This window comes from Trichosurus vulpecula, chromosome 4, assembly GCF_011100635.1.
Source record: "Trichosurus vulpecula isolate mTriVul1 chromosome 4, mTriVul1.pri, whole genome shotgun sequence".
Lineage (NCBI taxonomy): Eukaryota > Metazoa > Chordata > Mammalia > Diprotodontia > Phalangeridae > Trichosurus > Trichosurus vulpecula.
The window spans coordinates 393158629-393302807 of record NC_050576.1 but is presented as its reverse complement, the minus strand read 5'-3'; the positions used below and the strand labels follow the sequence as shown (position 1 = coordinate 393302807).

The window sequence follows — 144179 nt, the reverse complement described above, 5'->3', positions numbered from 1 at the left end:
TTCTCTCACAACCACTCTTAGGGCTGAATAATTGGGCACACTGAGAATGCTCAAATACACCTATTCCACTTATTTGATGACAGAGCTGGAATTATATTAGTAGCAAACATCCAGTTCAGCTCATTTAGGCATCCTTCCTGTTTTAAAATGAAAAATCATAAAGTATCTTTGTAAAGTGCCCCCATCATTGCCTTTCACAGGAGGAAGAAACTCTCAAGATAACCTAATCTAGGTACTTCATACTAAACTTTAATAATTTTGGTTTAAAGTACGTGTTAAGTAAGCTATGGGAAACATTCAAAGCAAATTACACAGTGGAACCAGCAGCACTCATTCGTGCTAGAGTTTAGAGACTGTGGGTTCAAGTCCTGCCTCTGATACTTAATACTTGTGTCATCTTGGGCAAATTACTTACTCTCCTTGGGCCTCTGGATCTTCATCTGTAAAATGAGTTGGTTGGACTAGATCAGAGGTATCAAACATTGTAGACCATAGGCCCTATGCAACCCACAACATTCCTGAGTGGGACCCAAACCAGATTAAAATGTTGTTGTTTTTTCCCTTTTTAAAAATTCTTATTATAAAGGATTACTCTTTGGGAGGAGTGGATAGGAGGAGCATATTAAGAAGTGTAGGTTACCTAAAAACAGATACCAGCAAAAATTTATTTAAAAAAGACAATTTTTTAAAAATAGCCATCATCACAGTATGTTCTGGTGGCACATGCTTTCAAGGCAATGCAAATTGAATGGTCTCCTTTGACCTCTTAAAAGGACAGTGCTGTCAGGTTAGGGAGATAACGAGATTTATCACTTTGCTAGGCTCAATAAATACCATTTTGAGATCTCAGAGCCTCTCACAAAGACCGCAGGATTCAATAAATAAGTACATTAACAGTTTCCCAACAGACATGGAGACATAGTTCCCATCTATTCATTTTCTCATCATTGTTGAACATTCACTAGGCTTCCCCCTGACCCCCACCCCCTCCCCTTCCTATAAGTATAAATTGAAACTGCTAGCCTGAATAAAGAGAGGCTAGGCCTTTTTCTGTTGGCCATTGTTCATGCCTGAAGACTTGACAGTGGAGTTTCGGTTTCTTTTGTTCACTGGCACCTCGTTCTGAATGAATGGGTCTCAGTCTCTTTTCAAACAGCACCCACATTGTTCCCTGCAAACAGGAGTGGCAGAAGGTGCTTTCTACCAAGGAGGCAGCCATAGAAACCAAGGTGACAAACTTTTTCTGGTATAAAAGCAAGAGCGGGGAGCTGAGCCATTCAGAATGCAGAAAGCATTTGGTAGAAACAATCTCACAGAGCTCTGGGTGCCTGTTGCTGGACTCAAGCTAGAATTCTCAACTACCTGCCATGACTTCTCTTCTATTGGACATATTATATGAAACCTACACTCAGGCTCCTCCTCCTAGCAAGGACTTCCATCATTTTACCATCACAAAAAGAGAGGTAAAACGATTTTTAAAGTAAGGCAACATATTTTACTTTGATTTTTCAGTATATTTGGGAGACTTTACTAAAAGACTTTTTTAACTGGCAGAACTTTGGTGAATGAAAATCAGCTTATTTTCCAATAAAGGGATAACTAACATTTTATCCATAGTCACTCTATTATAGAAGCATTCAATCATTCTTTTATTTTTAAATACTCCAATGGATTGGTAATAGCCTCTGTGTCCCAATGAATTAGGTCTTTTTTTTTTTAATGAAACTTTGAGGCAGCTAGGTGGCATGGTGGCTGTAGCATAGGCTCTGGAGTCAGGAGGACCTGAGTTCAAGTCCATCCTCAGACAATTATTAGCTGTGTGACCCTGGGCAAGTCAGATTACCTCTTTTTAAAAAATGAAATTTTAATTCTGATTTTGATCTTAATGAAATGGAATGAGTATTTGCATATACATAGTAGAACAGAAAAAAAGTATAATACATGAAACCTAGGCAACGAGGTGACCTAGTCACTACAGCACTGGATTCAGGGTCAAGAAGATCTGACTTTCATACTAGCTGTGTGACCCTGCATAAGTCACTTGACCTCTCTCAGTCTCCATTTTTTTCATCTGTAAATTGGTGATAATATTAGTATCTATCTCACAGGGATGTTGTTAACATCAGCTGAGATGAAATATTTAAAACATTTTGCAAACCTTAAAGCTCATTATAACTACTAGCTGTTTTAAATAAGTACAGGTCTTCATTATGTTCAGCCTTCTTTTCTTTTTAAGTATATAATAAGATCAACCTATAGTATGCAAAACTGTCCTGCTTGTCTGGCTTTCTTTCTGACCTTCCTTCTGTTCTATTCTATCCATCTCAGTGAATTAGGCTCAACCCATCTTTTCCCATTCATTATTTCATGCCTGGGGTTGTTTGCCCCATGCCCTTGTCCATTCCTGTTTGCAACTGCACAACACCATTTAAAAAAGGCTTAGGTCTCATTTATGTGGTAATGAGAATTTTGATAACCCGTAGAGAACCCCTCCTCCCACCCACCTCCATCCCCACTTTGAAAACTTAGATTTATATGTACTTTATCCCCACTAGAGGGAAAGTTGAGTGTCTTCAGGTAGGGATGGGAAAGGATGAGAGAGGTAGTGGGGATAAATTGATTCTTTCAAGCCACTCATAGATCATTTACATTTCCTTTTGTGAACACCTGATGTGCAACTACTCAATACATAGAAGCAGTGGGTATATATCATGCCAAGTGTAGAAGGATGCCCCTCCAAGAATCTAGAGAGCAATAAGGATTCTTGGAGCTACCATTTTTCACTGGGTGAAATGTATCCACCACAGAGGGTACTAGGGGAGGGGTGGTAATGTTGTACCAGAAGCGAGTGGGACACACCACAGAGTATAAGTTTTAAATGGAGAATTTATTAGCCGGCGGCCATTAGGGGTATGCTACCCAGATCAAATGGTCCTGTGTTGGGGTGAAGGTGTGGCTTATATAGGACATATGGGAGTACAGTGGTTAATTATCTCTTGGAACCTACAGGTCAGGTCACAGGGTGGTGGGTGGTCCCAGAGAACAGGAACAAAAGGCCCTGACTGATCAAAAGATTCTGACAGGTTACCATGAAGTGGGATAATCTTATTGACATTCCTTGGTGGTCACGGAGCCCCAGGGATATCTACTAGACAGAAAGGGTCTGCCAGGTTATCCTTCAGTGGGATGGTCCTATCTATTGACCAGGTTATCGTTAAGTGGGATAATCTTATTGACATTCCTTTGAAGAGTCACAGGGCCCCAGGGATATCTGCTAAATGCTGAAGAGATCTGAGTCCATTCTTTCTGGGGGTGCTTGTCAGTAGCTAGGGGGTTTCTCAGGGGTTCCTAACAGTAACAGATTTTTCCAGTACCATATTTCCCACTTCCTTTTATGGAGGTATTCAAATCTTTGAAAAAAGGAACGACCTGATGGGGCATAGCAATAAAATGAGGGGGCCAACCAAAACGCTAAGCAGGGGTGAGCCTGGGGAAGGCATGCATTTTGATAGTAACAATAAAGGGCAAGGCTCAGGCAGAGATTCTGGCCCAATGATAACACCAGGCCAATGGCCCCAGGGGAAGTCCAGACCCAGTTGGAAGACTCAAAGAGAGCCCAAGGAGCCATTAAAAAATGATACAAAATGGTATAGAACGTTCCACATTTCCCCCTTTTGGTCAAAGGCAAACTGAAAGTTTCACCTAAAGACCAATTAAGGTATGGAAAAACCTCTATCTTCCTCAGGGGTGAAGTTCTAAAATCCCTATCTAGGTGGAGTCAGGTTCTCCCTTTTTTTTCTGTGTTTGGGCATCCCCAGGGATGGGCAGAAATTGTAAACTAATTGTAAGCAAGCAGAGGGAACATAATATTAAAATTCAGGAAAACAGTCTTGGGAACACGATGACTCAGAAAAGGGAAAAAGCAGGTCCTTGCTCAGGCTCTGGTTCTGGATTCCGTGAGAAAGCCGTCTGCGTCTGACGCTCAGGCTCCCTGGAACCGCAGGGCAAGGTCTCCCACAGGCTCAGATGTCCACTCGCCAGATGTGACAGAAGGAGCAAGGAATCGACATTCACCCAACAGGAGCTCCCAGAGCACATGTGACCCGATGATTGAGAGAAAAAAACCACAACATAGGTCCCAGCCATGCAGGGCCAAGTTCAAACAAATACAATAAGTAGTTCAGTATCCCAGCCACACAGGGCTGAGTTCAAACAATTACAATAAAGTTTTTCCCATAATTCACAAACTGCACAATTACATTGAGTCAGGTACAGACCAAATTACTTAGATGATTCACAACAGAGAGGGAGATTTGCATGTCACATGTTTTACATTTACAAATTAGATAACAAGAAAACTTAAACACGAACCATACAAAGTAATGCAATCATTATTAACAATCATATATCACATCATAAACTTTAGCCATGCCATGTCTTTTTGATGGCATTTACAAAATAACCCACAAACTATTCTTAACAAAGCTAAAAATGTTTCTGATTAAATTCCAGCAATTAATTGCACATTTTGTATACAAAGTAACTTTAAATTACAGTCACAATGTCCATTCAAAGCAGTATTTTTAAAATCCCAGATGCCTGATTGTAGTTATCTGGTCCCTTGACAGTAAAAGAGAATTCTGCTTCTCTGATTCAGATCTAGAAATTCTCAGACAATTCTTTTTTTTAATTTAAATTTATTTATTTAACATATTTGGTTTTCAGCATTGATTTTCACAACAGTTTGAATTACAAATTTTCTCCCCATTTCTACCCTCCCCCCCACTCCAAGATGGCATATATTCTGGTTGCCCTGTTCCCCAGTCAGCCCTCCCCTCTATCACCCCCCTCCCCTCTCATCCCCTTTTCCCTTCCTTCCTTGTAGGGCAAGATAAATTTCTACGCCCCATTGCCTGTGTATCTTATTTTTTAGTTGCATGCCCAAAACTTTTTTTTTTGAACATCTGATTTTAAAACTTTGAGTTCCAAATTCTCTCCCCTCTTCCCTTCCCACCCACCCTCCCTAAGAAGTCGAGCAATTCAACCTAGGCCACACATGTATCATTATGTATAACCCTTCCACAATACTCATGTTGTGAAAGGCTAACCACATTTTGCTCCTTCCCAACCCATCCCGCTTTATTGAATTTTCTCCCTTGACCCTGTCCCCTTTCCAAAGTGTTTGTTTTGATTACCTCCACCCCCATCTGCCCTCCCCTCCATCATCCCCCCCTTTTGTTTTTTTTATCTTCCTCCCTCTTCTTTCCTGTGGGGTAAGATACCCAATTGAGTATGTATGGTATTCTGCCTCAGGCCAAATCTGATGAGAGCAAGGTTCACTCATTCCCCCCTCACCTGCCCTCTCCCCTCCTCCCACAGAACTGCTTCCTCTTTCCACCTTTATGCGAGATAATCCACCCCATTCTATCTCTCCCTATCTCCCTCTCTCAGTATGTTGCTCTCTCATCCCTTAATTTCATTTTATTTCTTTTAGATATCTTCCCTTCATCTTCAACTCACCCTGTGTCTGCTCTCTCTCTTTTACATATATATATATATACACATACATAAACACATATATATATACACATACATACATGTACACATAGATATATACATACATACACATTCACTTATATATATACATAAACATATATATGTGTCTATATATATATATACACATATATATATATATACATATATATGCATATTCTCTTCAACTACCCTAATACTGAAGTCTCATGAATCATACACATCATCTTTCCATGTAGGAATGTAAACAAAACAGTTCAACTTTAGTAAGTCCCTTGCAATTTCCGTTTCTTGATTACCTTTTCATGCTTCTCTTGATTCTTGTGTTTGAAAGTCAAATTTTCTATTCAGTTCTGGTCTTTTCACTGAGAAAGCTTGAAAGTCCTCTATTTTATTGAAAATCCATATTTTGCCTTGGAACATGATATTCAGTTTTGCTGGGTAGGTGATTCTAGGTTTTAATCCTAGCTCCATTGACCTCCGGAATATCGCATTCCAAGCTCTTCGATCTCTTAATGTAGAAGCTGCAAGATCTTGGGTTATTCTGATTGAGTTTCCACAATACTCAAGTTGTTTCTTTCTGGCTGCTTGCAATATTTTCTCCTTGATCTGGGAGCTCTGGAATTTGGCAACAATATTCCTAGGAGATTTCTTTTTGGGATCTATTTGAGGAGGCGATCGATGGATTCTTTCAATTTCTATTTTGCCCTGTGGCTCTAGAATATCAGGGCAGTTCTCCTTGATAATTTCTTGAAAGATGGTATCTAGGCTCTTTTTTTGATCATGGCTTTCAGGTAGTCCAATAATTTTTAAATTATCTCTCCTGGATCTATTTTCCAGGTCAGTGGTTTTTCCAAGGAGATATTTCACATTGCCTTCCATTTTTTCATTCTTTTGGTTCTGTTTTAGAATATCCTGATTCCTCATAAAGTCACTAGCTTCCACTTGCTCCAATCTAATTTTTAAAGTAGTATTTTCTTCAGTGGTCTTTTGGACCTCCTTTTCCATTTGGCTAATTCTGCCTTTCAAGGCATTCTTCTTCTCATTGGCTTTTTGGAGCTCTTTTGCCATTTGAGTTAGTCTATTTTTTAAGGTGTTGTTTTCTTCAGTGTATTTTTCAGTATTTTTTTGGGTCTCCTTTAGCAAGTCCTTGACTTGTTTTTCATGGTTTTCTCGCATCCTTCTCATTTCTCTTCCCAATTTTTCCTCTACTTCTCTAACTTGCTTTTCCAAATCCTTTTTGAGCTTCTTCCTATGGCCTAGGGACCAGTTCATGTTTTTGCTTGGAGGCTTTGGTTGTAGGCTCTATGACTTTGTTGTCTTCTTTAGGCTGTATGTTTTGGTCTTCTTTGTCACCAAAGAAAGAATCCAAAGTCTGAGACTGAATCTGGGTGCGTTTCAGCTGCCTGGCCATATTCCCAACCAACTAACTTGACCCTTGAGTTTTTCAGTGGGGTATGACTGCTTGTAGACTAATGAGTTCTATGTTCCATGTTTGGGGGGGAGGTGCCAGCTCTGTCACACCAACACTCCTCCTTCCCCAAGAACCCCCAGCCCGGGCTGGGCTTTAGATCTTCAGCAGGCTGTTGCACTCCTGCTCTGATCCACCACTTAATTCCTGCCACCAGGTGGGCCTGGTGCCAGAAGGAGCAGCAATTGTAGCTGCCCCACCTCCGCTGCCCCCGGGGCTGGAAGCTGAACTGTGGACTCCTTCCACTCCCGCAGCTTTTCCCACTAACCTTCTCCGCAGTCTTTGGTGTTTGTGGGTCGAGGGGTCTGGTAACTGCCACAGCTCACATATTCAGGGCACTAGGGGCCCCATCCGCCCGACTCCAAGTTTGGTTGTTCCACGCCGCTCAGGCTGGGCTCTGCTCCACTCCGTACCCAGCTCCCAGCTCCCAGCTCCCAGCTTCCAGCTCCGTGTGGAATAGACCTCACGCAGAGACCATCCAGGCTGTCCTGGGCTGGAGCCCTGCTTCCCTCTGCTGTTCTGTGGGTTCTGCCGTTCTAGAATTGGTTCAGAGCCATTTTTATAGGTTTTTGGAGGGACTCAGGTACTGAGCTCACTCTAGTCCCTGCTTACCAGCTGCCATCTTGGCTCCGCCCCCCAGACAATTCTCACTTAATATAACTTACAGATACTTTACAAAGGAGATATATTTTCACTTGTACCACTGTCTTATACTATTTTCTTGTGCTAGCATCCAAATTTAAGATCTTATTACCAAAACATACTTATCAGCTCAAAATTCCAGAATTGATAATTGATAGATACACATCTATATATAAAATTCTTAGGGGAATCAATCTGATCCTATTGCCTTTTTCAAAATTTGCTATCCCTTCCTTTACTAGACATTGATCACATTACATCTTTGCCTTATTTGATTTGTCTAATCATTTCCCCCTTTTGGAGGATGTTATCTCTATATTATTTCAATGTTTTATTTGGCCATGAACATAGGTTAAAATTGTAAGCTATTCATGCCTGCATCCTATTATAATAACTCAGAGATATTTCAATATTCATCTATTACCTAACAGATTTAGCATAGTGCTTACAAAACTTCTTGATAATATAAATTTGCTATGAAAGAAAAGAGGGACAATGTCATGTATCTTAACAGAAGAAAAGAACTTCCTTAGCTCTGTTTGATTCCAGGCATGAGTCATATCTGATAGCCAATCATATAGTCACCAGGTGCTGAAAGCAGGGCTTAGGAGTAACCAGGTGGGGATTTTCCTTTTCAGAAAGGAAATAGCAGAATTGGGAAACAGAGTCAGGAAGGTCCTACCTAGGCCGTGTCCAAGGTCGTCTTCAAAACTGTTTCCCAGGCACAGACATCCACCTTTAAAGTTCTCAGCTTGTAATGCCTGCCACACTACTACTGGCTTCTGGCTTCAAGTGATCTTATTCCTGTAAACAGAGCTTAAAACAATATTAAATTGTAGTCCCTTAAAATCTTAAATAGCAAATAAATATCCTTCAGATGAGACTGCCCAAATTTCATTGAGCTAATAATTATCAAATCAAATTACATAACTTTTCCACCTTCTAAATACTTCCTCACACTCATTTCCGACTTACTTGAATCATCTGGAACTATCATTCTCAGGACAGGGGAGGCTTAGCTAACTCCCATTTGTCCCCAAACTCTGTTATCTGCCTTTCCTATTTTCCCTCAACCTTAATTTACCTTACCAAATCTTTCAAACCCATTACTCAGTCTTCCTTTACATTTCAACCATAAGACAAAACAACTCATAAGTTAGTACTTTTTACTGTCATAACTGTGTATACTGGAATCCCATTCCAGCTTTTTAAACACACAAAAGAGGGGATTTATTTTTCATGTTAACTCATTCTAAAGGAAAAGGGACACTTATTAAAGAGATCTGCCATCTCATCTCCCCCTGAGGATGAGTTCTTCTCCATCAGATGGCAGACTTCATTAATAAAACTACCAGACCAAACCTATCTCAAGTCTTAGTCTAATCTTATCAGTTTTGTTGACTTTAAGAAACTCAAATTCCAGTAATTGCTTCCCCTCCCCCTTTCTTCCCTTCTGACAGGTGGGCTAAGGTGAAATTCTGTCTTCTTATCTAAACTAAGGGCGGGGAAGAGTAAAGAATGTAGACCACCTTACAGAACATTTTTCAAGAGTATTTTCCTTCTTTAAAACAGTTTAAAATTTTATTCTCATGTAAAAAGAAATACTCACTAAACCTTTCTGAAGAGAATTATTTAGAAGGTTTTAGAATGATAGACATCTATCTCCTTCTCTTTCCTTAAAGCAAATTAACCCTTAAAAACTAAAATTCATTAACTAAGTTGGTGCCAGATGTCCTCATTCTCAAATATTGTACAGATTTCCCAGATATTACGAAGTTCCTTAGTCAAAAAGTGTTGTAATGTGGAGGACACTTAGTTTCTATAATTACATACCCAATTAAATTAGCTTTATCACAATAACAAAGTCTACCAGGACTTTAAAAGCTTTGTCCATAGGAATCCTTCTACTCTGAAAACTTTTACACAAGATTGAATATCCAAATGTCCTTGGTTCAGTTAACAACCTCAATTTCTTAATTAAGTACAATTCTTAATCTAACAACATCCAGATTATAAGAGAAATTATTTTCTAACAGCATAGGTAATGCGATGTTAACCAATTTGTATAATATAACAAATTTAGAAATAAGTACACCACAAGCAGTTATCATGTATTTAAAAACTTGAAACAGATTCTAATTAATTACCAATCTAGTGATCATAACTGAGTTGGATAAGCAAATCAAATCTGGTTCATAACCACTAGTGGTAACATTTTAATTTCTAAGGCCCAATACTCTCAGCATTGAAAAAGAAAAGATTACTGTTTATAAAACTACATTTTAACAGTTCTCAATGTGTCCTGAATTGACAGAGATTATAAGAGGACCCAACAAGGCCTTTGTATAAATAGTTGATTTATAACAAGAACAATTTCAACTGAACTTCCAGACAAAACTTGGAGGTAACAATATCTTAGGTTACAACAATTGTCCAACTTCTTAACCTAATGCAATTCTAACAAAATATTTTATATTATAGAAATGTAATGATGCCCTAAACATTATTATGTATGTAAAATTTGAACTACTCATTTCAGTCTAGGTAGATACATTTCTAAACCAAATATGACAGTTTAAAATTACCAACTTTTCATCACATCCTTTAAAAGCATCCAATTCACATATATCGAACTCAGATTAAAATCACATAATGGTCTTCTCAAATTACACAATCTAAGAGCATGTTACAAATACAAATAATTTTAGAAATACAGAAACAATAAATTTCTGATGACATTAATTGCATTTCCAGATTATCACATATAGGAATTGTTGATCCTATTACTTCTGGTATTTTTATATTAATACATTAATATATAAATACATGCATCACATATATTAATACATTAACATCTTAAATACACTTTATTTAGCTGTATATTCTTCAGCACCCACTACCTCTGGCCCAGGTATTAGGAACTTTTGCCTGGCCATGAATGAACTTATAAAAGAAAGAGAAACTTAATTTTCACCCACTTTTCCAAGCTTCATCTTATACATACTGGTATTTAAAAGGATTTTTTTAACTCCTAAGGAAGATAAGAGGGAGTGGTCCTTAAGAGCACATGGGCTTGCAACTTCCCCACTCATTCTTTCTACCAAGCTAAAATATTTCTCAGTTTCTCCTTCAGCCTGCTGTCTCAGATAAAAGGAAAAAATCCCTTTTAGTTTTCTAAGGGCTCCTCCCTAGGTGGGGCCTGGCAGACCCTTGAGGGCAAAGGAGCCTACCCTTCCAAGCACTAACTAACCAGCCCTATTTCTTTACAAGTTTCTTTTAGCTTCAGCTTCCATAATCTTTCAATGTGGAGGGTGGGGGCAGGGTGAGGCCAGGAGCACATGGCAGCTAAGAGCAGCACATGGGCCCCTGGCTAGCCAGGTGATCTCAAACTGCTATTCTACAACCCCCCTAAATTCCTTTATACAGGTTTCTATCTCTCTCTTTCACAAATTTTACTTTTTAAAACTTTGCTACAAGGATGGACTACAAAGGTACCCAGGGGCACAGGACTGACTGTCAGTCTGTGAATTTCTGTCCCTCTCCTCCTTTTGCCTGGTGGGGAGGGCGATTTAAGTTTTCCCTACAGTTTCTCCTGTATTCTCTTCTAATCTGATCTGGGAGGAGAGGAGTTTGATTTAACTGCTCTAACTTTTACTGCAGCCCTAGCTCAGTCAGAGACAGGACAACAATAGTGAAAAGATCTCAATGATTGTAACTCAAGCAAACTTCACCTTTTGCTTACTTCTCAAAACCTTTTTGCATTTGAATCTAAGGGAAAAGATTCCCTCCTAACTGTGATCAGAGACAAAGACAAATGCTAGAGTCCCACTGAAGACTTTAACAGAGGTTTCTTTTTTTTTTTTTTTAGCCAGAAGGCATTCATTGGGAGGAGGTGTTTCAGCAAGATTGAGCCCCTGGAATGAATTTACAATTTCAGTTCTTTCTCTCAAAATTCAACTAACCAATTTCCAAACTTTTTAACAATTTAAAAACCAGAATCTGCCAAAATTTTAACCCATTCCCACTATAGTTCCACGTTGGCCAATCAGGAACCACGAGGAAAGGAGTTTTTGTTTCCCCAGTTGCAGCCTGAAATCTCTGGCTGCCTGCATTTCAGATTTTTTAACAAAACATGGACATTTCACAATTTTGCCATAGACACATGAACAGAGACAAACTCAAAACGTAACAAAAAAACACAGTGTGGATCGAATTGAAGGCTAAACAAATTCCCCTCGGAGGAAAGAAATTTCCTTCTTAGAGATAACGACCCCCAATCTTCCTCACACCCAAAACACAAAACATAAAAACCAATAGCATGGGTTAATTGAAGACTAAACAAATTCCCTCAGAGGAAAGAAATTTCCTTCTTAGGGATAACGACCCCCAATCTTCCTCACACCCAAAACACAAAACAGAAAAACCAATAGCATGGGTCAATTGAACACTAAACAAGTCCCCTCAGAGGAAAGAAAGTAAACCAGGTTTCCTCCTTAGGGATACGACCCCCAATCTTCCTCACACCCCAAAACACAAAACAGAAGACCAGTAGCATAAGGCTAAACAAGTCCCATCAGAGGAAAGACTGTAGACCAGGTTTCCTCCTTGGGGATATGACCCCCAATCTTCCCACACCCCAAATGGGAAAAGATGGCATCCCAAATTTTCCCCCAAATCTGAAAACACCCCTCGTCAGGGTTATCGTGTTAACAGAGACCAGATGGCTAGCCCCAAAACAGAAACCTTACCTCTAGAGGTCTGAAAACCAGAATTCTCCGTAGGCTGAAAAGGGACAAGTCAGCAAAGAGCCCATTCTCTGAGACTGTCACCCCACATCAGAATCCTAGGAAAAGAAATCCCCAGGAGCCGGCCCTCTGAAGTGAAAGAAGGTGGATTGGGGGCAGAGACTCCCTGTTGAGGTCCGAAATTCTGTGTGTGTCTCTAGGGCGGTAACACGAAATACCGCCTCATCTTGCTGGGGCCTCCAAAATGTTGTACCATAAGCGAGTGAGACACGCCACAGAGTAGAAGTTTTAAATGGAGAATTTATTAGCTGGCGGCCATTAGGGGTATGCTACCCAGATCAAATGGCCTCGTGTTGGGGTGAAGGTGTGGCTTATATAGGATATATGGGGGTACAGTGGTTAATTATCTCCTGGAACCTACAGGCCAAGTCACAGGGTAGTGGGTGGTCCCGGAGAACAGGAACAAAAGGCCCTGACTGATCAAAAGATTCTGACAGGTTATCGTTAAGTGGGATAAACTTATTGACATTCCTTTGTGGAGTCACGGAGCCCCAGGGATATCTACTAGACAGAAAGGGTCTGCCAGGTTATCCTTCAGTGGGATGCTCCTATCTATTGACATTCCTTGGAGGAGTCACAGGGCCCCAGGGATATCTGCTAAATGCTGAAGAGATCTGAGTCCATTCTTTCTGGAGGTGCTTGTCAGTAGCTAGGGGGTTTCTCAGGGGTTCCTAACAGTAACTGATTTTTCCAGTACCACAGCAAGATGGGATGGAAATAATGTCCTGATATCCAGAATTTAAAAGCAGCATGATATAATAGATAGGGCACTGGACTTGGAGTTAGGAAGACTTGGATTCAAATCCACTTCAGGAATCTATCGGCTAAGTGATTGAGGGATTTCTCTTTAACTCAATTTTTTTTTCACTTGCAAGATGAGGGGGTCAGACTGGATGCCCTCTAAGGCCTCTTCTAGTTCCAAATCTATTACCCTATGTGATCCTATGAGTTTACCCATAAAAACTACATTATTGATGGTGGTTATATACACAGGTTGGCCCTGGGCATATAACCTCTTTAACCCACAAAAGATCTGAGGTACTATGCATTTTTTCTACTACTGAATTTTTTATTGTAAATGCATATATGTTGAAAAATATTTTTGTGGGTAGCCTGGGAACCTAACTTCCACACAAAACATTATTTTCATGGGAAAGGTTGTTCTGAGAGCCAATCAATGGACAAATGAACTTTCATAATATAACTTTTTTTTTAAAGCTGAAAACAGCCTGTACTAGAAGCATTACTTAGCATGAACACTAAAATACTGTTTCCCAAACATTTTGGTCAGTACCACCCCATTCTCCCAGGTGAAATAAAAGAGATAGGACAGTTTTGTGTAAGTGGGTGTGGGGACATGGTTGTGTCTTTAAATTACTACCTCCAAAATCCAGGAAGGGGAGTTCATGGGCATGGAGGAAGCTATTGGAGAGGAAGGAGAAGGCTCTGGGGTTTGACCCCTTAAATTATAATATTTTCCCTTAAGGTAGTATCAGAGGTATCCTTGAGTATATACCTCTGAGACTTAGCAACATTAAGTTCTGGAACAAAAAGAACTTTGTAGTACTGGCTTTGGAGCCAGAAAGACCTGAGTTCAAGACCTGCCACTGACACATTAGCTATGTGACCCTGGACAGGTCACTGAACTTCTAAGTGCTCTTGGCTACTCTCTAAGACTGTAAGATGCAGGTCTACATTGATGGAAGGAGTTTATTCATCTGGGAGTTCCTTATATCAGTCCCCATTCTTTACTTAAGGGTTAGTAGATTCTAGAATATGGAGTTTTGATGGTTAGGACTGAGATAGCTTTCAAGACCTATGACATTTTATCACTTGTTCAGGGAACTGGGCACTACATAAAATGTTTATTACCTTACAAAATTGTGGTTCCTTAATAACCACTTAGGAGTGATTTAGGTACTGGGAGAAATAAATGTCTGTAGTCCCTAACAGTCATTAACTATGATTCACTATCTTTCTGTGCTATTTTAATGTCAAAAATGAGGATAATTACAAATAGGAAGTGACTAGCTTAGGGTCTTACAGTTCATGGCAGAGATGCGAGGAAGGCTTCTTATTAGCTCCCATCTCAGACTTATATCCACTGAAATGGCATATATTCTGCATGGTTATGCCCCCACTTTAAGCAACCTTGATGTCTGAAAATTTAGATCTACTCAAAATATAATGTTATTTGTGGCCTAAGTGTTAGAAAGGATTCTGGACTCACAGGCCCAGGGGCAGGAATAAGGGGGTATCCTCTGAGGGGTCAGTTTCTCTCTCTGAATATGTCCCCCTGCTTCGGTAAAATTTCAGGGAAACCTCTTCTAAAACAAAGCTGACGTATGGTTTGCGTGTAGGGTTTCCGCAGAAATGGGTAAAAAGGATCCCTCCCATGAAGGTACTCAGTGTCTAATATGGGCATCAGCATGGGATATGGTCCTTTATTCCTTCTACCACAGAAAATGATTAAGACACAAAGAACTCACAGACATGGCTAAACAAATACAGGAAACCTGAAGCATATAGGCTCTCCCTACTTCCTCTAGCACTGGCAGATTGAGTCTCCAATGTTTGGTCATTGCTTCCCCCCACTCATGGCCGTAGTAGTAACCCTAAGGAGTTTGGGGGTTCATGAACTCTCATCTGATGTGTTCCTTCATATATTAATTGCTCAGTAATCTTCTCCTCAATAACATAACCCAGCAGTTCTCAAAGTGTAGTCTGGGGACCCTATCCCTAAGAACCTTTCAGGTGGTTTACAAGGTTAAAACAATTTTCTTAACAATGCTGAGACATCTAAATTTCTAACATTGTAAAGATCACTAAATATAACCCACATAAACAAAAGCTCTTTTGGGCATCCTAATTTTTGGGTGACCAAAAGGTTTAATAATTTCTGATCTAGTAATGACTATTTCAAAATAATTTGACCAATGATCTTTTCAATATTACTATTAATCAGTTAATATCTCCTCAATACCGATTGACTAATTAAAATCACTTTTAACAAAGGAGTATTTACTAACATAATATAGTTAAAGAAGACCCAAAGAAGAAAAACCTTAAGAACCAAAAGCATACTCTTGTCCACCATCTCAGTCCCTAAAGAAAAATGTTATCACATTTAAAATGGTAATAACAGGGTGGTATCCTAAAGAGATCATAAAAATGGGAAAAGGACCCACATGTTCAAAAATATTTATAGCAGCTCTTTCTCTTGTGGCCAAGACTTGGAAACTGAGGGGATGTCCATCAATTGGGGAATGACTGAACAAGTTGTGGTATATGAATGTAATGGAATACTATTGTGCTACAAGAAATGATGAGCAGGCAGACTTCAGAAAAATCTGGAAAGACTTGTATGAACTGAAGCTGAGTGAAATGAGCAGAAACAAGAAAACACTATATACAGTAACAGCCACATTGTGCAATGACTAACTTTGATGGACTTAGCTCTTCTCAGCAATGCAAGGATCTAAGATGACTCCAAAAGACTCATGATTCTATCTACATCCAGAGAAAGAACTATGGCATCTGAATGAAGAGCAAAGCAGACTATTTGCTCTCTCTTTTTTTTTTTCTCATGGTTTCTCCCATTCATTCCAATTCTTCTTTACAACATGACTAATGTGAGAATATGTTTAATAAGAATGTATATGTAGAGCCTTTATCAGATTGCATGCCACCTTGGGGAGGGAGGAGGGAAGGGAGGTGGAGAAAATTTAAAACTTAAAGGCTTATGGAAATGAATGTTGAAAACTAAAATTAAATAAATTAATTTAAAGAAAAAAATAAAAACAGTGACAACAACCATGACCCCAACCAAATTCATTTATAGAAATTGTATAGCCCATAGGTGAATTATTCCTTTGCTTGCAGGACTGGGTATCCCAGCTGCCAAGCCGATCTTCTGCTAGACTGGTTCATGGGGGTTGCTCCTTGGATTTAGATCCTCATGTGGTTACCAGCAGACTCTGCTATGAACTCCTACCTTAGGGGGTTCTTCTGCCCTTTTGAAGCTTATAAGGTCATAGCAGGTCATAATCTGGTCCTTTCTGTCTCTGATATTCATCACTTAAGAACAGGAAAGAACAGTCATAACAGGGACAAAAGAAGAATAGATGTCATGTGTTCACAGCTACAGAATGGCCAAGGTAGACACATACCTCTCTTTATTCAGAGGTCCATGATGTTTTTTCCTCATCACTCAAAAACCCACAGAGAGAGAAATCTTATCTGCTCATGTCTTTTATTTGCATACTCAGTTCTGGCTCATCAGCCAATAAAAAGCCTTTTTATGAGTATGTAGAGTTTATAAGAAATAATCAGAAAATGCTGACATAGCCTCTGATTTGAAGAGGGTTCCTATATCACATCATGCATTTCTGGAAGCAGGCTCATCAAATTTCCAAATGGATTGATATCTGGCAGATCATATTGGGCATACTTTAAGGACTAGATCTTCACTGGCCAGGACCTCTATTACAAATAAATCACTCCAATAGCCCATTACACTTATGATAGTGCCACAGAAGATAATGACCCTCTGTGGAATGGCTGAACATAATATTTATCATTTACCTTGGATCTGCACTGCCTGAGCACAGTAGCATTGTGGAGGCTTGGCAAAGTTCAGCTCTCTCTAGCCATGGTATACCAGTAAGTCTTCAGCTTTAGGATTCTCCTGGTGGTTGTTAAGGAATTCTTCTCCCTTTGGGCAGTTGGCACTTAATTCCTTAACTTCAAAACTATTGAAATCAAAATTATTCATGGGGTAATCCCAAGGCTGGACACATCCATTCTTAAGATCAAATCTCTGACCTGTGTTCAGAAAAAGAAAACAGAAAAGCAGAAGACAATCAGAAATTGAGAGGTCTAGGTATTCAGGTTTTCTTGGGCAAGCAAAGATCATGCTTTCCATGTGATTCTGCCTGAAGTTGCAATTGCTGTTGGATAGGGGCAGAACCTAGAGAAAAGGAAAAATCTCTTTCCCTTTTTGATGCACTCTAGTCTGTAATTGTCAAAGGAAAAAGGAGTGCAAAAAAATTAGATTCATTTTGCAACTCACTTTTAGGAGGAGGGGTCCTCAGACAGGAGTTTCTACTCCTGGGTCTTGGCCAATCAATCATCCAGAGGCACTCAGTAGGAACCAATCAGAGAAGTTTGATGTGTTCTCCTATAAAGGGTTAAGGCGTATGTTTAGCTCTATGGGAAATGTCCTTTTCCAAAGATCCATGCCCTAAAATCTAATCAAATTGTTTGGGGACCACTCAAATTTCTTTAAGATTCTTCTGATCACCTAAGTCATTAGGTGGCCATTTTCCCCCCTTAAAATCTATTTTTAGTGGGTTTTTTATACCACTTAGGCATTACCCTTTATCCATCCTTCCCTTTCTCCTCTTAGGGAGCCATCCTTTATAACAAAGATTGAAAAAGAAAAAAGAAAACCAAACAATGCATGGAAAAAATTTTCTTATTAACATGCAGTTTTCTATAGTTGTAGACCCCAACCTCTGCAAAGCAGGTAGGGGGAAGTGTTTTCTCGAATCTGTTTTCTGGGGTTAGCCTTGTGCTCTACAATTTTTCATTTGGCTTTGATTGTTTTGTGGTTGAAGATCTTTTACATTGTTATAATTATTGTGTATGTTCAAATAACTTCACTTTGCATCAATTCATGTAAGGTCCACCCTGACCCCATAGCATGCTTCTTTGAATTCATCAAGCTCATTTCTTGTAGCAAAGAAATATTCCATTGTCTATGTACCATAATTTATTGAATTATTCCCAACATATCTACATATACTTTGTTTCTAGGTTTTTACTACCATAAAATCCTTCTAACTATTTTGGTATATGGAAAGACTTTTGTGGGGGGGAGGGGTCAATATACTTGGCAATAGAATCTCTGAATCATTTTAGCCATTTTATTTGCATAATTCCAAATTGCTTCCCAGAATAGTTGCACCAATTCACAGCTCCACCAACAACACAGTAGTGTTCTTGTCTCTCTACAACCTCTCAGTCATTGACCATTCCAGTCTTTTGTCATCTTTGTTTGCCAACTTGCTGGGTGTGAAGTGAAACATCAAAGTTGTTTCGATTTGCATTCTTCACATTATTAGTGATTTAGTCCATTCTTTCATTTGGTTAATAGCTTACAAAATACTTTTTTGAGAATTGTTCATATCCTTTGAGAAGTGATTATTTTATGGATCTACTTGGGAGTTACTTTTATATATCTGAAAAGATAAAAATTAATATGACCTCTAGTTTCAATTATATGAATTTCTACTGTGGTGATTCTATAATGTAACTGAATTTATGCTGTATTGATTTTTTCTTCAGAATGTTTTTATTTTATTTTTCTCTCAATTACATGTAAACAATTTTAACATTCATTTTTTATATTTTTTCTTTTTAAAGAATGTTTTTATTTTATTTTTTCTCAATTGCATGTAAATACAATTTTACCATTTCTTTCTTATATATAATTTTTGGGTTCCAAATTTCTTCTCTCCCTTTTTCACTGCCTTCCCCACTCCTTGAGAAGGCAAGCACTTTAATATAGATTATACACATATAGTTTTATAAAACAGATTTCTGCATCATCCATGTTGCAAAAGAGAACACAGACCAAAAACAATAGTAACAACAAAACCCCAAGGAAAATAAAGAAAGTAAAAAAGTATTTTTCAATTTGTATTCAGATTCTATCAGTTCTTTCTCTGGAGGTAGATAGCACTTTTCATCATAAGTCCTTCAGAATTGTCTTGAAACATTGTATTTGCTGATGATAGCTAAGTCATTTAGAGTTGATCATAGTACAATATTGTTGCTACTATGTACAATGATCTGGCTCTGATTGCTTTACTTTGCATCAGTTCATGTAAGTTTTCCCAGGTTTTTCTGAAACCACCCTGCTCCTCATTTCTTATAGCACAATAGTATTCCATTACATTCATATACCACAACTTGTTCAGCCATTCCCCAACTGATGGGCATCCCTTCAACTTCCAATTCTTTGCCACCACAAAAAGAGCTGCTATAAATATTTTTGTACATATAGGTGCTTATCCCTTTTAATTAGATCTATCTTTGTTTTTGTTTTGTCTGAGATCATGATTGCTACCCCTGGTTTTTTTTGTTTTTTTGTTTCAGGTGAAGCATAATAAATTCTGCTCTAGCACCTTATTTTTACTCTGTTTGTCTCTGTCTCAAGTGTGTTTCTTATAAACAACATATTGTTGGATTCTGGTTTTTAATCCATTATGTAATCACTTTTGTTTTTTGGGTGAGTTCATTCCATTCACATTTACAGTTATGATTACTAACTGAATTTCCTTCCATCTTATTTTTCCTATGATTTCCTTCTCTTTTTACCCTGTCCCTCCTCAAAAGTCTGTTTTGCTTCTGACCACTGACTTCCTTAATTCTCCTATCACTACCACCTTTCCATCTCCTTCCCCTCTTCCCTGTTGGATAAGACAGACTTCTGTACCCAAATGAGTGTATATGTTATTCTCTCTTTGAGCCAGTTCCAATGAAACTAAAGTTCAAGAGTTGTCCACTACCCTACATCTTCCCTCCACTATGTAAATGCTCTTCCTTTTGTGTCTCTTATGTGAAATAATTTTCCCCATTCTTCTACTCCTTTCCCCTTTCTTTCAGCGTATCCCTTTTTCTCATCCTTTAATTTTATTTTTTTGAAATCATCCCATCATAGTTAAACTGACTCCTGTGCCCTCTGTATATGTATATTCCTTCCAACTGATAAACAATATTGATATATGATAAGTGATAATGATAAAGTTCTTAGTAGTATAGGTATCATCTTCCTAGATAGGAATATAAACAGTTTGAACTTACTGAATCCCTTATGATTTCTTTTTCCTTTTTCCTTTTTATGCTTCTCTTGAGTCTTATTTGAAAGTCAAATTTTCTATTCAGCTCTGGTCTTTTCATCAGGAATACTTGAGTTCTTTATTTCATTAAATATCCATTTCCCCCCTGAAGGATCATTTTTAGTTTTACTGGGTAAGTTATTCTTGGTTGTAATCCTAGCTCCTTTGCCTTCCAGAATATCATAATCCAAGCTCTCTGATCCTCTCATGTAGAAGCTTCTAGATCCTGTGTTATCCTGACTGTGGCTCCATGATATTTGAATTGTCTCTTTCTGGCTGCTTACAATGTTTTCTCCTTGACCTAGGAACTCTGGAATTTGACTATAGCATTCCTGGAAGTCTTCATTTTGGTATCTCTTTCAGAAGATAATTAGTGGATTCTTTCAATTTCTATTTTACTTTCTTGTTATGAGATATCAGGGCATTTTTCCTTGGAATTTTCTTGAAAGATAATGTCTAAGCTCTTTCCTTTTTATTTTTTTATCATGGCTTTCAAGTAGTCCAATATTTCTTAAGCGATCTCTCCTCAATCTATTTGCCAGGTCAGTTGTTTTCCCAATGAAAGATTTCAATTTCTTCTATTTTTTTCATTTTTTTCATTTTATTTTATTTTTTCTTGCTATCTCATGGAATCATTAGCTTCCACTTGTCCAATAATAATTTTTAAGGAATTATTCTCTTCAGTGAGCTTTTTTTTTTTACCTCCTTTTCGCCAACTGTACTTTTTAAGAACTCATTTTCTTCAGTGAATTTTTGTACCTCTTTTTCCATTTGGCCAGTTCTGCTTTTCAAGATGTTATTTTCAATAGTTTTTGTGCTTCTTTTACCAAGCTGTTGAATCTCTTTTCATAATTTTCGTGCATCATTTTCATTTTTTTCTCATTTTTTCCTCTACCTCTCTTATTTGATTTTTAAAATTCTTTTTGAGCTCTTCTAGGAATTCTTTTTGGGCTTGTGTACAATTAACAATTTTTCATTGAGGCTTTGCATGTAGCTACTTTGATTTTATTGTCTTCTGGGTTTGTGTCTTGATCTTCCCTGTCTCTACAGTAACTTTCTATGGTCAAGTTGTTTCTTTGTTTTTGTTGTTGTTGCTTGTTCATTTTTACAACCTATTTCTTGACTTTTAACTTTCTGTTAAAGTTGGGCTCTGTTCTTGGGGCTCTGTTCTGGGGCACTGTCCAATCTTCAAATTTCTTGTTCTGCTGTTTTCAGATCTAGTTCGGGGTGGGTGTGGGGTCTAAAAGTTTTTAGTTCTTCCAACATGGTATGGTCTATGGAAAGATGTAGTTATTGCTCTCCTGACCTGTACTCTGGCCTGCTGGCCTTTACAAGCACTCCTCTATGCCAGTTCTGGTTCCAAGGGCCACTGCTCCCCTGTGGCCACCAGTGCTCTTGCTCCCTCTGTCCCTGTAAATGTAACTCAGACCCCCCACTCCCCTATGGTCACAAACAATAGTGCTTATCTCTGCCTGGACCTGAGACTAGGGCACCACTCTCCCAGGAATGACTACAAGTCCTCTGCACTCTGGAACTGTGACCAGGGCTCATGCTTCCCCTTGGCTGTAAGTGCCAGTGCACTAATGTTCGATTTTGCCCTGGGACGCCAACCTGGAACTGTGTATGGGCAATGCAATAGGTCCCTGTACCTAGTACCACCAAAGAGTTCTCTGTAATCTCCTTCTGACCAGTTGTCTGACCTTCTTACTCTGTGTGCTGAGAACTCCCAAGCTGCTATCATACTGATACAGTCACTCGCAAGGCTCTGCAGTGCTCTAGGCTGACCACCATGCTCTCTCTTCTACACTCGCCATGAGACAGAACTTTCCTACTGATCTCCTAAATTGTTGTGGGCTGGAAATTATTTCTTCTCAACATTTTGTTGGTTCTGCTGCTCCAGAATTTTATTTGAGGCATTATTTTAGTTGTTTGGAGGTGAATTTGGGAGAGTTCAAGTGAATTCCTGTTACTCCACCATCATGACCTGTATTGATTTTTATAGTTGAGTCTGCATCTGCCTAAAACCACTTTCATATGTCCTTCAGTTGGGCTCGGGAATTTAGCTTTCCCTCTGAGTTAGCTTAAATTTATTTTAAAAGAAAAGTTATTATCTTTTCATACTTGTATCTTCTGTGATACTTTCTGGATATCTATTTATTAAGCTTCACAAATTAACTTTTTACCATGCCCAAAACATATGTTTTCAGTCTTTGTATTTGTTTAATTAGGTGAGTTTTTAATCTCTTCCAAGGAGACAGCAAGTCTGGTAGTTGTAATCCTCTAGCAAAGAAAACCAGATGCAGATGGATCCCATAAAGCAGTTAGCAAGGCTCAGTTGTTAGAGAGGGATGTGATTAGCCTCATTTGAATGCCAGCCTGCCTTTCTCAGCATAGCCAATATTAATGTTCCTGCCCCAACCCTACAACCTCACTTTTTCTCTACAACTGCCAAGAACCCTTCTTTGTTGTGTGTCAATAAAGAGGGTGCCCTACTTCTTTGGGTCACTGGAGTTACTGAGATAACCAGTCTCATGCTTGTTGTCAACAGTTTATGCATCACTGTTAATAAATTGATTTTACTCAGAGTATATACCATGGTCTACCTTTATTAAATTGACTCAAGATATATCTTCCCATGAAGCATTTATAATGTGACTTAATTTCCTTTAAAAATTATTTAGCCTGAAGAATGAGACATATTCAAAGGATATGAACAGGCAGTTTTCAGATGAAGACTAAAGTTATCTATAGTCACATGAAAAAATGCTCTAAGTCTCAATTGATTAGAGAAATGCAAATCAAAACAACTCTAAGGTACTACATCATACCTATCAGACTGGCTAACATGACAAAACAGGAAAATGATAAATGTTGGAGAAGATGTAGGAAAACGCGGGGAAAAAACACTAACACATTGTTGGTGGAGTTGTGAACTGATCTAACCCTTTTGGAGAGTAGTTTGGAACTATGCCTTAAAGGCTATAAAACTGCATACCTTTTGACACAGAAATATGACTTCTAGGTCTGTATCCCAAAGAGATCATAAAAATGGGAGAAGACCTATATGTACAAAAATATTTATAGCAGCTCCTTTTATTGTAGCAAAGAACTGGAAATTGAGGGGATGCCCATCAATTGGTGAATGGCTGAAAACGTTGTGGTATAGGAACATAATGGAATACTATTGTGTGATAAGAAATGACGAGCAGGAGGACTTCAGAAAAATCTTGGAAGACTTATATGAACTGATGCTGAGTGAGGGGAGCAGAACCAGGAGAACGTTGTACACAGTTACAGCCACATTGTGCAACGACCAGCTTTGATAGACTTAGCTCTTCTTGGCAATGCAAGGTTCTAAGACAATTCCAAAAGACTCATGATTGCAAATGCTATCCCCATCCAGAGAAAAACTATGGAGTTTGAATGCAGATCAAAGCATACTATTTTTCCTTTTTTTATTTCTCATGGTTTTTCTTCTGGTTGTAATTATTCTTTACAACATGACTAATGTGGAAATAGGTTTAATATGATTGTACATGTATGGCCTATATCAGATTACATGCCATCTTGGAGAAGGGGGAAGAGAAGGTGGGGGAGAAAATTTAAAACTCAAAATCTTCTAAAAGTGAATGTTGAAAACTAAAAATAAACTTTTTTAAAAAAGAATGAGACATATTTTTGGACATGGCTATGTGGGAATTATCGTTGGACTATGGATATTTGTCATAAAGTGTTTTTTTTCAAAGTTCAATTGTGGGAAGGGTGGAGGAGAAAATAGATGCTTAATAAATAAGAATTAACAAATTTTAAATTAAAAAGAGTAGAATTGAAAAAAAATTTAAAAATGCAAAATGATTTAAGCCAGCTTCTTAGATTTGTAACTACTATGTAAATAAAAGGCCCCTTTGTGTCTCAATTTCACATTTGTGGGAAGGAAGGGAATCAATATGTAGATTAAACTTCTCCAACTTTGATTTCTCTTCAATTCAATCCAACAAATATTTTAAAAGTATCTCTTATGCACAAGGCACTGTGATTGGAACCAGGGATCCAAAAACAAAAAAAAAAAATGAACATTTCTTTGCTTTCAAAGGGCTTATTTTCACCTTTTCACTTCCCGAGGCTTGCTTCAAAATTCAACTGAAATCTTACTTTCTGTGGCAGTGATTACCTTCACCTTTCGGTTTGCCTTCTATTTATACTGTATATATCTTTTATGTACAAAGATTTTTGGTGTTATATTCTACTGCCCCCTTCCCACCTCCACCCCTCAATGTAAGATCCTTGAAAGCAGGGACTGCGTAATTTCCTTTCTTAGTGTCCCCCAGAGCTTAGCACAGTACCTGGCACATAGGAAGCATCTTATAAATTCTTTTGACTGACTGATATGCACAAGTAAATGCACAGGATATACCTAGCAACACAAAGTAATTTCAATGAGGGTAAAGAACTCTAACCATTGTGTATTGGAGAGGGATAGAATCAGGAAAGATCTTAAGTCCTGATTGGTGCTTTGGAGGAAGGCAGGGATCCTCAGACCTTTGTTTCCTTATCCTATGCGCATGTGTTTCTCCTCCCTGGATACTCTCATCCCCTACAGCCTCTGCTCCTACTTACCCCCTGATAAACAGCTCTAAACTATGCTGCCTGAATCACTAGAAATTTGTTATCTAATTCCAATGGGGTCCCACTGTAGCAAGACAATAATTTTATTCTTAATTGACTCTTTAAATCAGAATTGCCTCTCCATCACACTTACCAGAGCAGCTATTCCAAACCTTTCCTTCTCTCTTCAAGCCTCCTATACCATCCCTTCCTTTTCCCCATTCAACAAAGGACCTTTGTCATATATCCCTGAGAAAAAGATGCCATTTCATCATGAATTCCCTCTTCTCTGATCGAGATTTATTTGAGTTTTATCCCTCTGAGGGAGCTATGTTTCTTACATAGTACTCTCTTTCATGCTTGCTATAGTTTAATCGAACTACCCTATTTATTTCTTGTATACGATATTTTCATCTTCCATCTCTATACCTCTAAAGAGGCTGTCCCCCATGCCTAGAATGCACCCTCTTCCAATCTTAGAAACCCTGGCTTGCTCTGAAGCTCAGCACAAGTACTCTCCCTTGCACGAAGACTTTCCTGATCTCTCTAGCTGTGTGTCTCCTTCCCAATTACTTTTGTGTGTGTGTGTATTATACACACACACACACACACATATATACATGCACACACAAATAAACACATGCATATATGCATAAGGATGTACATATACATATGTGCATAATATATTTATTTGTATATAGATGTATGTCCATATGCACACATAGAATGTAAGTTGCTTGAAGTGCCTAGTACATAGTAGCTGCTTAAGAAATGCTTGCTGCGGCAGATTCAGCAAAACCTGGAAAGACTTATATGAACTGATGCTGAGTAAAGTGAGCAGAACCAGAAAAACATTGTACACAGTAACAACCACAGTGTGTAATGACTGACTTTGATAGACTTAGCTCTTCTCAGCAATGTAAGGACCTAAAACAATTCCAAAAGACTCATGATGGAAAATGCTAAACACATCTAGAGAAAGAAATATGGAGTCTGAATGCAGATCGAAGCATACTATTTTCTTTTTTTGTTTTGTTTTGTTTTATGTTTTTCTTTCTCACGGTTTCCCCATTTGTTCTAATTCTTCTATACAACATGACTGATATGGAAATACATGTAATAGGGATGTATATGTAGAGCCTTGATCAGATCGCTTGTGATCTTGGGGAAGGGAAGGGGAAGAAGGGGGAGAAAATTTAAAACTTATGGAAGTGAAGGTTGAAAACAAAAAATAAACTTATTTTTTTTTAAAAAAGAAAGAAATGCTTGCTGAATGGATGAATGAGGAGGAAGTCCCAATCAGACATAGGATATGGCCTGTGCAAATAGAAGCAGAAAATGGAATGTTGTGAATAAGGACTACTAATTACAGCAAATATTGCATATAGTTTGGCTAGAGTGGAAAGAGAAGCAATTCAAATAAGATTAAAAGTGGGTGGGAGCCAGTGTGGAGAGCTTTAAATACTAGGCTGAGGATTTTATATTATTACCTAGAGGCAAGAAGGAGCACTGATGATTTTTTAGTAGGGGAGTGATGTTTTCAGGTCTATGTTTCTTAAAAAATTTTTTTTCAGTTACATGTAAAATTTTTTAACATTTGTTTTTTAAAATTTTGAATTCCAAATTCTCTACCTCCATTTTCCCCATTCCCCTTCATTGAGAAAGCAAGTAATTTTATATAGGTTATACATGCGCAGTCATACAGAAATGTTTCTATATTAGTCATGCTGTGAAAGAAAACAGACAAAAAAAAAAAGAAGTTAAAAAAACTATTCTTTGATCTTCATTCAGATTTCATCAGTTCTTTCTCTGGAAGTAGATAGCATTTTTTCATCATGAATCCTTTGGAATTGTCTTGGATCATTGTTGCTGAGAATTGCTAAATCATTCACAGTTGATCATTGTACAATATTGCTGTTACTGTGTACAATGGTCTCCTGGTTCTGCTCATTTCACTTTGCATCAGTTCATAAGTTTTTCCAGGTTTTTTTGGAAAGCATCTTGTTTGTCATTTCTTATTGCATAATAATATTCCATCACAATCATATACCACAACTTGTTCAGCCATTCCCCAATTGATGGACAGCCCTTCAATTTCCAATTCTTTGCCATCATAAAAAGAGCTGCTATAAGTATCTTTGTACATATAGGTCCTTTCCTTTTTTGTTTGGTTGGTTTTTTTTAATCTCCAAGGCTGTATTTTAAGGCTATTAACTTGCCAACTGCATGGAGACTAAATTGGAGAGAGAAGAACCTGGAAGCTAGTCACTTAGAGTGAGGGCCAATGGGCAAACAATTCACATCTTCTAGTGGTATCCTCCCAATATCAAAAGATACAAAGAAGGCATCCAGCACATTGTGTGGACTCATTGTGGAGAACTTATGGGAGGACTTGAATGTGAGTAACAAAGGTTTGGCAGACAGAAGGGTGGGTTGAGATCAGCACAGGTGGAGAGACTGCCCACATACATAAGATCGCAAATATGCTATAGTACTGAAGTATGGATTGGACTAGAGATGACTCCGTAAGTATTTTGCATTTCTAAGAGTGTGATTTTGTGATTTCTCAACTCTTGTTTTGAGAATTTTTTTTCCTTTAGGATTTCTTCCTCTTCCCTTCCTATCCTCCCTGCTCTCCCTGACACAAGCATCTTTCTGCTCCTCGGTCTTACAAACTGCAGTTTACCTTTGCTCCAATTGGTCTTGTTCTTCTGGCAGATTATCTGGAAGTCATGGAGCATAACTTTACGAACTGGACCAGGAGCAGCCTTCCTTCGAGAAACAAGGAGACCGCATGCAGAATTTGTGCTGAATGAGCAACAACACAGCAAGTATTTGAGGCTCAGTGTTCTACCACCTGTGCCCAATGCCACCTGTTATCTCCCTGGCTAGCCAGGGAACTGTCAACCTGTTGGCTGGGAATGACCTTGGCTACTTCACTTCTCCTTCCTCTTCAAAGAAAACCTTTGAGTTCCATAGGTGGAGCACAAAGATTATTTTAAGGGAGGGCATCCAGGGACCACAATCAGCTTTGTTTCAGTGCTGCTCAGCCTGAGGCTATCTGTCATTTTGACGTTGTTTCACATCCGACTCTTTGTAACTCCATGGATCATACTGTCCATGGGATTTTCTTGGCAAAGACACTAGAGTGCTTTGCCATTTCCTCCTCCAGTAGATTAAGGTTAAGTGTCTTGCCCAAGATCACACAGCTGGTATGTATCAAAGCATTTGAACTCAGGTCTTCCTGACTCCAGGCTCAGTGCTCTATTCACTAAACCTCCTAGTTGCTTCCAAGGCAAACAGAGGTTAGATGACTTGCCCAGGGTCACAAAGCTAGTAAGTGTCTGAGGTCTTCCTGACTCCAGACCCAAAGCTGTATCCACTGAAGTCACCTAGCTGCTTCCTCTGTTATTAACCATAATGAAAAGAAGTAGGATGGCTAGAGAGCTGGCCACTAGCCAGGGAGGTCTAGGTCCCAGTTCCACCTATGATATTTTGGTACTGTCTATGTGATCCTGACTTCTCAGTGCCACAGGTACCATCTAAGATTGTAACATGCAGATCTTCATTGGCAGAGGAAATTCCTTCCCTGAAGGCCCCATATCCATTCCAAAGGTAGGGAAAAAAAGAGACGGCAAAAACGTGTGAGCCTAACCGCGGATTAAGATACTTCCTAAAACTCTGACCTGGCCTGCATCTTCCCATGTATTTTTGTCTAGTGCCCGCAGCTTGTACTTCCTACATCTTCTTTAAGAGCCAGAGATGCAGCATTTCTTTTTCACACTTTCACCAATAGCCAGTCTAGGGAGCTTGATAAGGTCCACTAGATAGTGTCTTTGGTTAGCTGCTTTCTTCCCAAGGCTATTCTGGTTCCACTATCAGTACCTTGGGATCAAATTGGGTCTGAGCCAACCTAGTTTGCCAGAGACAAGGAGGTTGTTTCTTTCAATATTGTTCCTAGTGGGGCTTCAGAGGATGCTGGGAGATAAGCTCTTTCTTCCTAGGTGGGATTCCTTTTATTGCTTATTTCTCAGGTGATCCTTCTGGGTTCTAAACAAATCCAGACTCCCCTACCCCTCAAATAACCCAAATCCTTATATGTGTGATTTAGAAATAATTTAGTTTCCCCAGTTTTCTTGAGACTAAGGATGGTACCAAACCAAAGGGCCACCATCTGTAAGCAAGAGGTAGTACTAGAAACTCAGGCTGGTGGCAACCTTAATCAGAAACTGAGCCAGCAGAGCTATTGAGTATGCTCACGCCTTTGGCTCCTCTTTCCTTCATGGGGGGAGAGCTTCTCTGGGACCTCACTTCCCTTTAGGAGTATGCCTTTTCCTTCCAATCAACTTGCTCCATTCTCTTTTGAGCATGACTTGCTTTTCAAAGTCCAGTGACAAATGGCCTCTGTTGGCCATAAGGAAATGCAAAATACCCCTACTTATTTTCCCTATCCTGCCCGCTGTTATTACCAGCGTGTGATTTTCCACCCCCCTCTGGAAGTATATGAATCTCCAAATTCATTTCCAGCCTCTTAACAATTAAATGATCCCTATTGGACTTTGCCCATCTTCTTAAACTAGCTCCCAATCCCTCAGGTTCAGACCTGACCAAACCACATATTTCTTCTTTCTACGATAAAGCTTGCTCTCTTCTTCTTATTATTTGTAAGGATTAAACAAAATACATCCACAACAATTTTATTGCATTTACTGAGTCAAAGGTGTACATATATGTGTGTATATATACACACATATACTTTATATATACATATCTATCTATCTATCTATATATACCCAGAATATATGTATGTATGTATGTGTATGCATGTGTGCATATTTATTTTTCCCCTGGAGAGAAGTAGAAAGGTTTAAAATGAGTAGATGACCTGCCATGCAATCAGTTCTCATAAGGAGAAGAAAAGGAAAGGGAGAAAAAAGATCATAAGTTCATTTTTCCATCCTGAACTGGACTATCTGAGCAACATCCTTTGGACTGGTATCTGCCCTAGTTCAGAAGTCCCCATAACTTCCTCTCTACTCACCATAGTATCTATTTCCTCTCCCTGCTTCCTGCTCGCTTCTCCCGTCTTGCTTACTCGACTCCTCCATTTTCTACTTACAAGCGCCCTCCTCCGAGGTCGGAATGAGTGGCACTGAGTAATTTTCCCTCATGTCAAGAATCAAAGGCCTCTCATAGCTTAGAGAATGCTGATGAGGGGAGACCACCTGCCAAGAACCAGCCCCACTTGCCTCCCCTTGTTCTTCGTTCATGTCTTTTGAGTGAGCTCCAAGAGGTGGCTTACCTGACACGGCAACTCCAAACAAGTCTTGTGCTCGCTCATACCATAACAATCCAAACAAATGAAATGGCCCTGGATTACTGCAGTTACTGCCATGCTGATTGGCATTAAAACATAAATTCTGGTTCTAAGTTTTATCCTTTATCACTCCTAAGTGAGAAGAGAATACTTTTGAAGACCAAATCTGTATCTTTTCATGACCAAATGCTTCAAATACTGGGAAGTTCAGTATTATTCTGAAATTAAACCCTTATGACTCTCCTGATGAGTTTATGCAAAGTTGTGGGTATGTTGGGCAGCTAGGTGGCACAGTGGATAGAGTGCTGGGCCTGGAGTCAGGAAGATCTGAGTGTAAATCTGGCCTCTGACATTTACTAGCTGTGTGATCCTGGCCAAGTGACTTAACCCTTTTTGCCTCAGTTTCCTCATCTGTAAAATGAGCTGGAGAAGGAAATGGCAAACCACTCCAGTGTCTTTGTCAAGAAAACCCCAAATGGGGTCGTGGAGAGTGGGACATGACTGAACAAGAACAACAGCAATAGGTGTGTAGATTTTAATGAAGCATTTGACAGAATCTTTCATGGTGATCTTGTGGAAAGTATGGAGCAATGAGGATCACATAACATTATGGGTAGGTGGATTAGGAACCAGTGGACCATCCAGTCCTGTGGTATATTTAATGGTTTAATGTCACCATGGAAGAAGGGCTCCAATGGAATGAACCAGGAATTTCTGCTTGGCCTCATACTGTTTAACCATTTCATAAGTGAGTGAGATAAAGGAATAGATGGTATATTTATCACATTTACAAATGACAGAAAGTTAGAAGAGATAGCTAACACTCCTGATTGCAATCATAATTAAAAAAAGATGTTGACGGGCAAGAACATTGGGCAGATCTAACCAATTAATCAATTGGTTAATTAAACAGAATTTATTAAGTGCCTCCTATGTGCCAGGCACCATACTAGGTGCAAGGGGAGGAGCTACAAGAATACAGCACAAGGTCAATCATAAACTGTTGGATCATTCCATTAGAATTAGTCTGTAGCTCAGGTGAGGAAGTAGGGCAGGATAGATAGATCTGGGAGTCCTCTGAACAGAGGAGACCATTGAAACCATGGGAGAGATTAATGGGATCACCAAAAGAGTGACTATGGGGAGAGAAGGCCCAGGACAGAGCCTTAGCATGTACCCCAGAGTTAGGGAGCAGGATATAGGGGATGGTACTGCCAAGGAGACTGAGAAGAGGTCAGAGAGGGAGAAAGAGAACGAAAGTGTCACAAAAGCCCAGAGGAAATAGGAGGAGAGGGTGGTTAACAGGGTCAAGTGCTGTAGAGAGAACCGTGAAGACTGAGAAGAGGCCATCGTTGTGGCAATTAAAGAGAGATCATTGGTAACCTTGGAGAGGGCAATTTCAGTTGAGTGATAAGGTCAGAACTCTAGAATTACCAAATGTTTGAGGTAGAAGGTATCTTAGTGGACATTTCCTTCATTCCTCTCATTTTATAGACAAGGAAACTGAAACTTGGAGAAACAAGGTGACCATTGGAAGGTAACCCAGTTTATTTTTTTTCTTTTTTTTTTTTGACTTTTTTTTCCTTTTTTTAAAAATTTATTTAATATATTTAGTTTTCAGCATTGATTTTCACAAAAGTTTGAATTACAAATTTTTCCCCATTTCTACCCTCCCCCTACTCCAAGATGGCATATATTCTGATTGCCCCATTCCCCAGTCAGCCCTCCCATCTGTCACCCCACTCCCCTCCCATCCCCCTTTCCCTTCTTCTCTTGTAGGGCAAGATAAATTTCTATGCCCCGTTGCCTGTGTATCTTATTTCCTAGTTGCATGCAAAAACTTTTTGTTGTTGTTTTTGTTTTTGAACATCTGTTTTTAAAACTTTGAGTTCCAAATTCTCTCCCCTCTTCCCTCCCCACCCACCCTCCCTAAGAAGGCAAGCAATTCATCATAGGTCACTTGCGTATCATTATGTAAAACCCTTCCACAATACTCATGTTGTGAAAGATTAACTATGTTTTGCTCCTACCTATCCTATCCCCCTTTATTCAATTTTTTCCCTTGACCCTGTCCCTTTTTGAAAGTGTTTGTTTTTTATTACCTCCTCCCCTTTCTGCCCTCCCTTCTATCATCCTCCCTTTTTTATCTTCTTCCTCCTTCTTTCCTGTGGGGTAAGATACCCAAATGAGTGTGTATGGTATTCCCTCCTCAGGTCAAATCTGATAAGAGCAAGATTTACTCATTTCCCCTCACCTGCCCCCTCTTCCCTTCCTACAGAACCACTTTTTCTTGCCACTTTTATTCGAGATAATTTACCCCATTCTATCTCTCCCTTTCTCCCTCTCTCAATATATTCCTCTCTGATCCCTTAAATTGCTTTTATTTTTTTAGATATCATCCCTTCATATTCAACTCACCCTGTGCCCTTTGTGTGTATATATATACACACATACATATATATATATACATGCACACCTACACATAAACATACATAGACACACACATATGTATATATATGTACACATATATATATGCATATTCCTTTCAGCTACTATGATACTGAGGTCTCATGAATTATACACATCATCTTTCTATGTAGGAATGTAAAGAAAACAGTTCAACTTTAGTAAGTCCCTTATGATTTCTCTTTCTTGTTTACCTTTTCATACTTCTCTTGATTCTTGTGTTTGAAAGTCATATTTTCTAGTCAGCTCTGGTCTTTTCACCGAGAAAGCTTGAAAGTCCTCTATTTTATTGAAAATCCATATTTTACCTTGGAGCATGATACTCAGTTTTGCTGGGCAGGTGATTCTTGGTTTTAATCCTAGCTCCATTGACCTCCGGAATATCGTATTCCAAGCCCTTTGGTCCCTTAATGTGGAAGCTGCCAGATCCTGAGTTATCCTGATTGTTTTTCCACAATATTCAAATTGTTTCTTTCTGGCTGCTTGCAGTATTTTCTCCTTGTCCTGGGAGCTCTGGAAGTTGGCAACAATGTGCCTAGGAGATTTCTTTTTGGGATCTATTTGAGAAGGCGACCTGTGGATTCTTTCAATTTCTATTTTACCCTCTGGCTCTAGAATATCAGGGCAATTCTCCTTGATAATTTCTTGAAAGTTGATATCTAGGCTCTTTTTTTGATCATGACTTTCAGGTAGTCCAATCATTTTAAAATTATCTCTCCTGGATCTATATTCTAGGTCAGTGGTTTTTCCAATGAGATATTTCACATTGTCTTCCATTTTTTCATTCCTTTGGTTCTGTTTTATAATATCTTGATTTCTCATAAAGTCACTAACTTCCACTTGCTCCAATCTCATTTTTAAGGTGGTATTTTCTTCAGTGGTCCATTGGACCTCCTTTTCCATTTGGCTAATGCTGCCTTTCAAGGCATTCTTCTCCTCATTGGCTTTTTGGAGCTCTTTTGCCATTTGAGTTAGTCTATTTTTTAAAGTGTTTTCTTTAGGCTGTATGTTTTGGTCTTCTTTGTCACCAGGTAACCCAGTTTATTAATGACAGAGCCCAGAATCAAACCCGCCATCAGGGCTATGAACTTCCTGCTGTGACCAAGCCTGAAGCCCATGATAGAGACTTATCCTGAAGGGTTAGAAACACCTTTTCTGAAGAGAGGTGTGGGGAGGGTACTCAGAGACTCCTTTTAGTGCATGCAAGGTGGTGTTTCCTATGGACAAAGGGAGAAAAAAGGGCCTATCAGAAACCTCCCATTATCCTTAAAAGAATCATTGTATTATAACATGGCTGTTTTCTAAGCTGGTTCTAGTTACAGCTCTGCATTGTATTACTTTGGTCTTGAATGTGACATATAAAACCTGAGTGTTTAGTCTGTTTTATTTTTCATTGCATATGTGTATGTGTGTATGTATGCATGCATGCATGTATGTATGCATACATGTTTAGCTATCTAGATACATATCTTTGCATATGTATATAAATACATACACAACACAATGTACATGTATATGTATGTTTGTGCTTATATGCGTTCACATCTATGCATCTATACACAGACATATACACACATGTACATGAGTGAATGTATGTTTATGCATATATGTGTTCGTGTATATATACATGTATATGCAAACACATAATTCATGCATGTATACATATATTTTTTATACATGCATACATACATATCTCTAGAGCCCAGTATTTTTATGATTTCATTGGCATAAGTGGTAGGGAGACTCCCTTTTCCAGTCTAAGTCTGCTGGCCCCGGCTCTGCATCTTCTCATCTCAGTGAGTTCCTGAGAGCACTGAGTGGTTAAGTGATTTGACTAGGTTCACACATCCAGCATGTATTAGCTTAGATGAAAGGGGTGCAGCCTGTATTGGAGGGTGGGCTGTACTTGGACCAAGACAATAAGCAAACCATTCCATGTGCTATTATAAACGTAGAGAAATTTATCAGTTCCTCCTCTTGGTATTATTTAAAATCCCGAACTACGATGTGGGTTTCATTTTTTTTTTAGATTAAAGAAAAGTAATTAGATTTTGAAGTGAGGCATCTGGTGCTTCTATATAAGGAAGTGGAAAGCTTTTAGTATTCAGGTCTATACTTTGCTTCTGCCTCACCAAGATGGGCTTGGAGAATAAAATGAAATATGTTCATTCATCTGAAAGATGGTACTTTCCATCTGATGTGCCTGAGCAAATCACATTCCCTGGGTCATTAAGTGTTACTGTGGAAACTTGCCAAGTCTTCATGCAAATTATCGGTTAATTTTGGTGTTAGTTATTTTACGTGATCTGCATTTGTGATTGTTGGTGGGGGAGAGGCAGGAAGGAAGCAAACCACTAAATAATATTTTGAAAAAATGCTTTTTTAAATGAATGAATATTTCTATTATTAAATACTTACCTACCTCTGCATGGAACACTCTAATTAGTGGCCTAGCTTTATTTACAACCAAATGGACTCTCCTTTATATCTTTAAATATTGTGAAATCAATGAGACAAAGTAGAAAAGGCAATGAATCTGAAGTAAGTAGATGATTAGGCTTAGATTTTGGCTGTACCATTAACTAGCCATGTGAGCCTAGGCAAATCCCTTAATTCTGAGCCTTAGCTTTCTCGTCAGTAAAATGGGGGTCATGATACTTGATACGATGTCACAGATTGTTGTAAGGAAAATGCTTTGTAAATCCTAGCACTCTGTGTATAGTAATAATAATAACCGTTATTATTATTAAATAAAATCATCATTTGGAACAATAATAATTTGGGTCCTCCTCACCTTCCTCATTGGCCTCCTTGCCTCAAGTGTTTTCTCTTTCCAAACCACCATCACCATATGACTGTTTTGCCTAAAGAATAGGTCTGACCATGCCGTTCCCCTGCTCAGAAATCTTCAGTGGCTCCCTACTGCCTCTAGAATAAAATGCAAACTCTTTGACTTGACAGTTAATGTCTTCTATAATCTGGCTCCATCCTAACTTTCCAGTCCTAACTTATTTAACTATCCTTCATGTACCCTATATAATCTAACCTCATATCTATAATCTATAATAATCTATAGTTTATAAATCTATAATCTAACTTCCATCCTAGCAGTATGGTACAGGGCAGGCCCGTGTTGCATATTATTGGCAGAATGTGATTTTGTATTGGTGAAGAGAATGTTGACACAACCCTGAGGGACCACAGGAAGGGCAGAGCTGATGGGGAAATTTTGGAAAGGAGAGCTAGTCTTCATTTCATGATTCCAGACTCTTTTGGGGGAGTGACTCCAGATCCATGGAGAGATAGAGACACACAGAGACAGAGAAACAGACACAGAGAGACACAGACACATGCAGAGAGACAGAGACACAGAGAGACAGAGGGAGAGAGAGAAGCAGAGGGAGACACAGAGAGGCAGAGACAGAAAGAAACTTTAGAAACTCCACACATTTAAGGGTAACTTTTTTTTAAACATATCCCTTATTTCCAGTTTGCTTCCTCAGAAACTCTGGAGAATTTCCCCTTGGCTGAGATTGAGGCTTCTTTCTTGGCTGAGCTGAGGTTTCATCTCACTCTCATATAAAGAGCTCATTCATTCTTTCGTATTTTCTGGCACATCCTAATCCATAGAACACCTTCAATTTTTATTTGCTATTTGCTTGGATAAATGGATTTAATTGCTATTCACTATTTGTGATGATCTTTTGTGTAAACTAGCATCTGGTGAGAAAGAGTCAAGCCTATGGGTGTAAGTTCGAGTTACCCTTCCCGTATAAGGGGATAATTGTTTGCCTGGGATAATAGCTCCCAGGCAAACTAAAAAAAATTTTTTGTCTTAAACCTAAAAAATGACATCTCTACAACAGCAATGTTTAGAGAGACTGATAAAATTCTAGCCTGGTATCCATATCTCTCAGAGGAGAATGAAATAACAGTGTCTCCTGGCATGTTCGAACGCCCTCAAGGCAGGAACCATGCAGTCCTCTTTGCAGAGGAGTGGTAAGATTTCTGAGATAGCTATCCATGCCTCCCATAAGCCATTTAGACAACCCATGTGGCCATACCCAATTGACATGGACGATACATTACACGCCATTCCAACCCAACTGAACTGTTTACTGTTTCTTTAACTTGGAATGCATCTCCATCATCTGCATATTCCCACAAACCATCCTTCATCCCTGGAATGCACTCCCTCCATAGCCCCTGCCTTTCAGAATTGCTGGCTTCCATTAAAGCTCAGTTCAGGCACTACTTCTTCTATGAAACTTTCTCTGGTGCCCCAGTTTTCCTTTCCTCTCCTGGTGTGGAGGTGACCCAGGATATCCAAAGGCTATCTAGCAAAGTTGGAAAGCCTTGGAAAGCCTGCTAGTGGTTGGTGTATCTTTTCAGAAAAGATCATAAGAGCATAGATTCAGAGCTAGAAGGATCCTCAAAGGAAATCCAGACCACATTCTTTTTTTTTTGACAGTTGAAGAAACTGAGGCCCAGGGAAGGAGATTAAATGATTTGTACAAAGTTATATGAGTAGTATCTGAAGCAGGATTTGAACCTAGGTCCTCTGACTATAAAGCCAGTATTTTATCTACTGCACAACACTGCCACCCCCACCTCCTTTTTTCACCCACTCAATCCTGAGATTTCTTTAACAGAAAGAAGTCTCCAGAGGGAAATTCCTTCCCTTGATGCTAAACTCCCTCCCCTGACGTGGATGGACAACTCCTCTGTAACTTGGGGAGCACTGAGGACCTTTGGCTTGCCAATGGACACACAATTGGTGTGTGTCAGAGGGAGAACTTGATCGCAGGGCTTCTTGTCTCTGACACTGGCCCCTCAGATCCACTGTGCTATGTTGCTTCTCCAAGCTTAGCGACTTACAGAATTTAGAGCTGAAGCTGACACGGACCTTAGAGATCTAATCCAACTCGCTCATCTTTTGGATAAGGAACCTGAGACCAAGAGAGGGAAGGTGATTTGTCCAAGATCACATCACTAGCAAGTGGCAGAGTTGGGACTAGATCCCAGAACTTCTGACTCTTCGTATATTGCTCTTTGCACTTTGTGGCTGAGTATGGAAAGAGTCGTTGCCAGAGTGTGGGCCATCAGATGATGGTGTGTACGTGTGTGTGTGAATAGATAAGCAAACGAACGAACGAATGAATGAATGAATGAATGTTGGTCATGGCCAGCCATCTGTTACTGAACCAGCAGGGTTAATCAGTGGAGATAGAGGTACTATCCATTGTGATCACAGTGGGAGTAGAGGAAGAACTTCAAATCTTCCTGACTTAATACAAATGGAACATTGCACCAATCACTCAGACTGGAATTTCTTTGTTACTGCTTCCCCTGTTACTTACAGCGTAGAAGTAACCCCTCCCTATGTTTTTTTTTTTTAAACAGAAAGGTGTTTTGGGTCTTGATATATCTCATTTTAATTTCTTTTTTTGCTTTTCAGAACAATTGCAGAATGTGTTTGGCAAGAAAGTGCTAGAATATGCTTTGAATTTATGTCATGGGCATTATGATTTTTTAGTTCGAATGCCTGACAACCTACTCATACACATCTTCTCTTTCTTGGATTTGGATGACATTGGACAGCTGTCAAAAACCTGCAAAAAATTCCAAAAGGTAACCTCCTGAAACATTTTGAAGCTAAAAAAAAAAGAGTTCACTTGGGAGACATAAAATCACTCCATGCAATGAAAGTTGTACTAGGGTAGTAATTATACTTCCTCTTTCTTTTGGCCTAGGCCCCCACTGGAGGAATTGGCTCCCCTAGCTAAATAGAGTCTTCCGTCTTGGGGTTACTAGCTGCTATATATATACATATATATATATACACACACACATATATATATATACACATATATATACACACATACACACATATATATACATACATATATGTATGCATATACACATATATCTTGTGTCCTATTAGGAGTTAAACAGCTTCCACATTTCTTAGTTGTATACATACTTAGGTATTTGCATGTATTCAATAATACCAGAGACTTCATAATTTATAGACTTTTTGTTTCTTCTTGAAGGCAGGGACTGGTTTCACCAGACCATTTTTAATGCCCTTCTCAGCTTTGTTTCTCACTCTCTAGACTTTTCCCCTATCCCCCATCTGGTCATCTTTTCTTCTCTCTCCCCGCCCCCCCTTCAGACATTTTTTATGTCTTATCTTCACGTATGAAAATGTGAGTTCCTTGAGGGCAGGGACTTCTTTTTTCTTTGTTTGTATCTCCAGCACTTGGCACAGTAAGTGCCTGATAAATGCTTGTTACCAGAAAAGGGGAGCTCATTATTTCCTGAGGAAGCCTATTATACTTTTGGTCAGTTCAAAGTGTTATCAAGTTTTTCCCTTACATGGAGCCTATTTTTCTACAATTTCAACCCATTGCTCTCTTTTTAAGATTTTTTTTTTTTTTGCCCAGTGGCGTCAAGCAGAACAACTATTATCATGGCAGCTCTTTAAAGACTTGAGGACATCTGTCACTGCCTTCTCATGGCTTCTCTTCTCTAGGCTAAATATTCAGGCTTTTTTTTTTAACTAATCCTTCCATGGCATGTTCTTCAATTACCACCCCCCCCACCCCATCTAGTCATGCTCTTCTGTACCCACTCAATTTGCGAATGTCCTTCCTCAACTATGGTGCCTAGGATTGGAAACCGTATGAGACGTCATCGGTTGCTGAGTGTAGAGTGTGATGGAATTACCACCTCCTTTTTTCTGGATACCGTACTTCTCTTAATGAAAACTCAGCATGCTCTCCTTTTGTTGCTGTCCCATCACACGATTGACTCACACTGAGCTCACAGTCCACCAAAATGGGTTGCATCATTTTTTATACGAACTATTTTCCAGTTCCACCCTCTCCATACCAGAGATGTTACTGGTTTCTTTCAATGGCTTGTAATTATTAATATAATCACGTTCAAACATAAGCCATTATTTCAATCAGAATCTTCACAGGGAAACAAGAAATAAATGTAGAAAACTATGTATGGGAGTTAAACAGATTCCTCAGTTTCAGACTTAACTCAGGCATTTGCATGTATTCAACAATGCCAGAAATGTCATCTAGTTATTTGACTCAAGGTTTAAAATATAAAAGCAGAGGGGTAGGGAGGGGGGAAAGGGCTGTTTAAGCATTCCACAAATATTTAAAGTAGGTATCAAAGATGGTAGAGACATTGTGACACGGTGGATAGCCTCAGAGACAGGACAAACTGAAGTTTGGTTCTAGCCTCTGACACATACCAGCTGTAGTAACCCTGGGTGAGTCGCCTGAATTTTCAGTGCCCTAGCCTAAGGCCTGCACTGGCAGGGGGTTTCTCACCTTGTAGGTCTCTACATGAATGAAATCCAAGGTCCAGTTGTATTTCCTGCTCCTTTCAACCAAAAAATGTTAATTACCATTGGAAGCTGTCACTGAAGTTCTACACCAGATGCTAGGTAGTTCACTTGCTTTTAAATTAGGAAAAACATCAGTTGGATTAGCTTCCACCAGATTAGTGATGATGTTTTACTGAGTCATTCAATCAAGATTTATACTTATGCTGTGTTTGTAACCATTTATCTTTCAAATGCTAACATTTTTCTTTTCAGATGTGCAACAGTGAAGAATTCTGGGAGAAGATTAAAACATTGCAAAACAAAAGTGCTTTTGATGTAAAGAGAGTGGGGCTAATGGTTTATAAGAAGCTAATAAACTTCCATCAGAAAACAGACCATCAGAGACAGTCCAAGCAGAGAAGACAAAGTGCATTTTTCTAAACATCAAAATAAGAATTTTCATTCAGCAGCCAGGATCCCAATTGTATCATGTTTATGACTGTAATAGAGGTGGCAAATTTTAGCAATGTAATTTATATACATAGGTACATAGATGCATCTGGCATCTAAAATGTCTTCAAAATAAAAATGAACTTTTTCAGTGCTTTGCACATAAGAAGCACTTAATAAATGCCTTTTCATTCATTTGTTCACCTAAATTTGGGGGAATAGAAATATCCATAGGTCATTATTGGACAAAACATGTCAAATATGGAAAAGAATCGAATATTCAGGAATAGCTGCATATTTCCTCTAGATCAGTTGCCTCCAAAGCTAGTCCCCTGGGGGTGGGTTATGAAATGACCACCCATTGGTAGGTGGTTAACCACTCACAGAATGGGAAGTTGGGTTGTGTCCACCCCCATTTCACCATAACTAATTATGGGCTTGTCTCCAATGCAAGTACATCATACCCTTTAATATTCAGAGCTTTCCTTCCTGAGCAACACCCAGTGTCATCCTTCTCAGATACCTAAATCCAAGCCAGGCACCTACAGCAGCTGAGCAGGCAAATTCTACCTTGCTTCCCTCTCTACTGGCCCCTTAGTCAACTTCTGGTTCACCACAGCGGGGTTCTAAGTTCTCAGGTGGTAGCTGGAGAATAAGCTTCACTCTACCCATTTCTCATTTTTCCAGAGGGGAAAGATGAGTGGGCATAGATGTTTTCTTCCCACCCCCACCCCCATCTAACTTTTCTGAAATTTTGTATTTACATGGAAATACATTTCCATTATCTCTCCAGTCTCCTGGGTTCTCAACCAGCCCCTTATACTTGACTCCTGAATTGTGACTTCTTTCTTCAGTTACCAGCAATCTAATGGCCAAATCTGATGTCTTAGTTTTCATACTTCCTTAATTCTGTAGCATTGGACCCTGTTGGACTCTCCTCCTGGATACCTACTTTCTTCTGAGTAAGACTTCATACTACTCTGCTGGTCCTCCATCTCTCACCATTCCTCATTCACTTTCACTGGATCATCATATCATGTCCTCTAATTATAGCTATGTACCCCATGGCTCTTTCTTGTGCCTTTCCCCCCCATACGCTCACTATTAGACTTCATCAGTTCCCATGGGTTCAATCATTGGGTCTATGCAGCTGACTCTAAGACTTACGTAACCAATCCTAACGTCTCTCTTGCTCCAGTTCCACATCACAAACTGCCCACTGGACATTTTGAACTAGAAGCTCTATAGACATCTCAAACTCACAATGTTCAAATTAGAACCCATGACTCCCCTCCCCCCCCAACTCAACTCCTTTCCCATATCTATTTCTATTGAGCAAAATGTTTTTCTAGTCACCCAAGCTGACATAAGCCTTGACTTCTCACTTTGCCTCTTTTTGTTGCTGTTCAGTTGTATCTGACTCTTCACAGCCCCATTTGGGCTTTTCATTGCTAAGATACTAGAGTGGTTTGCCATTCCCTTCTCCAGTTCATTTTACAGATGAGGAAACCAGGATTAAGTGACTTACCCAGTCACACAGCTAGTGTCTGAGGCCAGATCTGAACTTATGTAGACGAGCCTTCCTGACTTCAGGTCCAGCACTCTACCCACTACACTACCTACCTGCCCCTTGTTACATGTATCCAAATCAGCTACCGAAATCTTGTTTGTATTTCCACATCTTTTATAACTTTACTTCCTATTACCTAGCTCAGTGCCCCATTACTCTGACAGGGTACAAAACTATCAAGTTTGAAGACCGCTACTCTAGGGAAGAAAAATGTCATTTATATCTAGTAGACAGAACACCATAATAAATGTAAACACATGTAATAAGAACACTGAAGGACTTTAGGTGCCTATTCCCTGTACTGCCTTTCTATATAACATGGACAAATTATTTACCTTGCCAATCCTTTCACAAGACCAGTTTTTAATAAGCTCAGTAAGTGAACATACTGTTAAGTATTCTGAGCTACTGAGGTGAAGGGTGGCATGACTCAGTAACTTTTAATCCCACGACCTGTGTTGTATAGTTAGACCCAGATGTGATTTCCAAATTTTAGGTAACATTGCCTTACCCTTTTATTTATAACAAAAAAAAGCTTCTCCCTCAACATTTCCTAAAACAAGCCTAGCTAGTATTTTATTCAAATATAATTGTTTTCTTGTAACAAGAGGTGAGATTTGAACCCAGTGTGATGCCAATCAGTGATTAAAGATCCTTCCCCACCCATTCAATAGGCCTCAGGTGAGGCTAGTTAAGGAAGGCTTGATTAGAGGCAGACCTACACACTTTACTTACTAAATGCTAAGCCCTAGGCCTACACCCTTTCCCTGACTGGGCGTGAGGCCCTCAGGCCCTAAGAAGAGTGTATATACCCAGAAGGTGGCCATTAAGGTAAAAAATTCAGCCCAAAGGGAAGTAAGAACTTCGAGAATACAGAGCTGAGAATCTGCAGACTGGCAAGCTACAGAACTCAAAGAAGCTGCTGAGAAATGAGAGAGGGCTGCAAAGATCGGAGAGTGGAACCCAGAGAGCTGCAGAGACCAGAGAACTCAGGGAGAGAACACAGACAGTTGGGATTTGTGTTTACAGGAAGGCCCCAGTAGTGGGGAAGGTTACAGGATGACTTAGTTCTTTGCTATAATACTGTGTTATAATTTCCTTGTTGTTACATTGAGGTAGATTTACTGGTTTCGGAATACAATTACTGCTATGTTGAATTGGGGTTATTGGTTCTGGGATGTGATCCTCTGATGTTTGAATAAACGTTATACTTCCTCTGCCTTCTTCCTAGAGAACCTCTTATACTTTGCGATTCCAAATTATACAGGCATATTCATGGTCATCTTCGAGGTCATGAATCTTGCCTTACTGATACATCCAGTCAGCACTTTTTGATTTAATTCCATCAGTGCAAAGTTCAGCACAATTTTCCTACATTATATAATTTCCAGTAAGTATCCATTAGTTGTACTGAAATTTTACCTTATGTGGAATTGCCATCAATAAGTTTGTACCAAAAACAGAATCAAAAAAAAAAAACCAAAAAACAAACTTCTCTGGCACATACTAGGTGCTTAATGTTTGTTAAATGATTGGTTCCCTAATCAAATATTTAACTACATCTAGTATTTCATACATTTATACCAGATAGCGCAATTTTAGCTTCTCAGTTACTTGGTTACAAAGGTCTTCAGATGTGGGCAATTCTTCCCAATATGCTTTCTGCAAATAATCTAAAATTGCTTGCAATATCATTTGACAAGCATCATGCTCATCATATTAGCAGCTATAGGAAACACCAGTTTTCTTTTATTGAATGACTTCTTACATTTAGCTGTTTTACAACTTTTTATGATGTAAGCAATCCTTTTGATTCCAAAGATAAGGTTTTGAAAAGGCCTGGTTTTGCTTATTAAAAGTATCTTTTCCCTCAAAAATTTCTCATCGTCAGTGTTCTGCATACATGCTTTCAAGATGCTGTTCAGTTTATTAATTTCATGCTCTTTCCAGGTAAAGCATTCATTCACACAAAGCCAACCTGGCCACTTTCCTCTCCATCACTGAAATACTTGTGGATCTCAAAGATCAATGTAGTTGAAAACTTTCTGGATCTGGGCCCTTTATTTCAGACTTCTGCAGTTCTACTACCTTAAACCATCTCTTTTGTCTTAGAGAGGTTTCAGTTGACCCAGTGGATTTTTTCTCCAAACTGGTTATGTATTTATCCACCACAAACGGGTATTTTTCACTTATTAACGTCAGATTTACATTTAAATGTTATTGTTGACAATTTGGGTTTTTGAGTTATTTCAATTAAAAACATTCAGCTTGTTATAGGTACTCAACGAGTGCCACTGTGAAAAGCAGCAGGCACTACACTATTTTTTATTTCCATAGTGATGGTTTAATTTTCAGTCTGCATACTTTATGTTCAAGTGAAGCTCAAGTGGTACAAAGATGATGGCAAATCAACATTGGACAAGTGTGGCCTCAAAGCTGATATTGTGCGTATCATAACAAATAATCACTGCGCTGCCTTCATCATCGAATTCACTAAGAGTCTCAAAATTGACTTTGATTTGAACCTTGCTTTGATTCAAAACAGGCAGACATAGTTATGCGGGAGTTAAACCAAAATATTCAATAAATCTGGACATTGCTTTGCATTATCTCCCTCTTTCCTCCATCCCTGTTTAGAAAATTCTGCTCTAGAGAACAATCATGGGCAGTTACAAAGGGTTTTGTTTCATTCTTGGTAAGGACTCCTTAAAGAGGAGGTTAGGAAGATACTACTTTTCAGTTAGCGGCGATTCAATTCCACCCTTTTCCTCCCCCTTTTCCCCCCAATCTCATTCTACTTCTGGTAGAATCATTCAGATAGTGGAGATAACATCAACTTTTAAGAGATTGGCCACCGGCAGCCCCCAAAAACTGTCATTTCAAAACGTGGGTCAAATAAACCAGGAACAAGAGAAACTATCAATCAGAAGCTTTGGGTTCGAATCCAGGCTCCAACACTGTGAACCTATTTCCTCAATTGTAAAACAGAAGTAATACCACCTACCTCACAGGTTTGTTGAGGGTAAAGAACTCTATTGACCTTAAAGTACCATATAAATGTTGGCTATTCACCTAACTATAAGTTAATCACAGCGCTAAGTATGTGCCATTCTAGAAGAGGCTTACACACATTCCAAAGGCTGAGCTGCCAACTCTCTCTTGCTTGAATGTTAACTGCTTAATTCTCAGCTTTGCTCAGGCTTGTTGAAAATACAGTAAACTTGTTTTGAGTACAGCTGTGTAATAATGTACCCCTCTGGATCTGTCTACCCCTCCCCCCTTCTGGGGCAGAGGTGTCCCCTCAAGATCAGAGGAGACACCAGGGCATAACAGGGCAGGAGCAGGCTTCCTCTTGACCCTGTTACGTTATTCAGCTGCAACCCAATGATGTCAGAGGTCTAGGGGACTTCTGCGGTCACTGAAAATGATGGTCTTACAATTTAATTTGGCAGATGTTCATACATTTACTACACATTATGCTTTGGTTATTATACATGGTTTGCTTAATTCTGAATAAACATGGTATTCAGTATCAAAGCAAGCTTCTGTAGAGCTAACATTACTATGCCAAGGTCACATTTGTAGCACTCCCTGATATCTATCAAGTAGCAGAAAGGAGGGGTTTTGCAACTGGGTGGGGACTCAGAGCTAAATTCTTATTTGGTAGATCCACAAATTCACATTATTTAGTGACCCTGCTCCATAGAAGCAGAGCTACAGCATAGACAGATCAATGACTTTTAAAACCAAGGAGTAGCAGATTTAATCAGCACTTCAGCCCATGAGGGCATGAGCAACCTGCCAGGGTCAGTGTGGAACTCTCCAATTATGTGATAAACATTCACAGCTAGCCATGCAATAGCCTTTCTGCAATAGTTCTTGGCCCTAACAACTTGTTTGCTGTGTTTATGAGTTTGTCAGTTAGGAAACTCCTTCCACCAATGGATATCAAAGAAAACTATCTGTGACTTAGATAAATCATAGTGACACAAAGTGTAACTTATCCAGGACCACAAAACAGTTAAGTTCCTGATTAATCCCAAGCTCAGCATTTAAATTCTACCCTTCTTTTATAAAGCACCAAACACAAAATTATTTTGTATCATGGCTACATTAGCCTATGTTGGCCTGTTTTACCTGCATGAGGACAGAGACCCAAACCCAGTCTTATCTAAACTCTCTGTCTCCCATCACAGTACTTTGTAAACACCTGTTGAAACAAAATGCTATTGTGTCTGTAATGATGAGAGGCATCTTGCTTGCTAAGAGATCAAAAACGAAATAACTCAAGAACCACTTTTAAAGACTAAGGCAGTTCTGCTTAAATAAAGTTATGTAAAAAAATCTGAATTTACAAGAGAAATTAGGTGATCATTTGCATATATGCACATGCAAATTTGCCAGAGGAACACGTGTGTGACACACACACACATATATACATATATATATGTATGGATATGGTCCTCTCCAGGTGCCTTTAAAATTATTCAATTTATAAAATTTTACTTTTTTTTTGGAGGGGGGAAGGCAGGGCAATTGGGGTTAAGTGACTTGCCCCAAGGTCACACAGCTAGTGTGTTAACTGTCTGATGCCGGATTTGAACTCAGGTCCTCCTGACTCCAGGGCTGGTACTCTACTCATTGTGCCACCTAGCTGCCCCCCAAATTTTACTTTTCTTTGGAATATGCTGGCTGAATTTCTTGCTAAAATTGTGAATTGTTTCTGATTGAATTTAATTTCATGGTGTCTATTTGCTAATGGACATGTTAGAAATATTTTACCAAGTTTTCTAAGTAGGAACATCATTTCACCACAGGACAAACTATGCAAATTTAGTGCCAGAGTAGCTTTATCAGGAAATTCTTTGCTTACCAAGTATTTTACTACCATTATCATCATGACTGTTACCGTTATTATTATTAGTAGTAGGCCAAATTTGAGATTTTACCAGCATAGAGACCTGTTGGGCTAACTCTTTCCATGGAGGCAGGTGAGTAGTTGATCTCTAACTTCTGGTTTTAGAGCTGCCTGATGAGGTTAAATGCTTTGCACAGGGTCACACAGCCTGTGAACTGATCAGAGGTAGGACTTGAGTCCTCCTCCTTTCATGATCATTCACTAGGCACCAGGACACACAACCTCTTGGTTGTTATTGTATGGAGAGAAATATATTACAGAAGAGAAGATAAAGTCAAAGATTTTATGCATTTCAACTTATGCTTGAAGAATGACTCAAGTGTTTATTCACAATTTACTGGTAAGGCTCTGAGTTAATCAATATAATGATGACTTGAATTTTAACATAGGGCTCAAAAGCAATGAAAGAGATTTTAAACAAGTAAATTGCCAAGTAATTAAATGAAACTAAATGCTGGAATTTAAACTGAAAAAGAAAGCAAAACTTTGGGGAAAACTAAATGAAATTAGCATAAAACCTACCATATCTGGTTCACTGACCAAATAGCCCTGGAGCCCCTTTGAGAATATTGGTTCTGAAAAAACCTGATAAACTAGAATTCCCACAGACTCAATTTTTTCTTGGGCACTTTTACTATGTGACACACAATATAAACAAAGGTTATATGAGAAGTTTTATTTAGCAATAAAGGCTTTAAAACTGAATTATACTGTCACCAATCCTGTGTCCCTGAACAAGTCACTTAGTCTTTTCTTCATGATCTCATTTGATTCTCACAAAAAACCTGTGGCAAATCCTAGCCCTGTTCCCCAGCCAATGTATTTGAAAGTGCTTAGATGGTAAAGGACAGTACAAAAGGGAGGCATTGAAAGAAAATTCCCCAAAATGGCTATTAATATTTGGCACGCTTCAGTGGGCACCTCTCACTTAAAAACAATTTTGGCAGGGGGGTGCTCACACTTCCTTAAGAGAAGCCAAACCAAGATGAGCTATCTGGCATTTAGAGGTAAAAAATCAAGGAATTTCTCTTAGACTTCTATGTAGGAAAACTACAAACCTCATTTCTTGTCTGGGGGATCCCTAGGTGGCCCAATTAGGGCTACTGGTTTTTGCATATTCAAGAGAACACAGGATCATTGACTCAGAGCTGGAAGAAACCTTACAGGTCAATCTGGTTCAATCACATTTTACAGCTAAGGAAACCAGAGAAGTTAAGTGACTTGTCCCAGGTTACACAGTAAGTGGCAGAGCCATAATTTGAACCCATATTTCATGACTCCAAATGCAGCACCCTTTTTTTGCATGCACAGACTTTAAGACATATGTAACTTAGAATCATGAAAGGCCCAATTAAGATTTGTCTGAGCATACTCTAGTTTGCCAGGGTTAGCCCTATGGTAGATCACTGGGACCTTTTTGCATCTAGAACCATATATTACCTAGTGTAACCCAAAAGTCCAGGAGTTGTATATGGAGAAAAGCCAAGAGAAATGACATATTCTTGTGGCTTTTCTGATATACGCTGACTGCACATTTTGTAGGTCTTCAATTTCTAAAATCTAACTCCCTGTGGTACTTTGATTCTATAATAATTTTAAAAACTTTATTAGTGGACTTAAAAAATTCTAATTGGACGAATTTAAACATAAATAGGAGGAATCATATTTTCAATCTTGATATATTAAGTGTCTTGAAAAATACAATAATTGGACTTTCAAATCTATAACACTAAAATGCCATATTTAATAAAACATTCAATGCACAGTGCTAAAGGTAAACTAACATTTTTAGATTTAGCTAAAAGGACAAAATACTGTAGTTCATAGTTTCAGACAACTGAAAAAGACACAGTGCATTAAAAATGTCTAAAAACTGCAAAATGAATGAATATAGTAGCCATATCTAGTTCCTACCCTTCCCTCCCCCCAAATTTTATTACTTTGGGTAAATCCTACAACCAAAGTGTATGTGAAGCATGAACATATGAGTTCATGTTTCTATCCAATCATCTCTTTGAAAGTCAGTGCCCTAAACATAAAATAATTTAAATAAAATCAGGTATCATACTGTTGAAGTGCTGAGATTTATGTTAGATTGATTTGTTTTGAAATGTCAATGTCAAAACTTAGGAAATATTTACAACATAAAAGGCAAAAGTGGCTGAATTACAAATTCCATAACAATATGAGAACTGGAAACTTTGTGTCACACTTACCCGACACTAGAGTTTTTAGAAAACTAACACAAACACAATGAGGTACTGGTATCAACATGTCATGTTGTCACAAATGTGCAAACAATGAAGTTACTGTTATTCACAGGACAGATTTAAAGTGCCTCAGATTTCAAACTGATGCAACACTAATTTTCTTCATTTTTCTTGACATAATATTTTCTGAAGGAGATAATTTTCTCTCTTTTAGCTAAATAAATACTAGTTTACACTAGGCAGAGTAAACTTAAGAAAACACCAATCCAGAACTGGACAAAAAGTACATCTTTGCCATATAGGATGATTACTTAGATGCCTTTTTTTTTAATGGGTTTTGGCTTATTTCACCCTTTTCTAACTATGTAAGAATGAAATTTGTTCATAACCGTGCCACATCTGCCTTGCATGGTGCTTTACTCTGCCTCTTCACTCTTCTCAGAAGCAGCTCCAGCTGGATTCTCTGCCTCACTTTTTCTATCACAAGCCTCTTCAGAGGACTTTGCAGTGCAGTCAGGAGTTTTACTTGTAGAGCCTGTACGTGTTCGAATGCGAGCTCCTGGTTGGTATAACTGCATGGCTGGACGATCCTGCATTGAAAGAAGTGAACACAATGAAATTATATTAAAGAAATCATCACCTGAAACTGAGATTCAAAGATGATCAACTTGCAGGTATGATATCATATCATTTTGCATTTTTATGCATTGATAATAAAAGCTATCAATTACAGAAATAAAAAACAATCTTGCAGCCAAAAAAAAAAATCTAGCCTTTAAAAAACACTTTTCTTAGAAGCCAAGCATTTTGAGAGGGACTGAAATGAACCCATGAATATACGGGTAGATAATATTTAACTGATGCTAAATTGCTCTGTAGGGAAATGCTATTACTTAGCTCAAGAACGATTTGGGAAGAATACTGGCATTATCTTAAGAATTCAGTTTGTAATGGAATTTTCCCACCTACTTGGAGAGGTATAAAAAACTCTATCGTTTACCTTGGTACCAAGCCTTACAATTCACCCCTCAAAGTTATCATGTAATGCGACAAGGAGTACCCCAAATGTGCTTCTTTCAGGGCCACAAACCAACTCATACTGACCAATGAATCAAGAACCTTTATTAAACATGAACTGTTTCAATATGGATTGCTCAATTCTACTTATCTGTACTGTGCACCTTCAATGATTCCTTCTTATAAAAACCAGTAAGTACAACTATTAAATAAATGAAAACAAAAGGAAGAAGCTGGTATATAAAGCACAGTATTATGAAATGAATGTTTTAGGGCTAGAAAATATAATTGGATTAAAGGATAAACTGCTAAAAATTATTCATGAGACCAATTTTTACCCCTTTGGACATGGAGAGATGGCATATACAATTCCATCTGGGAACATTTGCATCAAAAAAGGGGGAAGAAATGCTTTTCTATCCATGTGTGAGTGGAATGGCCCTGTGTTAGGGAACTCACAGCCCAAATCAAGTATAGATAGCATGTTCTTTGTCCATACTTGGGTGGGAGAAAGTACAAGGAGTTTGACCTGGCTGCCTGCATTTGCAGGTTGGCTGTCATACCGGTGCACATCCCTGGATGGCAAAAGGTGGGCCTGAGACTGTACCAGCCTGGAAATCTGTACACTCTTACCTTTTTGCTATGTACAGGGCTATCTACAGACCTGAAGTGTTTGGGGAGAATGTTCAACAGGTCATGGCCCAGAGCCAGTGCAATATGCAAAGTGGCTGATTTATTCTCTCTTCCTTTGTTTTAATCCTGATCAAAAAGGAGAATGTACGAGTGGAGAGGAGTTCTGATCCCCTCTGTGCCTGAGGAATGTAAATTCCTCAATGTAAAGAGGCCATTCTAGCTATTTCACAGGCTGTGGAAATTAGTTTCAATTTAGACGTAATTGTAAATGGGTCAAACTTGCCTGGGTAAATAAGATCTGTTGGTAGTTCTGCTTATTTCTTTTAGTATTTTTATATACGGATCTGAATGCAAAATCAGATCCAAAAAATATACAATTGGTCTTGTACTTACCATTTGTAAAATGATTTCAGATCCTCATTAGAAAGGGGCTATTAAATACAAAGTACTATTATTACTATCACATTATCATTAGATTTAAGCCACAGAAGTATTTACGTGCTCCTCTACTAGAAATTGGTAAATGACCTTACTGTTAAGACTACTGCTAAAAATAACTGTTTATACCAACAGTGTAAAAGAAAAATGGCATTCATATCAATTGTACAAAGAGCACACTTGTTTTCTCAATTAAGCCAATATAAGAACTTTACATGTGGTTGAATTATATTCATTCTGTAACATCAAGAAACCACCAAGACCTTTAGATTCATTGTGGGCACTAGGGAGGCAAACTTTGAAATCTGAATCTGGGGTCTATTCTTTTTTAATGGATAAAACTTAAAGTCAATGTAAGCACAATTTGGGACATTGCTCAACAGGTTAATCCACTGTAAAAATAATAGTCTAGGTCTAGGTTTACTAAGCTTGGCACACACTAAAGAAAAAGAAAGGCAAGATGAAGTGAGACACTATTTTATATTGAGGCTGACGGCTTGCAGACCCCAAAGAAAAATATAGATGCCTCATGTATTCTCTATCAAACAGTTTTTCTTTTGAGAAAACACCCCCTCCAAAATGTAACCCATTAACAAGAAAACACACGGAGATAGTGTAAGCTTTTCCTGAAATTGGTATACCAGCCCTAGCACCAAACTTTAAACTTCTTCCTTTGACTTTCTATCCTTGTTAACCTCCACCTCCTACTTTTCAGAAATTTCATAACCAAAAAACCCTCTTTAGCATCTTTCTCCCCCGCCACACACCAACTAAGCACCATTATTTCTGTGCTTCAAACAGGACACTCGAATTTTATTCTCCATTGATTTTGTTAACTTTCCCAGTCACCCATCCACCTTCAGCTCCAACTAACTTTCCTCTTCAACTCTACTGTTGGTCACAGCAATGGATTTTTGAAAAGAATGCAACACAGTGACTGTGTGGTTCTATAATCCAGAAAACACTGCAATCTTTTTTTGGGAGAGGAGAGGGAGGAAGGTGCTAGACTGAGAGCATGAGTTCAGTATTCTCCCCTTTGTGGTATGGCAGGCAAAGATGCCTGCTTCTATTTCATAAGGCTGGTTGAGAAAACAATGTACGCCAATAACTAAAATATATGTACCAAATATTCAACTAGAAAACAGTAGTTTCTATAAGAACAATCCAATTCTCTGTGAAATTCCAAGGGGATATGTAAGGGAAGGTACTCTCACGATAAGAACTTAATAATTAAATGTTTTTGGCCTTGTCACTATATATTCTTCAAGGCTGGTCAGTGCACACTTTAGAAATTCAGGTTGTAAACCAGGCATGTAATACTTTCTATTTTGGGTTTTTTTTTGTTTTAATAGAGTTGCATACATGTTCTTATAGGCAACTCTTTTTGGTTTCATTATTTGATCTGTATATGAATTATGCCCTTGGATATTTTTTTCTTTTTTCCTTGGCTTCTACCACCATAAGAATTTTGCAAATTCAGTAAAAAGTTTTTGTGGGGGTGAAGAGCAAGAGTATTAGCTACAATTAACAAATACTATTGGAAGTAGACTTCTTTTAATTATCTAAATTCTATTCTATGGATAATTTAGTAATATATCCAAGTATTTTTTGACATACATAATTTCAGAGAATACTTTTATAAATTTCTTATGGATCTCTAGGCCCTACTTTTTAAAGTAATCTATACAGAACTTGATATTAGATGCCCATACTCAATGTGAAACATACAATGGAGCTACTTATTTGGAATAAGAGGAGAAATATTTGAATCCCATGCTTTACATTGGCTATGTAGACCTTGTTCTTGGATTCTTAGTTCAATTATTTCTTAATAATCTTAATAGCAGTAATAATATGTAACATCAGTTAATGAAATGCCAATTATGCTCTCTTTATTATACTGGAGGGTGATATTTTCATTGACTATAGTTCACTGAACTCCATAACTGTGCTGGTTCCACGCTGAATGAAACCTTTTATTAATGAATAATTAGGACTTCATTAGGACAGATTTTGGTTGGCTTAGTTTATACTTGGACATTTACAGTTTTTTAGTGAATAAATGCTAACTGCTCTTGTGACTACTACTGAAATATTCTAAATATTTGGTTCTCTAGAATAATGTTCTAAGCTCTACATTTAAGTTGTAAGCTAGATCTAGTGTGCAGTGAATCCCCTACAAAAAAGAGCAGAGAATCAAAATCAAAGCTAGTTTTCTTCTTCTTCTTCTTCTTTTAAAAGAAAGTAAACCTGTTGTTTTTTAAAACACCACATAAACAAAGAACAATTGCTGGAAAAGATTGTTTTAGATTGCAAAAGTAAAAACCATTGACCTTGAAGCATAGTTTTAGAAAGGAAAGATTATCCTAAATGAATAAAAGAACCTTATTTCTTATGCGCTCCTTTTTGGATGCCATGTCATCACACTTGTCCTCTTTACCCAGTTTGTCTACTGCCTCCACAGTGAAGCTGTAGTTGTGGTTCCCTTTCTTCCCTCTGTCTTGGTTGTATCCTTTCCCCCACTTCAGCTCGTCTTCATTCCTTCTCAAAAACTTGTCAAACTCATAATGAGTTCTATGTTTTCTGCCATCGTCCAAGCGATACCTTTGTCTTTCAGGTTCTTTTTCTCGAAATCTTCTATCCATGTCCCTTTGTTCTTTATCACTGTCATTTTGTGACCTGACATTTAATAACAAATTAGAAGTTTAGTTTCTGCTTAGTTTGGCCAAAGATATCTGAATTTTTCATGTAACTGAAGCCAAATGCAATTTTACCATATATAGGTATAAATATTGTAACCTGATGATTGCTCCTTAAACCATTTCATTCCATGGACTATTTTATGCCAGGCAAAAGACATTGTGGACATTTATCCCACATAGTCCTACTTGCCTCTCTAAATAATCTCACAATGACAAGACTTGCACTGATTTTGATGAGGCACCAAAGTGGGATATTATAGCTAAATTTTCAATTCAAGCAGACACAAGACAACGTGGTGGAGTCAGAGGGCCTCAGTTTCTTCATCTGTAAAGTGAAGAGTTTGGCTAGATGATCTCTGACGTCCCTTTCCATGTTAAATGTATGATCAATCTGTTGCCACAGAATAATGCTACAAGAGGCCCCTCATCATTAGCAAGTATGAGACAGCTGCCTGGGGGTTTGGACATGTACACACACCAGGGGGTGATAGGGAAAAGGTACTGTTACCCACTTCCACTTCCCCATTCCTATACTCTCTGGTCCTTTGGGAGAAAAGAATCTAGAACCTAGGTATCCAATGCTGTTCGACTATATCATTGCCTCTGAGGCCAATGATTCATCTATTCCTAGAGTTTCAATGAGTGAAGTGCTACTCAAATAGATGTTGGTTTTGAATAATGGAAATAAAAGATTTAGTGTCAAACCACTGTGGTATGAGCAATGAAAAGCTAACCTTCAGCCTGCTATTCTTAATGGAAAAACCACTTAAAAATGGTAATTTGTATACTATCAATGTTATTTTCTACAATGGTGGTTCCCAAACCTTCAACTGTGAGAATCTATTGACTGAGAAAACACAGGATAACAAAAAAAATCACTCAATTCAGTAACACTTGAGTGAATTTGTCTTTGGTTGCGATGGTATCTATATACGTTCGAAAAACAGTAATACATAGGTATATTTATCATTGAGTCATGCTGTGTACGTGACAGGAGCTAATAAAGATGAAAATGGCAATGCTTAATGCATATGGATTTGCAGGTCTCATGTAATAATATTTAACCTCCCTAGGGCTCCAGAGGCTAGGGTTTGGGAACCACTATTCTATGACACAACAATTAAAGTTGAGGATAATTGTTCCCGAGGGATTTAAGATGACATATAATAGAAACATTATAAAATGGAGGCATGAGTACACATATTAGAACTTCTCATTCTTTTGTTACTGACATAATTTGGTAAAAGATAAATTCATATTCGTTAACTAACAACTATAGTCTTGGATTTATTGTGATTGTGATTATGACTCACTTTTCCTTGAGTTCCTTCAGTGAACTTTCCAAGGGTTTGGATTTTATGCTTCCAGAGCTGGAGGATTTTTCCCATTTTCCTTCTTCAATATCAGCTTCCTCGCCTTTTTCTTTTTGTTTCTCTGCTGCTGGTTCCTCTCCCTTTTCGGGTTTTTTAAGAAGCTGAAAAATCATATAGATATTTAAACATCAACCAAACAGCAAACTACAAAAAAAAAAACAAAAAACAAAAAACTACTCAGCCCACAAGACTTTAGATGTCTGAGTATCATTTTAACAGGGGTTCTTAACTTGAGGAGTATAATTTTTTTTTTAATTTGAGAACTTTATTTCAGTTATCAGTGGTTTCCTTTGTAAGCTCTGTGTATTTTGTTTTCTGTATTTAAAAACATGGTTCTGAGAAGGGGTCCATAGGCTTCACCAGCCTATCAAGGGAATCCATGACATAAAAAAAGGTTAAGAATCCCTGGTCTAAAAAGATTCACTAAAATGTAATATTCTTTTTCTTGGTCTATAGACACAGAAATAGAATTAGTTAGATAGTAACTAGAGAAACATATCACTTGACTTTTAATTCTACTGGACAACTTTCCTTAACATTCCCTTTGATCTTTGTTATATAATCTTAGAAACCTCGGTATCATAAGTAAACTCAGATTTTTTAAAAAAAACCTTTTAGGGGGAGAGATCCATGTAGGCTTTAAAATCCCTAAGTCTACTACACTTTGAGTTGCAATCCAGCAAAATGAAATAAAGATTAATTTTTACTGAATGAGTTAAAAACATAAAGTAAAGGAATATTTATTTCAGGCATGCGTGCACAATGTTAACACAAAGAATGACCCAATCTTCTGACTCCGAGGAATGAGTCCTTCCAAAGATCACCAAATTTCCAGAGAGAAATGCCCACATTATTACTGAAAATCAACCTTTTAAAACTAACATAATCTATAACCTACAAACTTCAAAGTCAGGAATTTGCTCTGTAAGGTTAATCCAACCTCCTGAGCAATTTATACTTATTCCTTTTTTTAAGTCGTCAGAGGAAATGAAAAATGGATACTTGCTATCCTCTGTCATAGTCCTCTGTTCAGGAAAGAAAAACTTAGTCAAAAAAAAAAAAAAAAAAAGGAAAGAAAAACTTAGTCCTCTGCCTCTTCTTCTCCAATTCCTTAATCTTTTCCTAACAGAGGTTATTATTAAATTTGTTGCCCTTCTCTGTAAATTTTCTGAATTACTCTTAGGATAGGTTCCTATATAGACCAAAGAATTCTCATAATGAAGAAAGGATGACTACAGGTTAAGATTACGTTTAATTTTCTATGTGCTCTTATACATTCATTTATAAGTAACAATTCTGGATTTACTTAGTGACAAAAGCACATCATGACTCACTTCCACTTGTAGGGCACTAAGCTTCTAGAATTCAGGTGTTAGTAAGGGTGAAATTAAGGCAGTAGGTTTCTATTACAAGAAGCTGCCACTTTTACCAAAAAAAGGGATTTCAGTCTTATATGAAATTAGTTTATGTAGTAAATTAAAAAGATGTCCCTTTCGATTGTAATTATACTTAAATTTTAAAGGAAAGAACTGGTGGATTTATAACTACTGCGGCTGGACTATTTCAACAGTCTCCTGACTAGCACCCCTGCCTCTAGTCAGTGGATTTCAATCCATCTATCACATAGCTAACAAAGTGATTTTCCTAAAACAAAGGTCTGAACATGTTACTTTGCTACTCAATAAACTCTAGTGGACCCCAATGACCTTTAGGATTGAATATAAACTCCTTTATTTGGTATTTCAAGCTCTTTGCAACATGGCCCCATCCTACCTTTTACCTTTCCAGCCACATTACACATTACTTCTCTCTATATACTCTATAGTCTAGCCAAATTGGCTATCCTGAAGGTCTTCACACAAGATGAGGCATTTCCTGTCTCTGTGCCTTTCAAGCTTGCACTTTCTTCACCCATTCTTCTCAGAAACCTTGCTTGCTTTTCTTTTTTTTAAAAAACTCAGCTCAAGTGCCACCTTCCACAGGAGCCCTTTCCTGGTCCCTCTAGCTGACAGTACCTTCTGCCCAGCCCACCAATGTCACCTTGTATCTATTTGTATGTGTTCTATATATATATATTTTTATGCTATCTTCCCCATTAAGCATGTAGCCTTTGAAATAGAAGCTGTTGCTACATCATTTTTGTACCCTCAATACCTAGCACAGCGTCAGGTACATCCAAGAGGTTTAATAAATGTTTGTTCATTGACTGGGGAACAGCTCAATGTGAGACTGAGTTAGGTGAGGAGATTAATGTTAGCTCTTGAAGAGGAAAAGTATGTAAGTACACTGAAGAGTAAGTAATAAAAAGCTTTAAAAAGGGCTGTTAGAGTCCATAATCCAATGATCGTCACCTAACTGATATATAATTCCTCAGTCCAAAGTTTAAGTATTGGTTAGCTCAGCTGGTTAAAACAAAGTATTAATGAGGTCAAGATTGAGAGTCTGATTTTTGTGTGAGTCAGTTCATTTTGCACCAAAGAGTGTTTCGCACACAGAGACAGCATCCTTAATCCTAGCTATTTTTAAATGTATGCCAACGGTCACAAGGGGAGCAAGGTATTCACCCACTAACTACTGACAAGTTATTTGAAGCACTATCTTAATGACCATGGATCAGTAGTGTTCATACAGAAACACCTTGAAAACTGCAAGCCCCTGGTCAAATATATTATTTTTTAGGTAACTTTAAAAGATCTCTGCTCAAATTACCTTGATTCTGATTTCTTTCTCAGCAATCTTCTTTTGTTTTTCAGCTTCTTTTCTCTTACGTCTTTCTTCTTCTCTGCGTTTTCTTTTCTCTTCTTCTCTCAAACGTTTCTTTTCTAATTCCCTTCTCCTTCGTTCTTCCCTTTTTTCTTCTCGAATTCTCTGAAGATATGGAGAATTGTTTATATAAATGGTCCACATAAAATAAGCACAAACAGAAAGGTTGTTCATCAGATGAAAGGTCAAACCTACCTGCTTTTCTAATTTTCTATTTTTAATATATTCCAAAAGAGGTGTTGTTCTTCTAGCTAAAACACAAAAAATTGTGATGTAGTATGTAATTCCTAAAAGAAATAGTCTTTTAAAAAATACTTGCATTTAATATTTAAATGAAATACAGCACTATTCATTTTATCTCATGAGTGAACATATTCTGAATGCTGGGTAGCATTCACTACTAGGTCAAGCAATCATGATAATTATCACTGATAATTATAGACAGGAGAATTTTTGAAATGATGATTTGTTAACTGGCCTGTTAGTGTTTTTAACATGCCACTAAATAAAGTAAAATGCATTTGACTTCTCAATTCTTCTATACATGTATTACTTATGTGTCCCATTTGGACATCTGTGCTTATTAATAATATACTTTTTAAGGGCACATTTAGGCAACAACATATTCATTTGTTCTTTATATACATTATTTCCACCTCCTCGGGTCTTCCTTTTCTGCTCTCCAAAGAAAGTAGTATGAACAATTTCATGTCTATTATATATGCATGTCCTTTTAATTCCTTGCAATGTATATTCTAATAAATCAGCCTCAATTTTTTTATAACCACATAAAAAAAATACACACCTTACAATATTTCTTCCAACCTTGGAGAATATTTTTAATGACTGCAAGTGACAGTAGTGTCTCACAAAGCACCAAACACTAGGAATGAATGTCCCAGGAAACATGTCATGCCCTCACCCTAGAGGTAGAGTTTGATTTGGTTTAGGTGAAGGTCAGGGTATACAAATCCATAGCAGAGTAGGACCACAGGCATTTGTTTCAAGTCAGAGTGGGTTCTTGTTCTGCAGAATCAAATTCTTGACATGTGAAAAGATACGGAAGATTGTTTAGATCCATTCTATACCCATTCTGGGTAGCCTCCAATTGGAAAAATGTCTCTAAAGCAATCCAGCTTAGGCCCTTCCTGTATTCTAAGAATCCAAATTGATCCTTAGTCAAACTGAGCTAACCAAAGCATATAAATCTCTCACCATTTCTCCCCTAGGCCTTTTGGGGAATAACAGCAAGAATTCGTACAGCACTTTAAGATTTGCAGCATGCTTTAAATATAGTATTTCATCTGATCTACACAACAATCCCGTGAGTTACATGCTGTTATTAGGGCCATTTTACAGACAAGGAAATTGAGGCACAGATAAGTTAAATGACTTGTTCAGGGTCACAAAAGCTATTAAGTATCTGAGTTAAGTCTTCCTGACCCCAAATTCAGCACTCTATTCACTGTATCACCTAGCTAAAAGGGAGAACCACTATTAGAAAAAGTGGCACTCCTTTACTAGGTGCACATTAAATGAAATCTTAACTGCAGTACTGATGCTCCCTGAAATTTCATGCTTGGCATGATGGCCTACAGAAGTCTACAAACCCATGAAAGAACCCCAGTGTTTTGGGTTGTAGGCTGACTATACGCATTAAGTTGACTAAGGTCACCCAAACATGCCAATTAGCCAGTACAGAGCTGGTCCTTATTTGTCTAATTTTTTTTGATCCTTATTTAGAAAGAAATGAGAGGGCCTGTTGGGAGACAAAAGATTGAGCCAGGTCTTTTTCAGGACTTGGATTGTGAGGCTAAAATGACCAAGACTTTCAACCCATATGGCTTTGTTTTGTGACTTACATGCCAAATTCTTCTCAATATGTTAGTCATTGATCTTTTTTCTTCTGTTGCAATGCACACATAAAAGTTGTGAGATTATGATATTTATTGCCCAAGGGAAGGAGACTTACTACTTAATTGCTACCCAATATGACTATAGTGACATTACCATTTAATCCTCATTCTCCCCACTTGGTCATAAAAATTCCATAAGAAAAAGGAACAACAATCTGCATTAATATTAAATTCCATATTTAAATATATAGAAACAAGATAACAGAGAATATTTATAGTCCAATTCCATTAGGCATATACTATTATCATTAAAGTTGATGGATTTCTGAGCATGCACCTAAGTGTAGATCACTGATTTAAAAGGAATAAAAGTATCTCAAAATAGAACTGGGGTGGTAAAAGAATCAAGAATTAAAGTTTATAATCTCTTTTACCTGACCCACGCCATTTAAAGCAATATATTAAGACCAGGCAGGAAGAAATGAAAAGTAAAAGGTCTTTACAAATAACTTTTGTTTGCTTTCCTTTTAAAATTTTCCATACATACAGAAGGGCAGACAAGCCAATTAATAGGGTACCATATAGGATAGTGACTCATGTTATTCTATATTTCGAAGCCCCCAAATTTATTATTTGGGCTAATCTTCTTATGCTTAGAGATAGATAGTAGAACTATCTTTCAATTACATCTTTATCCAAAAAGCCTAAAATATTCTATTTGCAGAATTTACTCAAATAATCCCCCTTCTGCTCAGTTCTCTTGATATTTTATTCTAACATGGGAGGTTATCCAAATATTTTCATTAACAGTGACAAAATTAATTTGTAATTGAGTAATATCTAGATTTCCTAATATTTCCCAATTCCTTAAGTCAATTCCACCAAGTTGCTGAAAAAGTTCAAATCAGAACAAAAGCCCACCTACAGTGAGCTGAAAGTCTTTGATTCTGAAACAGAGAGGCAAAAGGGAGGAATTCTCAAGTGAATGGAAGTATGAGTTTATATTTAGGATTTTCTTTACTTTCAAGTTTCAAGACTGGGAATAATTTTACCTGAGTCATACAGAAAATTACTGAAATAGAAAAAGAAATCAATTTTAAACCTAAGACAGAATTCTTAGATGATGCCAGTCCTTTGATCACTTCTCCATAAATTAAATGCTGAACATTTACACTTTTCCAAATAGGAAACATTTTAAAGAAATTATCATTAGTATCCAAAGATATTCTGGATCACTGTCAATAATAACCACCATCACTAGCATTTACAAAGCACTTTGAAGATTTACAAAATACTTTACATATATTAACTCATTTGATCCTTATGACAAGGATGGTACAAATTACATAAGAACCTCTGAATCTCAACCAGTCACTCAGTTTTACTGTATGGGAAGAGAAGCTTTTCTTTTGAGGTTCTACTTTTTGTTGGGCCCTTCTGTTTGCCATTAATTAATTATCCTTTGCCCTGGAACAGATGGGTAGCAAATTCATACTGGATCAACACAATGCTGAGCACGTAGCAGACAGATCAAAGAATAGTCTTATAATTAAATTGAAAGAGGCTTGCGTGGGAAGATAAAGAATAATGTAAGAGTACACTGAAATTATATTCGTTGCTAGTATCAAGAGGAAGATCTGAATGCTGTTACTTAGTCACCCTTGTTTTAATGGAAAAGAGACAAATATCATTATTGTTAGGTTTAAAGCTCATTAACATATAACATTAATAAGAAATAGTAACCAATTAAATTGTTACTTGAAGACCTTTAGATACAAGAGAACTAGATATGTATGCTTAAATGGGAAGTCTGAAAATTAACTGGAAGCATACTGTTCCTGGATTTTAAGTGCACATGAATCTAAGTCAAGGGTTTTTAACCTAGGGTCCAAGGACCTCCCGTTGAGTCTTTGGAAAGATATCTGAAGCTATGTGAAACTAGACGGGAAAACAATTTCATCTTTGCTTCCATCAACCTCTAACTGAAACTTATCATTTCCTTCAGTTATCTAATTAGGCTGAGAAAAGGTTCATAGGTTTCACCAGACTGCCAAAGGGGTCTGTGACACAAAAAAGGTTAAGAATCCCTATTTCAAGTAAACTCCCTTCTACCAACTTTCTAGCAAAGGATAAATAATTTGATCTTCAGAGCTTGTACTTTTTTTTTCTAAATGAGGATGCTACTAAGAGTTATTTATTCTCCAACACTGTCAGCTTTCTCTAGGAAAGGCTAAAGCACATAGTCAAATCAGAATCTTTAGTAATGGTTAATGCTATTCCTTAATTTACTAGGTTTGACCAATCCACCTCTTTTGAATGCAACACAGCAACTTTGAGTTAAAAACTTCTTTTTTTCAGTGAGGCTACTATAATTACTCTCTTTTCAAAAAGAGTCGATATAGACATCATAAACATTATATTTCTCTCCTTGCATGAAAAAAAAAATGCCCAGGAATAGGAAGTTCAAAAGGCATAAACAAATGCTCATTTGGAATCCATCATGACTTTTTCTACCATTTGCCAGCTGAAAATTTGTGTGTTTTCCACACTGTAAGATTTTTACAAGTTGATAGCCTTTCACAGTCACTGAGGGAGTATGCTTAATTGCTTCCAATCCAACAGTATATCTTTATTTCTCTATAAAAAAAGAAAAATGAATATGTACCTAAAAAGTCTGTATAAAAGGGAGAAGGGGAAGGAAAAAAAGCAAGCAAAACAGACCAATGAGTTCCCGTGTCTTTGCCTCAATCTCTCCCAAAAGTGTTTCAGGATTGGCACTTATTTTCTCCTCCTCAACACAATAGGTTTCTAGAAACTTCTTATACTCTGGATCTGTAAATAAGGATGAAAAATTATTTCCCAGAAATTTGACAGATGCTAGCAGATAAACTGCATCTATTTTTAATTGAGCATTCTTTAAAACAGATTACCTTCTTCAATGCTCCCTGCTTTGGCATCTTTTTTCTTTAATTTCTTTTTGGAAATCTTTTGGAATGGAGCAAACTCTACTACAGCAGGATATTCCAGACCTTAGGGAACAAATACCACAATATTTTTTACATTATATCTTATGTCTTTTTAAAAACATGGAACTATATTTGTGAGGAAAATTTAACCACCTGCTTGAATAATAGGAATTAAACAAAAAGGGAGAATTGTAATGGCAATGATAATTTATTATTAATCCTTAAAATAGTTTCTGGGCTACTCTTACATCATTTTAAGGAAACCTGGGACATATGAATACATATGAAATGGCCTGAGAGCAAGGGAAGAGCCAGAAAATCTATAAAAAGCAGACCCAAGAATTCAGTAAGTATAACATTCTGGTATTGTTTTTTATATAGAGGCGAACAGCACTACAAGTTTCAACTGCTCCAAGGGCTCTCACTATATTACAACAGAGCAGGCTGTCATGATGACCCTTAATCACATATTAAAAAATTATTTCCAGTATACTCTGCTTACAAAAGAAGGAAAGTATGCAATACATTTTATAAGGTTTATATACAAAACGTTTGTAATTTGTGTTTTATTAAATGTTAAAGGAATTACATTGCAATTATCTGGAAAACTCAATTATGAGAAATGCCACATTCTTGAATAATGCCAAATAAAAGTGTTAGACAAATAAATAAATGCCAGATACTTCCACGGCACATAAAACTTTTGATGACACGGTTAGTATTGTCACATAATCACAAGAACATTAATTTATCTAAATTACTGTCCAATATTTTGGACGGAATTAATAATTACATAAAACCTTTTATAGAAACATTATTTAAAAAATAGCTCTCCTCTAAGATGTTAGAATTGCTCATTAAATACTTATAAATCAAAATTGTTTCAGCAAAACATTTATAAACTCAAAGTTTGCAATAAATCCAAAAATGTCGGTGATCTGACCTTTACTATCAATGAAGACATAGCCATCAAAACGGTCTCTAAAAAGAAGGATGTCATCAGGATTTCGAAAATTAATGTATGCTCTTGAGTAAAGATGAGGATAAAGACTGAAAGAAGAGATAATAGTACAATGAATTAGGGTGTAATATTCAAAAAATAAGAAAAAAGATTCTAGGCAATAATAATCTTGAACGTCTCCTAATTCAGACCTCTCTGATGAAATTAATAGAATTTTCATGTTAAAGATCTTCTCTCTGGAGAAAAAAGATTAATTTTTATATATTATTAGAAAAAATACATGTTAGACATTACAATTATATGCTTGTGAAAGTACATTCTTATTCTTCTCATGAACTCTTGGAAATATTTTTATTCATTTAATCTAACAAATTCCTATTCACACTGATGAGACCAAGAATAGTGAACCTAATTATGGATTTAAAAGAATGCTCTGGTTTTGATTCTAGCTTTCTCCCTGACTAATGGTACTTCATCTCAAGCAAGTCACTTAATCTTTCAGAGCTTGTTTTTCTCATCTGGAAAATGAAGAGTCTGGATTAGATGATGTCTAGGATCCTGATAGCTCAAATGTGTCATGATTTTAGATTTCTGGTCACAAAATAGAGCCATTCGATTATTAAGAAATCCTGATATTAATTTAGGAGAAGGTAAAGAAAAATGGATAGTCACAAAATCACAGTCCTTTAGTGTTCTTAGTACTAAAAATAGAGAAAGATAAAACATTTGAGAAAGCAGAAGAGGGGGAAAAAGCTTTTTATACTAGAGTCAATTATACACAACCCACAGCTGAGATATTTCTCATACTGTCAAAGGACTGTTTTGGAGTCTATTTTCCTGGTGAGAGACAGATCAGGTTGGAGACATTAATGTGTAATGCGTAAATGCAATACTTTATTACAAATACCAACAGCAAATCACTTTACAAAATATTACTCTATACTTAAAAATTAATTCCATATTGAATCTTCATCTGGAGTAACCTGAGCAGTTCTCATTGCCATACCTCAAAAAAAAAAACACAAAAAACAGAACAAGAAAATATCCAAGTGTACAATTAAATGATTGAGGATCAAGGTGATATGGAGGATACTATATTAGAAAATGATTAAAGGACTAGCAATCTTCAGATTGTAAAGATGACAGCTATTCACAAATGGTGAACCCAGATTTGTTGAACAAAATCCAGATAATAATAAGAGCAAGGTAAGATAAATAAGAAGCCTATTTTACATAATGGGCAATAAATTTGTGGAACTTGATACTTGAAAGGAAGTCAGATATTAGAAAAGAGTTAAGATAAATGAAAGAATGAAAAAAACATAACAAATTCCCAAGGGAATCTAGGATTAAAGTGAACCCCTGGCCTCTGCATATGATCCACAGGAGAATAATCACACCATTCCCCCAAGACTTTCATTGATACTTCTGTCGGAATAGAATTCTGAGTTCGATGGAACCTTGTTCTTACATAGACTGGAATTTACTGATTGCTTTTTTAGGCTTGGCCATTCAAAAATCCCAGTGCTGTTTATCTTGTCACAAAAGCACAAAATGGTGTGAGGGCCACCTAATAATTTCAATGGCCCCAATTGGGAATCCCTGTACAATGTGTATCATGCTGCTTCTGCGGAGTCACTAGAAAAGAAGTCTGTACAGATCTGCTACTTTAAAGTTTCTTTCTTATATTAAAAAACTAAAATTTGTAAAGCTTTCTGAGGAACAGTCACATGAAAAGGTTCATAAAATAAAAAGGTTCACCTAAAATATTATAAAGCTAGATGTCAAGAATACAACTCTATTCTTTTTGTTCCAAAGTAAAGAGATAAATATTCTATAATTTACCTTCAGGAAAAATTTAATGTCCATTTAGTCATGGTTCACTCACAACACGAAAGGGAAAAAAAAGTAATTTTAGCATGACTCCATCTTTGTTTATAGTCACCAGAAGTTCAATCATGGGAGAAGAATTCATTCCCATGTCTTCTTGGACAACTGAAAAAATCACTATCTAGTGATATATATGAAGAAACACATGCTCAAAAATATTATTTACTAATTTAGAGTGGTAATTTATACAGAAAATATGTGTAGTGAACTGTGAACAGATAAGAAAGGGATTACAGGAAGTGGGAGAAATTTTTGTTATCTATGTAACTGTTCATCACTAGACAATACTTCTTGGCTTCTTTGTGTTGCAAAATAGATCCTCCTCACCTGGGATCAGCTGTACAAAATTCAAAGTAATCATGAGCAGGAAGAGGATGTAACTGTTCCTCCAGCTGCTCCTTGGTTAGACTGGGAGGAAGTCGACGAATAACTACCTGAAAAATACAAGAAAAAAATAATTAAACTTACTATTTTCTTAAGTGCCAACTACGTTCTAATCCCCGTATAAACTATACTGAGCCTGAGCTCTTGTCCAGATTATGACTTAATCAAAGACACCAAACTTGAGGAAAGGATGAAGCCTATATTATGAGACAAAAAGCAGAGAGGCCTTTAGCCTCCAGAATTTGTTGATGACATTGCTTAAACATTTCATTGTTGTTTAGTGAGGTTCAGATGTCTTCTTAAGAAATGAATTCTACCTACAATCTTTTCATTATTACAGAAAAGACAGATTATTAAAGAAGGTCCTGTGACAGATTAGATTTGTGCCTAATTCTATGACAGAGTAGGCAAGAGTTTAAATGACTTGCCCAGGAGTATTAGAGGCTTGAAACAAAATTTTTCATGCTTCAGACTCAGCAGCCTATCCACCATTCCACATTGCCTCCGTAATAGATTTAGGTATCTTTTTTACACTTCATAGCTACACAGTGGACATGACTACAAACATTTCCACAAAAATCACTGAGGCAAAAAAACCCCATTAAGTACTTAATTTTCAATAGTCCTCTTAGTCATTTGGGTTTTCCATTTGTTTGGAAAGAAGATATATAAAATGTTATCCACTTTCCATTCAACTGAAGAAGACCTTTACAGGGTCATAGCACCATAAATTTAGAACTATATGTGACCTCTGAGGTCATCTAGTTCAACCTCCTTATTTTAATGATAAAGAAACTTTGTCCCAGAGTTAGGTAACTTGCCAAAGCTCCTTTAATGCTTTTAATCTTTGAATCAATTAGGGATTACTTTGAAAGGTGTTTTTCCCCCCAAATACTTTGTTATTTGAACAAAAGATTGTCATTCTTTATGCATTTATCTAAATGCATTTATTTGTATTACGTTAAGAAATTAGAAAATACTAGGTGACCAGAGTAAGAGAAGATAGTCTAATTAAAAGCAAATTTGTTGATAACTAGATTTAGGCAAAGTATCCTCCCTTTGGATAAGATAACCATATGTAGAATAGTCAGTATGATTCTAGGCTGCATGAAGACCAAAACAAGAGATCAGAAGAAGGAAGATGACCATTCTGCAGTATTCTGTCCTGGTTAAGAGTAAATCTGGAATACAGTGTTCAGTGTGGGGTATTTTAAGGACACTGACAACTTGCAGTGTGTCTCAGAGAGTGATCAAGATGGTGAAGGGATGAGAAAGAATGAAATGGGAGGTTCAGTGGAAGGAACCAGAGCTATCTAGTCTGGAGAACAGATGACTTAGAAGATAGCATAACCTATCTTCAAGTGTTTGAAGAGCTGTTTTATGGAAGAGGGATTAGATTTGTTCAGTATGAGCCCAGAGGGCAGAACTAGAAACAATAGAAGTCCGAGTCAGCTGATTTAAGCTCCTAACAATTATAGTCATTCAAAAACAGGATGGACTACCTTGGGAGGTAGTAGAGATCTTCAAGCTCTTACTGGATAAGTCTTTGTCCCCGATGTTGTAGAAGAGACTTCTATTTTGGTACAGGCTGGACTAGATAGCCACCTCCCCTGTAACCCTTTCCAACCTAGGTCCTTTGAACTCTGAAATACTGTGCTTTTTTTTTTTTTAACTAGCCAGACTACATTGTGAATTTTCTTACGTACAAAGTAATTATTTTGGTTCTTTGTAACATATTCTTCATCTGTCACAGCATCATTAATATTTAAAAAAAAATTCTCAGTTGCGTGATTGACCATTTTTTCAAGTGTGGTTGTCTTCGCAATTGTGAGTCTGTTTGCTTTACTAATGTTCATTATATCAGTTTAAAACCTATATTCTCAGGTCATGCTGTTATTTGCAGCTCTGCTTCTTTTATCAATAGCCAGATTATGTTATAGTTTCCTTCAGAACTTTTTGTTTTTAGAGTATGAACTCTGCCAGCCTTCAAGGCCCAATTTGACAATCAAAGCTTACCTCCATTCACTGGGGAAGGGAATTCTCTGTATTTGATAGCCTGAAATTTCTAAAAGTGAGAGCTCCTTATTCAATCAAGAAAAATTTATTATTGAGCTCTTCCTACGTGCAAACTACAGTGCTAGATGCTGCGGATACAAAGACAAAAAAGAAACGAGAGTTGCCTTCAAGTAGCTTACATTCTACTGGAGGAGTAATTACTGCTGGTATGATGTCAGCTTGGAACTGAGATATGCAGGATATAGAACATTTCTGCCTCCTAGAGGGCAGCAACTGCATCTTTTCTTTTTTGTCTTTGTGTCCCCAGACCCTAACACGGTTAATTAAATTGCTGGTTACAAGGGTGGGGAGAAGCCGTCACCACCCACTGATTTCTACAACACCGCAGCAATGGTGAACAATATTCGATTTTCATTTTAGAGACAAATTATAAGTAAAAAAAAATGTCTTAAGTGACTTCCACCTTGCCCTAAGGGAGGAAAAAAAATCATGCGTTCAAGGAATTCAATGCCCGGGGTTCCCGTCTTCTCGATCCCTCCCTTTTTTGGGGCAATTTTCTTCATACTCGCTTGAGACCTCTTAGCAGGTTTAATCGACAACAAGCATCACTAACGCCGGGCCTTTCTGAAGACAGCCTCTCCGAGCCCTACGGCTCCTCTACTTGAACCCTTCTCTTCCCTTCGCCTTCCTCCGGCGGCGGCTGCAGCTGCTAGGCTGCGCCCCGCCCCTCCCCTCCCCCACTGCCGCCAGCGTCTAGGGCTCCGGGGCGCTCTCCCCGGTCCTGAAAGCTCGCCCGCTCTCCCTTCCTCCTTCCTCCCGGGCCGCGAGTCGTCGCGGCCGCCTCCGCGCACTCCCCTCCCCCCACCGCGAGACCCTTCCCCGCCGCCCCCCGGGCCGCGCGCCCCTCCCTCCCCTCCCCCTCCCGGCATCCCCCCCTCCCCCCACCTTGCTCAGGACCGTTTTCTTCTCCTCCCGCGGCTTGCTGCCGCCTCCTCCGCCACCACCGCCTCCCCCGCCGCCGCTGCTGCTTCCGCCACCCCCGCAGCCCGAGGCCGAGACGGCGGTCGGAGGCGTCTCCACTTCGCGCCGAGGCGACTCGCGGCGGAATTGGATCTCCATCGCTGTCCCTCCGCGGGAAGATGCTGGTGGCGGTGGCAGGGGTGGAGGCGGAGGCGGTGGTGGTGGCGGCAATGGCGGCTTCTCCTTGCCGCCCGATCCCCGCCCGGCCCCGCCGACGCCAGAGCCCCCGGCCCCGCCGGCTGCCTCCTTCTCGGACCGCATCACGCACCCGCCGCTTCCTCAGGCTCTTTCTCCCGCCCGTTTGGGGAGTGTCCGGAAACCTCGCGAGATCTCCGCCTACGCTCTCGCACCCCCCCCCTCCCCTTACCCCCTCCCTCCGACCCCGCCCGCTAGTCGTGCTTCTTGCTGACCGTCCGGCTCTGCCTAGTAAAGAAGGAAAGGAGCAGACCCCGATGAGTCAGGGTAGTCGGGGGATGAGGAGCATGTCAGAAAGGAGAGGCAGGGGGATAGACGGAGCCTTGACTAGAGAAGATGGTCTGGGGGATGGAGACCATAAGACCATGGAAGTGCCGCTGTCCACCCAGAAAATTGAAGGGGGTGGGGCGGGGCAGGGCGGGGCCCGCAGGAGGGATGGTGCGCCTGCGCAGAGGACCAGGAACGCACGTTCCCTCTTTATCTGCATTGCTGTCTCCCAAGTCGTGGGCGACCAGCCAGGCTACCTTCTTAGGGCTTAGGCAGTACCCACACCCAGGATTAGGTGCTTGAGCTACGCATCAGAAAATGTTTAAACGCTGTTTGCAGGCTGTGGGGAATGGCGTTTCAAAGCGCACCCTTTTTGGTGTCCTAGAGAAGGTGTGATCAGATGGGCTCAGAATTTCAGGCCATTAAAAATAAAAACGCTGTCTATGTAAAGCGGTTAAGAAACAGCTAAGAAAAACCTGGGGCTTGTCAGATGTTAAATAGTGGCGTATGCAATCCCAAGAGTTGTTCAAAAACGAGCATACGTTCTCTACCGCAGGATAATCCAAGACTGCTGGTGTTCAGAGGTGCACTTAATGGTTCCACTTAACAGGAAGTCATAAATGTTAACGTGTGAGCCGCATCCCCAGCTCTGACCCACCCAATCTTGGAAACAGGCAGGGCATAGCAGGCAGCTATAAAAATTGTAAAAATGATAAAAATCAGTGGCACCCTAGGATACTCTCGGTCAAAGAATTTTAAACCTTCAAGTCTTCCAAATTATTTCATCTCCCATATAATTCAGGTGCTTCCAATTAGAGGGACACCATCAAGAATGATCAGGCTCATTTATTTTACTTTTACACATGCAACTACTAATAAATGCTGTGGGTTAAAATGAACATGGAAATCAATTTTTTTAATTAAAATTTTTACAGTATTTACGGTTTATTTCCATTTTATTCAACTTGGCAATAATATTGTTGTATTGATAGCACCTTTCTTCCAAGCACCTCGAACAACTTTTTTTTCTCATGACAATTAGCAAACAAGCTAGGCACACAGATTGAGATAAGGTTTCAGTGGCAGAAAAATGGCAGAAACCAGGGCCTTTGACTTTAGCTATTAAAACATTCTGAATGTTCTTTAAACGTGACTAATAAATGGCTCATGGAAATTTTATGGTGTTTAGAGTAAGATTTCCAAAAAATTTAAAAATGAGATATGGTCAATATTTTTTAAACGTCATGCTGTTTGCAGTTCTTCCCTCTCCAGTTAGTACAAGCTATTCACATTAAACTCAACTCAGTTGAGTAATTTGGATGGATTTTAAGATTGTAAAGTAACCATCCAAAATGAGGTGTTAAGAGATTCTGGGCCTTGGTTCTTCTCTCACTTGGATAATAGGTACACAAATAAGTAATTCCTTGGGGGAAATCTTTGGAGTAGGAAGGAAACATTGCTCACTTCTCACATGACTATCAGGTTTATGTTTTTATCTTCTCTAGTCCACCATTTTGTCAGCAAAAAGAATCCTGTTAAAAACTTTATTTTTCTGTCCTAAGATTTGCATGGCTGCATTCATACACAGAATGGCTACCAAATTAACCCTAAGTAAAAGCAGAATGCCTTTATTACAGATAGGAAAAGGATTAACAGTATTTAACAATGATACCTAAATCTATATTACTCAGCTAGAATTTAATCACATTTCAACAAACAAGGGGCATCTACAAGCAAAGCATTATATTAATTAGCCTAGGAAATAACATGTTTATAAAATGCTTTATTATTTACAAAGCACTTTCCTTACAACAAGTCTTAGATGGGTAATACTAGAATTATTTCAATTTTACAGATGAAGAAATGAGGCTCAGAGGTGAGGTGAATTTGCCCAGGATTACCCAGTCAGAATCAGAGGCTTCAAGTCCAGTGCTACGTATAGTATGTGTGTGTGTATACACATAATGCATATATATACATACATACATACACATGTGTATGTGTGTGTATATACATATACATATATACAACATACATACATACATGTATGTATGTGTGTGTATATATATATATGTATATATAAAAACTTATTCCACTATACTATATACAAACAACATTGCCTCTCAGATAGAAAATTTAGATAACAGAGTGTGGTTCCCTGACCTCATAGAACATTTCAAGGGATTATGATACATACACAAATAACGAACATGACAATATATTAGTGCACAAGAGTGGTACACGTATAAAGGAATATAGGAAATCTGAAGTGGGGAAACCCATGACCAGCTGGGAAGGATCATGGAGGATTTCTGGACAAGTTGTCATTTGCGTTAGTCTTTAAAATATGCATAGGAATAAGAGGCCAGAGAAGGAGGAGAGCATTCTAGTGTGAACAAAAGCATTCTTGTACCGTTAGTTTTGTTTCCTCAACTAGATTATACACTCTGTGAGGGCAGACATTTGTCTTATACTTCTTTGCGTTTCTTAATAGAACTTAGCACTATCTTGTGAAATTGTAAACAAATACTTGTGAGTGATTTTAAAGTGCAGGGTAATTTAAATACTGATATAAATGAACTTTAAAAGACAAAGCTCATCTCTGATAATTCTAACACTGATAAAAAATGAAATTGCAAGGATAAAACTCACTTCTTGGAGCAGGCATAACACAGACTTGTTTAATGCTTTCTGTCTACCACGTACAAACCTAGCCTGATGGACAAGTGATTTGAGAGTTCAAAAAGAAATGTTTTCAAATGTTCTGGGTGGTCAAGATTCTAACATGTTTACCTCATGGAAAAGAATCACAAAATGCTTATCTAGAAATCATGTTTCATCTAAAAAGTGACTAGTGAAAGCATTGTTCTTCTTTAAGGTTAGACTTCTCTGGCAAAAAGCTTAGAAGAATAGACATATCAGACTACCCCTTAAAAAAAAAACACTTAAAAATGTTAATACTTCAAATACCCTGCACTGCCTATAGAGAACGTGAAACAAGGTCTCAAGAGACCAAGGAACAAGTCTTGTTTCTGTCCTTAACTAGTCATTTGGCTGGTTATGTTTCATTATCTGTAGTATGATAGGATTGAAATAAATGATCTCTAGAGTACTTTCCAGGTCTATGCTAGGAGTAAACATTCTTAGTGTAAATATTCTATATTTAATATAGCTGCCTGAGTCCATATTATTATGAGAAGCTAAAGTTTTCAATGGGAATCACTGAACTAGAACTGGAAGGGTCACTGAGCCCAATTCCCTCATTTGTACCAATGAGTAAACTGAAACCCAGGGAGGTTAAGTCGAGTAACTTGCTCCAGGTCATACAAGCAGCAGAGGCTAGATTTGGACCCAGGTTCTCTTAAATGACAGGTGCAAAGGTATTCTGAAAAATCACTGTTGTAAGGACAGAATCCATGATGTTGCCTATCAGATGCTTTGAAAACAAGCATGTTATAAATAATGAGGGGAAAGAGTTGAGGGTGGGGGAAACCATGCCCATGTAACCAAGGTCACTGAACCTGTAGCTGGGGGTCAGGCTTGGTGTGAGTTTCTAAGAAACCCCCCGGAGCAAAGGTGGCATAGTGGACAAACTGCTAGACTTGGTGTTACTGAGACTCAGCTCCCTTTCTGCCCCCCACACTTAATAGCTGTGTGACTAGCAAGGTCATTTAAAACCTTGCTGTGCCTCAGTTTCTTTACCAGTCAAATCAGGAGACTGGATTTGATTGTTTCTAAGATCTCTTCCAGATCTAAATCTATGATCTTATGACTTAAAAGATTTTCAGCGGATGGAACATTTTCAGGACAACAGAAAATAGCCTATACATCATTAATTTTCAAACACCAATTACTTCCCTTCATTCAGTCAACTAGTCACTTAACTAGTATTAAGCACATACTATGTGCCAGGCATTATGCTAAGTGCAGTCTCTACAATCCAGACACATTGGCTTTCCTAGTTTCCCTTATACACATTCCTTTTCCTGCCTCCACAACTTTGTATAGGCTGTTTCCCATGTCAGGAATGAACTCCCTCCTTAAAATTCTTAATTTTCTTTAAAGCTCAATTAAGACAGAAGGCCTTTCTTGGTGCTGGTACCTTACCCTTGAAATTAACCTATATGTACTTTGCACATACTTCTCTATGTATACATGTTTACTCTAACATAATTTAAGCTCCTTGAGGTCAGGTAATGTTTTTGTCTTTATTTCTAGAAACCAAGTACAGTGCTTATCATACATTAAGTGCTTATTGATGTCTCACACCAGCTATTCTTAAGCCTAGTTTATACCTTTCTCTACTCTCTCCTCCGTAAGTTATATTTAATCTTGTCAGTTTTCATACAAATCCACTGAAGGAAAGAGACAATTTTGCTTTTGCTTCGTGACAAGGAACTTTTGATCCTGCAAGTCCTGTCAGATAATGTGGCAGAGAAATCCCAATGGCTGGGAAAGCAAAAGAGTTCATTTTATCCTCAATTCCCAACAAACCTAAGAGCCTGATTATGGCAACTCATGTTTGTGCTGTGACTCATGGCTTATAAAGTGCCTTCTCAAAACCCCTTGTGGTGGGTTGTCATCAGCCCCATTTTACAGTGGAGCAAATGGAAACTCCAGGAGGAAGTGATTTGTTTAGGGCCAGTCTTTGCATGTCATATTAGAGTTCTGAGCTCAGGCCTTTAAACTCAATCCAGTGACCTTTCCTCTCCATTGCCTTGCTATTAGTGATGTTAAATTTACTCTTTTAATACTTCACAGACCAAACTCTTCTTTCCTAATCTTAAAATGATTTGAATATGCCTATGATATAATAATTTCTTTTCATTTAAAATACATTTTAATGAATTATTTTTAAAAGAGGCAATTAAGGAGCACCACTATGAATCTTCCTTCAAGAAAAGAGCTTAAAGGAAGAAAGGTGATCTTTTTTTGGAATCTAAATTGGTTCTGTCAGACGTTTCTTGATATTAGCATCTTAAGTTTCCATGACCAAAACAAAGTTATATTAACTCCTGACCAAGTGTCAACTGTAGATGTGGATGACTTTATCTTCGGACGCATTATACCCCAGTCTTTTATTTCTGTTCAAAGAAGTACCCAAGAAAGAAATGCTTATCCAAATAAAAGCTCTTGCTTTCTACCAGACATATAACTGGCAGATGTTATTGCCATTTCAACAGCAACAGCTTCTGTGATCATAAAAATTTCCATTTTTTTTTCTTAAGAAAATTAAGCAGTTGCTCTAATTTTTAACATTCTTTTAAGATAAAGTTCTAGCAAAAATATGCATCTGTCTGAACTGTTAGGAAAATAAGCAACTATGGAAATAAAAATTAATGAAATCAGAAATTATTCTGTTTGCTCTTAATTATTCACTTACTATCTGAAATTAAAAACATTGACATTAACTGCTAATTGATGAGAAATATAACAAGCTTGAACCAACTTTTGGAAACTTTTTGTCAACTTAAGATAGCACTACACTTGGTCACGAGATCATTCATCTAGCAACCTCAACTATCCAGAATTTAGCCAAAAATAGCAGCCAACACAAAAGTCACAAAGTCCATGTACCTTAACATTTATGTACATTATTCATCAGTAAGGAGCTCTCACTATGAGCTCATTTATAAATCTTGCTTTAGAAATAATTCTAACAAGCAACTTCTACCAACTATCTCTTCCCTGCCCAACCTGGACTTCAGTTTTGTCCTCTTTAAAAGGAGGTAGGTTGAACTAGATGACCTCTAAAGTCCCTTATATGATCCCAGATTTGATTATATGATTTCTCTGCAACTGCTTATAAGGGGTAGGACAGAGACCTGGGGGCAAGCAAAATAAGAAACAGCCTGAGTACAAGGAAGGGTAGAAACAAAATCTCAAAAAATGTGACAGACTGGGACCAAAAGAAGAGAGGAAAATGGCCCTAAACACTACAAAATCCCCTAAAGGCACCACTCTATATTTATGATGATGGCCTGAGGTTATTAAAGAAAAGTTTAATAACATTCATTCATTAGGCTAGCTAAAAAGAACATAATACATGTTAGAAAGATTCCTTCCCTTCCATCTATGTAAGTGCTAGGTGGCGGCATGATCATTATCATCAATTAAAATCCCTTTCTTCCTTCCAGGCCTAGCTCAAGTGCCATTTCTGCCATGAAACCTTCATTGATTCTTCTCCCAAAGTTGAAAGTAACCTGAACCTCCTTGAATTTCCCTGGGAACACTTTGTACTTTTTCTTTGCCCCATTAAGCTCTACCTTGCATCATAATTATGTTGCAACCCCCCACCCTCACCCTATTAAACTATAATAACCTCATTGGAAGCAGGGACTGTGTAGTTTTCCACCATTATATCTCAGCCACTCGCACCATGCCTGGCACATAGTAGACACTAATGTACTGAGCTGCTTTTTGGTTGAAAATAGTTAAAATTTTAAAAAGTTTTAGCATTTAAGGGGGTAAGCTTCTTTTATTTGCAGAATTTACCTTTGTGGAACATCTTATACCTGGTGACCTTTTTCTACCAAAAGGTGGAGTGTAGCCCTTTTTTTAGGGTTGGTAAAGAGCTGGAAAATACAAATTTATTTTACATGAATGAAAACAAGACATTTCCCTTTTTCTCTGTTAAATTACTGGTTTTTAATCTGGTGGACTGCAGATGTTTCAACTTAAGTCCTAGGTATGTGGTAAATTAGGGTTTTGTTTTTTTTTTTTTTTGTACACAAAGAGGAAAATTCCTAAAACTATTCAAATTTAGCATTGCCAGTTTTGGAAATCAAAACACTGATTTGGCGATTCCTTAAATTAGAAAAAAAAAATCATTCACAAAACTTTAATGGGATCTATATCAAAGAAATCAAATTGATTCAACAAATACTAAGCATATAACATGTACAAGGTATATGTACTAAATAAAGCTTTTGTGGACTTAGGGATTTTTGGTGTTATCACAGACAGATTCTCTAGCATCTTATTTATTACTAGGTATATGAAGAAAGGTAGCACAAATTTAAGAAAGAAAACAGCAGACAGTATTGTACATTCAACAATAATGTTTACAGTTCTAGTCTAAAGCCCCACTGCTATAACAAGGTGACCCTGAGCTCTCAAAGGATATGCCAGCACACTAACTCCGCAAAGGCCTACCAAGCCAGAAAGACTTCAAGACCATGACTAGCCAAGAACTTTTACTTAAGGACCAAACCATGAGGTTGCCTGAAATTGAAAGTAGGGCTATAAAGGAACCTCAATGACTAGATGGGCATCATAGAACGTTTGACAACCAGATGATGATTATTTTTGGCAACAGCATTTCATAAAACCAGTACGATCTAAGATAAGGAGTACACACACTAGTGAAATCACAAAAGTATTACAAAAAGGAATATTGGCACACTTTTAGAGGATCAAAATGTACAGCTTTGAATGAAGATATTAACCTGGAATATCTATGTAATTCAGCAATCACATTAGTAGGCTATTATTCTCTCTTACTTAAAATCAAATGTCCGCCAATGGTGAACTTAAATTCATACAGTCTAACAAATGCACAAAACTAAATTCTTTATATGACCTAGTTTAATAATTCAGAAATAAATCTATGTAGATTTATGCTATATTAATGGGAAAATGCAAACCCTAACTTTTTGGGAGGTGGAAGGGGAAGGTTCAGTTCTGTGATTTATTTGGTGTGAAGAACACCTAGTTTGGAAATTCCCTCCAATGATGCAGCTTGGCAACTCCTGTGTAATTAATTTATGGCCTGTAGAATGTGGATACTTAAATTTTTTTGTGTTTATGGACTCCTTTGGCAGTCTGGTGATGTCCATGGATCCTTTTTCAGAAAAATGTTTTTAAATAACTGAAAGAAATGCTGTATTTCATTTAAGTTAGGAAAAATAAGTAATTTTTTTCCCCATCCAAGTTCATGGACCCTCTGAAACTTATCCACAGGTTTGGGTCCTTAACCTAGGGTCCACAGTTAAGAACTCCTGCTTTAGAGAGTTGTCGGAGGCACTGCTAAATAAAACAGTTTACCTAGTTTCACATGTCAGATTCGGAAGTACTTGAAACCAAAATGTCCCGACTCTACCTACTATAATGAGTCTATCTACTCTACTCTACCACCTCTGAATTTTTTTTAAAAAGAAATTTAAATTTTCTGATGAAAAACTTATTTTGAAATGAGTGGGAGTTTCAAAATAAGCCAGTGAAATCATGTCTCTTTAAAGCAAAAGTAAATTTGGAGGGGAACTCTTTTGGAGATGCTAATCTAGATCTGAGAAAGAAGTTGTGCCATCAATATTTTTAAAAAATCTTACAAATTCTGAAAATTAGCCAAGTACATTGAACAAAAATAAAGTTTGCTGAATAGAACTGGAAAAAAGAGGACTATAACTTTAAAATCTTCTAAAATAAGTGACATTGGCAATTCTTAAAGTATAAGTTACAGGTAAGTTAGTTGCCATGGGAAAATAGAGGGAAACTCTACACAGGAAGTTCTTATGTTAGTTCGTTAGTGTGGTTACTACATTAATGAAGTCACTAGTGAAATCATTCTAGGACCACACCTCCTTTACCTTCCTCTTCTCAGGCCTCTCCCCACTTTCCCACTCCCCAACCCTCCCACACACATCTTTAAAAATCATAAGAACAAGAGCTATTTCCAACATTGCTATTACTCATAGTAACATACAAAGTATATAGTACACATAGTGCTGTATGTTCCTTCTGACAAGTTCAAGCTCACCAACTGTCATTTTACAAGATTTCTCAAAAAAAAGACCCTGGTTCTGCAGAGTCACGGGATCACAGATTTAGATCTGGAAGGTAGCCTTTAGGCCATCCATGTCTAACCACCTTATTTTAAATTTGAGGATACTTGAGGCCCAAAGATGTTAAATGATTTGCCCAAGATCACACAGCTGGTAGGTGGCTGATATGGGGAGAAAATTTGAGTAGATGTGGTGGTAGCCAAAATAGCTGTCTCACTGATATTAATATGCATTATAAACTTACTGGCTATTACAGTGTAGAAATTTAAAAAAAAATAAACTGGCAGTGGACTTAGAAATACCATCAAGCAGGCAATATATCTGTGTCTATAATCTTTTTGTAAATGGAAATGGATATGACTAAGTTTAAAAAAAAATCAAAGCCATCCCAGAGTCAAAAAGGAACAAGGGAAATAAAAAATACTTACTAAATACATACAATGGTATTTGAACTACTAAAAGGGTAACATGTAAAGTTTAACATTTGAAGCACTGCAGTCTCTTTTTGCTTCCCTGACAAAACAAATTACAAATCTTTTCAGTGAATTCACAGTAGAATTATTCTTGCTAATTAAAGTGACTAAACTACAAAATAAAAAAAGATCACAGTTTCAGTTTCAAAATAAACAATACCACACATTTTAACACAATATAGTATTAGGAGACTTCTTTTTGCTATATATCAGAAGGCTGCTCTACACTTTCTAATTCAATTTCAGATAATATAACTAAATGTCATCTGTTCATAACATTAAAATCATGTACCATTAAAAATAAATGCCAGCTCATCTTTCACACAATCTTAAAATTATATAAGTACTAAAGATGCTAAAATTAATTGCCAAAAATAGAACAAGAGAACTTAACATTTAACATAGTTTAAAAACTTGGTCATCAATTTAATATGCAAAAATGAGATGAAATCAAACACATTTTGCCTCCCATATACTAGGACATAGAAATTAAAAAGATCAATGGATTACTTTGAAATTATTTATTTTAAAGAACAAAATGCTAATTTTACACTAAGATTCCCTATAATTCTTTTGGCTTTTTAAAATGACAAAATGTGCTTCACTGGTAGGCTATAAGTTTGGTAGCCTTAACACTATAACAACCTTTAGCTGTTTTAAATTAATTTTGATACGTACTGTAAACAATTTCATATTAATTTCTTAGTATTTATCACAGTTTTAATAGCAGTCAAAGGGTCTCATTACAGTTTAAAAAACATAAGATGGTTTACCTTCTTTATTCCATAATGTGTAACTTTTTTTTAGAATCAGTAAAATTGGAAAACCATCTGTTGTGAAGGTGTGCTATCCAGTCTTTTAAGGCAGGCATTAGTTCTTCGCTGCTAGATGTAGAGATGTAGTTTGGATTCATATAAAAAAATAGCAAATTCTTCAAACATGACAAGGATGTGACAAAATACTAACATATTAGGACAAAATGAAATTTCGACCAGGGCTCTGAATCACGTACTATGGTCTGACATGGAAGTTTCTAACATCATGTCACTCTCATTCATTTCAATTTCAAAGGTTTCTTCCAATGGAGGCCTAGAATCTGTGTTCTTCCTTGAATGATGTGATGTTTCTAATGGTATAAGCCCAGTTTCTTCTAGAGTCTGTCTTTCTATATCAAATTCCCTGAAATCCCATGGAGGTGAAATGATGTTTTTCAGTGTCTTCATTGTGTGTACATCAAAATCATAACACCTCAATTTGTCTTTGATCTCTGTACCTAAAAAACAAAGAAAAAATTCAAGTGATTACTGCCACAATGTCTAGATCTGTCACTTGTAGGGATAGGGGACTAGACTTGTGATTTCATTAGGACTGGGAACTCCTGGATGAAAAAACTCCATCTCTCAATGCAGGTTGGCACCTACTCTGCAATTTATAACCGTAGAGAGTTGCTTAGACTACAGGTGTCAAACTTGCAGCCCACAAAACTCCTGGTGCAGTCTGAAGCAGACTAAAATGTAACTGGGAAAAGTTTAATAAACTAAAACTATAATAAAATATAGATAATGTTAATCTGTGTTTTTCTAAGTTAGTATACAGCCCACAGGGATTCACTTCTATTTGAGTTTGACACTACTGGTTTAGAGCACTAAGATGTAAGTGATTTGCAAGAGAGAAAAAGTCATTATGTGTCAGAGATGAGATCTGAACCCAGGTCTTCCTGATTCCAAGGCTTACTCTATTTAAAATAATAAGAAATGGGAGACATTACTGGCTCCAATATCAAAGGCAGAGGGAAAGATCCCATTTATACAGAAATATTTATAGCAATACTTTTTGTGGCAGCAGAGAAATTGAAAGAAAAGTAAATCTCCACAGATAAGGTAATAAGCTAATTGTGGTAAAGTAAAATATATTATTATTCCACACAAAATAATGACTAAGAATCTGGAAAAATTTGAGATGATATATAAGAATGGATAAAGAACAAAATAAACAGAACCAAAACAATGTGTACAATGACCAAATAGAAGGAGAAAAATACAAATAAAACTTTGATCAATGCAACGAACAATCTTATTTTAGAAGACTGATGATGAAGCATTATCTCCCCCCTTTTAGCAGAGAGGTGGAAGATGCAGGTATAGAGCAAAACATACTTTTAGGAAGGATTTTAACTGAGGAGGAAAATCTCTGGGAAGTGAAAGAAACGTAAAAATAAAGACTTTTTAAAAACAGGAGATGCCATTTACAATAATGATGCATATATATGTATATAAATATCTGAGTATTAATCTATCAAGATTTACACAAGAACTTTAGAAGGAAAATTATCAGACAAGTAAACAGAAATAAAGAATTAAATAATTGTAAAGCTATTAAATGTACATGGCTAAATGGAGTCAACAAAGTAAACATGGCCACCATACTTTTACAAATTAATTTGTAGCTTTAAAGCAATACCAAAATGACAATGGGCTACACATCTTAGATAAAACAACAATTAAAAACATAGAACTGTCAAAAATATTGAGTGAAATTTAAAAAAAAAAAAAGGAAAATAAATAAGACTTGTCCTGATGACCAGACCTCAAATTATGTATCTGTAAAGATTAAAATAATCATGTATTAAAGAAATAGGCTTAATAGAATAAAATAATTAAGCACGAGAAACAAAGTTATACAGTAGACTAATGGTGGATAAATGTAAGACTAAAAAACAGGGGATGAATTAATAACAAAAATTATGAGGAAAACTGATGAAACTATGATAAAAAAATGGGACTAGAGCCATGTCTCACAATAATAAATTCCACATAGAGGATGGATTTATATAGGATGTTCCAAAAGGTCTTAGTGCAAATTTAAGCATTAGTAACTTAAGAAAACATGACAGACATTCCATTATTTTCTCATTTTTTTTCACATCTATTAAAATTGTCTGGTGTTGGAAAATTCTTAGCTGTTCAGCAAATATAAGAAATTACAGAAAATAGAAATAGGTAAACTTGCTTTTAGGTAAATAGGTGAATAGCTTTTATGCAAGTAATGCACCACAAAAAAAGGAAAGAAAAAGATTGAGGGAAAATATTTGTGATAAATACTTCTGGGTAAAGTTTTAAATCCAAAATCTATATGTAACTAAGAGACTTAAGAGTAATCTCTATCCACCCCCCCCCCCAACCCCAAATGTGGTCAAAGGATATGAACAGGTAGTTTTTAAAACACACAAATTACCAAATAAAGTATAAAAGTTGGTATAATAAGGTATAAAGTTGGGGGCCTGAGGAGACAGTATGAAAAAGCTCTTGTGGATAATGTGATAGTTAATTAGATGAATAAAAGAGCTGCTATACAGTAGTGAGGCTCCAGTAAAAGTTCCATAACAAATTATAACAGTCTGGTTCTCAGCCCCAACCTCAACATTTGTGTATATTTGGCACCTTATGTGGTCATTACACAGCACCAAAGACCACATATAATTAGCTTTGTGAAGAGCTTTAATAATTTCAACAACTGTTTATTAAACACATACTATATGCAGAGCACTAGACCTAGAGTCAGGAAGACCCAAGTTCAAATTCGGCCTCGGATACTTTACTAGCTGTGTGACTACTGTTAAGTCACTTAGTCTACATCCACATTAGTATTCTCATCTGTAAAATGAGGGTAACAACGGCACCAAACCCCTGCCCCAGGACTGTTGAGAACATAAAATAAGATTTTTAAAAGTACTTTGCAAACCTTAAAGTGCCTTACAAATACTAGCTGTTGTTATTATCATTAATAATAATACTAATACCATTAAGGACTCAAAAGAATTGTAAGACGTGACCCCTGAACTGAGGGTGCTATGATCTAATGGGGGTGGGAGAAACAGAGCATAGAGACATGAAACAACTACAAAACACTTCAATAAGTATGAAATAGACTGAAGCATCTTTATAGTATTGGCCATGGATCTACACCATGAGACCAGTTTATAGGTGAGATTATAAAGGGACTTTACAAACACATTAGTAGTTCATTACATGGACATTCCAAAATCTCCCATAATCTCAGAGGCAGAAGGGACCTCAGGAGCCACGTACTCTAAACCATACCTGAACAAGCATCCACCCTATCCAAGTGCTCACCCAGACTTTCAGTGAATGTAAAAATATTCCCTGCTGAAGCAGACCATTCCATTATCTGGTAGCTCTCATTGTCAGAAAGTTTTTCACTATAGCAAATCTAAATTTGCCCCTCTGCAAGTTGAATGCAACTTTCATGTCCCCTTCTCATTCCTTTCCTCCTCTAACTCTTTCTGTCTAGCTAAACAGCTTCAGTCGTAGGTAACTGGAGTTTCTTCACGAAGCCTAAGACTGAATACGTTCTTCCTGACTGACATATGTTGATTCATCTTGAGTTCATAACAAGCCGATTAAAACTCCTAGATCGTTTTCAGATTACTATCTAGTCAGAATTCCTCCATTTTATACAGAAGTTGAAATTTAAAACTCAGATGTTATCACTTTACATTCATCCCTAATATCATGTATGTTATTAGAATCAGCTCAATGTTCTAGCCTGTTAAAGTTTCAATTCTGACTTGGTTAGCTATCCCTTCTAGCTCTGTCTTCTGCATTATCTGCTAAGCATATTATCTATTTCTTTATTCAAGCCATTGATAAATATGTTAACCAGCACAGGGACAAGTGCACCTTACTGGCTCATCACAGTATAACCTGCCTTCCAATCAGACAAAACCCACCTTCCAAGTAGACAGTAACCATCAAACAGTATTCTTCAGTTCTATCAATTCAACCAATTTTGAATCCCTAACTACTTATCATTTAATCTGCATTTCCACACAGTGTAGACTTTGTCAAATGCTTTACTAAAATCAAGTAAATTACAACATTCTTCTGAACCACCAATCTAGTAACCCTACCATAAAGGAAATAAGCTAAAGTCTGTACTGTATGTCCAGGACAATAATTCTCTTTCTAGTTGTTTAACTTGGATAATTTTAAATATTTTCAAGAGTTAAAGAAAAACTATCATGACAGGCCTGCTCATTTTCTACCTTGGTTCATGGACAGTAACTGTAACTTTACTGTACAGTAACTTTACTGTAACCTACACAGTGACTTCATGAAAATGACTTTATGTACCAATATCAAAAAAGCATTTTTAGAAATGTTTTAATATTTAATTAGGTGAAACATTACATGAATAAGTATATGATGACTACTATCTCCTTAGCATCACTGTAGCAAAATTAAAAAGGTATTTTGTCGGATATTAAGAATGCTTAGAAAGAGAAGCTCCCACTAAAATACTACTCTGATGTCGCATCATGATGAAGACAACCCCTGATAGTTTTTTAAACATTATACCAGTGAAGTACCAGTTCTGGTATGTCTTATATCAAGATGGAAAATCTTTAGATAGAGGTCTGACTGATTGTGTGCATGTTACTAGAAGATAAGCATAAGTTTGGATATTCTCTTTACTAGGTTGTTCTTAGGGTGATAAATTTTTTGGCCATAGCAATTTACAAAGATTATCTACCGAGTTAGAGACAGGTGTTGTGTGATCTGTAGAAAAGAACCTACCAATAACATTACAGGCCACTGAGGTACCGAATTAAAGTGAAAGACTTGGAATGGGAAAGTAGGTAACAGAAAAGTCACTGTCTACAAGAACGAAACACTTTACACAGTTAAAAGCAGTATCAAGAATGATACAAATAAGAAAAATTAGCACCTTACCAATATAAGCTTCAGAATCACCAATGTACATTTCAATGCAATGCCCAAGCATGGTAACGGAAAATGTATCATCTCTCCGAAGTCCAAGGGCCTGTCAAAAAGGGGGTCAGAATATTTACTAGTAGAAAAAGAAATATATTTATGAAATACTTATAAAAGGTCTTGTTTTTCCTTGTTGTGTTAGTAGTCTCGCCTAATAGGGTAACCTGTACAGAGCCTACTGGTCATGAAGAATGACCAATTAAATCAATAAGAGCAAACATTATACCAATATCGAAAAATACTAGTTGTTTTTATAAGACCATAAAAATATCTGACAGTGGCACCAAAAGATGCTTTGATTAAATTTCCCTGTAAGATACCATATGGATAGAAATAATATCTACACATTTTATCTGTGAAATTCACATTTTTCTTCCATGTCATTTTTAACTTCATGAATTAAATGGAATCAAGTACTGCTGTTGGTTGGGTATTTTTGTCACAGATCCTTCTCCTTTGCAAGTTATTAGATACATATAGATATATTAATTCAATTCTCAACCTTGTTTAAATGTTCCAGCAGAGAAAAAAACATTTTTAATACATGGGAGAGTAATTTCATTATGCCTGCATTTATTAACTCATAAATATAAAAATTTATGACAAATAGGGGCAGCTACATGACACAGTGAGTAGAGCACTGGCCCAGAATTCAGGAGGATCTGAGTTCAAATCCAGCCTCAGACACCTGACACACTAACTAGCTATGTGACCTTGGGCAAGTCACTTAACCTCAATTGCCTTGCCTCCCCCCTCCAAAAAAAAATTATGACAAATAGCAAACTAATCAATAATCAATAACCATTAGTTATAATGTGTCCAGCACTATCTCAAATCTGGAACGTAGACTCAAAACTGTTCCTAAGTTTATATCAGTTACACATCCTATAAAATTATTTTCTTTTACAAAGAAAGAACCTAGAAGAAACTCCCTACTCTTTTTCTCAATCTCTGCCTGATGAAATTCAATTCATCCTTTAAGATTAAATTCAAATATTAAGTCCCATGAAGGATTCCTTAATTCCCAACACCGCCCCCCCCCATCCTGACAACTTCACCTAGTCTAACATTCTATTTTAGATTTCTCAAAGCATTTTGTTTACCCCCTCTCTGTGCAGTTACCACAGCCTACTGAGATGACTTTTGTACAGTCTTATTCCCCCTACTGGACGGTAGGCTACCTATGTGCACAATGCCTTATTCATCTCTGTATGCCCTATAATGTCTTGTGCACAGAAGGTGCTTAAATATATATTTGTGGGATTAAATTTTGCAACTTTAAAACAGTAAGAAGAAAAAAATAAACCTAGCAAAAAGATTTTTTAAAATTGGCTGTAGTTTAATTTTAATTTTAGCAAGGTATAAATTAAAGATATACCGTGTGAAAATAATCAACTGCACTTTCAAAGTTGCCCATTAGGCTGTGTATATAACCTATGGCAGAATAGGTAGAAGCATTCTGAGGAATCAGCACTAAGGCTTGACGATGGTACTCTAATGCCTCTTCATACTTTCTGTAAAAAATAAAAATAAGTTGATATTACATACATTTTAAAAAGCCCCAAATCTCAAGTTTTATCTCTAAGTTCCAAGAATATACACTTCCAGAAGAAATGTCACACAGTATCAGTTCACTCAACCTCAACAGCATTTTCTTTGCCATTGCCATCATGGACATTTTATTGAACAGTTTGATTACTTCCTTTAACTATATCATGCTTAGAGATATAACCTAAATAATATACATCAGTTTATCACTGCCCTCCTCAAAAAATTTGGATTTTTGGCCTCTTCAATTTGTTAAGATAAGTTTCACACATTTACCACTTACTGTATAAAGAAATATTTTCTTTCATTTATCCTAAAACCTTTATAGTATGTTATTTATTTGAATCTAGAATTATTGGTTATTTGTACTAGCAACACAGTAAAGTGAAATAAGGTTTTTGAATCAGAAAGATTTTGGTTCAGGTACTGCTTCTGACATATGCTGGCTAGCTGTGTGACCATGGAAAAATGTCAATAGGTACTGCAACTTTATATTCCAATGTTCTACACTAAAATCCACTAGGGAATAGAATGTCAATTCAATAAAAACTACTAGAAACTGGCAAAAAAAAAAAACCACAAGGGTTTAGATCCACAACTCACATCTTATATAAACCCTTAACTTTGTTGCAACAAAGCATTTTTAAAAATTATTTTAAAAAAACTCTAAGAAAAAGAAATACTATTTGTCTTAATTATGGAAAAATAAAATCTCCAATGATAACTCAATTTAAATAATTTAATAAGCTCTATTTGGCAAAAGAAATACTTTTTTTTTAACATAACAAAAATTCACAATCTCTAAAATTAAGGGAAAAAAACTGGGGGAAAACTGATATAAATATATCAGCTAAACGACCCTTAAGGGAACTGACACATACATCTAGAACCCATATTTCTTCTCCTAATGGAGTAATGTTCAAAAGACTCAAAGAGACATTTTATAAAGAAATTAATAGGGACAGGAATAGGAAACATGGACTGGACTAACCAAAGCAGGAGTTAGTGATTTGCTCTGTCACAGAGCTTTCATATGTTTGAGAAGGAACGTGAATCCAGGTTTTGATGTGAAGCCCATTTTAATAACTAGCTCCACTATGCCAGGCTGCCTCTCCAAAGAAGAAAATTGAAATGGCTAAATGACCACATGAAAAGGCTGTCAAACTCCCTAACGAAAAAAAAAATGTAAATAATGATAACCTTAAGATGCTATCTTCCTCTACCTCCTAGAATGACAAATATCTGTATCTACAAATACATACAGATAAAATCTAATATGGGCAGGGCTGCCAAGGAAGAGGCACTCTCATACATAGTCAGTGAGCCTGGCAGTGTGAAATAAGAATTACACACTTAAACCTTGTGTCCCAGTATTTGCATTCCAAAGACTATTATTCAAAAAGAAATCATAAAAAGGAAAAATAAAGACCAATCTGTACAAAAATATTCTTAGCTGCCCCATTAGTAAAGGCAAAAAACTGTAAACAATCTACATGTCTTTAAAAATTAGAGAATGGCTGAATTATGGTATATTGATGTAATGAAATATTATAGTACCATAAAAATAAAAAGGAAGTATTTTCTAAGGAAACATGGAAAGTGATTCAGAATAAAATCAGAAGAACTAGAACTGTATACACATACAACTATAACTACATACTTTTTTTAAAAAAAGAAAGCAAGTAGAGCCAAAAGTTATAAATTGATGTGGACGAGAACATAAAATGAAAGCATTGTTTGTTTTGTGTTAATTCCTTTGGTTCTGCCTTGTTAAAGACTCAGATTTTGCCCCTTGTTTTGTGAGTTTGTCATTAAGTTTATAATAAAATTCTTAAAATATAATATATAAATATATGATATAATAACATTCTTAAAAATAAAATTCTTTTAAAAATCTGGTTCATCGTCTTTATCAACAGTTATCTCTGTTGTTAAAATGCCAACAGAGATATCTGTTTTTGAACTGATCTAGATGCTTAGTAGCATACTTTACACTTGTAATTTGTGGGCCTAGACATAGATGATACCTTCATGCAGAATAAAAGCATTAAAAATTGTATACGCTACAGAGAATTCATACGATTTAATTCACAATGTATCCTAAAAATGTTCCACTTCATCACTTACTTAAGTTTTCTGCATACATGGCCCAAGTTATTCAACAAAGGTTCCCATTTGTCAACTGTTACCTACAAAACAATTTGCTGTTAAAATGACTACTTCATACTTTTCAACTAGATTTGTACGTAGTTAATTACCTCAAGATGATACTTGCTATTTAATTCCCATACAATAATGAGATGTCAAATTAAAGCATACTGGAAACTCAAGTTCTTCTCATTTATATTAACTTAATGCAGTTTAATGACAAAAAAATCAGGCACTGTTTTCTCCTTGCTGTTTTGACATTTTATGCAAAACAAATTTTAAAGTTTATACATCAAGAAATGTAACCCTCAGAATAGAACCTGTGCCTATGGTCACATGCAGATGGCTAGAATTGCTGTGGTTTGGGAAAGGCTCAAAACCAGAACATAAAGTAGAAGGTGTAGACAAGTGGGACAGTAATGCAATTGGGAAGGAAGAACTCAAAGTGGAGTCAAACAGAGTGGGCAGGAATGAAAGGAGTTACAGTTCAGAAAGGTAAGTATGAATAACATGCATAATCCTTGATTCTGAGAGCTAACATAGGCTAAAATTGTTATTTTTTTAAAAAAAAATGGTAAATCTATTGAATTGTTACTCCAGTGCCTATACCTTTACTAACCTAAAACAATTAATGCATGTTCAAAGCATCCAGCTAAATGCATAGAGCAGTACTTTCATAAAGCAGTATATTTTTAATATTTCAAACATTAGAAATTCCAAAGCTGAATTAGAAAGGTATGAAATTACGGCAATGCTCCACTCTCCTCAAGGCAGTACTAAGTCTGAGACTCAATAATACTCTTCTGCTTCAGAAAGGGAACCTGCTGAGTTTAGGAGCTAATGACACCATTAATAACTCTCCTTCAACCAAAGATGCAGTTATTTTAAGCCCTGTGAATCAGGAGGATATTACACCGAAGACTGGAAATGCCAAAGCTTCCTGCAATCATTCAATAGGCTCCCAATGACTGCAACAGCAAGATGAATGGCTACCCTGCCACCAAAAGGCCTACTCCTGCTCTCTAAAATGGTCACTAATTCAGAAACATCAATTATTAAATGTTGTAAAAGGGACATAAGTTAAATACATGACTGCTCAAACAATTTTTAAAAGCTTTTAATGAAAATTATTATATTAACTTTTGGAGGGCAGAGATTGCTGCAATGTATCTCTTTTTCCGCAGTGTATTTGGTAATTAGGTGTTTATATAACGGTGACTAAGTAAATACCTCATTTCCAATGGCTTTAATTTTTTCTAATGCATCAAGAAACCATTTTTCGGCTGTTTTCCAGCTAAAGAAAAAAAAGGCAATGTTATTCCAGATAAACAAATTATATATGCAAATAGCTGATAAATATTTCCCATTAACATTGTAAAAATATATCTTTGTTAGCAACCTGATTTAAATTTCCCAAAGACAGATATATCTGGCAATCGATATTACAGTATTAGGGTTTGTTGAGTTCAAGATATTATAGAATTAATGCATTAAGTAATCTATGTGCATATGATTAAAGGCCCAATGTTTTTTTCAATTTAAAAATGTGCACTGATGTTTTTAAAAAATGAAAGCCAGAAATATAATGCTGAAGGAATAATAATTTACTGAATATGAATCTGAGAATATTACATTTTTCTTTCAACAGCCTATAAAATATTTATTTTATTAGAGATAATAGTAAAATCATAATAAATTAAAATAGTCAAAGATTGCGTTGTTTTGATTAGCTGCATCTTCTGTTCATCTAAGGGTTAATCAGGAAAGGAATCCTTTGTTTCAACCAATTACTTCTCTAAAACGAATTATTTACAGTTCGGTGCATAAATACAGTACAATTAACATAATCAGAGTTATTGTGGATGATTGAGAATTATGCAGTACTTCTGGGTCAATATTTTGAACATCAATGATGAGTGAATAGTACTTTCAGAGTTAAACAAATAGGCAACTGGGCTAATAAATGAGGCCCCAAAACTATTATTTTTACACTGAATGTACGATGCCTACTTGTTTTTTGTCTTGTCTTTCATCTAAAAGTGAAATGCAAACAAAGATTACACTTAATGAAGAATCGGATTAATTTCTATTTGATCAAGGTTTTCGTGAATTCAGAAAAAGAACGCGGCCGATGCTATGTTTTTGTCTTTATGTACTTACTCTCCATTTTGAAATGCAACCACTCCAACCTCATGCATAACGAAAGGATCTTCAGGTGCAATACTTAGAGCTTGGCTGAAAAATCGCTCAGCCAACTTTGAATTGTTGGTCAAACCATATTCTAATCCAATATACAGCATTGGTAAGTGACACCTAAAACAATGTTAAAATCACACATTCAATTGCCTTAATGCAACAATTTAATAACCTAATAGAAATTCACCTATACAATCTTTTCTTAAAAAATAACTCAAACACCAAATCAGTAACTAGGAATTTCAATCTATTCACATGAGTCCCGAGAGATCCTTCTTTGACCAGTTCCATCCTATCTTACATTAAGATACGAACATTATTAAATTCCACCTTATTTCCCATTATTCCTTGGCATTACACATCTACAAGATTAGGCTGATATCCTGAACAAGCCATGTTCATTTCTATTTATGTGACTTTGCTCTGGAATGTCTCATTTCCACGGTCGATCTATAACCTCATCTTTCAAGTTTCCTTCATGAAGCATTCCTATCTTCCCTTTTTCTAGAAAGTCGTTCCCTCTCCTCTTATTTTCCCAGCTTCTTAAAAGAACAGCTTACACTTCTTTTCCATCCAGTCACTTCTGACCCTCCTGTAGTATAAGTTCCATCTCTAGTATGGCAGTTCTATGCATTCTTTAATGTGTTACCTCATGATCCCTTCTTTGCTCACTCTACATTCCCTCTGCATTTTATCACTTCTATGCCCATTACTTTCACACGTTTATTTTGACCCCTGAATTCTTGAGCTTCTTTCAGTCCCAAATCTCCAACTACTTGTCAAACATTTTTGCCTGAACATCATCCCAGCACCTCAAACTCAACAAGGCTAAAAATTAAACTTATTCCCTTCCACTCCCTGCCCTAAATGTTCCACTGTCCCCTTGCTTGGGAACATATGAATGAAAGCGGGTAAGTGAATCCTTCCTGCTCTTGGTTTCGCTCACTATTTCTTACAAGAGGAGAGATACTGCAACTGTATGCAGAGCTGAAAGGAACCTCAGAGATCACACAGCCAATCCCTTCCTCGTTCTAGATAAGGAAGTGAAGGCCCAGAAAAGTCACTCACTTCCTGCCAGAGGGATTGCGCATCAGTTAGAGTGCTGAAGTGAGGTCCTCCAATTCTAAATCTATTCTAAATCGACTGCATTTTCTCCTATACCACAGCTGCAGAGATGCCTGCTGAACCCTAAGCCCTCACAAGGAAGATTTCCCTAATCAGCTACCTCTTTCATTCCACTGGGCTTTATCTTATAGATCACAAGATACTATGTAACAGTTTAGTACCTAAACAGTGACATGTAGTCCTGTAAGAAAACCATGTAATTTCTTCATTAAACTGCTCCGTTTGCTCGTCACATACCCTTTCATCAGCTGTGCTGCCGTGAAGTAAGCCGCCATTGCTTGGTCATGCTCACTCTCAACTGCAAATGAATGTCCATACGCTATCCATGCAGGTCCATAGGTTCTTTCAAGTGTTGTGGCTTTGCTGAAAGAAATTCATTAAATTAGGACAAATTTGTCAACTCATTGGTAACTGCACAAAAACCCCTATTACTTATGGGATAAAATAAAAACTCTTCAGCCAGCCACTTCAAAATCTGATCTAGTCCACCTTCAGAGCTTTTGGTAACCTTATCTCCCCTTCACACATTCTCTGTTTCAAATGAACTCTATTATAGATCTCATTCTAACATCCCTCTGCCTCTATGCCTTCATTAAGGCAGGAATGTTACCTCCCTTCATCTTCAACTTAAAATTCTTTCCTTTTTAAAACAGTCTGGTGCCACTGTTAACATTACTGGTTGTTCAGTTGTGGCTGAGTCTTCATGACCCCGTTTTCTTGGCAAAGATACTGGAGTGATTTGCCATTTCCTTTTCTAGCTCATTTCAGAGATGAGGAAACTGAGGTAAACAGGGTTAAGTGACTTGCCCAGGGTCACACAGCTAAGTGTCTAAGGTCATATTTGAATTCAGGTCTTCCGGACTCCGGGCCCACTACTACACCTAGATGCCCATTAACATGAGGCAACAATAAAAACAAAAGCTGACGTGTAAAGTCCTTCTCTATCCATGGTTCTTAACCTCTTCTGTGTCGTGAACTCTTTTGGCAGTCTGATGGAAGCTATAAGTCCCCTCTCAGAATGTTTTTAAATGCATAAAAATGTGCCTCATTTTAAAATAAAAAGGAAGTATTTTTTCAAAATATCAAAATAATTTTATAAAACAAGTTCACAGACACTAGGTTAAGAGCCCATACCAAAGGAATAACTAATGTAAGAGAAAAAAACTCCTTTATTTGAGTTTCATTAATTTTGAATTTATATTCTTTTAAACTGAGAAAATTTCACTAAATAAATTAAAACAGGATTCTTGGAGAATATTTCAACTACCAAATTTTTAAGGATTCCAGTGGAATGTTTTAGCACACTTAATAAACTTTCAAGTGTTTCTACATGTTAAAGTATAAACATTTATTTCACAGTACTATACTACTGGACACTGAAAGTACTAGTAAGTGTTTTTTTTTTTTTAAAGAGATTCTTAAACATGCTAATACATTCAAATTGATCTTTCTTTTTTTTAAATTTAATTTAAAAAAATTTTATTTTCAGTTTCACATTCTCTCCCTCCCCCACCCACTGGGAAGGCAAGAAATGATACCTATTATACATATGAACTATTTAAAAAATTTTTTTATGGCTTTTCTCATTCAATTAAGTCTGTTGTATTCCTACTACTCTGACAAGTTTTATTAATCCAAACATAGGTCACCCTCAAATACAGGCTCATAGAATCCTTAGATGTTAAGCTGGAAGGGAATTCAAGAGGCAACCTAACCCAACCTCCTTACTTTACAGATGAGAAAACTAAGTTAAGTGATATGTGCAAGATCATAATGCTAGTAAGAACAGGAGGGATGTGAGCACAAGTCCTTTGTTACAGAGTCAGTACTTTCCATTGTATAACTTTGACTTCTTAGGCCATAACCTTAAATTGAAATTTCTTTGGAAGAAAAGAAACATGTAGGTACACACTATGGAAATGACATTTTTTATCCATATCCAAGTTTTACACAAATGAAATCTGGGAGGAAAAGTACAATCTTTAATTGAATCACTATGATTTTAAAGGTAAAACACAGAACTATACCAAAACCAGAGATGAGTACAAATCAGTGTTTGAATACTGGCTTCTGTTGAGCCATCTCCAGGTACTTGATCCATTCATCTCATTCCTTATTAACAATGAGCAGCTTAGTGGTGAGGCTGGATTGGCAGAAAGAGCAGATGCAAGTATACTAAAGTGGAGGATGGAAAAGAGAATCACTTGGACTACATATGCATCCGTATTATAAAGAGCTCTTTAAAATCTGTAGACCATTGGTAAAGAGAAGGCCTACTGAAGATGAGTGACAAAGGAGAACACTGGGCATTTAGCATCACAGAGATGGGGACTATAGGGAAAAGGCAGCTAATGATCTGATACAATGTGAGCCTATTCCACAGCATGAGAGGATCAGAGATCTAGAACTGGAAAGAGCCTTTGAAGTCATGGAGTCCAACCTCTCATTTTATAGATAAGAAAACTGAGAACAAAAGTATCTTGAAAGGAATGTTACATGTTTTTATTTTTTCAGTTTTTTCATTCCAGAATGTTGCAGGGCTCATGCATATAGTTTACTGACCCGCAGAAATACAAGATTAAAAGGTCTTGATATATCATGAATTCCATTTTTGGACAGCTCTATCTGGAAGTTTTTCCTTACACTAGAGATAAATGGATAAAGTCTGCCTCAGTAAAAGCTAGAAGATAGGGAATATAAGTGTATCTAAATAAACACATATGTATATAAAACATACCACACATATTACATTTACGTACATACAACGCATTTCATACACATGCACAATAAAGTTACACACACACACACACACACACACACACACACACACTATTTTATATACATATACACATCTTTTTAATGTAGCCCACATAGAGAGACTAGGAAGAAGGACCAGATTTGTGATTTTACTTATGTGGGTTTCTGGTGAGGAATTTCCTCTACCAATACAGGTTAACATCTTTTATGCAACGTATAAGTTATAACATCTCAGAATGTTGTTTAGAGCCCTAAAATGTTACTTAGCCAGTATTCATTAGAAGCAGGACTTGAATTCAGGTCTTTCTAGCTCTAAGGTGAGCATCCTATTCATTCTGTCCCTCTGCTTCTTTTCCTATATACATAGTTTTATATACATGCATATATAGCAACATATATATATATGTACACACACACACACACACACTTATATAACAGGGTCTACTAGAGTTAACAGAAAGTGAATGGGCTACCTCAAGGAGTACAGCAAGCCCTCTGTCACTGGATAACCATTTGTCAGGGATGGTTGTTGCTAAGACTGATGCAATGGAAAAGATTAGATGAAATAACTAGTGAGGATACCCTTTAATGTTGTAGTTCTATGACTTCAATTCACCCCTGTTTCAAGGTAAAACCATAATTAAACCACTCTAGATTGATGAACACCAGACTCATTAGATTATAAGTTCCCTGAAGGCAGGAACTATCTTTTGTCTCATTTTGTGTCACCAGTGCTTAACACAGTGCCTAGCACATAGCAGGCACTTAATAAAAGTTTACTGATTGACTGAATAATTTACCAGAAAGTTCCTTCTATGTCCAAATTAAGCTACTTCAACTGCAGTTAGAGTTCATTTTTCTTCTTGTTCTGTTTTGGGGGAGGTAGGCATGGGACAGATAGAAGGCGGGGTGGGAGATGGGCAATGCTAAACAAATTTTTGAACATTTCTTTGTATAATCCCTATCTTTTCATAGCCTATCCATTTATTTTGGTTGGTCATATGGTATTAATGAGCCCAAGGCTGCAATATGGAGTCCTAACAAGAGGAAAACTATCCTAACCATATATTTTACCCTTAATCTTAACCATTTAGTTTATAAGGAGAACCAATGTAGTACAAAAAAAGAAGGTTTAATCTAATCCAATTCAATAATCATTTATTAAACACCTACTTCATGCAGTGCTTGTACCAAGCAATGGGTACACAAAAATAAAATAAGACAGTCCTTGCCCTGAAGGAGCTTATGACTCCAAATGGACAAGGATGGCAACTTTTGCACGGGCACAAATAAATAATGCAATGTAGAATATATTGAGAGTAAAAGTAATAGCTCGGAGTTTTCTTGGAAATTTGAAGAAAAAAGGTCAGTTCTAGTTGGATGGGATTAAAGGAAGACTTCATGTAAAAAGGAAGAATCTGAATTGGGCCAAGAAAGGGAAGAAGCTTAACATGGATTCTGAGTAGAGGGCTGTGATGGTGATGGTAGAACGTTACAAGAATGGGGAAAAGGCATGGAGACTTGAGAGAGAATGAGAATAAGAGACACTGATTAGTTCACTTTGCTCAGAAGAGAAAGTGTGTGAATAATAATAGCTTGGCATTTAAACAGAGCTCTAAAGCTTTGCAAAAAACTTTACATATGTTGAGGCATTTAAACGTAACAATAGGCTAATCCTCATTTTATAGGTGAGAAAACTGAGGTTCAGAAAGGTTAAATGACTTGCCAGGGTCATACAAATAGAATTCAAAATCTGGTCCTTCTGGCTCCAAGTCCAAATAATTCTCTCTCTTTATACATATACTATGCCAACTAGCTGCTTCCAGGAGAAATAAGTTAGAAAAGTGGGACAAAGTAGGAAATGTAGAGTGCCTTGCAGGTCATAATAAGGAATGTGAATTTTATTTAGTAAGCAATGGGGTATTTTGAGCAGAGATGTGATAGGAAAATTACTCAGGTGAAAAATGTGAAGGTTGCACTTTTGAGGGGAGAAGCAGAAGATGGAGAGACTAGTTAGGAGGAGTGTTAGTCCAAGAGTAGACATTAGTCCTGGATCTTGAACTAGCATGGTAGAAATGTAACAGAAATGAGAGGAGTCATCGGATATTGTGGAAAAGAATCAATGGCAATCAAATGACTGGTGGGAGGCAGTGAATTTTGGAGTCAAAGATAACTTTTCAGGTTTGGAGTTTGGGTGCTGATACAATGAGCAGAAGAGGTAAAGCTGACAACTCAGTGTATGTGTCCTATTAATGGTGGTTTAATACTTCATTTGCATATGAATGACAGAATGTCTAATACTGGCTCATATTATAGTTTTTTAACTATGCAGCATGACACAGTAGATGGAGTTAGCCTTGGGGTCAGGAAGACTTGGGTTCAAGATTTGTTTCTAACACATAGAAGCTATGTGATCACAGAAAAGTTGCTTAATCTCTCAGTATTTCTCTAAGACTGTAAGTTAAGCTGCACTGGTGGAAGTAGTTTCAATAGGATCGGTTATTCCATATACTTATGATATCATAGGGCCACATGCAGCCCAAAAACTTCCAGGAAAGATCCTTAAGAGGAAGGACCGTATCCGCTCTGCTTTTTAAGCCTCTGCAATGTGCAGGCACTGTGCTAAGAAGATACTCAATAACTGCTGAATTAAATTTTCATTCTTTCAAATTGCCTTTTGAGTACTTAACTGCATCAAGATGTAGCTACAAATACTTTCCCTGAAAAGGTACCTTTGGAGAGATTTATAGTCAAGGTAGCTGCTTGAGGGGGAAGCAGGCCAACCATCTCTCACAAACCTTCTCCATAATAATTTAAGGATCTCATGTGAAACTACAGTTATATCTTCCATCCCAAAGCAGTAGCAGGGTTTAGTGAGAAGCCTATGGGCTGTAGAAAAGGAGTCCACCAACAGGGCTAGTGCCAGAGATAGGACAGGGGTAGCCCATAAGGTCCTGTGTCTGGAGGCAGCAAGAGTGGCTTTCCCTGAAAAAGTCCCAGGGTGGTCAGAAAGGGTGGGGACCTCGGAAGCCTGCAGAAATTCAGTATGTAGCGCCCAGCGTGGTGCTATAGCACTCAGACTGGGAAAGTCTAGGCTAAAGGACTATAAGATCCTTAACACTCTTCTGAGATGCCAGGGAGGGGACTTGGATATCTCTGAAAATCACAGATCTGGCGGGGCAAAATCACCAGGAAGTAGAACCCAGGGCAAGAGCAACCTGGGCATACTACCCAATGCAAAAGGTGCGGCAAGGTCAACAAAGCTTGGTCCTGTCACAAAGCCCCAATTCAGAAACTAAAGCTTAAAGAATTATTCAATTAAAGAAAATATCATTCATTTAAAAAAAATTATTGTAAATCTAGTTCCACAACTGCAAACAGAGACTGAAAGAAAAAAAAATTAATTTCCCACAAGGATTACATGAATACCTATGAGAAATGAAGAAGAGATAAAAGACAAAATAAAAGCTCTGGAGAATAGACTGGAAGGAGAATAAATAGTTAGAAGACAAAGTGATAAATCTTACCCAAAAAATGGAATCCATGAAAACTAGAACAGATCAAACAGAAGTCAATGAGTGATGGAAGAGGAAGGCCTATTAGAACAAAATCAAAAACTATATTAAAAAAAGGTATCTGATACTGAAAATGAAACAACTGCCCTTAAAACAAGCTAAGGAGAGATGATATAAGAATCACTGGACTCCCCTAAAGACAAGGTTTAAAAGAAACAAATTATATTTCAAGAAATCATGAATGACAGCTGCCCAGCTCTATTGGAACCAGAAGGTAAAATAAAGATAGAAAGAACCTAAACACCTCCTGAAAGGAGCCCCAAAAGGAGAAGTGCTGGAAATATAAAAGCCAAAATCCAGAGCTCCCACCTCAAAGAAGAAATACCAGAACCTTCTAGAAAGAAACAGTTCAACCTGGCAGCTTTAATGAAAAAAGAAACTAAAGATCTTGGAATACAATATTTGAAAAGGCAAAAGATATAGAGACAGTTCTGGCTTTACACAATTCATATTATGCAAATTTTACTCCTGGAGGGGCTGACGGAGGAGGAGCTCTGGTGATGGCAGTGGCAGCAGCACTGGTGTAGCCTTGTGCAAGGGACTCTCCTCTTCAGGCATTGAAGCTGCCCTGGGCTTTCAGGGTGACAGAGCTATAGAGAGAGAGGGGAGAATTCCAGAAGGGAGGAGGATGTCTGTGAAATATCCACTTACATTAAGTGAGAAATGGATGTAATAGGGGCAGCTAGGTGGCGCAGTGAGTAGAGCACCGGGCCCTGGAGTCAGGAGGACCTGAGTTCAAATCCGGCCTCAGACACTTGACACATTTACTAGTTGTGTGACGTTGGGCAAGTCACTTAACCCCAACTGCCCTGCCAAAAACAAACAAAAAAAAACAAAACAAAAGAAATGGATGCAATATAGGCTTATAACCACTCAGCAAAGCTGAGTATAATCCTACAAGGGAAAAATGGGATTTTAACGGAATAGAAGACTTTTAAGCATTTCTGATGACAAGACCAGAGCAGAATATGAACTTTAAAATGCAAACACAAGATTCTTGAGAAGCCTACAAGGGTAAATTTATTTGAGGAACTGGAAGGATGACATGATACTAATATCATAATACAAAGAGAAGAAACAGGTGTCTCGTTGGAACTTTAATATCTTCAAAGGGTACTGACGAAGTTAAATTAGAGAAACTGAGACACGATGGCTTCTGTTTTGAAGGTTTTAAGAGAGGAAAGAGATAGAACACAACTGTGTAGAAAATAAGAAGAGTTGAAATTTTCTACTTCTCATAATTATAATAAATATGAAGAAGAGTGTAGGCATTAAATGAACTTCATGCCTTTGTAAAATGGACAAATGAGGATTGATGCACAAGTAGTTTGGTGTAGAAATAAATCAAATGCAACAGGAAATCAAGTGGGGATAGAGAGGGGAGGGTTAAGAAGGAAGGTAATATCAGGGAGGGAACATGCATGTGTAAAATAAACTTCCTAATCCTGAAGAACATATTGGGGGAAAGGGAACCTTTATAACAATGGGCTGAACTGGGGTAATGTTATTGTACCTTAAGAAATTATGAAAAACACTATTTCAGAGAATCCTGGGTGTAGTATGGCCTCGCACAGACTGAATGTGAGCAGGACTGTGTAACCAGAATGGCCTTTGTTTTCTTTGAATGACTCAGCTTCCCTCATTGAGCCTCTGGACACTGTGGCTTGCTCTTCCAGGGCAGGAAGCCCAAAGAGCATGCCAGGAAGCAGACAACTTCCTGTGTGATGAGTCATGGAGCTGGCTGAGGGGAGGTGTTAGCTCCAGAACCTGGTCTACGCTAGGGGAAGGGGCCAAGTCAAGAACCAATCGGCCCTGGTCATTCAGGTGGCGCTTGATGATATCAAAAACTCTATAAGAGGGGAGAGGACAGCTTGAAGCTCTCTCTTTCCTGTTCCGGTTGGTGTGGGAGCAGCGGCAAGCAAGCGTGACTCTGGGCCAGCCCCTGCTCTCGGGCCGAGCCCAGATGTTGGTAACTATGAATTGTGTTGGGTCTGTCTGTTGATATTTGTAATTTGTTTGTATTTTGGTTTTGAGGTTCGGGATGCTGGTTTGTTTTTCCCCCCGAACTAAATGAATGTTTTGAACCTCAGGGTGCTGGTTTTTTCCCCTGAAGTAAGTCAATGAATCTGTATTTGGTCTGTCTCTTAATGCTTGTCTGTATGCTCCCCTGAGCTAACTGAATGCTGGCATTTTCCCCTGAACTAAATGATTGTATGCTAACTGAATGCTGGATTAAAGTAAGCTGGTCAACTCCTTCACCGTGCTTTCCTTGTTTAAGCAGATAAAAAGAACCTGTGCTTTCCTGGCAGCCTCCTGGGTCCTGGCAGCCCCCTGGGTGCCGGCTTTGGGGGAGGGATCTTACACCCCCACCGAAGCTGCTAGCTGGGTTGTTAAAACAGACTGGGAGATCAATTTGTACAAAGACAAAAACTTGTAAAGAAAAATAACTGAAATACATAAGAACTGTGATTAACATGACGATCAGTGCAATGCCCCCAGAGAACCTACATAATGAAGCACATTACCTACCTCTTGATGTGACAAAACATGATGGAGAAAGACACATATTTTTGGACGTGGCTACATAGCTACTGGGTGGATTCATTTTGCTTAAGCATGTTTTTGTTACAATTTCCCCCCCTTTCTTTCACTTAGTTAATTGGGGGTAGGGAGGGTAGAGTGGAGAGGGAAGAGGCAGGTTAGCAATAGTAATGCAAAAAAATAGGACCATCGTAACATTTTTTAAAAATGCACAAAGGAGAAAAGAAAAGTTCAGAAGGAAGAACAGAAAAGCAGGAGAGTTGTGAGAGTAAACAGTTATGAATTATATATTTCAAAAAAGAAAGTAGCATCAAATGGAGATTCAGTTTCATATAGAATTTTTTTCTTCTGCTGTATGACAATGCAATTTTAGAGTTTAAGTTTAAAATAAAACAACAAAAATTTAAATAAAAAATATGTACCTGTGAACTTTGCCATGAGTAGATATGAATATAAACACATACCTGAGATACCTTCTGGCATGTTCATTTTTGTGTCCAACCATTAGATAATAACATCCTACCGCAAACCAAGATACCTAAATAAATTCAAAATTAACCATTATCAAAGACAGAACAGATCTAGAATACAAATCTAAGCAATTCATTACAAGCACAAATTGAATATGTTTCTGGCACTGAAGTTACATCCCATTTCTAAGTTAAAAAAATCTGTATCAGAATCTGTGCTCCAGGTATGAAGTTTTGATAAAAGGAGGGCAGAATAATCTGCTGGTCCACATTTCCTTCCTAACCCAGCCTGACTCAGGCATCATCATATTCTCTCTCTAGAAAAAGGAGAGAGACTGTTTTAACATCAACCTATATTGTAACGGCATCCTGACCTGTACTGCTTACCTTCCCTGTTTTGAACCTTCTTTCAACTTGTGATACTGGCCTTGGGATTCTAGTTCTAACTTGATTAACTTCTCTACTGATTCCAACCCTGAATCTGTCCTGAGGTTGTCTGCTATCTACATTACCTTTTTCTGTAACTCTGATTTCTGGTTCCTGACAGATAATGATTCCTAGCCCCCATATTTGAAGTGCTCCACCCTAAAATCCCTTTTCTTCTCCTGGTACTCAAATCTTATCCCTGACATTTTGGAAGCTGCATCAACCTTTTGACATTTCTAATCAGTAAATTGTTGTTTTAGTATGCTAAGTTGTACTTTCATGGACTGCTTCGCTTTTTGTGAAGCAGCTAATGCAGCTTCTAAAGATTTAACTTAAAACCAATGAGCAGTTAGGAAACAAGAGAATCTGGCTCAAAACTTTATTCCAAAAGAAAGAATTACCACTTGCTCAATTATTAATTTAGGCTTTTCGAATTTTAAGTTATAAAATTTGAATATATTTCAACTTTAAAAACTGTAGATATACATAAATAACTTACAGGGTTACTAGGGTATAAATCCACCAATTTATGAGAAAGATAGAAAAGCTCTGTATAGAAAAAAAAGAAAATTATTTATGTTAAATATTAAAATATATTTAAGTATTTCTCTTATTATTAAACATACTTCATATTAAAATACAATATTGGTACAAATATGGGCCATTCTCTAAAATAAGATCTTATTAAAAGGAAAAATTATATAGGTGTAGAATGACAAATAATTAATTACCTTATTAAAAAGATTAAATTGGATGATTTGAGGAGAGGAAGGCAGATTTACTCACAGAGTGGAACTGCTTCACCCTAAGTAGAGAGGAAGGGCCCCAAGACCTGATGGCTGTAACAAGCAGGTACCATGGGTAAATTAAAAGACCAGCATATGGGCAGAGGAATAATCAATCTACAAAGCATTTGTTAAGCACCTACTATGTTCCAAGCGTTGTGCCAAGAAAACTTTAGTGCAATTCCTGACTCTTGCCACAGGAGTAGAGAGATAGGAAAGACAAAATCCAATAAAAGAATTCAGGTTTTTTAAAAAGAAGTTAAGAAAAGAAGCATGGCCTATATTTGTACAAATAGGACACACTGCTTTTTATGGGAAACAAAACTCTAGTAAAGTAGAAAGTCTGAATCTTCCCTTCCAGGTATGCTTTACATTTATCTATGAAATGCAGAAACTCCTTCAAGGTTGACAGTTTGTAAAAAGGATAAAATAATCACTGCCTAAAGAAAATAGAAATGGACACATATTCAAGCTAATTTACTATGTTTAGCGTGTTATGACAAAGTTCCCCAATTAAAAGGCACTCATTTCTAAAAAAGAGAACAGATTAGGAAAAAAAATATTAATTGCAAATATTACAGATTAAAAATCGTGGTCCAAAATACAAAAAGAAACTGTTATAAAATAATGATTCATAATGGTTTTACATTCTGGTCCACAATGTATGAATGGTCAAAGGATATGAACAATTTTCAAAAACAGCAAACAATCTGTTAATAATCACTTTATAAAAGTCTCATAGAATCTTTTTGGAAAATAAAATGGTAATGCTAAGTAAAAGTTACAAAAATAATTATACCCTTTCACCTTTGGAAATACACAACCTTTGTTGGAAATACACACCTGACAGTGTTAAGAAAACAAAGGGCTATTTGTTCAAAAATGTTCATAGCAATTATATAAAAGTAGAACCAACCAAAATGTCCAATGATAGGGGAGAAGGTTAAGCAATGGACTACAATAATCCAAATGAAAGTAACATGAAAATTCCTTTATAAAATACAAAGCAAAAAATTGCAGGCCCAAAAGAACTAATTATTATCGGACAAGAAAAAGCAAGACTGAACAAAGAATCCTGATGTGGACTGGGATGAAAGGACTGAAAATTTTCTATGACCCTTTATGCTGAAATTAACTTAAATGTTAGTAAGTTACTAAGCAAGGTTACCTTTCTGGATAAAACAACAAATAAAAAGATAAAATATAAGGCATTAATTTCTAATAAATTAAAGGTATAATAAGCTCCTTGAGAGTAGAGATTGTTTCATTCATGTAAGAATTCTCAGAGCCTAACAAAAAGTAATATGCTTTGGTCTATATTCAGAGTCCGTCAGTTCTTTATCTGGATGTGGATAGCATTTTCCTTTGTGCGTCCTTTGTACCTGTCCTAGACTACTGCATTGCTGAGAAGAGCTGAGTCCTTCATAGTTGATCATCCCACAATGTTGCTGATACTGTGTACAGTGTCTTCTTGGTTCTGCTCATTTCACTTTTCATCAGTTTGTACAAGTCTTTCCAGGTTTTTCTGAAATCTGCCTGTTCATTATGTCTTACTGCACAATAGTATTCCATTATATTTATATACCACAGCTTGTTCAGCTATTCCTCAACTGATGGGCATCCTTCTCAATTTTCAATATTTTGCCACCACAAATAGGGCTACTATAAATATTTTTTGCACGTGAACATCCTTTTCCCTTTTTTATGATTTCTTTGGGATACAGACCTAGTAGTGGTACTGTTGGATCAAAAGGTATGCGGAGCTTGGTTGGCCTTTGAGCATAGTTCAAAATTGTTCTCCAGAATGGTTGGATCAGTTTACAACTCCACCAACAATACATTAGTGTCCCAATTTCCCCACATCCTTGCCAACATTTATCATTTTCCTTTTTTGGCATATTAGCCAATCTGATTGGTGTGAGGTCGTATTTCAGAGTTGCTTTAATTTATATTTCTCTAATCAAAGTGACTCAGTGCATTTCTTCATATGCCTATAGATATCTTTGATTTCTTCATCAGAAAACTGCGTGTTCTTATCCTTTGACCATTTATCAATTGGGGAATGGCTTGTATTCTCATAAGTTTTTAAATTATCTCTCCTGGATCTATTCTCCAGGTTGGTGGTTTTTCTAATGATCTATTTCACATTAACTTCCATTTTTTCATCCTTTTGGTTCTGTTTTATAATTTCTTGATTCCTCATAAAGTCACTAGCTTCCACTTGCTCCATTCTAATTTGTAAGGCAGTATTTTCTTCAGTGGTCTTTTGGAACTCCTTTTTTTTTTTAATTTAATTTAATATAGTTTTCAGCATTGGTTTTCACAAGAGTTTGAATTACAAATTTTCTTCCCATTTCTACCCTCCCTCCCACTCCAAGATGGCATATATTCTGGTTGCCCTGTTCCCCAGTCAGCTCTCCCTTCTGTCACCCCACTCCCCTCCCATCCCCTTTTCCCTTTCTTGTAGGGCAAGATAAATTTCTACACCCCATTGCCTGTGTATGTTATTTTCTAGTTGCATGCAAAAAAATTTTTTTTGTTTTTGAACATCTGTTTTTAAAACTTTGAGTTCCAAATTCTCTCCCCTCTTACCTTCCCACCCATCCTCCCTAAGAAGTCAAGCAATTCAACATAGGTCACAGTGTATCATTATGTATAACCCTTCCAAAATACTTGTGTTGTGAAAGACTAACTATATTTTGCTCCTTCCCATCCCATCCCCCTTTATTGAATTTTCTCCCTTGACCCTGTCCCTTTTCGAAAGTGTTTTTGATTACCTCCCCCCCATCATACCCCCCTTTATTTTTATCTTCTTTCTCCTTCTTTCCTGTGGGGTAAGATACCAAATTGAGTGTGTATGGTATTCCCTCTTCAGGTCAAATCTGATGACAGCAAGATTTACTCATTCCCCCTCACCTGCCTTCTCTTCTCTTCCTACAGAACTGCTTTTTCTTGCCACTTTTATGCGAGATAATTTACCCCATTCTATCTCTCCCTTTCTCGCTCTCTCAATATATTCCTCTCTCATCCCTTAATTTGATTTTATTTCTTTTAGATATCATCCCTTCATCTTCAACTCACCCTGTGCCCTCTCTCTCTCTCTCTATATATATATATATACACACACACACACACACATAAATACACGTACATATATATATATATATATATATATATATATATATATATATATATTTATATACACACACAAACATACACACATATATTTATACCCTTCAGCTACCCTAATACTGAGGTCTCATGAATCATACACATCATCTTTCCATGTAGGAAGGTAAACAAACAAAATAGTTCAACTTTAGTAAGTCCCCTGTGATTTCTTTTTCTTGTTCTTTTTCTTGATTACCTTTTCATGCGTTTCTTTATTCTTGTGTTTGAAAGTCAAATTTTCTATTCAGCTCTGGTCTTTTCACTGAGAAAGCTTGAAAGTCCTCTATTTTATTGAAAATCAATATTTTGCCTTGGAGCATGATACTCAGTTTTGCTGGGTAGGTGATTCTTGGTTTTAATCCTAGCTCCATTGACCTCCAGAATATCATTTTCCAAGCCCTACGATCTCTTAATGTAGAAGCTGCTAGATCTTGGATTATTCTGATTATGTTTCCACAATGCTCAAATTGTTTCTTTCTGGCTGCTTGCAGTATTTTCTCCTTGACCTGGAAACTCTGAAATTTGGCAACAATATTCCTAGGAGATTTCTTTTCAGGATCTATTTGAGGAGGCGATCGGTGGATTCTTTCTATTTTGCCCTGTGACTCTAGAATATCAGGGCAGTTCTCCTTAATAATTTCTTGAAAGATGATATCTAGGCTCTTTTTTTGCTCATGGCTTTCAGGTAGTCCAATAATTTTTAAATTATCTCTCCTGGATCTATTTTCCAGGTCAGTGGTTTTTCCAATGAGATATTTCACATTGTCTTCCATTTTTTCATTCCTTTGGTTCTGTTTTATAACATCTTGATTTCTCATCAAGTCACTAGCTTCCACTTGCTGCAATCTAATTTTTAAAGTAGTATTTTCTTCAGTGGTCTTTTGGACCTCCTTTTCCATTTGGCTAATTCTGCCTTTCAAGGCATTCTTCTCCTCATTGGCTTTTTGGAGCTCTTCTGCCATTTGAGTTAGTCTTTTTTTAAGATGTTATTTTCTTCAGTATATTTTTCAGTATTTTTTTGGTTCTCCTTTAGCAAGTTATTGACTTGTTTTTCATGCATCCTTCTCATTTCTCTTCCCAATTTGTCCTCTACTTCTCTAACTTGCTTTTCCAAATCCTTCTTGAGCTCTTCCATGGCCTGAGACCAGTTCATGTTTTTCTTGGAGGCTTTTGTTGTAGGCTCTTTGACTTTGTTGACTATTTCTGGCTGTATGTTTTGGTCTTCTTTGTCACCAAAGAAGGATTCCAAAGTCTGAGACTGAATCCGGGTGCATTTTCGCTGCCTGGCCATGTTCCCAGCCAACTTACTTGACCCTTGAGTTTTCTGTCAGGGTATGACTGCTTGTAGAGTAAAGAGTTCTATGTTCCAAGCTTGGGCAGATGCACTTACACACCAGCACTCCTCTTTCCCCAAGAACCCCCAACCTGGACTGGACTTAGATCTTCAGCAGGCTCTTCACTCCTGCTCGGATCTGCCACTTAATTTCTCCCACCAGGTGGGCCTGGGGCTGGAAGCAATTGCAGCTGCAGTTCTGTAGCTGCCCCACCTCCGCTGCCCCCAGGGCGGTGGCCGAACTGCAAACTCCTTCCACTCCCCTCAGCTTTTCCCACTAACCTTCTCTGTTGTCTTTGGTGTTTGTGGGTTGAGAAGTCTGGTAACTGCTGCAGCTCACTCATTCAGGGCGCTAGGGCATGCTCCGCCTGGCTCCTGGTCTGGTTGGTCCGCGCCACCCACGCTGGGCTCTGCTCCACTCCCAGCTCCGTGCAGGATAGACCTTACCCCCCAAGACCATCCAAGCTGTCCTGGGCTGGAGCCCTGCTTCCCTCTGCTATTTTGTGGGTCCTACAGTTCTAGAATTGGTTCAGAGCCATTTTTTATAGGTTTTTGGAGGGACTTGGTGGGGAGCTCACACTAGTCCCTGCTTTCCAGCTGCTATCTTGGCTCTGCCCCCCTTCAGAACTCCTTTTCAATTTGGCTAATTCTGCCTTTTAAGGCATTCTTCTCCTCATTGGCTTTTTGGAACTCTTTTGCCATTTGGGTTGGTCTATTTTTTTTTTTTGAGGTGGGAAGGCAGGGCAATTGGGGTTAAGTGACTTGCCCAAGGTCACACAGCTAGTAAATGTGTCAACTGTCTGAGGCCAGATTTGAACTTAGGTCCTCCTGACTCCAGGGCCACTGCTCTACTCACTGCTCCACCTACATGCCCCACAGTCTATTTTTTAAGGTGTTATTTTCTTCAGTATTTTGGGGGGTCTCCTTCAGCAAGTTGTTGACTCCTTTTTCATGATTTTCTTGCATCATTTTCATTTCTCTTCCCAACTCTTCCTCTACTTCTCTTACTTGATTTTCAAAATCTTTTGAGCTCTTCCATGGCCTGACACCAGTTCATATTTTTCTTGGAGGCTTTTGATGTAAGATCTTTGACTTTGCAGATTTCTGGCTACATGTTTTGATCTTCTTTGTCAGCAAAGATTCTATAGTCTGAGTCCTTTTACGCTGCCTGCTCATTTTCCCAGCCAATTACTTGACTTTTGAGCTCTTTGTCAGTGTATGACTGTTTTGCCCCAAGCTTCAGGGGTTCTGTGTTGCTCTTTTCATAGCTACTTCCATGCTGGGGTGGTATGACACTCCTCTCCTGGCGTGTGCTCTGGTCTGTGAGTGCAATCACTCCTTTCTGCTGTGTAACTACCAGGAGGATTCCCTCTCCACGGTCACCCTAAGCTCTGACACACCAGTGCTCCTCCTCTCCCAAGGACCGCCAACCAGGACTGTGACCCAGATCCAAGCAAGGCAAAGTGAAAGAATGCTGCCTTCGTATCAGGCAAAGAGATCCCTGCACTCCCGCTCTGATCAGTCACCTGATTCCCCCCACTGTCTGTGGGCCTGGAGCTCCAGAAGCAGCTGCTGCAGCTCCAGCTACCTCCCCCGCCCCAGGGCTGGGGCCAGACCACACACTTCTCTCACCCAGGTCCGACAGTTTTCCCAGTGACCTGTTCCGTTGACTTTGGCATTTGTGGGTTGAGAAGTCTGGAAACTGCCACAGCTCAGTATTCAGGGCCCTGAGGCCTGCTCTGCCTGGTCTACTCTGGCCTGTGCTATCCAAGCTGGTTTGCGTTCTGCTCCCAACACAGTGTGATAGACCCTTCTCACCAACTCTCCAGGCTGTCTTGGGCTGAAGACATTTCACTTTGTCATTTTGTGGGTGTTGTAGCTCTAGAGTTAGTTTAGAGTCATTTTTTATAGGTGTTTGGAGGGATTTGGGGGAGAGCTCAAACGAGTCCCTGTTTTCAAGCTGCCATTTTGTGTATTCTCATAAATTTGACTCTGTTTTCTATATATTTGAGAAATGAGGCTTGATCAGACTTACTGTAAAGATTGCTTCCCAGGTTTCTGCTGGGTTTTGTTTCTAATAAAGCTTTTCAATCTAACATGATCAAAATTATCTATTCTATGCTTCGTAATGCTCCCTATTTCTTGTTTGATCATGAATTCTTCCCCTCACCATAGATCTGACAGGTAGACTATTCCTTGCCCTTCTAATTTGATTGCTTCATTGCCTATGGTACCTTTTAGCAAGATATGTAGTGTCCTTCCTTATCTCTTTTAATTAGGTCTATTTCTGTTACTACTATGTCTAAGGTCAGGATTGCTACTCCTGCATTTTTTACTTCAGCTGAAGGATAATAGATTCTGCTCCAGCCCCTTAGCTTTACTCTGTGTGTGTCTCTCTGCTTCAAGGGTGTTTCTTGAAAACAATATACTGTAGGATTTCAGTTTCTGATCCACTCTACTATTTGCTTCCTTTTTATGGGAAAGATTTGCCTTCTGGAATATCATGTTCCATGACCTCCAATCCTTTAATGTTACAGCTCCCAAGTCCTGTGTGATCCTGATTGTGACTCTCTGATATTTGAATTGTTTCTTTTTGGCCCCTTGTATTATTTTTTCCTTGACTTGATAAGTTCTGAAATTTGGCTATAATGTTCCTTGGGATTTTTATTTTGTGATCTCTTTCCTGAGGTGATCAGTGGATTCTTTCAATGCCTATTCTGCCCTCTGGTTCCAGGATATCAGGGCAGTGTTTCCTGATAATTTCTTGAAAGAGGCTGTCCAGGTCTTCCTTTTGATTATGATTTTTCAGGTAATCCAATGATTCTTAGAGTATCTCTCCTGGATCTACTTTCCAGGTCAGTTGTTTTTCTCATGAGGAATTTTACATTTTCTTCCACTTTTTCATTCTGTTGAATTTATTTGATTGATTCTGATGTCTCATAGAGTCATTAGCTTCCACTTGCCTAATTTTAACTTTTCCTAAATTAGCTCTTGTACTTTCTTTTCCATTTGATCGATTGTACTATTTAAGGGGTTGTTTCCTTCAGTGAATTTTTGTATCTCCTTTTTTAATTGGACCAATTGTACCTTTTAAGCAGTTTTCCAAGCTGTTGACTCTTTTTTTTTTCATAATTCTCTTGCATCACTCTCATTTCTTTTTCCCTTTTTTTCAACCTCTCTTTTTTGATTTTTAAGCTCCTTTTTGAGCTTTTCCATGAGTTCTTTCTGGACTTGTGACCACTTCCCATTTTTCTTCGGGGTTTTGCCCATAGGGGTTAGCACACTGTTGTCCTCTTCTGAGTTTGTGTCTTGGTCTGCTTTGTCACTATAATAACCTATGGTCTGATTATTTTTTGGTTGTCTTTTGCTCATCTTTTTTGAGGAGCCTTTTTCCTTTCTTTTAAATTTGAGCTCTGCACCCAGGGTGGAAGGGGCACTGTCTCAGGCTTTGTGTGCTAATGGCTGCAGGCCCTGGCAGCTTACCTGGTGCTACGCTGAGGTCCTAGTGGTGGTGACTGGCATGTGCTGAGGTCCAGTGGAGTGTTTGAGTTTCCCCATAGCTAAATTGAAGCATGTGGCAGTCTGGCCTCTGGAAGCTGCCTGTTTGTCCAAGGATACACTGCAGGGTGGCAGGGGTGATGCTGGCTGATGGCTGTCTGTTTGCTTAGGCACCCATTTGGTTTCAGTAGGTCTTATAATTACCCCCATCTTACAGATGATGAAACTAAGGCTCAGAGTTGTTAAGTGACTTGCTTAGAGTCATGCAGTTATTAAGTGTCTGAGGCATGATTGAAACTTATAGCCTTCCTCACTCCAAGTAAGGCACTCTATGTACAATGCCACCTAGGTAACTTATTTAAAAATACTTCTTAGTGCACCAATCTAAAATCCAGTATCATCTATGGATTATCTCTGGATAATAGCCTTTTGTAAACTATTAAGATATAACATAAATTTTGCTGACTGTAAAAATGGACAATTTTAACCAAACAGTTCATTATTACCAATGAAACACCACAGCCACAGTTAACTTATGCTTCCATCAATTCTCAGGCATAAATATGGAAATTATTAGTTAATTATTTCCCTCTTATGATTTTCAATGAAATACAGCCAATGTTAACTTTTAGTGTAAGCCATTCTCAGGAAAAATAAAAGCAACACCAACACTTTTCCACTGCCAAGTTGGGGCTAATATCAATCACTTTAATCACTTATGTGGTAAGTCAGAGGAATGTTATAAACTAGATTTTAAAAAGTCATTTAACAAAATATTCCACAATCTCCTTTCGGACATGATGGAGAAATATGGGCTAGAGATGACAGGACAGTTTAGTGGTCTCAGAATTGTTTGGATTACAGGATCTAAAGAGTAATGATTTATAGGTCAATGTTAATCTGGGTCCTTGACCCTGTTCTGTTCAACATTTTTATGAGTGACTTGAATGACATTAATTATAAAAATGGAGGAGTTTTCAAGTTTGCAAAGCTACAAGGGAAAAAAGCTCAACATCTTGAGTCTTCATAACAGAATCATGATTGAAAAAGATTTTTAGGTACTAGAAATTTAAACTATGTAAAATGAAATCTAAAAAGGATAAATAAATGTTGAAATATGTACATATACACTTAGATGGGTAAAGAAATCTATCTTTCCCTACAGGGAAGTAGGAGGAGAGGGAGGCTAAGAGAAGGGAAAAGATTGGGGGAGGCAGTAGTCAGAGGCAAAGCACTGGCGAGGAACGACACAGTGAAAGGAGAGAAAGAGAGAAGGATAAACAGGAAAAATAGGATAGAGGGAAATACACAGTAATCGCAACTGTGAATGGGATGAACTCACCTATAAAACGGAAGTGGATAGCAGAGCGGATTAAAAACCAGAATCCTACAATATGTTGCTTACAAGAAACATACTTGATGCAAAGAGTCAAAAAAAGAGTAAAGGTAAGGGGCTGGAGTAGAATCTATTATACTTCAGGTGAAGCTAAAAAGCAAGGGTAGCAATCATGATCTCAGACAAAGCAAAAGCAAAAACAGACCTAATTAAATGAGATAAACAAGGAAACTGCATCTTGCTAAAAGGTAGCACAGACAATGAAGTGATATTAACACTAAACATATATGTACCAATGGTATAGCATCCAAATCCTTAAAGAAAAAATTAAATGAGCTGTAGGAGGAAATAATAAAACTATACTAGTAGGGCACCTCTACTTTCCCCTCTCAGAACTAGATAAATATAATCAAAAAATAAATAAGAAACAAGTTAAAGAGATGTACAGAATTTTAGAAAAGTTTGATATGATAGACTTTTGGAGAAAACTGAATGGTAACAGAAAGGAATATACCTTTTTCTCATGGTACATGGCACCTATACAAAAATTGACCATGTATTGAGGCATAAAAAGCTCACAACCAAATGCAGAAAAAGCAGAAATATTAAATGCGTCCTTTTCAAATCATAATGCAATAAAAATTACATTCGATAAAGGGCAGTGGGAAGAACAGATAAAAAATTAATTGTAAACTAAATAATCTAATCCTAAGGAATAAGTGGGTCAAAGAAGAAATCAAAGAAGCAATAATTTCATTAAAGAGAATGACAACAGTGAGACAACATACCAGAATTTATGGGATGCAGCCAAAGAGTACTTAGAAGAAAGTTTATATCTCTAAACGCTTACATCAATAAAACAGAACAAAAAAAAGAGCAGATAAACAAATGGGGCATAAAGTTTGAAAACAACTAAAAAAGAACAAATTATAAGCCCTCAATTAAACACTAAATTGGAAATCCTGAAAAATCAAAGGAGAGATTAATAAAAATTAAAAGTAAGAAAACCATAGAACCAATAAATAAAACTAGGAGCTGGTTTTATGAAAACAACAAACAACAAAATAAAATAGAATATTCATTGGTTGATTTGATTTTAAAAAAAAGAGGAAAACCAAATTACCAGTATCAAAAGTGAAGAAGATGAATTAACAACCAGTTAAGATGAAACCAAAGAAATTATTTGGAGCTATTTTGCCCAATTATATGCCAATAAATCTGACAATCTAAGTGAAATGGGAGAATATCTACAAAAATATAGATTACCCAGATTAAAAAAATAGGGAACAGAATATCTAAATACCCCATCTTAGAAACATGAAATTGAACAAGTCATAAATGAGATCCCTAAGAAAAAGTCCTCAGGACTTTTATGAGTGACTTGAATGACATTAATTATAAAAATGGAGGAGTTTTCAAGTGAAGTCTATCAAGTCTATCAAACATGTAAACAACAATTAATTCAAATAAACTATTAGGAAAAACAGACAAAGAAGGAATTCTACCAAATTCCTTCTATGACACAAATATGATGCTGATATGTAAACCAGAAAGAGGAAAAAATGTGAAAGGAAACCATGGACCAATTTCCCTAATAAATACTGATGCGAAATAATTTTAAATAAAATACTAGCAAGGAGATCACAGCAAATATATCAAAAATATCATACAATATGACTAGGTGGGATTTATACCAGGAATACAGGGCTGGTTCAGTAAAAGTAAAACTATCAGTATAATTGAATAAGAAAACCAACAGAAACATATGATTATTTCAAAATATGTAGAAAAAGCTTTTGACAAAATATAACACTCATTTCTATTAAAAACACTAGAAAGCATAGAAATAAATAGAGCCTTCCTGAAAATTATAAATAGTTTATCTAAAACCATCAGCAAACATTATCTGTAAAGGGGATAAGCTAGAAGCCCTCAACATAAGATCAGGAGTCAAGAAAGGATGCCCATTATCACCACTATTATTCAGTATTGTACCAGGAATGCTAGCTATATCAATGAGAGAAGAAAAAGAAACAGAAGGAATTACAATTCACAATGAGGAAACAAAACTATCACTCTTTGCAGATGATATGATGGTGTACCTGAAGACTCCTAAAGCATCAACTAAAACACTAGCTGAAAGAATTAACAACTTTAGCGAAATTACAGGATATAAAATAAACTCATAAATCATCAGCATTTCTATATATTACCAACAAAGTCCAGCAGCAAGAAACAGAAAGAGAAATTCCATTTAAAATAACTGTAGACAATACAAAATACTTGGGAGTCTACCTACCAAGACAAACACAGGAACTATATGAACCCAATTACAAAACAGTTTTCCTACTAATAAAGTTAGATCTGAACAACTGGAAAAATGTTAATTGCTCATGACAATTCTACCTAAATTAATTAATTTATTTTATACCGTACCCAGAGTACCAACAAATTATTTTATGGAGTCGGAAAAAATAATTAACAAAATTCATCTGGAAGAACAAAAGGTCAAGAATACCAAGACAATTAATGAAAAAAAAAATGTGAAGGAAGGTGGTCTAGCCATACCAAATCTCAAACTGTGTTACAAAGTAGTAATCAACAAAACAATTTGGTACTGGCTAAGAGACAGAGTGGTGGATCAGTGGAATAGACTGGGTACACAAAACACTGTAAGTAATGACCATAGTAATCTAGTGTTTAAGAAACTCAAAGATCCTAGCTTTTGTGACAAGAATTCACTATGTGACAAAAAGAGTGCTGGGAAAACCAGAAAGCAGTTTGGCAGAAACCATAAACAAATTAGGGAAGCATGGAATAGTTTACCTGTCAGATCTATAGATAAAGGAAGAATTTATGACTAAATGAGACAACATTACAGAACGTAAAATGGATAATTTTGATTCCATTAAATTAAATAGGTTCTACACAAACAAAACCAATGCAGCCAAAATTAGAAGGAAAAGAGAAAACAGGAAAACTAATAGCAAGTTTCTCTGATAAAGGCATCATTTCTCAAATATATAGAGAACTGAGTCAAACTTCTAATACAAATCATTCTTCCACTGCTTCATGGTTAAAGGACATGAACAGTCAGTTTTCAGAAGAAATCAAAGCTATCCACAGTCATTTGAAAAAAATGCTCTAAATCACTACTGATTAGAGAAATGCAAATAAAACCAACTTTGACATGCCACCTCACAATTATCAGGTTGGCTAATATTACAGAAAAAGAAAATAATAAATGTGGGATGGGATGTGGGAAAAACTGGAACACAATGTACTGATGGTGGAATTGAGAACTGAATAAAACCATTCTGGAGAGCAATTTGGAATTATGCCCAAAGAGCAATCAACTGTGCATACCCTTTAATCCAGCAATACCACTATTAGGTAGGTCTGTATCTCAAAGAGATAAAAAAATGTACAAAAATATTTATAGCATCTCTTTCTGTGGGAGCAAGAATTGGAAACTGAGAAGATGCCCATCAATTGGAGAATGGCTGAATAAGTTGTGAAACATGATTGTGATGGAATATTATTGTGCTATAAAGTGCGCTTTGAGCAGGATACTTTCTGAAAAACCTGGAAACTTAGATGAACTTATATGAGTGACCAAAACCAGAACACTATATACAATAACAGCAATACTGTATGATGTTTAACTGCAAATAACTTATTCTCAGCAATACGATGATCCAAGACAATTCCAAAGGACTTATGATGAAAAATGCTATTCACCTCCAGAGAAGGAACACCTTCAGAGTCTGAATACAGATCAAAGCATACTAGTTTTCACTTTGTTTTTGTCTGTGTTTTCTTTTAGAACATGACTAATGTGGAAACATATTTTGCATAACTGCATATGTATAATTTTTATCAAACTGCTTGCCGTGTCAGGGAGGCAGGAGGAGAGGAGAGGGAAAGAATTTGGAATTTAAAATTCTAAAAAAAGAATGTAAAGAAGTATTTTTATATGTAATTGGAAAAAACCAAAGTATTACTAAAAAAAGAAAAGTAGTGAGTTCCCCTATCACTGGAATTCTTCAGGTAGTGGCTGGAAGTTTGGGATGTTACAGAGAACATTCTTGCTCAGATATTGGTTGAACTAAGATGACCTGCAGTCTCTTCCAACTCAAATTTTTTACATTTTTGAAATGTATGGTTTTTATGACCTCTCTATTACTGGAAGCAGGAAAATTGGGAATAAAGTATTCCACCTAGCATGCTAAAACACAGTTGTACTAAAGATAAATTAACCATGTTTCTTTCCAATTAACCATGCTATTTTTAATTTATAGCATCATTTTCTTCATTTTTCTATATATTTCTTGCTACCAAAACACTCAGTTAACCTGGGGGTTTGTTTATATGACCAAATTTCAGGATTTAAAGAAATCTTATGACTTTAAAAGACTAAGAGATTTTAAATCTCTCTTCCCTCTCCCCTCCTGCCCCCCACATCATAATACTATATCCAACTTTAATTACCATTTTAGTTTAAAAATAAAGTTCTTACCATTTGCTTTATTCAGTTCCACAAGAGTCCCTATGTGCACCGGCAAACAATTTGCATGGAAAGGATCTTTTTCTATTACTCTGAAAGTCAAAGTCTGTATTACTATCACGGAAGTGGAATAAAACACTCCTTTTAACAAGTTATCATTAACATATTATCGAGTCATACTAGAGTGATTATTTTTATTTGTAGTTTAACTCTATGTTCAAACAATTAATTTCACTAAATGGTTTGTACAATTAGGGTAAACACGGGAAGACCAATTAATAAAAAATCTTGGTATTTGAGAAATATGAATGAATATGATTATAAAGTACTAATATTTTAAATCAGCAGAACTAAAGTACTGACCTAATCTATTTAAAGATTTAAATAAACATCTTCATATCTGTAACTTATTCTTTCATACTTCAGGAGAGTGCTGTATAGTGAAGGTTCATTAAACAATGACCAAATGGGAGGATGCCAAAGAAAGGGCTTTAAATAACAGAACAAATGGCTTGAAGTGGCTGTAGATACTTACACTGAAGTCAGCTTGTAGCACATTTTGAAATCACAGTTATAATAATGTCTTTCTGCCAAAGACACTACCACATCCAGATTGTCCTGCAGACCATCTACAGATTCCGGAATGACAGTTTCACTAGGCTTATTATACTGAAACACAGAAAATATTTGTATATAAATTGAGAACATGATAAAATTAAATTGCCCAAGTTTTTAATGTATTCAATTAGGGACATCTGAGTCCCTTAGTAATGTGGACATTTCATTTCAGAAAGGGTAAAATACACTGGGCAAAAAATATTGACTAATATTTAAACAAATAATGAAACACCACATAAAGTAGCCTCTGAGGTCCCTTCCAATTTGCAGATTCCATATTTCCAGGAAAGTTCTTTTGAAGCAGTAATTTTTCTAATTTAATCAGAAGGGGAAAGGAGTGGGTGAAGAGAACAAGTATTTATTAATTGCCTACTATGTACCAGGAACCACACTAAGAGCTTTACAAATATCTCATTTCATCCTCACAACAACTCTGGGAGGTGTGCTTTATTATCCTCATTTTATAGGTGAGGAAACTGAGGCAAAGGTTAAATGGCTTACCCAGGATTATACGACTAAAAAGTATCTGAGGTCAAATTTGAGTATTCCTGACTCTAGGCCTAATGTGCTCTACCTACTGGACTACCTAGTTACCTCAAAACCTCTTTGGCTTTCATATTTCCATTTATAGATATATATTACAGTTGTTTTATACTTTGACCATTTTTATCTCGAATTTTAAAAACACAGTCTGTAATGAGCATCATTCTTACTGAAAAGAACATGACCTTGTGAAGTATACCTACACTGCAAGTAGGTATAAATAATGCAGATAAATGCTAGCTATGGCCACACAAATTCAAGAGATAGCCAAAAGAAAAGACAGGACAGGGTACTATAAACTGAAGACTAGAGGGTCTATTATTTCTCATTTGCTTAAAGTTTAATGACAGGATAAATGTAATGATCACAGCATTGCAATTTTCCCTCACCAAGTGCAGACTGTATTTTCCAAGACAAGAAAACTCAAGCACTCAGCAAAATCTCTCTCAAAAATGAAGATATAGTTTTCTAGGATTTAAGAATTGAAAATGTATAACTTTCATATAATTAATTAAAAGACATGGTGAGCTCTCAGTAATATATTCCTTGGGAGTACAGAACTTTTGGAAGCTGCATTCACTTTTTGCCTAGCATTAAGAATGTATTATATGACTGTGAAGAAATAATAACCCCTCTGGGCTTTAATTTCCTCGTATATAAAATTAAAAATTGATTAATAATCAGTAAGGTTCTTTTTAGCTGTAATAGTCTATGATTTTATTTAATAAATTATTCCTTCTATGCAATAAGCAACCTCTCAGACACCTAAAAGAGTAATGCAGCACTCCAAAATACCTTATTAACTCCCCACCGTAATTTGCACACAAGAAAAATCCAGCAATGTGCCATTTCACAGTTTGTTAATAAGGAATAGAAGGGATATGGAAAAAGAAACTTAACTCTATTTAAAGAAGATAAATATTTATGCAGAGATCTAGGTTTCAAGGACAAATACCTATATTTTTAAACCAACAGAGTACCTTATATAGTTCTGAATTATTTGTTTTTGGATAAATGGATTAAAATATGATTTCCCAAGTACTAAGACAAACTTCCTTACTATTTTCATTTCTAAAATTCTACCATGGGTGTAAAGCATGCTTGGAGATAAAGGATTATTAATTCCATGACTAGATTCTTCAATAGATGAAAAAGGAGAGGTCCAATTCTCCTGGAGAAGTGGGAGGCAGAAAGAAGGGCTCAAGAACTAACTGTGAGCATTGTAGTCATAGAGTTTTTACGTACCTTCTTTAACTTATTCTCAAAAAGAAAACGCAGCAATTCTTGTTCTTCTGTGCATTGCTTGCCAAGAGGTAGAGATTCAAGTAGCTCTTTTTCTATGAAAAATGTTTTAAAATGTGAAAATCATAATACTGATGAAAAAGAATCTATCAATCAGAAAATGTTCTTTACAATGTTTGCCCTAAGTAAAGAATCATTCAAAAGGGGAGTCAATATAAACTAGAAATAAAAACAGAAATGGGCACCAAGATATACAGGATCATCCTCACCTTGCAGAAAGCACAAGGACCAAATTTCTCAGCTCCCAGAACGATTCTAAGGTCCCTCAGTTTCTTTTTTTTAATTAAAACAAAAGTGAGGAAATGAAATACTATCATTTTCTTTTATACTGAGTTCCAGCTCTCTCAAAAAAGAATGGTTTCTTCATTTATGAATTCTGCAAACTCACACCAAAATCTCATGGTAAAGGCCTAGGTACAATTATAACTGGCACCCTATATCGATGCCCTTTGGAAATGGGCCATCTATATTTATATTAGTACTTGATGGTTAGAAGATTTTACATTCACTAACTCTTTTAATTCTCAAGGAGATGAGGGTAGGGGAGGGGACAGGGAGGAGGGCAAAAATTTAAGATGAGTTAAGTTAGCAATAAGCAGGAAATAAGCAATAAGCAGGAAAACATCTTCTGAGATAGGAGGGAAGGATGACAGAATAGGTAATGATAATAAGAAGTTTTGAGACTGGGAGTTAAAGAAGTTTCCATTAGTTGGCCAAAAATCTTGTAATAATCATTTGAAGTAGGCAGATTAAGTTTTATCCCTATTTCACAAATAAGGAAACTGAGTCTCAAGACAGCTGACTTGTCTAAGGTCAAATAGTATATCATATAACTAAGATCTGTATTCAGATCTCATTCCTAGTCTGGGGCTATGTCACTACATCATGTCTTCCATATGTATATCCTAACAGTTAAATTGTTCAACCTTATCAAGTCTTTCCTTAATTTTGTGGATTGAACAAAAATATTTTTTAAATTTGGCTAAATGCACTGAACACAAATTCTGTAGGTTTAATTTTCTGTAGATGTAAAAGGGAATAAAAATGGCTCAGTTTCCAAACCTTCTTGTGCTGTCAGCATGTGGTGTGATGTTAAAAGATCAAATGCTTCAAAGCAGTAGACATCAAGCTTCAAGGCTTCTTTGTAGCTATAAGTTGCTAAGGTTCGATTATCTAGAGCATCATAGATCTTTCCTCGTAAAAGGCAAATAGAACTCTTAATCTGGTGGAAAAATATAACACAGTAGAGCGTGAGTCAATGCCTGAAAAGTATTTTACAGCTAATGGGATTTCTAATTGACTGGCTACAGTGTAACAGAAATATGAAAATAAAATTTAAGAATCTTCTTTAGATGAACCTTGACATGTTTTGATTACTCCAACAAACACTCCCAACTTTTACAGATATCTATTAATGCTAATAGTATAGTTGTACATGTGTTATATATGCTGTTATTTATGTTTGTCTATCAACTTTGAGAATCCCCATTTATACTCAATGTTCTTTCCAAGCAGAGAATATGTTTACAATGTTATCTTTGCTCCTGCAAAACTAATAAATACAATTCTTCACAAATAATAAATGAGTAACTCAACTCAGGGACAATATACCAGATTCTTTCGGTAATGCTATCAAGTTAGTTACAAAGGCAAAGTGACCTGATTTATACAAAGCCCATTAAATGAGTATTTTAAAAACTATTAGGGACATTATTTCATTCTGACAGACAACAGTAGGACCTAACAAAAATGGATTCCACCCTATTCGGCAGTGAATATACAATAAGGAAGTGGAATGGAAATTAAGATGAAGGAGGAAAGAGTTGTTAGATCTGACCAAAAAATTTCAATTAAAGGTGGCATAAATTAAAGGCACTTATGGTTTGATTTTTTAAAAATATATCAAAGAAAGGAAAATTTTTAAAGAATGGGGAAAAAAAAATCAAGAATAGCAGTATTACCAAAAACAATAAAGGTGACCCAATAAGGTAATGTGCAACTCTGGACCTACGTGTCTACTTTCTCAACTTCATAAAATCGTTACGAGACTGGCCCAAAGAAGCCAGCCTCAGCTATTTCATCTCCACAGCTTCTCTCACATCCATTCCCTTTTTCTCATTCACACCACAACCACCCTAATTCAGGGCTTCATCACCTCTTGCTTGGACTACTGAAATAGTCTAATTTTTCACTTTGTATCCAGTCTTTCTCTTTTCCAATCTATTCTTTATATAACTGAGCTGCCAATTTGATATTTCTAAAGCACAGGTCTGTCATGTTACTTTCCCACTGAAGAAACTTCAGAGGTTCCCTATTGCATTTAGCCTAGAGATTCTTAACCTGGGGTTCACAATTCCCTAAAGGATCTGCTGTTAGATTTCAAAGTGTCTGTGACCTTGGAATTTAACATTTCCTTCAATTATGAATTTTTAAAGAAAACATTATTCTGAGAAGTGGTTCATAGGCTTCAAACTGCCCAATGGGTCCATGACATAAAAAGGGTTATTATTAAGTACCACTTTAGGATAAAATATGTACTCCTCTGTTTGGCATTTGAACTCCATTACAATCTCATTCCACCTATTTTTCTAGACTGATTACATAATTATTCCATATTTCCCATACTCTTAAGCTTCAATCACACTGGCCTACTTGGTCTCCCTACATTCCATCTGACACCTTTGTGCCTTTGCAGAGATTGTCCTCCAAGGCTGGAATGCTCTACTTCCTCTTCTTCACTTCTTGGAACTCCTAGTTCCTTTCAAGTGCCACTTCCTAAAAATGGCCTTTCCTGATTCTTTCAGTTGTTAATGCTGCCCTTCTTCTTCCTAAACCCTCTTCTAGTTTTTCATTTTTGTATTTACTTCCCTGTGTATACATTAGCTCCTTAAGAGGAGGGAATTTTTTGTTATGATCTTTCTATCTCCAGTGCTCAAGCGCCTGGCAAACTTGCATTTATTAAATGTTTGAACTGAAATGTTACATATTATATTTTTAAAAATATCTGAAGAGACCAGATGTTTGCAGACGTGTTTTATATCAGACCATATGACATCTTTGATGTCATGCAATAGGCTAAGAAGTTAGGGGAAGGCAATATGAAACCCCAGGCTATATTAATTGTGGATTAACAAAAAAAAATTTGACTTGGTAGAGCAAAATGTAGGCTTAATTGCTCTCTTTAAACAAGCTATCTCCTACATATATGCTACCATCATAAAATATCATTCTCTGACAGATAAGACAATGGAGATAACCTTGGATAAATCTGGTGAATAACAAACAGGGCTTCAAAGACGGAAGCATACTAAAAGGCCTTGACTTTGTGATAGATATCCTATGCAAAATAAGAATAGAAGATGGAATCCCTAAGAGAGATTTTCTCCAGATGTCCTGATTACACTGCATTCTGGAACATTACAGTACTTACTAAATAAATGCTACACCCAAGAGATTCTTTTAGCTATCTACAACAGAAAAAAAGTGGATGAAAATGACCCACTGCCCAAATCATGACATGGGACAGAAAACCCACTGTCCATCAGTTCTCATATCTTGGTCAGAAATTTATATGGGACAGTGAAATGGATTCAGAATTGACTAATGGGAGATCTCGCTGGGCTGAATTTGGAAAACTGTAATGCTTTCAATTATCACAAAAGTCTATTTTTTTTAACACCAATATCTTACACTACTTATGCTACTCTATGGTGCTAGTGACACCATAAACTGCAAGTTTAAGGATTTTGCAAAACACTAGGATTTCAGAAAAATTTAAAATGTTGGTGACTTAAAGAATAACAGAAATATATTTGGCGCGTATGAGGAGGCTACAGAATATTATGAATAATAACTAGCATTTGAAAAATAATTCAATGTAAAAATAATAACAGCATCAAAGACATAAATGTCCAGGAAAGAGCTAACTCCAAGAGTGAGGGAAAACAGAGAGAGAACTGAGTCCTGAGCTGGTATCCATAAAATAATAGAAAACCCAAAATAAATCCTCTAGTATCGGGGTGGGGAACTGCAGCCTCAAGGCCACATGTGGCCCTCTGGGTCCTCAAGTGCAACCTTTTGATGGAATCCAAACCTCACAAATTTGTTCCGTTTCGATTCAGTCAAAGGGCTGTACTTGAGGACCCAGAGGGCCACATGTGGCCTCAAGGCTGCAGGCTCCCCACCCCTGTGTCTAATCATCTATTGAAGATTTATAGAAAAACATAGATAAGAACTGTACAGGATGAAAGGTGCAGATGTGTTATCTGAAGAGGGAAGAAGTTCTGATGAAGATAAGACTATAGGTCCAATGCAGTACAGTTTGATGAAAAGAGTACTAGACCTGGAACTAAGAAATCTGGGTTCAAATTTGACTCTGTGTGGCCATAGGCAAGTCAATCTGTCTGAAACTTAGTTTCTTTAGCCATACAATAATAAAAATAACACTCCATCTACCCTGCAGTGCTGTGAACAAACCTTAAACCATCATTTCAATTATTAACTATTAAGCAAGCAAATGTAAGCCACAGGCAAGGAGATTAAACAAAATGTATATGCTGAGAAGGCAATTAAGATGAATGTAGGCATATATTAATAATACTTTCATTAAAAAAAGTTACTATCTTAATATTATAGAAACTGGTGTATTATGAATTGACACATAGTAATGAGGCTACATAGAACATGTGTTGTAAATAAGTGTTATCAAGAAATGAAAACAACTCACTTACAGACTTTCCCTAGTATATATTAAAATATTTCCTAAGAAAGAACTGATTGAGTATAACACAATAAGTTGAGTAAATTAGGGAAAGTTTCCTAGAAAACTAACCGAAAAACTCACAGAAATAGAGAAGTGAGGACAAATTGGTCCACAGGTGACAGAAAGCTGGAGGAGGGATTATGGGAAAGACAGAAATCCTAAACAGATTTAAGGGGTCTAAAGAAATAGCTTTAATGCCTGCTAGGACAGGAAAGCATTATACTACCCTCAAGGAAAGCAGGGAGAAAATGAAAGGTAGAGGTAAAGTGGGTGATAGAAAATACAAGTTATGTTAATTTGCTTCCAACTATGAGAAAGAAGCCATTTAGTTTTACAATATAGCACACATAATACTTTTTCATAATATTCTCACAACATATTAATGTTTTCCCTAATCATAAGAACCACCACTGGAAAAAACACACACCAAACTACTACTTACTGAAGACTGGGACATTTCCCAGTCATTAGAAGGTTCTTTTAGTCCACTTTCATCTTTCAAGTATTTTTCAAATAATCTTTTGTTAATTGGTTCTTCCATATCAAGGATATCAAGAGCTTGCTGGTGTTCCTTTGCAGCATACTATGTAGAGAATCACAAAATGTTTAAACAAGAGTGATTGTTAAAGCTCTACTACATATTGTTTTAAATTTTAAAAGGACACTAAATGGCATACCATTTTATTGCTTATTTAAATTTTCCAAAGAGCAATCTTTTCAGATTCATATTGGCTTTCCAAAATTAATGGGGAGGTTGAGGGAGAGAGAACATATTATATAAACATATTAATTAAACTACTCAACAATAAACCATTATTAAGAAAATAATTATATGAACGTTCATATAACAATATTACACTGACCTGCTAAATCCCATCACTGTTTTAACATTTTAAAAATATAATTAATTTTCTTTTAGTGTAAAAAATTTAATAAAACATACTTACATGACACCTAGCAGCAAGGTATCGACATGCTTCATATAACTAGAAAACAAGGAAATTTACAAAGCCATCAAAATAATTTGAAAATAATGACGGAGACGACAGATTTGAGTTGATCTATCAGATTTCTTTTCCTTCCCAGCTTTCTAACATGATCATCAATTACAAAAAGCTAGAATGACTCAATAATTCTGATGTCTCTAAAAAGTGTCAAGATTTATTAACTGTCAGCAATTAACAAATTTTAAGAGTACACTAATAGCTTCTTCAAAGCCAGCTAGATATCTTCACTGGGCTGAGAATAACACATTAAACAAAAGTTTGTTTTTGATTTTTCCATCAGTATATCTATTTGAAATGTATACTGGAAACAAAGGGGGTGCCCGCTGACTGGGCTAAATTATGCTATATGAATATAATGAAATATTACTGCTCATAAGAAACAATGAATATAAGAAATTAAGGGAAATATGGGAAGACTGTTATGAACTGAGGGAGAGCGAAGTGGAACCAGGAAAGAATATAATGTCTACAAGATAAACTAGGAGTAATAAAACCAAAATTAATCCTGTGTAATTATAATGTGTGTATATATATATATATATATATATATATATATATATATATATATATATCTGTACACACACACACATATGCATATAGAATATAACCTCACTCCTTTTATTGGAGAAGTAGGGGGCTATAGTATGTACAATGTTTCATCTATTCCTAGATGCGCCAACCTGTCAGGTTTTGCTTAACTGTCTTTTTCCTCTATTGTTAGAGTAGGCTGGGGGAGGGACAGAGTACAGTTTATTCAGGAATTACTATGATGTAAAATCAAGAGGCATCAATGAAACTTGAAAGACCAAATGTGAAATACTAGGTTAAGAAAAAGATTACAAAACTTTAAAATAACTTACCTTGTCTAGTTTACGCGAGCGAAGGGCATGTGCTGCCCTATGGTACTGAGCAGTCAGGTAAAGACACTGGGCCAACCAATAAATGTCTTGTGGTTCCTCTAAAACAAGCAAAAAATATTACACACACTATCAGAGACCCAAGTTATAACAGAAGTTTTTAAGACTAATGGTATTAAACAAAATCTAACATTTATTACTTACCATGAGACAATGAGGCTACTTTGTCAGCCCAAAATAGAGCACTTTGATATTGTTGCTATAAAAAAGTAGAAACCATAGTGTTATTTCAGAAGCCTTGTTCAGAGAAACCTCCTCGTAATACTATATTAACGAGACAAACAGAATTCAGTATAAAATGGGTTTGTCATGAACATCCACTAAAGATAATTTACTGGGATACCAGAAGAATGTATTATAAAGTAGTTTGACTTTCAAGGCAAACACACATCATGGGCTTTTCAAGACAATACGGTTATGGCATTTAATCTTTTAACTTTAGAATTATATTCAAATCATTTTTACAAGTATTTGGCAAACTTCAATGACCAAACGAGATAGGTATAAGTTCATCTACAGTATTTGGGAAATACAGAATGAAGTTGGCAATGCAAAGCCACATTAGGGCTGAAAACAGTGACATGTTTGACTAGTTTTATTCCCAGTTCTGGTGTCTGTTCTTTACACAGTCATTAATCACTACTTTGTTTCAGTTTCTCTTGATGAAAACTAGGAATTGAGCTGTTCAACCACCACTTGAGGATTATTATGGGATAATTCTAGAATATATTTTTTCAACAGTTAAAAATCATATTAGTTATATACACAAGTATATATGCTCTAAATATGCATTAAGTGATTAACATTTTACATTCAATATGCTGGAATTTTTAATTGAAAATGGTCTTTATTGCACTAGCATTTTTTTTATTTGCCTCTATTTATACCAGAAAAAGCGTAAGTAAAAACAAAGACTTATCAAAATGGGCATAGATAACATCCCTCAAATTAATACTGCAGATTTGGGGGTGTTTACATACAGTATGCACCTTTTCCTTAAAGCTAACTGGCAATATGAAAAAGACACTATAGAAATTGTAAATGCCGATGCAATGATTCCTTAAGACAATGAGTTCACCCTCAGAGAATAGGATTTGTTCTTTATAGAATCACACCTGCAAGAGACTTTAAGAGTCACCTAGTCTAACCCCCTCATTTGACAGATGAGACAACTGAGCCTGGAGAAGTAAAACTGACTTGCAGGTCACCACGGTAACTGGCACACCTGAATCCAGGTTGTTTAACTATAAATCATTCTTCTTTCCATCGCGTATCTTTCTATTAAACATCACTAGAATTAAGAAAAAATAATGATAATAAAAAATTTTAAAAAATACAGAGCGTCCCAATGCCGAGAAACACAGTCCTCTCAAAAGCAAATCCCTTGCAACTTTACACCTGAACTAACCCCACATTCAGAGGTCACTTCTTTCTAGAAATCTTCGTAGAAACTTATTCAGCACCTGATTATTCAAGACCTTGAGGGGACTATAAAAACGGGCAAGTCTCAGTCCTTTGGATGTAAGCCTGGGAACTGGAGCTGGTTTTGCCTTTCTTTGTATCCCCCACACTTAGTCTGGAGCTAGGCCCCGACCGCGGAAGAGCCTAATCGGTTTGTTGACCGGCTTTCCGCTCTCCAAAACGGCACGTTGGGTGATTTGACATGTGAAGTTAAATAATTATCCTCACAGGGCTGGCCTAGTGCCTAATGTTAGAGACAGCGGGGGCCGGGGGGCTCCAGACAGGGAGAGACCCCGCTTTTCTTCAGGCAGCACTTGGGGCTTGGGGGGGGAGGGGAGCGGGGAAGGGTCCTAAAAATCCGGTGACATTTTTACCAGAAATAAAAACAAGTGTCAGAGGTTTTGGGAAAAGGGATGAGGTCCCCACCCCTCACAGACTCTACCCCAGCCCTTCCTCTCCCAGCTCGGGGGCCTAAACCTCGGTGCCGGCCTGACACTGGCCCGGCCGCACACACACCAGGTTCCCCTAGCAGGCCCAGCACCCCACTTCTCTCGGGCCTACGCCCAGACTCGGGTCCCGGCGCTGCCCGCCTTGGGAACCGTCTCCACACACTTACATACACACACACCTGGTCTATGTACTGGCGGACGCGCTTCCGCAGCCGCTCCAAGTTCATCTTCTCGCGGGGACTGGGCCGGCGCGTGCGCAGGTCGGGGAAGGGAGGGGGCGGAGGAGGAGGAGGAGGACGAGGAAGAGGCGCCCGGCGTGCGGAATACGGAGGGGGCGGGGCGCGGCCGCGAAAGGAGCGTGTCCGGGGCGCCCCTGGCCTCGCGCTCGCTGCCGGGAGTAAAACGGACCCGCAGCCTCGGGATCTCTCAATTCCCCGCCCCCGGCCCCGACCGCAGAACGCGCCAGGACTCCCGCGCGCTATCACCGCGCCCTGCCGCGCCGCTACCGCCCGGCCGCCGGCCCCCGCGGCCCAGCCCCAGAGCCCGCCCCGGAGTGTGCCTGGAAAAGGCGTCCCTCCTGGAAACGCAGCTCCGAGCGACGGTTCCTAGGCCTTCCCGATTTCCCCGCCACCTCTCCGGAGAACTGGGGCTGGGGGCGGTGGCTAAGAACGGAGGAAGAGGAGCCTGTGGGCGGGGATTGTGACGTAAGAAGAGGCGGGACTGTCCCGCTTTTTTCTTTGTATCTCGGGTGCTTAGCCTTGTGCGGGAAGCATAGTATGCTTTTGAATAAATGCTTATTGACTGACCGACCTATGCGCACTGTCTAGACCTCATTTACCTCATCTGTAAAATGAGGCTAGATGTCCCCCCCACCCCAAAGCCCCTGGCTCTCCTCCTTATTGGGGATCTAATGAAGCGCCGCCTCTTTATTGGAAATAGGAGTAAAGAAAGAGGGATGGCATCCCGGGGTTTGGGGACGGGGAGTAGGCGAAAGAAGGCGCTCAGGGTGAGTGGTAGGAGGTGACGTGCATGAAACATTGTTTTAGGAACATTTATCCAGCAGCAACAACCGAGATTTGTCAGCCTGGACCAGAGATCTTGATTGCAGGCACGAAGAAGGCTTGGACGAGTGTGGGGGCCGGGGGCCGTGGGAACGATGAGGAAAGGGCAGGCTTTAGAGATATTGCAAAGGAAGAACTAGGTGTGTAGGAGGAGGGAGACGAGATACTTACTCATCTCTCTGGCTTTCCCATGTGAAATCGGCGCTATTTATGCAGTGTTAAGTGAGCGTGCTGGGATTCGGAGGATGCTGGTATGCACAGACATTGTGTCCGATCTTAGAGCAAAAGAAAAAACATCACCCGGAGACTCCTCCACCAACCCATTGATCCAGAGTCCTGCAGAGATGCTAAGGCAGATCAAACGCTAAGGTGCCCAGGGGCAGCTCGCGCTCCTTGCCTGAGTTCTGGAGTGCCCAGACTCAGCCAGGTTTGAGGGAAGCCTGATGCCTGTGGTTTTAGGAGCGTGAATTTGGGGTAGTCTGCACGGGTGCCATATGGCACGCCCAATCCGAGCTAGACAACGCTGTAACCAGGTTTGAAGGGTCCCCATACTGGTGGCCGAGAATAGCTAGAAAAGAGAGTGGTCTCAGGGCATCGCAGGGGTCCAGTGAGGCCAAGCCAGTCCCAAAAGCACCGGAACCGACTCTCCTAGGAGATGGGGTTATTCAGTCGTGGTGGACTCCTCGTGACCTGGGGGCCACACTATCCGTGGGGTTTTCTTGGCGAAGATAGTGAAATGGTTTGCCATTTCCTTCTCCAGCGGATGAAGGCAATCATGTTAAGTGAATTGCCCAGGGTTGCACAAGAGCACACGGCGAGTGTCTGCAGCCAGATCCGAGCTCAGGTTTTCATAACTCCAGGCTCTGCACTCTGAGTGCTATCTGGCTGCCTAAGTCTAAGGAAATCAGGATTTCGCACCAGTGGCCTGAGCCAAGCTTTTGGTGAAAGACCCCGGGCAAAATCCATCAGAAAAGTGTGACAACTGTGGCTGGAACCCAGCTTGGGAGTAACCTCTGAACCCAATAGCAGGCGGGAGCAATTTTAGTCAGAACCTACAGCAGGAAGAAGTCCAGAGTTTTGTAATAAGAGGGAACTTCCAGACAGATCTCAGCACCAGAACAACCCAGCTCTAGAAGGAGGCACCTAGGCCGGCCCATTATACTTAGGACACTTACCCTGCAAACATCACTTCATCATGGAGCTTGACCCAAGAGCATAAGCCTTCATCTAACTGAATGAAACCTTATAGCCAAAGTCCAAAGCTTCCAAATCAAAGAAAAACTACCTCAAGTAGGCAACAATATAATGATATTTAGCATTTATATAGCACTTTGAGGCTTCAAAGCACTTTCATAAAAATTACCTCATTCTGTCCTCAGAACAACCCTCACAAATAGGTGTTATCATTATCTCTGTTTTACAGGTGAAAAAACTGAGGTGAAGTTAAGTTACTTGCCCAGGTCACACATCTACTAAAAGCTAGTAAATGTTTGAACTCAGGTCTTCCTGACTCCAACACTATCCACTGCACTGCCAAGCTACCAATAGTTCAAATACCAAGGATTTTATAAAACTTAGCAGCTGAAGAGATGAGAGCTTGAAAGAAGATATTACAAAAGGCAAGAGAATAAAAGGTTTACAACCAAGTGAGTGGAATACTGAAATAGTGAAGCCACCTCAGCATGGGATAAGACCTTACCTCTTCTACCATTCACCCCCACCCTGCACCCCTTCTATAGTTTTAGAAACTGCTCTGCTGAAAAAGTAGAGATAAGAAATCAGAGGGCAGACATCTGCAAGGTCCTGTTTATCTAGTCTTTACTCCCTTTTTGCTGAATATCAGTCCCTGGTTGCATGCCTGCCTTTTTGTTCTTTGTGCTCTGTTGCTGGGGAGAAAATTCTGCATTTAGAATGTGAGCTCCAAACCCAGACAATGGGAAGAGGAGCCAGTAGGGGGTGGGGGAACTCTGCGTTAGGGTCTATATAACTTCTTTGAGCTGTATCACATACACACACTTACTGGCATCATCTTGGGCTACGCTGGGGTGTGTCCTTTCTCAAGAGAAAGCAATAAACTCCTTTTTGCCTTTTCTTGAGAATGATTTCTGTCTATTTTTAATGTGAGTAGTCGGCTAAGACCACACACAAGGATTACCTACTTGACAACACTAAGTATAATTCTACAGGGGAAAAAAATGGATCTTTAATGGAATAAAGGATTTTAAAGCATTCCTGATGAAAAGACCAGAATTGAGTAGACTTCTGGAAATGAAAATGCAGATACCAAGACAAACATAGAGAGGTACACATGTTTGGATGATTGAAAGAGAACATGTGGAGATGAATTGTTTACATATTAATAGGGGGATATGAAACAATAATTTTTAGAATTTCCAATTTGGTGATTTTTAAGTTGTTCTTTTTCTATTTTTTTTATTGTATACACAATTCATTGCTCTGCTCTTTCTCTATTTTATTGGTCTATAAACATTTAAAGATATAAATTTTCTCTGATTTTTGCTTTTAATGTATCCCATAGGTGGTTGTCCCATTATTATCATTCTCTTTAATAAAATTATTTATTATTTCTATGACTTGTTCTTTAACCCATTCATTCTTTAAGATTAGGTTATTTAGTTGCCAATTAATTTTTAATCTGTTTCCATACATTATTAAATATAATTTTATTGTAACATCATCTGGAAAGGATGTCTTTAATATTTCTGCTTTTGTAATTTAACTATAAAGTTTTATGCCTTGGTATATGGTCAATTTTTGTTAAGGTACCACATATCACTGAGAAAAAGATTTATTCCTTTCTATTCTCATTTAGTTCTCTCCAGATATCTATCATATCTAAGATTCTACTTATGTCTGCTGAGAAAAAGATATATTCTTTTTTATTCCCATTCAGTTCTCTCCAGATATCTATCATATCTAGCTTCTATTCTTCTAGAATCTATTCATCTTCTTGACTTCTTGTTTATTTTTAAATTAGATTTATCTAGTTCTGAGAAAGGAAGGCTGAAGTCTCCCACTATTATAGTTTTGCTGTCTATTTCCACCTGGAATTCATTTAGCTTTTTCTTTAAAAAATTGGATGCTATAGCATTTGGTGCATATAGGTTTAGTATTGATATTATTTCATTATCTATGGTACCTATTAAAATAATGTAGTTTTCCTCTTTATCTCTTTTAATTAAATGTATTTTAGCTTTAACTTTGTCTGAGATCTTGATTGCTATCTCTGCTTTTTTTTTGCATTAGCTGAAGCATAATAAATTCTACTCCAGCCCTTTATTTTTACTCTATAGCTCTCATTTTTAAATGTTTCGTGTAAACAACATATTGTTAATTTTTTAATCCATTATGCTATTCATTTCCATTTTGTGGATGAGTTTACCTCATTTATATTAAAAGTTGTAATTACTAGTTGTGCATTTCCCTCCATCCTATTTTTCCTCACTGTTTATACTTTCTTTTTACTCTGTCCCTCAGACGTCTAATTTACTTTAGACCACTGCCTCCCTAATCCACACCCTTTCTAAGAATCTCTCTCTTATCCTCTCCCCTTGCCCTTTTATTCCTTAATCTGTACACCCTTGTAAGAGTTTCTCCATTATCTTATTCCCTTGTTCTCCTATTTCTCTGAAAGTTAAAAAGACTTTTATACCCTTCTAGATGTATATGTTATTCTCTCTTTAACCCAGTTCTGGTGAGAATAAGGTTCTAGCACTACCTGCTCTCTATCTTTCCTGACCTCCACTGTAACAGATCCTACACTCATGTCTTACTTATATGAGACAATTGCTCCATTTTACCTCTCCCAACCCAGTTTTATTTTTTAGGATCATCCCATCATGCTCAGCTCAACCCAAAGCCTTCTGTCTATGTGTGCTCTTTCAAACTACCCTAGTAATAATGACATTCTTAAGAGTTACAGATAATATTTTCCCATATAAGAAGTAAACAGTTTGACCTTGTTAAATTCCTTATTATAGGTTTCAGGTAGTCAAATAATTTTTAAATTATCTCTCCTGGATCTATTTTCTAGGTCAGTGGTTTTTCCAATGAGATATTTCACATTTTCTTCCATTTTTTCATTCCTTTGGTTCTGTTTTACAATATCTTGATTTCTCATCAAGTCACTAGCTTCCACTTGCTCCAATCTCATTTTGAAGGTAGTATTTTCTTCAGTGGTCTTTTGGACCTCCGTTTCCATTTGGTTAATTCTGCCTTTCAAGGCATTCTTCTTCTCATTGGCTTTTTGTAGCTCTTTTGCCATTTGAGTTAGTCTATTTTTTAAAGTGTTGTTTTCTTCAATATTTTTTTCAGCATTTTTTGGGTCTCCTTTAGCAAGTCACTGCCTTGTTTTTCATGGTTTTCTTGCATCATTTTCATTTCTTGACCCAATTTTTCCTCTACTTCTCTAACTTGCTTTTCCAACTCCTTTTTGAGCTCTTCCATGGCCTGAGACCAGTTCATGTTTTTCTTGGAGGCTTTTGGTGTAGGCTCTTGCACTTTGTTGACTTCTTCAGGCCGTATGTTTTGGTCTTCTTTGTCACCAAAGAAAGATTCCAAAGTCTGAGATTGAATCTGGGTGCGTTTTTGCTGCCTGGCCATGTTCCCAGCCAACTTACTTGACCCTTGAGTTTTTTGTCAGGGTATGACTGCTTGTAGAGCAAAGAGTACTTTGTTCCAAGCTTGAGGGGATGTGCCCTTGATTTCAGAGCTATTTCTATATAGCCAGCTCTGCCACCCCAGCACTCCTCCTTTCTCAAGAACCACCAACCCGGACCTGATGGAAATCTTAAGCAGGTTCTTCACTCCTGCTCCGATCCACCACTTAATTCCTCCTACCAGGTGGGCCTGGGGCCGGAAGTAACTGCAGCTGTAGTTCTGTAGCTGCAGCTCCCCCGCTGCCCCTGGGGAGGTGGCCCAACCGGGAACTCTGTCCCCCACTAACCTTCTCTGTTGTCTTTGGTGTTTGTGGGTTGAGAAGTCTGGTAAGTGCCACAGCTCACTGATTCAGGGTGCTAGGGCCTGTTCTGCCCGGCTCCTGGTCTGGCTGGTCCTGCTGCCTCCCACGCTGAGCTCCGCTCTCCTCCACTCCGTGTGCGACCATCCAGGCTGTCCTAGATTGGATCCCCGCTTCCCTCTGCTATTTTGTGGGTTCTGCAGTTATAGAATTTGTTCAGAGCCATTTTTTATAGGTTTTTGGAGGGACGTGGTGGGGAGCTCATGTAAGTCCCTGCTTTCCAGCTGCCATCTTGGCTCCCCCCCCCCCCCCCAGGATATAGAGTTCCTAAACAGTGAACTTGGCTTGTACAGAATTTGCAAATTTATATATAACATAGAAATGATTTCTAATGTTTTGTCTTTACACCAGGATAAGTTTAAACTTGGAAAGGAAAGCCAAAGAAGTGAAAGATGTTAAGTGAAACTTCTTATGTAAGTCATGGTAAATTTTATTGCTTATTGCAATGCCATAAGAGTAAAAACAATGAGAGAGGAATATATTGAGAGAGGGAGAAAAGGAGACATAGAATGGGGTAAATTATCTCGCATAAAAGTGGCAAGAAAAAGCAGTTCTGTAGGAAGAGAAGAGAAGGCAGGGAAGAGGGGAATGACTGAATCTTGCTCTCATCAGATTTGACCTGAGGAGGGAATACCATACATACTCAATTGGGTATCTTACCCCACAGGAAAGAAGGAGGAAGAAGATAAAAAAGGGGGGATGATAGAGGGGAGGGCAGATGGGGTTGAAGGTAATCAAAAACAAACACTTTCGAAAAAGGGACAGGGTCAAGGGAGAAAATTCAATAAAGTGGGATAGGTTAGGAAGAAGGAATATATAGTTAGTCTTTCACAACATGAGTATTGTGGAAGCGTTATACATAATGATATGCATGTGGCCCATGTTGAATTGCTTGACTTCTTAGGGAGGGTGGGTGGGAAGGGAAGGGGGAGAGAATTTGGAACTGAAGGTTTTAAAAAAATAGATGTTCAAAAACAAAAAAAAGTTTTTGCATGCAACTAGAAAATAAGATACACAGGCAATGGGGCATAGAAATTTATCTTGCCCTACAAGAAAGGAAGGGAAAAGGGGATGGGAGGAGAGTGGGGTGACAGAAGGGAGGGCTGACTGGGGAACAGGGCAACCGGAATATACACCATCTTGGAGTGGGTGGGGGGTAGAAATAGGGAGAAAATTTGTAATTCAAACTCCTGTGAAAATCAATGCTGAAAACTAAATATATTAAATAAAAAAAAGACAGGACCACAATCCTAACTATCCATCTTGACCAGACAGGATCACAATAGCTAGCCAATGAGAAAGCAGCCTGACCAGGATATTTGACCACCAAACCATAGAAGGGACCCTTCCCCATTACCTAATTCCTTAACAATCCTCTCCTGCCTTTTTAATATTCATAATTTCTGTTGTGTAATCAGCATCATTGCACTATAAGATTGCCTGTCTTGTCTTACTAATTTGCTGGTTTCTCTTGGAACTTAGCTGGTTAGTGATGTCATTCTCAATAAGTGCCTAAACTTGGATTAGAGGTGATCTGACTCCGAATTCTTTGAGATGGTGCTGCCACAACACATCAAGAAACTGCAACAATACTGTCTAGTTATTTAAAACAGTCTAAAACAATATTGATTAATATGGCTGACATATGGTATAGTTTCCCTATTTTCTCTTTTGATTAAATCTATTTTAGCTTTAACTTTGTCTGGATTATGATTATTACTGCTGCTTTTTTAAAAATAAATTCCACTCCTGATCTTTATTTTATGTTTGTGTGTATCACTTATTTTCTATCCCTCCTGACTCCTCTACTTTACTTCTACCCTCTCCCTTGCCCTCCTATTACTTAACCTATCCCCCCTCCAACGATTCCTCCCTTATCCTCTCCCCCACCCTTTCCCCTTACCCTTTCGTTTCTATCTGAATTTAGAAGACTTTTGTAGCCTTCCAAATATATATGCTATTTCCTCTTTATCCTATTCCCATTAATCTAGACACCCTTCTGTACCCCCTTATCCTATTCCCTCAACTTATTTATTCATAAATTTAGAAGAATTTATTCCCTTCTAAATGTGTGTATATATACAAATATATCCCTCTAAATGTATATACTTTAACCTTCTGAATGTATATACTGTTCTCTCTTTAACTCAGATCTGATGGGAGTAGGGTTCCCTGTAAAGATCTGTCCCTTATCCTCTCCCCACTCCCTATCACCTTAGCCTTTTATTTCTTTCTGAATTTTATACCTTTCTAAATATATATGTATTGTTCCCTCTTTAACCCATTCTTGATGACAGTAGAGTTCCAGAACTACCAGCCCTCCTCCCCCATCTAATTTCTCTGTCTCAGTTCTTCCTCTCACACCTCATTTGTATAAGATAATTGCTCTTTGTGTCTTTTCCTGAACGATTTTACTTTTTAGAATAACATCATACTCAGGTCTACCCCAATCTTTCTTTCAAACTACGCAATTACTAATAACAATCTTAGTTTTGCATTTCCTCGTATAAACAGTAAATAGTCCATCCTTATTGAGTCCCTTGTAGTTAGTCTTTGATGTGTACCTTATATTTCTCTTGGATCTTGTATGTCACAATTTCTATTAAGTTCAGGGTTTTTTTTGTAACAAAATCCTGAAAGTCTGACAATTCATTGAATGTCCTTTTTTTTTCATTCACATTTATGCTTAACTTTTCTGGGTATGATATTTTTGATGGCAATCCAGTTCTTTTGTTCTTCAATATATATAGTATTCCAAGGCCTGCAGTCTTTTAGTGTCACCACTGTTAGGTCATACGTGATTCTACGGCTCTGCCATGTTTGAATTGTTTTTTCTTGTTGCTTGTAGTATTTTCTCCTTGAGGTTTTGGTATTTGACTGTGATATTCCTGTAGGTTTTCCTTGTAGGGTCTCTTTCAGATGGTGATGGGTGGATTTTTTAATATTTCTACTTTCCTCTCTTGTTCTAATGCTTTAGGACAATTTCCTTCAATTATTTCTTGTGTTATTGTATCAAGATTCCTTTTTTGATGATAGCATTCAGGTAGTCCAGTCATTCTTATTTTTTCTCTTTTTGAGCTGTTCTCCAGATCAATTGTTTTTCTTATGAGAGGTTTCATATTCTCTTCTATTTTTTTCAATATGTTTTATTTTTTCTTGGTCATAGCTGCTTCTCCTTTAAAGTTTACTCCATCCTTTCCAGATCCTTATTGCCATTTATGGACTTTCTAGGTTTATAGACTTCTCAATCGCTGTCCGCATTCTCAAGAAGTTCAGCCTCTGAATCACAGTCATCTCCACCCAGACCCCTTCCCCATCCTGGCCTCCTAGTTTCCCACTCTCCTGTGTCCTCTGTCTCTTATCTGCAGCAACCATTTTCTTCCTCACCTAAACCATGTAGACCCTTTCTCTTCTATACTCCCCTCCATGATTAAATTTGCCCTAGTCGCTGGCATATGATCTCAAATATTGAAAGTTGTCAAGAGAGGTAGCAAGACTGGTCCCAGTTATTTGCCTAATCTCCCTCTCAGTCTTCATTTTAGATTGAAAATATCTGGGGAAAAAAAGCAAAACATGAGAAAGTATACTGGCATTGTGGATAGAGAGCTGACTTCAAAACCTGGAAGACCTAGGTTAAAGCTCTGTCTCTAAAACGTACTGGCTGTGTGACCCTGGCACAGTTCCTAGCACATAGTAGGCACTTCTTGATGCTCGTTAACTTAGCTTTGCTCGACTTAACCTCTTAATGTCCCAGATGACCATTTAAGACTGTATAAGTTTCAGGGAAGGTAGTTACCTTGATAGATGGAATTTTCTTACCAAGGATTTCTGCATACCATTTAAATCATAGGCCTAGTTAGTCCTTATCTGTACATTTTTCTATGTCACTAGAGTCATCCTATTCTTAATATCCTAGTTCTCAGTATTGTCACTGCCCGTGAACTTAGAGATGCTTTTCGCACCATGATTCTGGTTCAAAGATATATTATCATCATCCACCCTTTCTTCTCTTGTCCTGTTCTGTTATCAAAAACTTAATTGTGCAGGACTATTCAGATTTGGACATCTAGTCTGAGATCATGGAAGAAAACTCTGCAAAGTGTTTCAGTACTCCAAATTTTATTTGAAGTTATATAACACAGAACATTACATCTAAAAGGGACCTTAGAAGCCATCTAGGCTGACTTACTCATTTTACAGATGAACAAATTAAGGGCCAGAAAGGTTATCATACGCTCATAAAAGGCTGAGCTAGGATTCAAACTCAGGTTTACTGACTTAAAATTACCCTGTACCACTTTTCATTCTTCTTCTCTCTTCTTAGCATTTCCTATTTTCCCTTGCTTGAAATGTGCAGTATGCATTTCTTCTAGTTTAAATATCCAAAAATTAAGACAGCTGCTCATCATGCTTCCTGTAAAAGGATCATTTTCCAACAACCCATCTTGCTCTTAGATTCAGTTTAGTGGATCTCTAGGGAATTAATAGAAGTCATATACTCACATAAAGAATAGACTTCTCACTAAGTCTGCCCTTCTGTACATTAAAGGAAATATATTTTGTTGCTACCATCAGATGGCAAGTTTGTTGTGAAGCCTATGGCTTCTGTTATGCTGGCTTCTTGTGTTTCTGAAAAGACACTCTCTGAAGGGTAAATGATGGGAATTTCTGCTTTCTGACAAAAGGACTGGACCGAGTCGGCATTTACCAGCAACGATATAAGGAGTTGTCTAGACAGTGCAGAGCTGAGGTGAAATGCAAAAATACCTAATTAGCAGTCCTCCAAATTGCTTTATGTTATGATTAGGGTTAGGTATCACCATCCTAGCAGATTGTAATAGTAGTTATAAGTTGTGACTGAATCTGGCTTTTAAGTTTGTTTTTGTCAAGTGCATGTTTGTGAGCATCCTGTTTTAACATTTTTGGGGGTGTAGGAATAGAAAATTGACAAAGAACCCCAGCTGTTTCTCAGATATACAGGAGGGAGTCACTGGTAGCATTATTCAAATTATCTGGGGCTGTTTCTGCCACATACAGGCTAAAAGGGGCTGAGTGGAGAAAGACATAGACTTGTCCAGCAGTATCATAGGTGAGAGAATCTAGGGGAGATGACAATAGGAATGAACCCCCAGTAGAGATATATGGAGAGAACTACTGAAAAGAAAAAAATTCCTATGTGATATTAAAATCTTTCACATAAATGTAAGACAAAGGTTTCTGAAGAAAATTTTAGCTAGGCATGAACTTGTTCATTATCAGTGTGCATGAGATATGCCTCACCTCCTAACCAGCTTGATCTTCCCCCTTGGCTTTACACACCAAAGCAGAAAGGGCTGCCACAGCCTTCTGAATGAATCCCAAGGAATGTAATTGCTTGAGTAAGTAGAAACACAAACCAAAATATCTTGAACTAAACACTAGAAGGCAAAGCTGGCGGTGGTCATGTATCATTCTAGTGTCTACATCTATTGATTTTCCTTCTTTGTTTGCTAGCCTGACATCAGCCAAAAACTGAGGAGCTGCATCACCTTAGATCTCTCTGCCTCATTCATTCAGCCTCCTCCTTAGCCATGGGTGTTAATGTATATCTGTCCATTCTGGTCGAATTGGAATATTTCTACTTTGTAGTGAGTAGAGGGCCTAACCTTCTGAAGTGAAGAAAACCTGGGTTCAGATTCTGACTCTTGACACCGGCCGTGTGACCAAGGGCAAGTCATTTAAACACTCTAAATCTCATCTGTAAAATGTTAATAATGATAAAACCTGCAGTACCTAGAACAGTTATTTGGGGACTCAAATGAAATAATTTATATAAAGCATTTTGCAAAACTTGGGGCACCATGTCAATGTCAGAAGTTATTAGTAAGACACTACATCTAAACGTATCACCAATCCCATCTCTTAGTGCACTCTTTCCCAAAACCCTCTTTTGTTCTTTTTGTATGCTATGTATATACCTATGTATAACATGTCTATACCTGTACATAATATATACATTGTCCTTGTTATTATAATGTAAATTCCTTCTTGTTTGAAATGATGCAGAACAAATTGAGCAGAACCAGAACAATTTATACATTAAGAACAATATTGAAAAGACAAAGAACATTGAAAAACCTTGATCAACACAAGGACCAACCACAATTCCAGAGAACTTGTCATGAAATACACTATCCAGGGGCAGCTAGGTGGCACAGTGAATAGAGCACCAGCCCCGGAGTCAGGAGGACCTGAGTTCAAATGCAACCTCATATGAGCTGTGTGGCCTTGGGCAAGTCACTTAACCCAAATTGCCTTGCCTTTCCCCCCTCAAAAAAAATATGCCATCCATTTCCAGAAGAAGAAGCAATGGACTCAGAGAGCAGATTGAGGCATTTTTTAAAACACGGCTAATTTGGGAATTTGTTTTGCTTGACTATACATCTTTGTAATAGGCTTTTCCCTTGCTTTCTTAATTGTGAGAGGGGAAAGAGAGGTGGGAGAGAGAAGATTTGTAGCCATAAATATAATAAGATTGAATTTTTGAAAAAAAAATGTAAGTGCCTTGAAGTCAGGAAACCATTTCATGTTTTATGTCTACATTCCTGATGTATAGTAGGGATTTAATAAATGCTTGCTGATTTACTGTTATATATCCTCAGGAATCCCTTCCATGATGAAACTACAAATTGTGAGACAATGAAAGAAGACAAGACTTTTAAAAATTAACATGACACGAATATAACTTATAGAGAGATCCCAATCCCTCATATAGTCAAATTCCTCTAGGACAGGAGTTTTCTTGGCCTTCTCTTGGGTCATCGACCTCTCTGTCACTCTGGTGAAACCTATGGATTTCTCAGATTATTATTTTTAAAAGCATAAAGTAAAATACATAAGATTACAAAGGAAATCATTTATATTGAAATACAGTTATTAAAATATTAAAAGTTCACAGATTCCAACTGATGCAGGCACTTTGGAAGGAGGATTGATTTTCTTAAGATTTTAAGTAACATTATCCTAATGGTGCTCTTGGCATTAGCAATAATTGATAGATTCACTTGGTCTTGGATACTGCTTTCAGACTCTTTGTTTAGCAAGTACTTCCTCACCACAGAGCCATTGAAGTTTAGTATTAACTCAAACCGAACTTGATTTGCATGTCACGGGACCAGAGCTTTAAGAAGGCTCCTTCTAAAGACTTGAGAAAATGGAAGCTTTTAGAGAGAAAATTATACCTTCTCTGTCATGAGATCCGAGATTTCTCTTTCTTCTTTGGTAGTAGCTCCAGATGGCTCTACTAAAATAAATGAAGGTCAGTGTAAATAAAGGCAGTCAAACTTTCTTCAGGCAGCTGCTGAGATTTGGCTCCTATTTCTTTAACTGTTCGGTTCTGGCCCATCACAGTATTTGATGTGGGATAACTTCCAGGCATTAGGGAACATTTATATGCCAATATAAATTATGATGGGCAGCTAGGTGGTTTTGGGCCTGGAGTCAGGAAGACTTATCTTCATGAGTTCAAATCTGGCCTCAGACACTAGCTGTGTAACACTGGGCAAGTCACTTAACCTTTGCCTCAGTTTCCTCATCTGTAAAATGAGCTGGAGAAAGAAATGGCAAACCACTCCAATATTTTTGTCAAGAAAACACTAAATAGGGTCATATCCATATGCATATATATATACATGCACACACACACACATATATATATATATGCACACACATGTATAGGGGTGTATGTGTATATACATGCACACCTGTGTGTGTATAAAAATTATGGTTCTGTCCAGCTTAGGGTACTTTGGCAAGTTCACTTATGTTAGGTGAACAGAGGTCCTATATGAAGTGAAGTGGCAAAAATGTCGTCTCTTCCGGTAGTCTAGGATTGAGTGAAGAGAAGCTTTATGAAGTAGTGTATGAAAAAAGCATTACATAATAAGTGCCCAGTGAGTAGTTCAGACAATTAAGTGACTCGAGTTCAGAAGAGAGATCACATGGCTAAAGTGATCAGCAAAGGCTTTATGAAGACAGTATGACTTAAACTGTATGCTGAAGAATGGGTAGGATTCAGGCAGATGGCTAAAGCATGTTCTCTGAGCAGTGAGTAGAACTGTCTAGGAGAAGGAAATAGAATGGAGTGGGACAACATCTAAATGCTTATTATGTGCACAGCACCACGTTAAGTGTTAGGGATACAGATAGAAAAGCATGACAATCCCTTTTCTCAAGAGGCTGCCATTCTAATTGGGAGACAACACATAGAGGAGAATTCAGCTGCGGGGCAGGTAGGAAAGGCCATTGGCCCTTTGGGTATAATGTTGGGAAAGGGAGATCCTGATGGGAACTGTACATGTCTTGTGTGCTCTGTCCTCGGGCACTATGGTGGTCTCTAGGGGGTCTGGGAAGTTTGTATAAGAAAGGGGGAAAGTTAGAATGGGGGCAGATTATTGAGGGCCTTGAATGTCAAAATAATAAACCATTAAACTTTTTTAAAGTAGAAAATAACAAAACTGTTTTTCTTAATTTGTAAGCATCAGTTAGTGAATCTACATAGCATCTCTTAGGATCACAGTGGGTGACTTGGTTTATCATAGAAGTGAAATTGACTTGGGTATTCTCAATTAAACAAAACCAAGACTTCCTAGATTTGGAAGTAACTGAATCAGCTTTGCTGATTCTTGGAATCTTGTTGTGGTAGGGACAAAGGATAGTATCTCAGTAGTAGTATAAATGCAGCAGGTGATGGTTAGTGTCAGAAGAGTCCAACAGTAGGGATCCAGGCTTCATATATGTATAATTTATCATGCAAATACTTAAAATCAATTTTTAATTTTAATTTCTTTCACCTATACTTTGGGTTATGTATACAACATTCCAATAACTACTTGTTGGCTAAATGCTTTGAAAAGAAAAACTTTTTGTGTAATTTAAAGAAACTTAAAATCTTGTGTTACCAATTTAGCAGTATCCCACTGTATAATTCTTAGATATTGTAACATTAGTACTAGTTAGGATTAAAAAAAGACCTTCTGGATGAAGGCAGTACAAAAACAGAGTGGCGTTTATTAAATAGTTATGCCTATCTAGGTGCTAGACAAATAATAGTCACTCAAACACTTATAAGCTGAATTTGACAAGCCTGTAGAAATCATATAGTGTTATAGCCATTCTACTTAGCTGTGGTCAGATTTTAGAGTATTTCACAGTGGAAATCTCTCAAAATTCACTCGGGCATTTTACCAGCGGCCTCTGGGACAACATACCCTCCCACTCCCCTCTTTTTAACTTTTGCAAGGGGCAGCGAGCACGTGGTGTGAAGGCTAAGAGAGCTGACCTCCAAGCCAGGAAGACTTGGAATTCTGGTTCTGCCTCTGATACACGTAGAACTTGAGCATTCATTTAAGCTTTCAATGCTCTAAGCGTCCTCTTAGACAATAGATTGCAGAGAAGGTTGTGACCAGCATTGGTAGAGAGAGTACTCTGTACCACCGAAATTCCTTCTGCCTATATAGGAATAGTGATGATGACCAGATGACCCTAGAAACTTTTCCTAGTAGCCTAATGTGTTGGGTGTTTATATGCTTCATTTTGTGACATGTAAAAGGAGTAACCTTATTGTTCCAGATGGCAGAATTAGGACCATTGGGTGGAAAGAAGAAAACAAGCATTTATTAAGTGCCTATTATGAGCCAGACACTGTGGTAAGTGCTTTATATATATGATTTCATTTGATCCTTAGAACAACCCTGGGAAGTAGGTAGGAGTTATGGGGGAGGAAGATTTTACTTCAGTATAAGAAATAACAATAACTCAAGCTATCTAACAATGAAATAGGCTTTTTAAATGGTAGCAAGCTTCCTATTTTTGAAAGCATTCAAACCTACAAGGTGTTCCTAAAGTCTGGACACAGGCAAAACCGCATATTTTCAAGAAATGAAATGAATGAAATTTTCAACAACATTATATTTAATTGGAATATTAACAAATAACACCTGCAATATGATTTCCATCGTTTGTGATGCAAAGGTTGATGCGCTTTGCAAGATTCACGTGAACTTGATGTAATAACTCCACATTGTTGTCAATTTTAGCATTCCCTCTTTATGTTCAATCAAGTGTGTTGTATCTGTGATTTTCATTGAGTATAGTTTCTCCTTTAGCATACCCCAGAAAAAGAAGTCAAGGGGGCTAAGGTGTGTTAATATTCCAAATATTTCAAAATATGCATTTTTGCCTATGTGTCCAGATTTTAGGGACACCCTGTACAATCATTTATCAGTTATGTTGAAGAAGAGATTTCTGCTTGGACAAAATAACTTCTGTTATCTTTTCCAACATTAAAATTCTATGAGACTCTGGGATACTGTATTCATATTGGGACTTTGCATCCTCGTTGTAATACAAAGAACTTTTAGGCATTTAGTAAATATTTATTGAATGGATGAATGAATGCCAAAAATACGTCAATTCATCTGTGACCTTATAAATATGAATATTACCTCCGGTAATCACAATCCACAAATCACAACCCTCATGTTTTCTTTTTCTATATCATTCTTGTCCATGTTCTTCTCTCTTCTACAGAGAATCCATCCAACATAAAAGAGACTTCCTCTAGGTCTTTTTCCATTTCATTGCCATCATTTGAACATTCAGACTATACCATTTCATCATCCCTCACTCACTTTATTTTTAAAATTTAAAATTAGTACTTATTTTTAACATTTATTTCCTTTTAAATTTTGAGTTCCAAATTCTCTCCCTCATCTATTGAGAATACAAGCAAATAGGATATCAATTATACATGTGAAATCATGCAGACTATGTCCATATTAGCTACATTGCCAAAA

General features: G+C 37.5%; 2 protein-coding genes across 4 annotated transcripts; both read right to left on the bottom strand.

The window, feature by feature from the left end:
• Positions 1-47314: 47314 nt before the first annotated feature.
• On the bottom strand, positions 47315-69571 carry UPF3A (UPF3A regulator of nonsense mediated mRNA decay). Of its 3 annotated transcripts, none has more exons than XM_036756242.1 (10): positions 69183-69571; positions 66165-66271; positions 63930-64036; positions 62951-63049; positions 62742-62852; positions 58360-58415; positions 58111-58269; positions 55342-55502; positions 53711-54005; positions 47315-49828 (listed from the first exon to the last, which is right to left on the bottom strand). In XM_036756242.1, the coding sequence occupies exons 1-10, from the start codon at positions 69516-69518 to the stop codon at positions 49655-49657; spliced, it is 1605 nt and encodes a 534-aa protein (XP_036612137.1). In that variant the 5' UTR covers positions 69519-69571; the 3' UTR covers positions 47315-49654. The 3 variants fall into 3 exon arrangements, with proteins under 3 accessions (XP_036612137.1, XP_036612138.1, XP_036612139.1); XM_036756243.1 differs by having other exon boundaries at positions 53767-54005; XM_036756244.1 differs by having other exon boundaries at positions 53931-54005.
• Positions 69572-76527: 6956 nt separating this feature from the next.
• CDC16 (cell division cycle 16) lies at positions 76528-127777 on the bottom strand. The gene is made up of 18 exons (XM_036754752.1): positions 127425-127777; positions 125480-125534; positions 125279-125376; positions 124359-124397; positions 123854-123994; positions 119712-119871; positions 118593-118684; positions 116722-116855; positions 116199-116278; positions 102056-102105; positions 101125-101198; positions 92025-92150; positions 90627-90779; positions 89697-89760; positions 88446-88507; positions 86149-86284; positions 84729-84819; positions 76528-80248 (listed from the first exon to the last, which is right to left on the bottom strand). Exons 1-18 carry the CDS (start codon positions 127470-127472, stop codon positions 79980-79982), a joined length of 1872 nt encoding a protein of 623 aa, XP_036610647.1. The 5' UTR covers positions 127473-127777; the 3' UTR covers positions 76528-79979.
• Between the last annotated feature and the right edge of the window lie 16402 nt (positions 127778-144179).

Excerpts from the sequence above, each read along its gene's own strand:
- CDC16 (XM_036754752.1), bottom strand. The coding sequence starts at position 127,472 with ATGAACTTGGAGCGGCTGCGGAAGCGCGTCCGCCAGTACATAGACCAG. Across the intron at positions 89,761-90,626 it reads GTTGCATTTCAAAATGGAGA|CTGGAAAACAGCCGAAAAAT; the intron begins GTAAGTACATAA and ends TTTTTTCTTTAG. Across the intron at positions 80,249-84,728 it reads TGATTCTGAAGCTTATATTG|GTACAGAGATCAAAGACAAA; the intron begins GTAAGGTGCTAA and ends TTTGTTTTTTAG.
- UPF3A (XM_036756242.1), bottom strand. The coding sequence starts at position 69,518 with ATGCGGTCCGAGAAGGAGGCAGCCGGCGGGGCCGGGGGCTCTGGCGTC. Across the intron at positions 64,037-66,164 it reads TTTTGTACAGCTGATCCCAG|TCTTTATCCTCATCTTTACT; the intron begins GTGAGGAGGATC and ends CTCTTCTTTCAG. Across the intron at positions 58,270-58,359 it reads ATAGAAAATTAGAAAAGCAG|AGAATTCGAGAAGAAAAAAG; the intron begins GTAGGTTTGACC and ends CCATATCTTCAG.